A 144,179-nucleotide genomic window follows, 5' to 3' on the forward strand; every position below is an offset into this window, starting at 1 on the left:
AGTTCTAAACAGATTAAAGGTGAACTTCAAGCTCAAGGAACATCAGTGTCAGATCGCACCATCCGTCGTATGAGCCAAAGTGGAGTTCATGGGAGACGACCAGGGAGGACACCATTGCTGAAAAAAAATCATAAAAAAGCCAGACTTGAATTTGCCAAACTACATGCTGACAAGCCACAAAGCTTCTGGGAGAATGTCCTATGGACAGATGAGACAAAAATGGAACTTTTCAGCAATGTACTGTACATCAGCTCTATGTTCACAGAAGGAAAAATGAAGCATATCAAGAAAAGAACACTGTCCCTACTGTGAAACATGGAGGAGGCACTGTTATGTTCTGTGGCTGCTTTACTGCATCTTGCACAGGTTGTCTAGAATCTGTGCAGGGTACAATGAAATCTCAAGACTATCAAGGGATTCTAGAGAGAAATGTGCTGCACAGTGTCAGAAAGCTTGGTCTCAGTCACAGGTCATGGGTCTTGCAACAGGTTAATGACCCAAAATACACAGCTAAAAACAGCCAAGAATGGCTAAGAGGAAAACATTGACTATTCTGAAGTGGCCTTATATGAGCCCTGACCTAAATCCTATTGGGCATCTTTGGAAAGAGCTGAAAGATGCCGTTTGGAAAAGGTATCCTTCAGACACGAGACAACTGGAGCAGTTTGCTCTGGAGGAGTGGGCCAAAATACCTGTCGAGAGGTGCAGAAGTCTCACTGACAGTTACAGGAATCGATTGATTGCAGTGATTGCCTCAAAAGGTTGTGCAACAAAATATTAAGTTAAGGGAACCATCATTTCTGTCCAGGCCTGTTTCATGAGTTTTATTTTTTTTAAATTCTGTGGAGGCATGGCTGAAAAGCAACGTCTGACTTTCATTTGTTCATTTTCAAAGATTTTTGATTTATTATTACTTTTGTCAGATTCAAGTTATTTCTGTCACCATTGTGGGTTTTTCTGTCATTAAACGAGGGGCACCAACAATTTTAACCACGTGTGCGTATATACTGTATATATTATGACAAAGTCATTGGTAAAGTGCTGGAGGGGAGATATGTTGTACTTCGCCTAATGGCGTCAGTGATATAAACTCCAGAGTTTTTTCCACCAGCACATTAAGTGTTGTGAGGATTAAGGTAAGTTGCATAATGGGCTGGTTTTATGTGGACAACCACAGAGTGGGTGGGAGGTTGTCCACCTTATCTCCACCTGCAGAGCAGGCACCACCCTGTGTCGACAGGACCTGGGTGAGGAGTCACATGGTCTTGGCTTAAATAGCTGGACTCCAGGGTTAGTCTGGGCTGTTGAGGGCCTGGAGAGGAAGACTCCAGGAAAGTATTTGTGCATGTGGTGCCCGTTAAAAGACATTGCTAACCATGAGTGGGATGGCCCCCACTAATGCAAGGACTGCACATACTGCTACCATTCTGTTTTGCCAAGAGGGCGGTGTTTATTTTGTGCTTAAAACTTGGTTTATGCCGTCTCTACAAAACCAAGTGCATCCTTAAAGACTCAGTGTTCCCGTGACTTCCTCCGTGTGCACCCGAGTGAGCCAATCTACCACAATATAGAATCTGGATCTTTCATTTATCGCCTTTGTTGTTGTCACCTGTGTTTGCATTGTCTTTTATGGCCGGTGTGCGCTGTGTATCGGTGATTATTGCTCTGGTTAATCATCCTATATCACTGCTGCCTGTTATCATTTTTATGCCTCTCTCTTGATTCACACTCAGTCTTTTTCTCTATGATCCATAATCAGGATAATGTTTTTAATAATTTTTCTCTGTTTTTTTTGTGAAAAATTAAATGAAATATTGACATTTGCTCCTACTTCTAGGTTTTGGTGAGAGCTCTATTCCCGTATCCACTGCCTTTCTTGTTTTATACCAGTTGTTTCTGTGCATCCTGCTTATTTTTGGAGTACCTGCCTTAAATGGTGCTTATTGAGGACCTGACAAGTGGCATAAATACATAATTTCGACCTTCTGTAAATGCCGCTGTTCTCCTGAATCCGGCGATGATTTTCTTTTGATCTTGCTCCTCTCCATTCCTAAGATATGGCTCTTTTATCCTTCTCTAGAGATGTACTTACTTTAGCCAAGTGGGCTTGGTAATCAACAGAAACGCCCACAAAGAAAAAATTGAGGAGCACACCCACTTGTAAACACTTGTAAAAAAAAAAGCCCCTAGACTTATGTATAGGGAAGAGGAGGCCATATCTCAAGAACGGAGAGGCGCAGGAACACGAGAGAAACATCGCCGGATTCAGGAGAACAGCGGCTTTTATAGTATTGATTAATAACATTTTTATGGCAAGTGACTTCAAGAGGTCTCTGCTTTCCATTATGGGAGATTTTTAATCACATTCTTATACAGTGCCTTGTGAAAGTATTCGGTCCCCTGGAAGTTTTCAACCTTTTCCCACATATCATGCTTCAAACATAAAGATACCAAATGTAAATTTTTGGTAAAGAATCAACAACAAGTGGGACACAATTGTGAAGTTGATCGAAATTTATTGGTCATTTTAAATTTTTGTTGAAATTCAAAAACTGAAAAGTGGGGCGTGCAATATTATTCGGCCCCTTTACTTTCAGTGCAGCAAACTCACTCCAGAAGTTCATTGTGGATCTCTGAATGATCCAATGTTGTCCTAAATGACTAATGATGATAAATATAATCCACCTGTGTATAATCAAGTCTCCATATAAATGCACCTGCTCTGTGATAGACTCAGGGTTCTGTTTGATGCACAAAGAGCATCATGAAGACCAAGGAACACAACAGGCAGGTCCGTGATACTGTGGTGGAGAAGTTTAAAGCCAGATTTGGATACAAAATGATTTCCAAAACTTTAAACATCCCAAGGAGCACTGTGCACGCGGTCATATTGAAATGGAAGGAGTATCATACCACTGCAAATCTACCAAGACCCGGCCGTCCCTCTAAACTTTCATCTCAAACAAGGAGAAGACTGATCAGAGATGCAGCCAAGAGGCCCATGATCAGTCTGGATGAACTGTAGAGATCTACAGCTGAGGTGGGACAGTCTGTCCATAGGACAACAATCAGTCGTACACTGCACAAATCCGGCCTTTATGGAAGAGGGGCAAGAAGAAAGCCATTTCTCAAAGATATCCATAAAAGTGTTGTTTAAAGGTTGCAACAAGCCACCTGGGAGACACACCAAACATGTGGAAGAAGGTGCTCTGGTCAGATGAAACCAAAAATGAACTTTTTGGCAACAATGCCAAACGATATGTTTGGCGTAAAGGCAACACAGCTCATCACCCTGAACACACCATCCCCACTGTCAAACATGGTGGTGGCAGCATCATGGTTTGGGGCTGCTTTTCTTCAGCAGAGACAGGGAAGATGGTTAAAATTGATGAGAAGATGGATGGAGCCAAATACAGGACCATTCTTGAAGAAAACCTGTTGGAGTCTGCAAAAGACCTGAGACTGGGACGGAGATTTGTCTTCCAACAAGACAATGATCCCAAACATAAAGCAAAATCTACAATGGAATTTTTCACAAAAATTAACGTATCCAGGTGTTAGAATGGCCAAGTCACAGTCCAAACCTGAATCCAATCGAGAATCTGTGGAAAGAGCTGAAAACTGCTCTTCACAAACGATCTCCATCCAACCTCACTGAGCTCGAGCTGTTTGCCAAGGAAGAATGGGCAAGAATTTCAGTCTCTCGATGTACAAAACCGATAGAGACATACCCCAAGCGGCTGCAGCTGTAATCGCAGCAAAAGGGGGCGCAACAAAGTATTAAGTTAAAGGGGCCGAATAATATTGCACGCCCCACTTTTCAGTTTTTGAATTTCAACAAAAATTAAAACTAACCAATAAATTTCATTCAACTTCACAATTGTGTCCCACTTGTTGTTGATTCTTCACCAAAAATTTACATTTGGTATCTGTCATGATCCAGGCATGGATCTGTCAGATTAAATGGACAAAGTAAACGTTTTTTCCTTTGGCAAGGTGACGTGATTGCCCCCGGTGGCCATTGGAATTATCACATGTGGTGTCATTCATTCTGAGTTGCCCCGGTGGTGGTTAGTGGTATCGCACAATAGTTTGGGTTTAATATGTACGTAATTATGAATCAGGTGTGGGGCTCTATAAATGAGTCTCAGGGTGTGCAATCACTGCTGGTGATATTCATTCATTGATTGTGTTCATTTGACAAGGAAGCCTGGGTGAACATGGAGCTGAACATGAGTCCTGCACAGTCAGCCAGAGGGGATGAGTGGCAGCTAATGGTGTCTGCAGGAATTGCTGGCATGGCGTGGAGGAGTCGCAGTTTAAGGTGTCGGCGGGAAGTGCGTGCATGGCTTGGTGGAGTGGCGACTATGGAGAGAGTTGCACTCTGCATGCTCGACTTGGTTGCCGAGAGCTTGACTCAAGCATGCTTAAATTCTTGGCAGAGGCTGACTCGTCCTTGGGACTCTGTTACTGGACTGCTGCAATTGGTGGTGGACTCTGCTCCAAGGCTGCACTACGGTGAAGGATCCAGGATGGTGATGGATCCGGGTGGAGGAGAAGACGTTCACTTTGTCCATTTAATCTGACAGATCCACGCCTGGATCATGACAGTATCTTTATGTTCGAGACATGATATGTGGGAAAAGGTTGAAAAGTTCCATGGGGCTGAATACTTTCGCAAGGTACTGTATTTTGGTAAGGGTTCTCTTAACTCCTATTCCAATTTATTCCCCGTCTTTCTTTTTAATGATTTTAAAAGTTTAGAAGTTCCAAAAATTTTGGCTGATTTCCCCGGCTTTGCCAAAACTGCCCAAGTCTTCGCAGAATTCGGCACTTGTTAGAGTTTTGTTGATGTCTCCTTTGAATTTGCAACTGCATTCATTCCTTTTGGGGTCATAGTCTATCACATGGGAGATCTAGAACTGGCGATCTTTTCCCACTTATTGCAGTAGCTCCACATTTGTCAGATTGCTGGGGCATCTCTTGTGTACAGCGCCCTCTACAGGTCACCCACCCACTTGGATTCAGATCTGGGCTTCCACTGAGTTGGTCCAAAAATGTCATCATCTTCTGGTGAAGCCAGTCTTCTGCTGATTTGGAGGTCGCTTAGGGTCGTTGTCGCATACAAAGGTGAAGTTCCTCTTCATCTACAGCTTTTTACTGAGGCCTGAAGGTTTTGTTGGAAAAGTGACTGATATTCAGAACTGTTCATAATTCTCTCTGTCTTGATTAATGCCCCAGTTCCAGCTTCCAAAAAACAGTCCCAAAGCACAATGCTGCCTCCACAATGCCTCACTGTGGGGATGGTATTCTTTTGGCAATGCTCAGTGTTAGCATGGCACGTTTTAGAATTATCGCCAAAAAGTTCCATATTGGTGTCATCACACATAACTCATTTTTCACATGCTTTTTGGCAACTTGATGGGGGTTTTGGCAAAACATGGCCAGGCTTGGATATTTTTCTTTGTAAGAAAAGGCTTCCATCTAGCCACCATACCCTACAGGACAGACATACTGTATGGAGAATCTTGGAGATAGATGTCACATGCCGAACACAGACAGTACTGGACAGAAAATCCAGCAGCTCCTTTAATGTTACTGTCGGCCTCTTCACAGCCTCCCATGCCAAGTTTTCTTCTTATATTTCCATCTATTTTTGAGGGGCGTCCAGTTCTAGATAATATCACTTTTGTGCTACATTTCAGCCCCTCTTTGAAGACATTTGATCTGTGGTAGATCTAATGCCTTGGAAAAGTTTTTGTACTTTCCACAGTGAGATCCCTTTGCTGTGTTGTCGGCTGTTTACGGCTTTTACTGCGGAATGCAACTAAGAAATGTCAGGAAAATCCTCATAAAAGAACAAAGCTGCCTATGGGGTTAATAAAAATCACTGGCGACTATGTAACTAATGTGTACGTAAGTGCCTAATTCTAAACACAAACACAACCCAAATTATAAGAGGGTGTTCACACTTATGCAACCTCATTGTTTTAGCTTTCTTATTTTTATTTTTTGACCCTCAAATTGACATTAGTTTGTTGCTCAACGGATTTGTTAAGATTCTGACATGATTCTTCCTGCTGTGATTTTTTTTATTATTTTATTTAGTTTTTATATGACAAAAATCTGGTATTTCAACAAGGGGCGTGTAGACTTTTTTGCTTTTTTTTTTATATCTACTATGTTATTTTTATTTTATTTTAGGCATTTTGAGTATTTGAATATTATAATAATTGGTGTAACAAGTCCATGAGTATGGAGTGCTGGATTCTTCTTATTTGATACATCCACGGTTGCAGTAATGCAGCGTGGCCACTAGATGTCGCCAAAATAAATATTTTCTTTTTTAATTTCTTGACCACATTACTATCAGCTATTTATCCAACCACAAGGAGGAATTTATAATATCGCATAAGATGACATGGAAAACGAAATATGTCATTTATCTCACTGAATGCAAATGTAGATTGAATAAACATAAGTCAATTATGAAAAATAAATGACTTGAATCATCCCAGAACAGTGGATCCCATATCTATTCGACCAATAGATTACATCCCAGAACTCGTATATAATAGATGTGAACCTAAGAGGGTTGTACTGGATGCACAAACTGCATCCCTCCATCACGCCATCCATCCATCCCTTCATCCATCCATCCTGCCTAAGGGAGAAATTATCCTGGAAACCTGTGACATCTAGTGGCCAAACTGCATCATTACAAATGTAGCTATATCAATGAGAATCCAGTGCACAAAAGCCATTTATACTACTATTATTTGTTACAGCAATTAAAATATTTATATTACTGATAATTCAGATATTGGTAAATAGAAGTTATCACCTATCCACAGTTATCACCATATCTATAGTATTACTTGTGGGGTCCACTCCAGCTATCCTACCAGAAAAACCAAATGCAGTCCTCAGCTCCCACATAAGGATTCTATGGAGCAGGGGTTGAACATAATGCTCCATTCTCACTTTTATTCACTGGAGAATCCCTTTAAGTGCATCTCTGCCTTCATGTAATAACATGTCACTGGACAGGAAAAGGGGGAGGGGTAAACTTCCAAGTATTTATAGGTAACCTGACAGCTTCCTCATGTCCCACAGACCAGACCCATGTCGTTATCCCACTCTTCCTACTGCTTCCAACAAGCCCATTTCTATTGTTTTCTGTTTAACACATTTCTATAAAATTGTTTATTTCATTTGCCCAGGGGTAAGCAAATCAGACTATTTAAGGGAGAGTGTTCTTCCCCTGAGCTAATCATCCAACTAATTTTGTTATCATGCCCCCGTCCCCATGTCTGGCTCATATGTAGTATAATGGCCCCCTCTCTTGCCCCCATGAATCATAATGTTCCCTTCTCTGGCCCCCATGTAGAATAATGTCTCCTTCTTGGGCCCCATATAGTTTTTGATGTCCCCCTCTATGGCTCATATGTAGTATAATATCACCCTCTATGGCTCCCATGTAGTATAATGTCCCTCTATCTGAACCTCATGTAGTATAATGTCCTCATCTCTGAACCCCATGTAGTATAATGTCCCCTGTCTGAACCCCATGTAGTATAATGTCCTCATCTCTGAACCCCATGTAGTATAATGTCCCCTGTCTGAACCCCATGCAGTATAATGTCCTCATCTCTGAACCCCATGTAGTATAATGTCCCTCTATCTGAACCCCATGTAGTATAATGTCCTCATCTCTGAACCCCATGTAGTATAATGTCCCCTCTCTGAACCCCATGTAGTATAATGTCCTCATCTCTGAACTCCATGTAGTATAATGTCCTCATCTCTGAACCCCATGTAGTATAATGTCCTCATCTCTGAACCCCATGTAGTATAATGTCCCCCTCTCTGAACCCCATGTAGTGTAATGCCCTCATCTCTGAACCCCACGTAGTATAATGTCCTCATCTCTGAACCCCTTGTAGTATAATGTCCTCATCTCTGAACCCCATGAAGTATGTCCCCTCTCTGAACCCCATGTAGTATAATGTCCTCATCTCTGAACCCCATGTAGTATAATGTCCCCCTCTCTGAACCCCATGTAGTGTAATGCCCTCATCTCTGAACCCCATGTAGTATAATGTCCTCATCTCTGAACCCCATGTAGTATAATGTCCCCCTCTCTGAACCCCATGTAGTGTAATGCCCTCATCTCTGAACCCCATGTAGTATAATGTCCTCATCTCTGAACCCCTTGTAGTATAATGTCCTCATCTCTGAACCCCATGAAGTATGTCCCCTCTCTGAACCCCATGTAGTATAATGTCCCCCTCTCTGAACCCCATGTAGTATAATGTCCTCATCTCTGAACTCCATGTAGTATAATGTCCTCATCTCTGAACCCCATGTAGTATAATGTCCCCTCTCTGAACCCCATGTAGTATAATGTCCCCCTCTCTGAACCCCATGTAGTATAATGCCCTCATCTCTGAACCCCATGTAGTATAATGTCCTCATCTCTGAACCCCTTGTAGTATAATGTCCTCATCTCTGAACCCCATGAAGTATGTCCCCTCTCTGAACCCCATGTAGTATAATGTCCCCCTCTCTGAACCCCATGTAGTATAATGTCCTCATCTCTGAACTCCATGTAATATAATGTCCTCATCTCTGAACCCCATGTAGTATAATGTCCCCTCTCTGAACCCCATGTAGTATAATGTCCTCATCTCTGAACCCCATGTAGTAATAAATAATAATAATAATAATAAATTTTATTTTTATAGCGCCGACATATTCCGCAGCACTTTACATTTCAGAGGGGATTTGTACAGACAATAGACATTACAGCATAACAATAATCACATACAGTAGATTATAACACATACCAAGAGGAAAGAGGGCCCTGCTCGCAAGCTTACAGTCTATGAGGAAAGAGGGAGACACGAAAGGTGGGTGGTAACAGTTGCCCTGATTGTATGGACCAGTCATAATGTTAAGTGTGTAACAGTACAGACACAGAGGGCTAATGGAGGCATAAAGCATGTGGGAACATGATGCGGGGAACCTGGTTATGGTAAAACTTTTGGCTCTGCCACACAGGGATAGATTAGGTTAATGTGTTGGGGTGGTAGGCCAGTCTGAATAAATGCGTTTTCAGGACACGCTTAAAATTGTGGGGATTGGGGACTAATCGTATTGACCTGGGAAGTGCATTCCAAAGAATTGGTGCGGCACGTGTAAAGTCTTGGAGACGGGAGTGGGAGGTTCTGACTATTGAGGATGCTAATCTCAGGTCATCAGCAGAACGGAGGGCGCGGGTAGGGTGGTATACTGAAACAAGGGAGGAGATGTAGGGTGGTGCTGAGCCATGGAGGGCTTTGTGAGTGAGGGTAATAAGTTTATACTGAATTCTGGAGTGGATGGGTAGCCAGTGTAATGACTGGCACAAGGTAGAGGCATCAGTGTAACGATTGGTGAGGAATATGATCCTGGCTGCAGCATTCAAGACAGATTGGAGGAGGGAGAGTTTGGTAAGAGGGAGACCGATTAGAAGAGAGTTACAATAGTCAAGACGAGAATGAATAAGAGAAACAGTAAGAGTTTTTGCAGAGTCAAAGGTAAGAAAAGGTCGAATTCTAGAAATGTTTTTGAGGTGCAGATGACAAGAGCGAGCCAGTGATCGAATGTGGGGGGCAAAGGAAAGCTCGGAATCAAGTATGACCCCAAGACAGCGGGCCTGTTGCTGGGGAGTAATAGTGGAACCACACACAGAAATGGCAATGTCGGGTATAGGTACATTAGTAGCGGGAGGAAACACAAGGAGTTCAGTCTTTGACAGGTTCAGTTTCAGATATAGTGAGGACATGATATTAGACACAGCGTTTAGACAATCGCCGGTGTTTTCTAGAAAGGCTGGCGTGATGTCAGGAGAAGAAGCATATAATTGGGTGTCATCAGCATAGAGATGGTACTGGAAACCAAATCTACTGATTGTTTGACCAATGGGGCAGTGTACAAGGAGAAGAGGAGGGGACCTAGAACCGATCCTTGGGGGACCCCAACAGTAAGGGGAAAATGAGAGGAGGAGGAACCGGCAAAAGATACAGTAAAGGAGCGGTCGGAGAGATAGGAGGAGAACCAGGAGAGAACGGTATCCTTGAGGCCAATGGAACGGAGCATAGTGAGGAGGAGCTGATGATCCACAGTGTCGAATGCTGCAGAGAGATCCAAGAGAATTAGCATGGAGTAATGACCATTTGATTTAGCTGTTAGCAGATCATTAGAGACTTTAGTGAGGGCAGTTTCAGTGGAGTGTAAAGAGCGGAAACCGGATTGGAGAGGGTCGAGAAGAGAGTTTTCTGAGAGATAGCGGATAAGACGGGAGTGGACCAGGCGTTCCAGGAGTTTAGAGATGAAGGGAAGATTAGAGACAGGTCTATAGTTAGCGGCACAGTTTTGGTCGAGGGATGGTTTTTTAAGTAGTGGATGTATGATGGCATGCTTAAATGAGAAGGGAAAAATACCAGAAGAGAGAGAGGTTAAATATTTTAGTTAGGTGAGGGGTGACAGCAGGGGAAAGGGACTGAAGGAGCTGTGACGGAAATGGGTCACTGGTGCAAGTGGTTGGGCGAGAAGATGCAAGGAGCCTGCTTACTTCTTCTTCTGTGACTGGTTCAAAATCAGAGAGTGAGTTAGATGCAGTGGGGGAGGGAGGACGGTGCATGGTATGAGGTGATTGGGAGATAATTTCCTGTCGGATCTGGTCGATTTTTTCTTTGAAGTAATTGGCCAGATCGTCAGCTCGGAGCTCCGTGGTTGGGGCCTGTACTCTTGGATTGAGTAGAGAATGAAAAGTGTCAAAGAGACGTTTCGGGTTATTGGACAGTGAGGTGATGAGGGTGTTGAAATAGGTTTGTTTGGAGAGGTGAAGGGCAGTGTTGTATGTTCTAAGCATAAACTTAAAATGGATGAAATCTTCGTGTAGATTGGATTTTCTCCACAGACGTTCGGCGCACCTGGAGCACCGCTGCAGGAAACGTGTTTGCACCGTGTGCCAGGGTTGTCACCGTCTGCGTTGTGGTGTTCTATTTATAGGGGGTGCAAATTCATCCAGGGCACTTTGAAGTGTTTCATTGTAATGCTTCAATGCAGAATCAGGACAGGAGAGGGAGGAGATAGGGGCCAATGAAGACTGCAAGTTCTTCATAAGTTTCTGGGTGTTAATGGCCTGTATGTTTCTATAAGTCTGGACAGTGGGGGTTACCTGAGCGGCCTGGCAGTTCTTGATAGAGAATGAAAGAAGATTGTGGTCAGAGAGCGGGAGAGGGGAGTTTGCAAAATCATCCACTGCACAAAGCCGAGAGAAGACCAAATCGAGGGAGTTTCCGTCTTCATGCGTTGGAGAATTAGTAAGCTGCGAAAGGCCAAACGAGGAGGTTAGAGATAAAAGGTGAGTAGCAGATGGGGAGAGGGGAAGAGCAATGGGGATGTTGAAATCACCCATGATGAGGGTAGGGATGTCACAGGAGAGAAAATGTGGAAGCCAAGTGGCAAAATGATCCAGGAACTGATGGGAGGGGCCGGGAGGACGATACACCACCGCCACTCGCATGGAGAAGGGGGTGTAGAGTCTGACGGCATGGACCTCAAAAGAAGGGAAGACAAGTGAGGGTACTTGAGGGATAACCTGAAAGGTACATTTTGGTGATAGGAGCAGACCAACGCCTCCACCAGCTCTATTGTCTGATCTTGGGGTATGAGAGAAGTGAAGCCCCCCGTATGAAAGAGCAGCAGCAGCGGTAGTGTCTGACTGCTGGATCCAGGTTTCAGTAAGAGCCAGGAGGTTAAGAGAATTAGAAAGGAAGAAGTCATGAATGAAGGAGAGTTTGTTACACACTGAGCGAGAATTCCAAAGTGCACAATTAAGAGAGACAGATGGCATGCAGGGAATATTAATAAGATTAGAGGGGTTTCTGAGTGTAGCAGTCGGGAGGTTTGACTTTCTATAACATGGGGGACCAGGGTTGGGAGCAATGTCTCCTGCGACTAGGAGAAGGAGGATAGAAAGAGTGACCAGATGGTTAAGTGATTTGTGAGAGCGTCTCTGATGTTGAATGGTGGGACTGACTGGATCTGTGCAGTTTAACAACGTGAAAAGAGCATGAGTGCTATACATAGGAGAGGAAAGAAGCGAGGGGCCAATGTGAATGGAGTGTAGAGAGTTAATGCCAGGGCGGTTGATGTGTGTGAATGCAGCGGCCAGGATTAAAATTACACAAATGCATATGGTATATATTTGTTGTCCTCCAAATGTACAGGGAGTAGATGTATATAAATGTCTTACCTGTCTCCAGCCCTGTCTAACTGCCATGTTATAACTGCCAGTACTTTGATAAATTGTACTTGGATAAAGTGTGCATAAATGCCCCCTGCATAAATGCTATCCCCAAGCTATGTCTGAATATATAGGAGGATAAGACTTAGAACTTTTTTTTTTTTTTTTTGGGCTCTCTCTTCTCGTTAATCAATCACACTAAATTGAGACACCAGGACCCAATAAAATGTTGTGGTCAAATAAACACATGTCCAGCACTACATGGATCATAAAGCACTTTGAAAAGTTTCTTGACCTCACAACATAGTATAATGTCCTCATCTCTGAACTCCATGTAGTATAATGTCCTCATCTCTGAACCCCATGTAGTATAATGTCCCCTCTCTGAACCCCCATGTAGTATAATGCCCTCATCTCTGAACCCCATGTAGTATAATGCCCTCATCTCTGAACCCCATGTAGTATAATGTCCTCATCTCTGAACCCCTTGTAGTATAATGTCCCCCTCTCTGAACCCCATGTAGTATAATGTCCTCATCTCTGAACCCCATGTAGTATAATGTCCCCTCGCTGAACCCCATGTAGTATAATGTCCCCTCTCTGAACCCCATGTAGTATAATGCCCTCATCTCTGAACCCCATGTAGTATAATGTCCTCATCTCTAAACCCCTTGTAGTATAATGTCCTCATCTCTGAATCCCTTGTAGTATAATGTCCCCCTCTCTGAACCCCATATAGTATAATGTCCTCATCTCTGAACCCCATGTAGTATAATGTCCCCTCTCTGAACCCCATGTAGTATAATGTCCCCTCTCTGAACCCCATGTAGTATAATGCCCTCATCTCTGAACCCCATGTAGTATAATGTCCTCATCTCTGAACCCCTTGTAGTATAATGTCCTCATCTCTGAACCCCTTGTAGTATAATGTCCCCCTCTCTGAACCCCATGTAGTATAATGTCCTCATCTCTGAACCCCTTGTAGTATAATGTCCTCATCTCTGAACCCCTTGTAGTATAATGTCCCCTCTCTGAACCCCATGTAGTATAATGTCCTCATCTCTGAACCCCATGTAGTATAATGTCCCCTCGCTGAACCCCATGTAGTATAATGTCCCCTCTCTGAACCCCATGTAGTATAATGCCCTCATCTCTGAACCCCATGTAGTATAATGTCCTCATCTCTGAACCCCTTGTAGTATAATGTCCTCATCTCTGAATCCCTTGTAGTATAATGTCCCCCTCTCTGAACCCCATGTAGTATAATGTCCTCATCTCTGAACCCCATGTAGTATAATGTCCCCTCTCTGAACCCCATGTAGTATAATGTCCCCTCTCTGAACCCCATGTAGTATAATGCCCTCATCTCTGAACCCCATGTAGTATAATGTCCTCATCTCTGAACCCCTTGTAGTATAATGTCCTCATCTCTGAACCCCTTGTAGTATAATGTCCCCCTCTCTGAACCCCATGTAGTATAATGTCCTCATCTCTGAACCCCATGTAGTATAATGTCCCCCTCTGTTTCAGCTCAAGTCTGCAAACAAGTATGAAAAGTGGACAGTAGAAGATTTGAATCGGGGGATTTGGAGAGATGAGATAAAAGTCAATAGACTGGGCTCTGATTGGTGAAAATGGGTCTGGAAGAAACAAGGGAGAAATGGGCTAATGGATCGAGAAATTGAAGGAACTGTCAAGTTCTGTGGAGGAAGCCTGATGATATGGGGATGTTTCACAGCCAAAGGCATTGGATACTTGACCAGGATCAATGGTGGCCTCAATGCTCAGTTATATGCTCAGTTATATGTGAGTATTCTACAAGACGAGTTACTTCATACACTCAAGTACGATGACATACTCTTTCAACAGGACAAGAACACAAAGCATGTGCTGAGATCGGTGACAAAATGGTTCAATGACAATGAAGTTGAGGTGCTGGATTGTCCCCACAGTCCCCAGACTTCAACCCAATCAAACACTGTATATATACCAAAGTTAGGTGACCAGTATGCACCAACTCTGGGAACATGTAGAAGAGACCTGGGATCAGATTTCGGTAGAGACATTTTTGAATCTGATGGAGAGCAGAAGGATTGAGGCAGTGCTGAAAGCCAAAGATGGATTTACAAAATACTGACAAAGTAATAGAAATCAAAATTTAGATCTTTCGGAGCAAAACGGTAACAATGCAGTGACAAGAATCTGCATAACTAGTCAAGTCACATTTATGTATGAGATATCCAAGATGATTGTCTATAAAATGATGGCAGTCTCAAGTTCAATATGGAGCCTGAAAATCAGAATTCAAATATTGTTACCTTTTTGGTCTTCACTGTATATAGCAAAATGTCTCCCTCTATGGCCCCCATGTAGTATAATATTGTCAACTATTAACCCACTGTAAAATACTGTAATGTGCCCCTCTCTGGCTCATATGTAGTACAATGTTCCCCTCTATAGCCTCCATATAGTATAATGTCCACATCTTTGAACCCTATGTAGTGTAATGTCCCCTTCTAAGGCCACCATGTAGTATAATGTCCCACTATATGACCACTATGTAGTATAATGTCCTCCTCTGTGGCTCATATGTAGTATAATGTCCCTCTGTATGACCACTAAGTAGTATAATGTCCCCCTCTGTGGCTCATATGTAGTATAATGTCCTTCTGTATGACCACTAAGTAGTATAATGTCCCCCTCTGTGGCTCATATGTAGTATAATGTCCCTCTGTATGATCACTAAGTAGTATAATGTCCCCCTCTGTGGCTCATATGTATTATAATGTCCCTCTATATGACCACTAAGTAGTATAATGTCCCCCTCTGTGGCTCATATGTAGTATAATGTCCCTCTATATGACCACTAAGTAGTATAATGTCCCCCTCTGTGGCTCATATGTATTATAATGTCCCTCTATATGACCACTAAGTAGTATAATGTCCCCCTCCGTGGCTCATATGTAGTATAATGTCCCTCTATATGACCACTAAGTAGTATAATGTCCCCTTCTGTGGCTCATATGTAGTATAATGTCCCTCTATATGACCACTAAGTAGTATAATGTCCCCCTCTGTGGCTCATATGTAGTATAATGTCCCCTTATATGACCACTATGTAGTATAATGTCCCCCTCTGTGGCTCATATGTAGTATAATGTCCCCCTCTGTGGCTCATATGTATTATAATGTCCCTCTATATGACCACTAAGTAGTATAATGTCCCCCTCCGTGGCTCATATGTAGTATAATGTCCCTCTATATGACCACTAAGTAGTATAATGTCCCCCTCCGTGGCTCATATGTAGTATAATGTCCCTCTATATGACCACTAAGTAGTATAATGTCCCCCTCTGTGGTTCATATGTAGTATAATGTCCCTCTATATGACCACTATGTAGTATAATGTCCCCCTCTCAAATGTTTATGAATGTTACAAACACTATACATGATCAGACTGACCTCTTCCCGCTCCCAAGATAAATATCTTATTAGTGCTCCATTGCATACATGCTGCAGTGACATCATTGCAGTGGCAGGGCCCTCTCCATCCCGCCGGGCCAACTGTTGCATCCCAGCTCAGATTTGGTATTTGTGTACTCATATTGACCTGGGTGGAATAATATTACCAGGCCAGTTTTACTATATATTGAACATGGTAAATAAAAATTCCAAAAACCATTGTGGAATTGCAATTTTTTTGCAATTTCAACGCACTGGGAATTTTTTCCCACTTTCCAGTGCATAACATGATAAAATAACTAATGTCATTCAAAGTATAACTCGTCTCGCAAAATCAAGCCCTTGTATGGTTATGTGGATGGAAAAATAAATACTCTTGACTCTTGGGGAAAAAAAGGAAAAAAGTGAAAAAGGAAAAAACGGGTGAAAGCAGCTTACTGACTGCCGGGTGAGCACTCACTGCACCGCTCCAAGGAGAAGCAGCAGTGAGGGAAGGGGACCTTGTGCAGACCCTATTTCTACATTTTGCAGAATCCCCTCCCTGTTATTCTATGAGTTACCTCTGCTACGTCGGGGTATAAATATTATCCCTCACACATCTGGTCACGTATTTACTGCAACCATTATCTCCACAGCTCAAAAATGGAAATCACCTCTAATCCTTTCCGTCATAATATGAATGTCGTGTGCACAAACCTATGACAGCACAAAACCCCGGGGAACGTGGAAAGCTCTCCTCACATTCTTTAAACATCAATTTTTAGGAGTTTTTGGGGTCAAAACTGAGTGGAAACTCTTCAAATCCTCCTCAAAAGTGCAAAACCCCTCAAAAGCTTTGACTTTGTTTTCAGTGTCCTCTCCTGTCCTGTGCACACAGCCCTGCAGTCGCCTTTCATTGAAACCGAAGACGAGATTTTTGCCACTTTTCAATCCTTCGTGTGTTCCTCCTCCTTATAATTAAAGATGAGAGGATCGAATTTGGCGGATTTCTCGCGTTTAGGAGGGAAATGATTGGCACTGAAGTTCTTCGTTACGGATTGGGTGTAAGAAAAACAAAGAAAAAGTAGGGTGCAAAAACCTCCAAAAATGACACCTCGCTGATCACCTGGCCATCACAGTCTAGCATTTGTTAATCCAGCCTCTGGTTTCCTCCTCCCTCTAGCACCACTTCCTCTTCAGGCATCTTCAGGCTGCCCTGGGACTTCCAGCACTGAGTAGGTGCCTAAGGTCACAGTACACATTGTGACACTACAATGTCACAACATAGGTTGCCTAAAGTCAAGCCAGTGGTGCAGGTGGGGCACTTCGTGATGCCACAAAAATCAGAGGCACAGGGTGATCCCTGTGGGTGGAATATGTTACAATGGCCTGGCCAGAGAATTCACATACAGGGCTAGGACAATAAATGAACTACATTGCCCCAATGAAGAGAAGCTGAGCTGCAGCGGCTCCAAGGTTGGAGACCCCCATTCCATGATCCTATCTTGTAGGACAGTAAACTGATGACCTTCACAGCTGCATCCTCCTAGGTGCTCCTTCAGGATAGAGGTATATTTAGGGTAGAGGTCTAATTAGCAATAGGCACAGTGCCAGTAATCTGAGCCACCTTGTACATGAGATCATGAAGTTGGTATCTGATATTTGGGTGGCGTGACACCTTATGTCCTTGGTCGTGCATAAAGAAAAGCTCTGAAATGCGATGATAAGAAGTCGTCACGTGAATCACATTCCCAATATCAGAGCATCACATGTCTTACAAGTGGTAAAGTCCAATCCTAAGGATAACTTATATCAGTGATGATTTATACTGCTGACATTACAATATTAATACAAGTATAGTGCCTTGAAAAAGAATACTCTCCATTGTAGCTCTGGCAGTATTTTAGGGCTATTGTCCTGCTGGAAGGTGAACCTACTCCCCTGTCTCACATCTTTTGCAGCCTCTAACAGGTTTTTACTCCAGGATTGCCCTGTATTTAGCTCCATCCATCTTCCCATTAACTCTGACCAGCTTTCCTGTCCCCGCTGAAGAAAACACTCCTCACAGCATGATGCTGCCACCGCCATGTGTGATGTTGGGGATGGTGTTTTCAGGGTGATGTGTGTTGTGAGTTCATTTTCCCCTTCACCACTGAGGTCTGATGAACTCCCTCTTCTGGTGAAGGAAGGTAGTGAGGCTGATTACCAAAAACCTGGGTATGATGATGATGACTGGGTGACGGGAATTGCTGACTGGATATAAGGCAGCTGACGCCCTTCTGCCTTGCTGGTGATCTCTCTGAGGAATTCTTGGAGACCAGTCTGATTCCTGCTCCTCAAAAGCTAAGTTTTCTGCTCTACTTTTTGCATTTGTGTTTTGTTTTGTTTTGCCTTGTTTTTCTGAATTTCTGCCATTCCCTGCTGGGGTGAGTTGAATTCCTTTTTGCTCTGTCTTCTGAAAATACCTGAGTGCTGATATAGTCTTTTTGAAGCCTAGCATCTTCAGGGCCTTTTTCCCTATCAGCCTGTTGGCCCTTGTTTTGAGAGGGTTTTTGGCGGATTGCAGACAGCAGCTTTCCTGTCCTGTCCTATTTAGTTAGCTTGGGCCCCATCATTTGCTCAGCCTATCTTTCTATCTGTGTGAGTGTTTTTTCATCTTGCTTCACCGTCATTATATGTTGGGGGCTGCCTATTGCTTTGGGGTCTGCTCTGGGGCAGTTTAGATTTCCCTTTCTGTCTTTAGGCTATGTAGTTCTCCGGCTGTGATCGAGGGGTCTAGGGCACCGTAGGAACCCCCCACAGCTACTGCTAGTTGTTGTTGATAGGTTCAGGGGTCTGCAATCCGATAGCTGCCAACTTGTCTGGTTTTCTGGACTTAGCTAGTATTTCTGTTTTTGCCTCCTACGGTGACTCATTCATAACAGAATCACCAGCCTTACACACATCCTAGGGTACTCAATAGCAGGAAAGAATTTAAAAAAAAAAAAAAGTGTGTATATTTTTTCCTCTATATCTCTGAGGCCGTAGGGGGAATTTTTTTTTTCTCTCAATGGAGATAAAGCAATTGTCTGATCGTGTGGAACAGCTCGCTGCGGAAGTGCGGGGAATTTCCGCCTACCTTGCTCATTCACATGCTGCTGAACCAAAGATGTGTTTTTTGGGGATCGGTCTAAATTTTTGAATTTCAAAAATAATTGTGAATTATTTTTTGCCTTGAAGCCTAACTCGTCAGGGAGCTCCGCGCAGCAGGTTAAAATTGTCATCTCTTTGCTGCGTGGCGATCCCCAGGATTGGGCGTTTTCTTTGAAACCAGATGATCCTATTCTGACTAATGTGAACGCATTTTTTCAGGCCTTGGGGTTGTTGTATGACAAACCTAATGATATTGATCATGCTGAAAAGACCCTGCTGGCATTGAGCCAGGGTCGAGATTCTGCAGAATTGTACTGTCAAAAATTCCGAAAGTGGGCGGTCCTTACTACCTGGAATGATAATGCCTTGGCTGCTCTCTTTCGGAAGGGTTTGTCAGAAGCCGTAAAAGATACTATGGTGGGATTTCCTGTTCCCTCTGGTCTGGACGATTCTATGTCATTAGCCATTCAGGTTGATCGGCGTTTACGTGAACGCAGGACTGCACGAGAGGTGTTGCCACCTGTTGAACAAATGTCTGAACCTATGCAATAGTCAGACAGCTAAAAGAGAAAAAGCACAATAGGGTCTTACCCGAGTAGAGATCGATATAAATCAGATCATTAAACTCACCTTATGCAGGGGAGATTCAGACATATAGGAACAGAAAGTCAGGCTGCTGCACATCCAAAAGGCCACTTTGTGACCACGAATCATCAGATTACAAAGGAGAAGGTTTATGGATTAAACGTGCGCTGCTTGACAGATCACTTGTCATGGTCACGTGTCTCTGGACGCAGCAGCTACCGCAAGGCGAACCCATGTGACACACGTGACCCTGGATACCCCGCCTCCAGTGGGGCGCATTTAAATAATAAAACGTGCAGGTGGATACGCCGCCTCCACCTGGCGAATTTAGGAATTACATGTTATACATACAATCTGGAAACCCCGCCTCCAGTAAGGCGAATTTCCCAACGCGTTTCGAAGTTTACACTTCTTCCTCAGGGGATGACATGTACAGACAGACAAGGCTATCACCGGTTTTATACATACAGAATTTAAAAATTGGCGCCAAAGGTCACATGTTACAGGGAAAAAAAAAAAAAGTTCATCAGTAAGAGAATGTAAAAACTATATAAAAATATATTGCTAAAAGACAATTAATTATTTTTATTCTTTTCAGATTATTTAAGAACAGAAAAATCATGAATTCAAAGAAAAAAGAAAAAAGAAAAAAATGACAAAAGAGCTTGTATCGATCCGAAGAAAAAAAAGGGGGGGAGATGGAGAAAGAACCCAAAGCTCAAACCACCACACCAACAGAGCAGGCGAAGAAAAAATGAAAAAAGAGAAAAAGGCATGAAGACTTCCTTGTATAAGAATTCAACCCAGACTTTTTTAATTATACTCTTTGAGAAAATATATTTATATATATACATATATATATATATATATATATATATATATGAAAGGTTTGAATAAAATATATTGAATGCAATATTTTGAATAAAATATATATAATAAATAATAAATAATAGAATAATAAAATGAGAACATGTCATTAATATTTGGGAGCGATATAAGTATATGAAAAAGTATATAAAAAATTGTGCATATAAAAATGTGTATGTATGTGCATGAGGTAGATGATGAATACACAAAAAATGTATAAAAATACTTAAAAAATATACTTAAAAAATACTGGAAAAAATACATGATAAAGGTTTAGGCGTGAGAACAGAAATAGCACTCCCCATGGATGAAGGAGCCCGACCGGAAAGGATCGTTGGCTCACAAGGAAAGAAGCCATATCCCGAAAAAGAGGAAACGTCCAAGATGAAAAGCGGACGCAGGATCGCATCCAAAAGAGAACGATGGAACTACACGTGCTCACATCGTGGGACAAGCAAAACATATTATTATAGTGTGTGGGGGAATCAGCACAACAAATAGAAATTTTTTCAAAAACACCGGACACTGCAACAGATAAAAAAAAAAAAACGAGAGGCAGAGGCATATCAGACAGAACATGCTATGACCAAGACAATTAAAAAAGCCAGAAAATCGCAATAGTAAAATCACAATGAGAGTTAATGATTAGTGGAAACCAATCTTATTGGAAAGGATAAAGGACAACGATAATTGTTAGAAACGAAAAAAGCGTTATTGACATGGTCTTACAGAAAAACTTCCGTTATTTCGTTAAGACCGTTTGGTCTTAGGGTATTTAGCCTATAAATCCAAAAGACTTCCTTCCTATTCAATGACCCTATTCTATCAGGGGTATTATCTGGTATATGTTCAATAGGACTAATTTTTAAACCATTTGGATTTCTATTATGTTTTACAGTGCAGTGTCTAGAGAGACAATGTTGCAAAAAACCTCTTTTAATATTGTATCTGTGGGAATTAATTCTAAGATGTAACGGTTGAACCGTCCTACCCACGTATTGTTTCCCACAATCGCTCCCAAATATTAATGACATGTTCTTATTCTATTATTTATTATTTATTATATATATTTTATTCAAAATATTGCATTCAATATATTTTATTCAAAACTTTCATATATATATATATTTTCTCAAAGAGTATAATTAAAAAAGTCTGGGTTGAATTCTTATACAAGGAAGTCTTCATGCCTTTTTCTCTTTTTTCAATTTTTCTTCGCCTGCTCTGTTGGTGTGGTGGTTTGAGCTTTGGGTTCTTTCTCCATCTCCCCCCCCCCCCTTTTTTTTCTTCGGTTCGATACGAGCTCTTTTGTCACATGATTTTTCTGTTCTTAAATAATCTGAAAAGAATAAAAATAATTAATTGTCTTTTAGCAATATATTTTTATATAGTTTTTACATTCTCTTACTGATGAACTTTGACTTTTTTTTTTTTTTTTTCCCTGTAACATGTGACCTTTGGCGCCAATTTTTAAATTCTGTATGTATAAAACCGGTGATAGCCTTGTCTGTCTGTACATGTCATCCCCTGAGGAAGAAGTGTAAACTTCGAAACGCGTTGGGAAATTAAAGTACTATCAACACAATCTGGAAGGAGTGATCTGTCAAGCAGCGCACGTTTAATCCATAAACCTTCTCCTTTGTAATCTGATGAACCTATGCAATGTGATAGAGTTTTGTCCAGGGAGCAACGTCAGGAGTTCAGAAGTCGTAATAAGCTGTGTTTTTTTTGTGGAGATGCCTCGCATATTATTTCTGTCTGTCCTAAACGAGAGAAACGTTTTGCACACACGTTTTCTGTGGGTGGTGTTCAACCTAAGTTTCTTCTGGCAATTACTCTGATCTGCTCCCTGTCCACATTTTCCGCCAAGGCTTTTGTGGATTCAGGAGCAGCCCTGAACCTAATGGACTTGGATTTTGCTAAACGTTGTGGATTTCCGATGACACCTCTGCGGACGCCTATCCCTTTGAGAGGGATTGATGCCACTCCTTTGGCGAAAAATAAACCTCAGTTTTGGACCCAGGTGGTAATGCGGGTCGCCCCAGACCATCAAGAAAATTGCAGATTTTTGGTGTTGCATAATTTGCATGATACCATTGTTCTGGGGTTTCCCTGGTTGCAAATTCATAATCCAGTTTTGGATTGGAAATCTGTGTCTGTGGTGAGTTGGGGTTGTCAGTGTGCCCTTAGTGAGGCTCCGGTTTTTTCCACCTCTCCTCAGTCGCATGATGTTCCTGACTATTTGGCGGACTTTTATGATGTATTTAGTGAGAATGAGTCTGCATCTTTGCCTCCTCATAGGAGTTATGACTGTGCAATTGAACTGAGCCTGGGGTTTAAATTTCCCAAGGGTCGGCTCTTCAATTTATCTGTACCCGAGCACGAGGCTATGCGATCCTATATTAAGGAGGCGTTGGAGAAGGGTCAAATTAGACCATCCTCTTCACCCTTAGGTGCTGGGTTTTTTTTCGTGGCCAAAAAAAAAAAGGATGGTTCATTAAGGCCTTGTATTGATTATCGTGCCCTCAACAAAATTACTATTAAATATCAGTGTCCGTTACCCCTGATTTCGGATCTATTCTCCAGAGTTAAAGGTGCTTGCTGGTTTACCAAGCTTGACCTCAGGGGGGCGTATAATCTTATCCGCATTAAGCATGGGGATGAATGGAAGACGGCGTTTAATACTCCGGAGGGAAATTTTGAGTACCTGGTGATGCCTTTTGGGCTCACTAATGCCCCTTCTGTCTTCCAGTGCTTCATGAATGACATTTTCCGAGACTTTGTGGAAAAATTTTTGATTATCTATCTGGATGATATTTTGATCTTCTCCAAGGATTGGGATTCTCATGTGGAACATGTTCGGACTGTGTTCTGGATCTTGAGGGAGAATTCCCTGTATGTCAAGGGATCTAAATGCCTTTTTGGGGTACAGAGGATTTCTTTTTTGGGATTTATTTTGTCTCCGTCAACTATTGAAATGGACCCGGGCCAAGGTACAGGCCATTTATGATTGGGTTCAGCCCACTTCTTTGAAGGCCCTCCAGAAGTTTTTGTGTTTTGCTAATTTTTATCGGAAATTTATAGCAACATTTTCTAGTATTGCCAAGCCATTGACTGTTCTGACTAAGAAGGGTGCTGATGTGTTGAATTGGTCTCCAGAGTCTGTTTCTTCCTTTCAGGAGCTGAAGCGAAGATTCACTTCTGCCCCGGTTTTGCGGCAACCTGATGTCTCACTCCCGTTCCAGGTAGAGGTGGACGCTTCTGAGATTGGTGCAGGAGCTGTTTTGTCCCAAAAGGATCCTGTAACATCTAAAATGAATCCCTGTGCTTTCTTTTCCCGAAAGTTCTCTCCATCTGAACGTAACTATGATGTGGGGAATCGGGAACTGTTAGCCATGAAATGGGCATTTGAGGAGTGGAGACATTGGTTGGAGGGAGCTAAACATCAAGTTGTGGTCCTCACTGACCACAAGAATTTGACTTACCTGGAGTCAGCCAAACGCTTGAACCCTAGACAGCCTAGGTGGGCCTTGTTTTTTACACGTTTTGATTTTGTGGTCTCTTTTCTTCCTGGCACTAAGAATGTCAAGGCTGATGCTCTCTCTAGGAGCTTCTTTGCTGATTCTCCTGTGGTGACCAAGCCTGCTACCATCTTAGGCGAAGGGGTAGTTCTTTCTGCCATCTCGCCCGATTTGAGACGTGCTCTGGAAGAGTTCCAGGAGGACAAACCTGAGCGTTGTCCCAGGGGAAAGTTGTATGTTCCTGACCAGTGGAAGAAGAGGGTGATGTCTGAAATTCATTGCTCTGCATTGGCTGGTCATCCAGGTATTTTTGGTACTAGAGATCTGGTGAGTCAGTCTTTTTGGTGGCCCGCCCTGTCTCGTGATGTCAGGAATTTTGTGCAGTCCTGTGGGACTTGCTCCCGGTCTAAACCTTGTTCTCGCTCTAGTGGGTTGTTGATGTCTTTGCCGGTCCCCAGGAGGCCATGGACCCATATTTCAATGGATTTCATCTCTGATATGCCTGTCTCTCAGAGAATGACTGTTATTTGGGTGATTTGTGATAGGTTCTCTAAGATGGTTCATCTTGTACCACTCCCTAAGTTGCTATCTTCTTCTGAGTTGGTGCCCCTGTTTTTGCAACAGGTGGTTTGCCTGCACGGGATTCCTGAGAACATTGTATCTGACAGAGGAGTTCAGTTTGTGTCTAGATTTTGGAGGACTTTCTGTTCCAAGCTGGGAATTCAGTTGTCCTTCTCCTCTGCTTTTCACCCTCAGACCAATGGGCAGACGGAGATAACAAACCAGACCTTGGAGTCGTATTTGAGATGTTTTATTTCCGCTGATCATGATGATTGGGTTTCATTTTTGCCCTTGGCCGAATTTGCTTTAAATAATAGAGCTAATTCTGCCACTTTGATGTCACCTTTTTTTTGTAACTTTGGGTTTCATCCTCGATTTTCTTCAGGGCAGGTGGAGCCTTCTGCCTGCCCAGGTGTTGACACTGTGGTGGAGAGAATGCACCAGATCTGGGACCAAGTGGTAGATAAGTTATCTCTCTCCCAGGAAAAGGCCCAGCGGTTTTCCAACCGACATAGGACCATTGGTCCCCAGTTTAAGGTTGGTGATATGGTTTGGTTATCATCAAAAAATATCGCTATGAAGGTGGCTTCTCCTAAGTTTAAGCCTAGATTTATTGGACCTTACAAGATTTTGGAGATTATTAATCCGGTCTCTTTTCGTTTGGCTCTTCCTGTCACATTTAAAATCCATAATGTGTTTCATAAGTCCTTGTTGAAGAGGTTTGTTGAACCAGTAGTTCCTGGGGTGGCACCTCCGGACCCTGTATTGGTTGAAGGTAACATGGAATATGAGGTAGAGAAGATACTGGATTCCCGTCTGGCTAGACGGAGACTCCAGTATTTGGTTAAGTAGAAGGGTTATGGTCAGGAGGATAATTCCTGGGTCTCTGCCTCTGATATTCATGCCAAAAGATTGGTGCGTGCCTTTCATCGGGCTCACCCTGATCACCCTGGTGGCGTGGATGAGGGTTCGGTGACCCCTCCTCAAGGGTGAGGTACTGTTGTGAGTTCATTTTCCCCTTCACCATTGAGGTCTGATGAACTCTCTCTTCTGGTGAAGGAAGGTAGTGAGGCTGATTACCAAAAACCTGGGTATGATGATGATGACTGGGTGACGAGAATTGCTGACTGGATATAAGGCAGCCGACGCCCTTCTACCTTGCTGGTGATCTCTCTGAGGGATTCTAGGAGACCAGTCTGATTCCTGCTCCTCAAAAGCTAAGTTTTCTGCACTGCTTTTTGCATTTGTGTTTTGTTTTGTTTTGCCTTGTTTTTCTGAATTTCTGCCATTCCCTGCTGGGGTGAGTTGAATTCCTTTTTGCTCTGTCTTCTGAAAATACCTGAGTGCTGATATAGTCTTTTTGAAGCCTAGCGTCTTCAGGGCCTTATTCCCTATCAGCCTGTTGGCCCTTGTTTTGATAGGGTTTTTGGCGGATTGCAGACAGCAGCTTTCCTATCCTGTCCTATTTAGTTAGCTTGGGCCCCATCATTTGCTCAGCCTATCTTTCTATCTGTGTGAGTGTTTTTTCATCTTGCTTCACCGTCATTATATGTTGGGGGCTGCCAATTGCTTTGTGGTCTGCTCTGGGGCAGTTTAGATTTCCCTTTCTGTCTTTAGGCTATGTAGTTCTCCGGCTGTGATCGAGGGGTCTAGGGCACCGTAGGAACCCCCCACGGCTGCTGCTAGTTGTTGTTGATAGGTTCAGGGGTCTGCAATCCGATAGCTGCCAACTTCTCTGGTTTTCTGGACTTAGCTAGTATTTCTGTTTTTGCCTCCTACGGTGACTCATTCATAACAGATGTGCAGTTTAAGTTTTCAGCCACACATATCGTTTTGCATTTAGTCCAAAAAGTTTTCTTTAGGTCTCATCTGACCCGAGCCACTTTTTCCTCATGCTCGCTGTGTCCCCTACATGGCATTTGCTAGCTGCAAACAGGACTTCTTATGGCTTTCAAAAATACCTTTCTTCTTTCCACTCTTCCAGAAAGACCAGATTTGTGGAGTTAACGACTAATAGTTGTCCTGTGGGCATATTCTCCCACCTGAGCTGTGGATCTCTGTAGCTCCTCCATAGGACCTCTTGGCTGCATCTCTAGTTAGTGCTCTCCTTGATTGGGATGTCAGTTTAGGTGGACAGACATGTCTTGGAAGGTTTGCATTTGTGCCATTCTCATTTAATTTTTGGATGATAGATTGAACAAGTGCTCTGTGAGATGCTCAGAACTTGGACTACTTTTTTATAAGCTAACCCTTCTTTACTCTTCTCCACAACTTTATCCGTGGCCTGTCTGGTGGGCTCCTTGGTTTTCATGATGGTGTTTGATCCTTAATATTCTCACACAAACCTCTGAGGCCTTCACAGAACAGTTGTAGTTATATTGAGAAAGAATCACACATAGGTGGACTCAGTGTACTAATTATGTGACTTCTGGAGGCGATTGAGGACTGGAGAGAACGACCAACCAAAAAAATGGTGTGCACATCCACATAATAAAAAGTTTTTATTTAGACACCTGAGACAGAGCAAACATTAAAACCACTTAAAAAACATGTAAGAGAACGTGGCAAATAAACCACATTCCTGAAGGTAGAGAATTGTATGGGACATGATAAACAATGAACCAAATGGACCAAGCAATGAAAAGCACATATGCTATAAATAAGCTGCAAGGTATCCACAGTATGACATGCAAAGCAGAACATACACATTCACAAATGAGGCATGATGAAGATTAGAAAACATGTGAGCAACATGTATAATAGATAAAGACATCATGCTCCCGAAAATGTTATATCAAAACGGCACATCCTCTAGCCATATGTAAAACATGAAATGGAATCAATGATATTGTACCCAGACCACAAGGCGCGTGTGTATCTCCAGGTCTAAAAAGCCATGGTGGTCATTCCCCTTATTGACAACCCCATTAATACTATTGGTACAGTAAGTCATTTATTAAAGGGTGTAGTCATTTGCAAAATGTGCTTTACTGCTCCGATGACTCTGTATGAAAAATATAGCAAATTTGTGAGATTTAAAATCTACCGTTTTTATATCTGAAGCTCCAATGCAGACGTAGGTGTCTCCCTAGAGGTATAGTTAGGGATTGAGCTCAGGGGGTAAAATCTCTAAGTGGGGCCCTAACCAGGTAACTGAGATTACAGCTACACTGGCACTTAGACTGGGTGCAGGGGAACCTCAGCAGATGGCCGGACTGTGACGGACAAGAAATCACTAAAGAAAGACCAACACCGATATTACCACCATATAGTGGTAGATACCAGTGCTGCAGAACATACTGTACAAGAGATGACAGTATATTATAGATGGTGACTTACAGCTAACGTTTTTTCTGTCCTTCATTTTTATCATCTTTTCCATCTGGCCCAGACCGGCACGACAACTTCTCCAGCCGGGACTCGTCTGCAGAGATTACAAGAGACACATCTGATTTCTCACAATTTCAGCACGGTCCACATATGATACTCCAATGCTGGTGAAACCCCAATACTACTGATACCCCAATGCTGAGCCGCTGCTGCCATATGTGTCCCTATTACTGCACCTTATATCCCAATGCTGAGCCGCTGCTGCCGTATGTGTCCCTATTACTGCCCCTACTGTGTGGTACAATAACGGCTCCTCTTACTGCCCCACGTAATAATGCCACCACTGTGCCCCTTACTATGTAAATTGCCTCCTTTGTGCTCTCTAGATGGTGAAACAAACCCCTAGAATATATTAGCCCTGTGTCCTTGAAAACAGTGTCCACATTTTGCCCCTTAGAAAGCAATAATGCCCATGTGCCCTTTTGACAGTCACAATTATCCTGTGTACACCCTATAACAATGAGTGACCACATAACATTTAATAATGTCCCCTAAGTCCCCTAATGTACAGCTCCCCTATACACAACATGGTAGGCCCACAGCTCCCCTATACGCAATATGATGGGCCCATAGCTCCTCTACATGCTATAATGGGCCTACAGCTCCCCTATACACAGTATGATGGGCCCATAGCTCCTCTACACTTTATAATGGGCCTACAGCTCCCCTATACACAGTGTGATGGGCTTATAGCTCCCCTACATGTTATAATGGGCCTACAGCTCCCCTCTACACAGTATGATGTCCCCACAGCCCCCTTTACACAGTCTGATGGGCCCACATCTCCCATATACACAGTATGATGCCCTCACAGCTTCTCTATACAAAGTATGATGGGCCTACAGCTCCCCTCTACACTACTGTGATGATGCCTCCACAGCTCCCCTATACACAGTATGATGGACCTACAGCTCCCCTCTACACAGTATGATGTTCCTACAGCCCCCTTTACACAGTCTGATGGGCCCACCTCTCCCATATACACAGTATGATGTCCTCATAGCTTCCCTATACAAAAAGGAAAAAGTTTTTTGTCAGCTCACCAAACCGTAGCAAATGCGAAGTCTGGAGGAATGCAATCAATCCTGGGCGGTGCAGGGAACTTGGATTCTGGAAAATCTTGTAGGCACAATCTTGTAGGGAGATGTTCCAGCAACTTCGACCAAAGGATGGTTAAAATCAAAAGACTTTATTCCAAAAAATAGCTATGAGTAAGGACCCTCTAGTCCGAAACGCGTAAGCGTCTGTCACATTGGTGAACCATATGTTTTTTATGCATCTATTCTGTTTTTAATCATTTTTTTGGAATAAAGTCTTTTGATTTTAACCATCCTTTGGTCGAAGTTGCTGGAACATCTCCCAAGTATTCTTCCCTATACAAAGTATGTGGGGCCTACAGCTCCCCTCTACACAGTATGCTGTCCTCACAGCTTCCCTATACACAGCATGATGGGCCCACATCTCCCATATATACACAGTATGATGTCCTCACAGCTCCCCTATACACAGCATGATGGGCCCACATCTCCCATATACACAGTATGATGTCCTCACAGCTCCCCTATACACAGCATGATGGGCCCACATCTCCCATATATACACAGTATGATGTCCTCACAGCTCCCCTATACACAGCATGATGGGCCCACATCTCCCATATACACAGTATGATGTCCTCACAGCTCCCCTATACACAGCATGATGGGCCCACATCTCCCATATACACAGTATGATGTCCCCACAGCTCCTCTATGCACAGTCTGATGGGCCTACATCTCTCATATACACAGTATGATTATGCCACAGCTGCTCTATATACAGTATGATGATCCCACAGCTTCCCTATACAGTATGATGGGCTTACAGCTCCCCTCTACACAGTATGATGCCTCCACAGCGCTACTATACACAGTATGATGTCCCCACAGCTCCCCTATACACAGCATGACGGGCCCACATCTCCCATATACGCAGTATGATGTCCCCACAGCTCCTCTATACACAGTCTGATGGGCCCACATCTACCATATACACAGTATGATGATCCCACAGCTGCTCTATATACAGTATGATGATCCCACAGCTTCCCTATACACAGCATGATGGGCCCACATCTCCCATATACACAGTATGATGTCCCCACAGCTCCTCTATACACAGTCTGATGGGCCCACATCTCCCATATACAAAGTATGATGTCCCCACAGCTCCTCTATACACAGTCTGATGGGCCTACATCTCTCATATACACTGTATGATTATGCCACAGCTGCTCTATATACAGTATGATGATCCCACAGCTTCCCTATACAGTATGATGGGCTTACAGCTCCCCTCTACACAGTATGATGCCTCCACAGCGCTACTATACACAGTATGATGTCCCCACAGCTCCCCTATACACAGCATGATGGGCCCACATCTCCCATATATGCAGTATGATGTCCCCACAGCTCCTCTATACACAGTCTGATGGGCCCACATCTACCATATACACAGTATGATTATCCCACAGCTGCTCTATATACAGTATGATGATCCCACAGCTTCCCTATACAGTATGATGGGCCTACAGCTCCCCTCTACACAGTATGATGCCTCCACAGCTCTACTATACACAGTATGATGTCCCCACAGCTCCCCTATACACAGCATGACGGGCCCACATCTCCCATATACGCAGTATGATGTCCCCACAGCTCCTCTATACACAGTCTGATGGGCCCACATCTACCATATACACAGTATGATGATCCCACAGCTGCTCTATATACAGTATGATGATCCCACAGCTTCCCTATACACAGCATGATGGGCCCACATCTCCCATATACACAGTATGATGTCCTCACAGCTCCCCTATACACAGCATGATGGGCCCACATCTCCCATATACACAGTATGATGTCCCCACAGCTCCTCTATACACAGTCTGATGGGCCCACATCTACCATATACACAGTACGATGATCCCACAGATGCTCTATCTACAGTATGATGATCCCACAGCTTCCCTATACAGTATGATGGGCCTACAGCTCCCCTCTACACAGTATGATGCCTCCACAGCTCTACTATACACAGTATGATGCCCCCCACACTGTATGATAGCATCATATTAGCCTGCACACTGTATGATTGCCCTTTGATGGCCCCCACACTTTACAATGGCTCCACTATAGCCCCCCCAGCGTATGACGGCCCCATATAAAGGAATTAAAGAAAAAGAATGATAACTGTCTACTTCTGCTATGGGGACAGGTCCTCTTTAACAGTTAGATAGTGACAATGGCAACGGGCAGTAAAAGCCAGACCTCAAGGCAGAGCCTTTAATAAGCAGCTACGTAAAGGGGATGTGTCATCAGAAAGTTATTCATTGTTTAGATTATGTTAAATGTGTTTTTTACATATTTTCTGCTGCCCCTTTGGGGTCTCAGGTCTGATTTTCATACAGGAGAGCTCTAATCCTAAGGTGTCTCTTCAGTGTCCGTGCATTATTTTGGCTAGTAGGGCTGTGATAGAAACAATATTAATCAGACGGTATATTATTATGTTTAGAGCATTTTTATTGCATTTCTCTGATTTTCCCTGCTCCGTCCTTGTTACTTCCTGCTTGTTTGCACCTGTTTTATATATTTCTCTGTGACATAACCTCCTCTCGTGACTCGCTATCAGAGCGCGGATCTGTCCGCCTCCCATTCTCTATCAGCTATATGGCGTCCAAACTCCATCCTCTCACCCTGGTGACAGCAATCTCCGAGGCCGGGGCTCAACTCGTGACTGCAATTCCAGACAAGACATAAAACCTTCACGGCCCTACACCTGCCATCACTCGCACTGCCACGGCTGGGATCCCACCATGTGCACTGGCAAGTGCGCCAAAATCATCGGGGGTGCCCTGTACCCCTTCGCTGTCATCTGCATCGTGTCCAATACTCTCCTCTACTTCCCGGGATGGAGCTTGGAGGCCGCGGAGGACGCAGGACTCAAACTGACCTCCGAGGTGTCCACTCTGTTGGGCATCGTGGGAGGTGGAATAATGGTGAGAATTTATAGGACTTTCGGAAATGTTTTGTGCCATTTGGGAACAGAGTGGAAGACGTCCACTGTCCCTAGTGGGAAATTATTAGAATGTTTCATTTTTGGATGTTCTACTGGCATCACCTCCAAGGACATGATGGACAAGGGTGGTGGTGGTGATGGTCTATTGATGATCTTTTAAGCAATAGATGGGCCCCACTGAAATTTTTTTTTTTTTTGGGAAACCACAATTGCCCGATATCTTGTCAAAATGTGTTTACTGCAAACCGGTAACGTCAAAATGTAAATTTTTTTTAATTTATTTTCTCTTCTAAAAGATCCTCATTCCTGCTGTTCAGATCCAGGCGACCGGAAGGAAAGGCTGCTGTGGTAACAGATGTGGGGTAAGAACTTTTACTGTATAGGATTTCCCTGCCGCCATGTGTAGAGAAAAATAATGCAATTTATCCTTCAGTCACCACCAGGGGGAGCTCCTTACAATGGATGTATAACAATAGCTCAGAGTGTGATTCTGTCTGCATTGAGCTCCCTCTAGTGGTGGTTGCCAGAAATTATAATCTGCAAAAAGTGCAACAGGGGATTTGGAACTTAGTATAAGACACCACTATATACGTACAGACAGACAGTGTATATATATATATATATATATATATATTCTTTAACCTTTCACTGCCCCGGCCAGAAAAGAGCACACCACATGAGCATAACCCCTGCTAGAGTGCTGTGAATATGCTTGTTAACCCCTTTACCACCACCATAGACTACCATTAACAACTTTAGATCGCTGTATATACAGTTGTGGCCAAAAGTATTGACACCCCTGCAATTCTGTCTGATAATACTCAGTTTCTTCCTGAAAATGATTGCAAACACAAATTCTTTGGTATTATCTTCATTTAATTTGTCTTAAATGAAAAAAACACAAAAGAGAATGAAGCAAAAAGCAAAACATTGATCATTTCACACAAAACTCCAAAAATGGGCCATACAAAGGTATTGGCACCCTCAGCCTAATACTTGGTTACACAACCTTTAGCCAACATAACTGCGACCAACCGCTTCCGGTAACCATCAATGAGTTTCTTACAATGCTCTGCTGGAATTTTAGACCATTCTTCTTTGGCAAACTGCTCCAGGTCCCTGATATTTGAAGGGTGCCTGCTCCAAACTGCCATTTTTAGATCTCTCCACAGGTGTTCTATGGGATTCAGGTCTGGACTCATTGCTGGTCACCTTAGGAGTCTCCAGTGCTTTCTCTCAAACCATTTTCTAGTGCTTTTTGAAGTGTGTTTTGGGTCATTGTCCTGCTGGAAGACCCATGACCTCTGAGGGAGACCCACCTTTCTCACACTGGGCCCTACATTATGCTGCAAAATTTGTTGGTAGTCTTCAGACTTCATAATGCCATGCACACGGTCAAGCAGTCCAGTGCCAGAGGCAGCAAAGCAACCCCAAAACATCAGGAAACCGCCATGTTTGACTGTATGGACCGTGTTTTTTCTTTGAATGCCTCTTTTTTTCTCCTGTAAACGCTATGTTGATGCCTTTGCCCAAAAAGCTCTACTTTTGTCTCATCTGACCAGAGAACATTCTTCCAAAACGTTTTAGGCTTTTTCAGGTAAGTTTTGGCAAACTCCAGCCTGGCTTTTTCATGTCTCGGGGTAAGAAGTGGGGTCTTCCTGGGTCTCCTACCATACAGTCCCTTTTCATTCAGATGCCGACAGATAGTACGAGTTGACACTGTTGTACCCTCGAACTGCAGGGCAGCTTGAACTTGTTTGGATGTTAGTCGAGGTTCTTTATCCAACATCCGCACAATCTTGCGTTGAAATCTCTTGTCAATTTTTCTTTTCCGTCCACATCTAGGGAGGTTAGCCACAGTGCCATGGGCTTTACACTTCTTGATGACACTGCGCACGGTAGACACAGGAACATTCAGGTCTTTGGAGATGGACTTGTAGCCTTGAGATTGCTCATGCTTCCTCACAATTTGGTTTCTCAAGTCCTCAGACAGTTCTTTGGTCTTCTTTCTTTTCTCCATGCTCAATGTGGTACACACAAGGACACAGGACAGAGGTTGAGTCAACTTTAATCCATGTCAACTGGCTGCAAGTGTGATTTAGTTATTGCCAACACCTGTTAGGTGCCACAGGTAAGTTACAGGTGCTGTTAATTACACAAATTAGAGAAGCTTCACATGATTTTTCAAACAGTGCCATTACTTTTGTCCACCCTCTTTTTTATGTTTGGTGTGGAATTATATCCAATTTGGCTTTAGGACAATTCTTTTTGTGCTTTTTCATTTAAGACAAATTAAATGAAGATAATAATACCAAAGAATTTGTGTCTGCAATCATTTTCAGGAAGAAACTGAGTATTATCTGTCAGAATTGCAGGGGTGTCAATACTTTTGGCCACAACTGTATTGTAAGGACTAATATTAGTGGACCCTAACCCACCGGACGTAAAAACACGCAACACAGTGCACATAGAAATTTGTATAAAATTCTCTAATTTTGTCAATTTTGCAAAGAACTGAATAAGGACATGGGGTCTCCAAGCTGAGAATAAGACCCCCGTTCACCCACCTGAGAGGTTTTCTCATCACCCCTATATCTCTACCCCCAGATGCTCTTCTCCGTCCTGTGCGCTGCTATCGGTCTCACGGGATCACTGTTCTGCCTTGTAATGTCAGTGGTTGGAATAACCCGAGGACCCGTCTGTGCTTATTACGACCAGATTAATGCCACCACCCCTTCTACCATTGAGAATGACTCACTAATCTGGGGGCGTCCCTTCGAAAAGCCATTACAGGAATACAAGTAAGAAGTCATTGTTCTATCCCCCTATACCAAGTTACATCGATTTGCTCTCCAAATTCCGCTTTTTCTGTTAAAGGCCGTGTTCACACTGTTTGTTTTGTTGAGCTTTCTGAGCAGAAATTCTTCAAATCTTAGATGAAAAACTCATGGATTGTGAACTCATCGTGGAGGTTCTGCACCAAAAACTCAGCAAAAATAGCTCAGTTTCAACACACCCAAAATCTGCTTTAAAAAAATGAAAAAGAAAGAATATATGCAAAGTAATGGGAAAACAACTTGCTGCGCACATGCCCTGTATTTTGTCACTTTAGTCTTTGAAAATTGTAACGCCACTTCAGGAAAATGTCAGTGGATTTTTCTTGAAATGTCCACACTGCCATTTTTTCACTTGTCCACCACCAGCGTCTTTACCTTATATCTTTTATTAAGACAATTCCAAACTCTGAAACAGATAAAAGAAGTAGCAAGGGATGGAACATTGCTCTGCATTGTGTCCATTTTTTTTTTTTAGACGGTTTTGCCACGCTTTTTCAGGGAGGATTCCGTGTTGAAGGCTGTGCACACAGTTTTTTGAGAGATTTTTGGAGCAAAAACTGAGCAGAAACTCTCCAAATCCTTACAAAAATAAAAAAGTGGGGAATAAATGAAGAATATTGGGAGCTTAAATACCCTTAGTGAGATATATGGATATATCCTTGAGTAAAATCCCAGGCCTTGCTTACCAAAGAGTACAAATATTTATTATTCAAAAAGTCACATAAACAAGACAGATAAGAGTATGAGCAGATCCATATATCACATTTTATACAAATCACATTTTATACAAACAGGGGGCAACAATACAACCATGGGGCAACAAAATAGGAATATCAGATATCAAAAAGAGAGAGGGAGGAGGCATCAAAAGGGGTCATATTATGTGAATCAACTGTGGATTAGAATACAGTATAATATAAACCCCTTCAAAGTCCTGAGAAGGAGATGCAGGAGAAAATTGTGCTCCCAATTAGTGGACATAGAAATTGGAACGATTGCCTCTTCGAGGTACATGCAACCCTTGTCCAATCAATTCAAAGTTGTCACAGTCTGATGGTACAGACCAGGGCCACCATCAGGGCATTACTGCCCTGACTGGTGTATGAGGCCCCTGCTGCAGGCCCCCACTCTTCTGCTCACTGGGCCCCAGCGGCAAGATCCTGCCGATGCAGTAACTGAACCTGCGTCTGTTACGCAGGTTCAGTTATCTATTGCTGTGTAGGCAGGATGAAGACAGATGTGGCAGGATGGAGACCGATGGGGCAGGATGGAGACACATGGTGCAGGATCATGGAGCAGGATGGAGGCAGATGGGAAGGAATGGAGACAGATGGGGCAGGATCATGATTCAGGATGGATATAGATGGGGCAGGATAGAGACACATGGTGCAGGATCATGGGACAGGATGGAGACAGATGGGACAGGATGTAGACAGATGGGGCAGGATGGAGACCGATGGGGCAGGATGGAGACACATGGTGCAGGATCATGGAGCAGGATGGAGGCAGATGGGAAGGAATGGAGACAGATTTGGCAGGATCATGATTTAGGATGGATATAGATGGGGCAGGATAGAGACACATGGTGCAGGATCATGGGACAGGATGGAGACAGATGGGGCAGGATGGAGACAGATGGGGCAGGATGGAGACAGATGGGGCAGGATGGAGACAGATGGGGCAGGATCATGGAGCAGGATGGAAGCAGATGGGAAGGAATGGAGATAGATGGGGCAGGATCATGATTCAGGATGGATATAGGTGGGGCAGGATAGAGACACATGGTGCAGGATCATGGGACAGGATGGAGACAGATGGGACAGGATGGAGACAGATGGGGCAGGATGGAGAATGATGGGGCAGGATCATGATGCTGGATGGAGTCAGATGGGGCGGGATGGAGACAGATGGGGCAGGATCATGGGGCAGGATGGAGACAGATGGGGCAAGATTGAAACAGATGGGGCAGGATGGAGACAGATGGTGCAGGATCATGGAATTGGGTGGAAACAGGACAGGAAGGAGACAAATGGGGCGGTATCATGATGCTGGATGGAGACAGATGGGGAGGGATGGAGACAGATGGGGAAAGATGGAGACAGATGGGGCAGTATCATGATACTGAATGGAGACAGATGAGGAGGGATGGAGACAGATGGGGCAGGATGGAGACAGATGGGGCAGTATTATGGAGCAGGATGGAGACAGATGGGGAGGGATGGAGACAGATTGGACAGGATCATGGGGCAGGATGGAGATAGATGGGGCAAGAAGGAAACAGATGGGGCAGAATGGAGACAGATGGTGCAGGATCATGGGGCAGGATGGAGACAGATGGGATAGGAACATAGGGCAGGATGGAGACAGATGGGGCAAGATGGAGACAGATAGGCAGGATCATGGGACAGATGGGGCAGGATCATGGGACAGTTGAAGCAGGTTCATGGGACAGATGAGGTAGGATCACGGGACAGATGAGGCAGGATCATGGGATAGTGAAGAATGGTGAGATCATATGGGACATCAGATGGTGCAGAATAGATATTTGTGAGGGCATTATGGGAGAACATAAGGGGCCAGGATGGGAGAACATATGGCTGGAGCCAGGAATGAAACAGAAGGGGCCATGATGGGGAACATTATTACTTTAGGGGCTAATTAAGGGATATTATTACTGCAGTGATGTAATTTATTTTTTCAGGATACTGTTTTCAATGGGGGGTCCTGTTATTGTGCAGAGCGACATTATGTCGCCTTTTTTTCTTCACCTGATGTAGGGTAGAAGTTGGCAAAAAATATGTAATGCGCTCTTCAAGTTGTGCTTTAGATAACTGTGTTATTTCCTGCAGAAAAAAGTCCTGGCTGGAAGAAGTGTTGGCGGTGTGCACTGGATGAAAATGAAAAGCGACGTCACTGATGAGTCAGTGTGTTACCTGTACACTGACACTATACACTACATACTGTGTACAGAGCTGTTTATAATGTCATCGGTGATCACTGTATTACCTGTGCACTAACACTATATACACAGCTCCTGTGTATAATGTCACTGGTGATCTCTGTATTACCTGTACACTGTACACTATATACAGAGCTCCTGTGTATAATGTCACTGGTGATCACTGTATTACCTGTACACTATATACAGAGCTCTGGTGTATAATGTCACTGGTGATCACTGTATTACCTGTACATTATATGCAAAGCTCCTGTGTATAATGTCACTGGTGATCACTGTATTATCTGTACACTATACACTATATACAGAGCTCCTGTGTATAATATCACCTGTGATCACTGTATTACCTGTACACAGACACTATATACAGAGCTCCTGTGTATAATGTCACTGGTGGTCTCTGTATTACCTGTACACTATATACAGAGCTCTGGTGTATAATGTCACTGGTGATCACTGTATTACCTGTACATTATATGCAAAGCTCCTGTGTATAATGTCACTGGTGATCACTGTATTACCTGTACACAGACACTATATACAGAGCTCCTGTGTATAATGTCACTGGTGATCTCTGTACATGGACACTATATACAGAGTGTTACGCTGTGGACGCAGGTGACGAGAGTGGACCCACTGGGCCGTGGCGCCGAGCCCTCCCCGAGCGAGTGCACCAAGTGGACCGACCCCTATACAGGGACCGTTAGGGAACAGACTCGGGAAGTTCTAGCGCCACGGCAGCCAGGACCAGGGGTCGGCTCAGGAGGGTGAACAGATGATGAGGAACAGAGGAAGGTCCGGAGAGGAACCAGGATGACCAGGGTCCAGAGGCTGAGGAAGAAGGAGAAGGACGGAGGATGGCGGGGGTCCAGGAAGAGGCGAACTGAAAAGGGAAGGAGACACAGGGGTTAGCAGGAGGCACGGACCGGAGAGTCAGAGGAACACTGGGGACACAGGCGGAAGACACAGGGACTAGCAGGAGGCACAAGACACAAGGAGTAAACTAGTGCGCAGCTTGCAAGGGACTAGCAGCAGGGAGCGCGGCCTAGACAACCGAGAGGCAACTCAATAGTCAGGCGCCTCCACTAAGGGAGGGCGGCCTGAAATACCTGGTGGTGGCCTCTGATAGGTCGGGAGGCCGCTCCGGGTCAGGTCACGCCAGACAGGTGGCTGCCGGCAGAGGCGTGCGGCTTATCCCTCCGGCGCGTGCGCAGAGGCACAGTGCGCGCGGCCGAGGGAAGTGGAGGAGAGCGTCGGGACGTCGGCCGCCGGAAAGCGAGGGGAGCGGAGGCGCGCATGCAGGACGCGTCAGAGGAGAGAGTCGGGGCAGAAGCAGGAGCGGTGAGTATGGCAGCGGGGGCGGCGAAACGGGGAGCGGTGCTAACAGTACCCCCTCTCTTACACTCCCCTCCACTGCGTCTGGCTAAAAACCTCTTAAGAATGCGTGGGGCATTGATATTCTCCTGCGGTTCCCAAGATCTCTCCTCGGGACCAAAACCTTTCCAGTCGACCAAAAAAAAGGTTTTACCTCTCACTTTTTTCGAGGCCAGAATGTCTTTTACCTCGAAGACGTCATCAGACGTGACAGGAAGAGGAGAAAGGTTCGGGGCCGGGTGAAACCGATTCAGGACAACCGGTTTAAGGAGAGAGACGTGGAAGGAGTTGGGAACCCGAAGCGACGCAGGCAACTCCAGTTTGTAAGATACGTTGTTAAGACGTTTGAGAATCTTGAAAGGCCCAATGTAGCGCGGTCCCAGCTTGTAGGAAGGGAGCTTTAGCCTAATGTACTTGGCCGACAACCAAACTTGTTGACCTGGGAGGTAGGTTGGAGCATCCAAGCGTCTTTTGTCAGCGTGCCTCTTCATGCGCTCCCCAGACCTCCGGAGGGCCTCCTTAGTTTCGGACCAGATCCTAGAGAACTCTTGGGTCAGGGAATCGGCTGCAGGCACACCGGAGGAACCGGACAAAGGTAGAGGGACACCAGGGTGCATGCCAAAGACCACGAAAAATGGAGACTTGGCTGATGACTCGCTGGGATGGTTATTGTAGGAGAATTTGCCCAGGGAAGTAGATGGACCCAGTTATCCTGATGAGCGTTAGAGAACTGCCGTAAGTAGGACGCTAGTACCTGATTAACGCGTTCAACCTGACCATTGGACTGGGGATGGTACGCGGATGAAAAGTCCAGTCTTATCTCTAGAAGTTTACACAAGGCCCTCCAAAACCGAGAGGTGAACTGTACACCTCGATCGGAAACAATATGCTGTGGAAAGCCGTGGAGGCGGAAGATGTGCTGGATAAAAATCTTCGCCAACTCTGGAGCGGAGGGCAGCGCAGGTAGAGGAACAAAATGGGCCATCTTGGAGAAGCGGTCGACCGCTACCAGGATAGTCGTAGATCCGGAAGATTTAGGCAGATCCGTGATGAAATCCAAACCTATATGTTGCCATGGAACCGAAGGAATTGGGAGAGGAAGCAGAAGGCCGGCGGGTGGTCGCCTAGGAATCTTGACCTTGGCGCAAGAGGGACAGGAGGCCGTGAAGTCTGTCACATCCTGGCGGAGTGAGGGCCACCAGTAAAAACGAGCGATGAGCTCAAATGTCTTCTTGACTCCGACATGTCCGGAAATTTTAGAGGAATGTCCCCAATGCAGTACCTTTTTTCTTTCAGAGTCAGGGACGTAGGTCTTGCCGGGGGGAGGAGTAATCAGTCTCACCGGGGCCACAGTGATGATCTTAGCGGGATCGATAATGTGAGTTGGTTCCTCCATCAGATCAGGGGACTGCAGAGACCGGGACAATGCGTCCGCCTTGATGTTCTTTGGCCCGGGACGGAAACGCAATTCAAAATCGAACCGACCAAAGAAGAGGGACCATCTGGCCTGCCGAGGGTTAAGTCTCTGGGCTGACTGGAGATATGCAAGGTTCTTGTGGTCGGTAAAGATGGTAAACGGATGGACCGACCCTTCAAGAAGGTAACGCCACTCCTCCAGCGCCAACTTTATGGCCAACAGCTCGCGATCCCCGATGGCGTAGTTACACTCAGCCGGCGAGAAGGCCTTTGAAAAGAACCCGCAGGTAATCAGTCAGCTGGACGGGGACCTCTGTGAGAGCACTGCACCTGCTCCGGTGGAAGAGGCGTCTACCTCCAGGATGAATGGCTTATTAGCCTCGGGTCGGTGTAGAACAGGTGCAGTCGCAAAGGCTTGCTTCAGGCAGGAAAAGGCCTCTTCAGCCTCCGGAGGCCAGGACGAGGAGTTGACGCTCTTGCGAGTGAGACTGGAGATGGGTTTGATGATGGACGAAAAATGTGGCACAAATTGACGGTAATAGTTGGCGAAGCCGAGGAACCTTTGAATCGCCTTGACCCCCACAGGGCGAGGCCATCGAAGAATAGCCGACAGTTTCTCAGGATCCATCTCCAGCCCAGAATCTGAAACGATGTAGCCCAAGAAAGGCAAGGAAGACTGCTCAAAGAGACACTTCTCAAGCTTCGCGTAGAGGCGATTCTCCCGCAGACGTTGTAAGACCAGACGAACACTCCTCCTATGGGACGCCAGATCCGGGGAAAAAATAAGGATGTCGTCCAGATACACCACCACGCAGGAGTATAACAAGTCTCGGAAGATATCATTGACGAACTCCTGAAAGACCGCGGGAGCGTTGCAGAGACCGAAGGGCATAACCAGGTATTCGTAATGCCCGTCCCGGGTGTTAAAGGCGGTCTTCCATTCGTCACCAGGGCGAATGCGGATGAGGTTGTAAGCCCCGCGTAGATCCAACTTCGAGAAGATGCGGGCTCCCCGCAACCGGTCAAAGAGTTCAGGAATGAGAGGCAATGGATACTTGTTCTTCACAGTAATGTCGTTCAGGCCCCGGAAATCAATACAAGGACGGAGAGAACCGTCTTTCTTCTTTACAAAGAAAAACCCGGCTCCGGCCGGGGAGGAAGATTTCCGTATGAACCCTCGAGCTAAATTCTCACGAATATACTCGGACATGGCCGTAGTCTCTGCAGGGGACAAGGGATAAATTCGCCCTCGGGGCGGAGTGGTCCCGGGTCGCAGATCAATAGGGCAGTCATACGGGCGATGCGGGGGAAGAACCTCTGCCTCCTTCTTATCAAATACGTCAGAGAATGCCCAGTATGCGGCTGGTAGAGCCTCGGGACCCGAGGAGGCTGGTGGGGGATTGGCCAGGCGGACAGACCCCAGACACTTCTCTTGGCAGGGATGCCCCCAGCGGAGGACCTCACCGGAACGCCAATCCAAGACAGGTTCATGTGTCCTAAGCCACGGAAGACCTAGCAGCACAGCATGGGAAAGGTTGGGAAGGACGTAGAAAGCGATCCGCTCCTGGTGCAAGGCCCCAATTTGCAGACACACCTCCTCTGTTACCAGGAACACAGATTCTCGTAGGGGTCTACCATCTACTGAGGCGATGACACGTGGAGTCTTCAGGGAGATAACGGGAATCTGATACTTCTTCACCTCCTTCAACCTAATGAAGTTCCCTGCCGCGCCCGAGTCCACATAGGCCACCTCCGAACCACGTCTCTGACCCAAAACCAACTGAACTGAAAGGGTAAGGGGGTGAGAGGAGTGAGACACACCTAGATCGGCCTCTCTTACCTGCCCTAGGTGGAGGAGTTTCCCGGTCTCTCAGGACAGGAGCGTAGGAAGTGAGACGCGCTGCCGCAATACAGGCACAGACCCTCCATCAGTCTCTCCTTATGGCGCTGTTCTGCCAACTTGACCCGATCCACCTGCATTGGCTCAGGCGCCGGACTGGAGGATGCCCCAGGCGGATGTGGGCTGGACGGCCTGTGAAAAGAAGCAGATGGTCTAAGCAGTCTCCTATCCCTAGCAGTCTCCCTAGCGCGTTCCTGCAACCGAAGGTCGATGCGTGTGGCCAACGAAATTAAATCCTCCAAGGAGGTTGGGGTGTCTCGCCCTACCAGCTCATCTTTAATTTTGCCAGAGAGACCACGCCAGAAGGCCCCAACCAAAGCCTCGTTATTCCACCCCACCTCAGAGGCCAAGGTACGGAACCGGATGGCGTATTGTCCGACCGTAAGAGTGCCCTGGGTGAGGCAAAAAAGAGACTCCGTGGCGGAAGCCAACCATCCAGGCTCGTCAAAGACCCTACGGAAAGTGTCAGTGAAGGTCTGGAGACTGGAGACCACGGGATCGTCCCGCTCCCACAGGGGATTTACCCAGGAGAGTACCTCTCCCTCCAAATGGGAGACAATGAAGGCAACCTTGGCCCGATCGGTGGGGTACTGTTGGGGCAGGAGTTCGAAGTGCAACCTGCACTGATTCAAAAAGCCTCTGCACAACTTGGGGTCGCCGCCATACTGAGGCGGTCTACCAAGCCTGGGAGGCGGAGAGGGTCCGGGATCAGAACTGCGGGACGAATCGCGTCCGGCGGCCGATTGAAGGGAAAGCAGCCGATCGTCGACCGAAGCCATGTACGAAAGAATATGGGATTGGGTGTCCCGTTGTTGAACCAGCTCCTGCTGGAGGCTGGCCAGTTGGGAGGCGTTACCAGGGTCAGCGGCCTGCAAGGCCGACAAGCGGGAATCCATGGTCTTCATAAAAGACATAATACGGGTCTGGTTCTCCCTAAGGAAAACCAACTCCTTTTAGGCAGCGGCCCCGGCGGGGTCCATGGCCTGACTATACTGTTACGCTGTGGACGCAGGTGACGAGAGTGGACCCACTGGGCCGTGGCGCCGAGCCCTCCCCAAGCGAGCGCACCAAGTGGACCGACCCCTATACAGGGACCATTAGGGAACAGACTCGGGAAGTTCTAGCGCCACGGCAGCCAGGACCAGGGGTCGGCTCAGGAGGGTGAACAGATGATGAGGAACAGAGGAAGGTCCGGAGAGGAACCAGGATGACCAGGGTCCAGAGGCTGAGGAAGAAGGAGAAGGACGGAGGATGGCGGGGGTCCAGGAAGAGGCGAACTGAAAAGGGAAGGAGACACAGGGGTTAGCAGGAGGCACGGACCGGAGAGTCAGAGGAACACTGGGGACACAGGCGGAAGACACAGGGACTAGCAGGAGGCACAAGACACAAGGAGTAAACTAGGGCGCAGCTTGCAAGGGACTAGCAGCAGGGAGTGCGGCCTAGACAACCGAGAGGCAACTCAATAGTCAGGCGCCTCCACTAAGGGAGGGCGGCCTGAAATACCTGGTGGTGGCCTCTGATAGGTCGGGAGGCCGCTCCGGGTCAGGTCACGCCAGACAGGTGGCTGCCGGCAGAGGCGTGCGGCTTATCCCTCCGGCGCGTGCGCAGAGGCACAGTGCTCGCGGCCGAGGGAAGTGGAGGAGAGCGTCGGGACGTCGGCCGCCGGAAAGCGAGGGGAGCGGAGGCGCGCGTGCAGGACGCGTCAGAGGAGAGAGTCGGGGCAGAAGCAGGAGCGGTGAGTATGGCAGCAGGGGCGGCGAAACGGGGAGCGGTGCTAACACAGAGCTCCTGTGTGTAATGTCACAGATGATCTCTGTATTACCTGTACACTGACACTATATATAGAGTTCCTGTGTATAATGTCACTGTTGATTTCTGTGTCACCTATACATTGACACTATATACAGAGTTCCTGTGTATAATGGGACTTATGGTGATATTAGTATTTTGTTTTTTTTATTAATGATCAGTATTGTAGGATTCGGTCAATATGTGGTGGTAATATGGAATCTAGTCATAATGTAGCAGTATTTGTTCCTTGTACGTGGTATTATTCGGTTACTATGTAGTGGTAATATGTAATCTGGTCATAATGTGGCATGATTTGCTCCTTGTATATAGTATTATTCAGTCACTAAATGGTGGTAATATGTGATCTGGTCATCGTGTGGCGGTATTTGTCCCTTGTACTGTATGTGGTATTATTGGTCACCATGTAGGGGTAATATGTGATTCAGTCATGGTGCGGTGGTTTTTTTCCCTTGTATGTGATATTATTGGTCATTTTAAAAATTGAACAATAAATAAAACTATACCTAAAGAGTATTGGATATTTTAACAAATGTTTAGTAAGTTACAGTAGAGTAGAAACCAGGCAAAAGAGTGCACGTTGTCATGATGGCGGATTAAATATTTTTTTTGTCCAAAACAAAAGTTGCTGGCTATGTATTTGCTGATGGGAACTGTAAATGTGTGATTGGTGAAGATGTGGTGCAGAAGTGGAGGGCGGTGGGACTGTGGAACATTTGAGGGGTGGAGCCTAAGCGGAGTCTCAAGTTGGCCCTCAAAATTTTGCCAGTATGGGGCCCCAAAATTCCTAGTGGCAGCCCTGGTATCAACACATGTGCATACGGATACATATGCATGTAATAATAATAATAATAATTTTATTTCTATAGCGCCGACATATTCCGCAGATCTTTACATTATAGAGGGGACTTGTACAGACAATCTACATTGCAGCATAAAAATAAACACAAAGATCATAACAGATACCAATAGGAATGAGGGCCCTGCTCGCAAGCTTACAGTCTATGAGGGAAAAAGGGAGACACGAAAGGTGGGTGGTAACAATTGCTTTTATTGTTTGGACCAGCCATAGTGTAAGAATCGGGTGTTCATATAATGCTGCATGAACCGGTTATCAGCTTAAGTATGTAACAGTACAGACACAGAGGGCTATTAAATGCATAAGGCATGTGGGAACATGATACGAGGAACCTGGTTATGGTAAAAGATTTTAAATGAGCCACACAGGGATAGTTAGGTTAATGAGTTGAGGTGATAGGCCAGTCTGAACAAATGTGTTATTAGGGCACTCTTAAAACTGTGGAGATTGGGGATTAATCATATTAACCGGGGTAGTGCATTCCAAAGAATTGGCGCAGCACGTGAAAAGTCTTGGAGACAGGAGTGGTAGGTTTTGATTATTGAGCATGTTAACCTCAGGTCATTGGCAGAATGGAGGGCATGGGTAGGGTGGTAGACTGAGACGAGGGAGGAGATGTAGGGTGGTGCTGAGCCATGGAGTGCTTTGTGGGTGAGGGTAATAAGTTTATACTGAATTCTGAAGTGGAGGGGTAACCAGTGTAAGGACTGGCACAAGGTAGAGACATCGGTGTAACGACTGGTGAGGAATATGATCCTAGCTGCAGCATTCAAGACAGATTGGCGAGGGGAGAGTTTGATAAGAGGGAGACCGATTAGTAGAGAGTTATAATCATCCAGACGAGAATGAATAAGAGAAACAGTAAGCGTATGTGCACATGTTGCAGATTTGCCTGCAGAATTTTCTGCATGGAATCTACATCTCTTGGCAGAAAACGCAGGTAAAAATTCGCGCTTTTTTATACTCATCCATCAGAATATATCAGATGATCTTGACATACAAGACTATGGTAAAGTAAACCTTTCACCCGTATGTTATTGTGCCTATGTGTTGAGCCGGGGCCCCGACGCACGTTTTTCTTTGGCTTCCTCGGGGGGGAAAAGCGAAAGGAAGAGAGGAAGCCAAAGTTAAACGCACGTCTTGTATTTTTTTGGTAAGCAAGACCTGGGTTTTTACTCAAGGATATCCATATATCTCACTAAGGGTATTTAAGCTCCCAATATTCTTCATTTGATCCCAACATTATCTGGATAGTATCCCCTATTTAGGAATATGGTTTCTATATTACTCCTTTATTCCAGCTATGGAGGGTGTGCTCAATTTCTGCTTCAAAAATTCAGCAGACACCGTGTGCACATAGTTACTGACCAGAAACTGAAAGTTTGTGCTCAGTGTCTGCTCAAAAAACTCTTTAAAAAAACTCATTGTGTACCTCGCCTTATGGCAGTGTTCCCCAACTCCCGTCCTCAAGAGCCACCGACAGGTCATATTTTCAAGATTTCTTTAGTATTTCCCAGGTGACAAAGAAAATCCTGAAAATATGATCTGTTGGTGGCTCTTGAGGGCTGGAGTTGGAGGAACGCTGCCATAAGGCGAGCTGTGCACTGAGACTTTTTACTGACTTTTTGGAATGGAAACTCTCCAAATTCTCTTCAAACACTTTGAAGAAGACTTGAACTCTAGCACCACCTACTGGAAGCAGAAAACGCTTGTTCCTTTAGGTGGCGCTAGAGTTCAAGTCCTCTTCTTCTCTGAAGAGACAATTTGAATATTTAATTTCCGAGAGGAGCATTGCATGGCTTTTACCTCTCCTCACACTGACATTCCAGGCTTGGCATGTCACTCTCCGCAAGGAGACATGTTACCCTTTACACCCCAGTCTTCAAATACTTAAAACTCCTAAAAATCCTTGCTTCCTGCAAGTTTAAGCTTCAAAAACGCAGAAAAAAATGCAGTGTGCACATACCCCAAGGAGAGGTTTTTTTTTGCAAGGTTTGTTTGGACGGTGCCTAATTTGGGTGGATTCCATCAGGAAACCTTCAAAGAAGCGATATGCACTTTATTCTCTCCCACCATCAAGACTTAAATATCTAAAAAATATCTAAAATAAACTAACCCTATAAAAAGCAAAGTAATTTAACAAAAAGAGCCTAAGCGGTTTTTTAATTTTTCAGGCATTTTATTTCAGCTGAACAACTGCAAAAACAAAAAAAAAATATTCTTATAAAATTACCAAACAATTATGTTATTTTTCTTTTGATACTTTTTGATAAATATTTTTATTGTGTTTTTGCTTCCCAAGACACAAAAACATTTCACTGTACTGATGGCTTCTGAGACGCCTTGCAGATGCAGCAGTAAAGCCTCCTTCTTATGTCCCTGCACATCTGAATGAGGCTTACATTGACAAGGCAGAGCGGAGTCAGTGCTCAGAGCACAGTAGCGTGATGACTACACCTCGGTGCTCTGAACACTACAGCGGTGGTGACCAGTGATCAGCAGCCTGGTATTATATTACTAATCCCAGTTTACCAAGCTGTTTTCACCACTGTAAGGAGTCACTACTGAAGCCCCTTTCTTCTCACTGCTCAGAGCAGCCCAGTGGTGGTGACTTCTTCCAGCAGTGAGAACAGCTTGGTAGCCTGGGATTAGTAGCACAATAGCCGGTTGCCAGTCTGGGCTCACTGCCTCATCCATTGGGCTCCTGATGCAGCCACAGCTCATCTTCTCTACCCAGTGACCACTCACTGTATGCCACTCCTATCAACGCTCCACGCAGAACACTGTGAGCTGTGACAGGGGGATATTGTTGCTCACAGCACCACTCTGGACTATAAGAAAATGGCGCCTGGCTCCCCCCACATATGTGACCTTGATGCCCAGATCAAATCTGAAGGCAGCCACAGAGTAGGAGATGTAGGAGATGTAGGATAGGTAGGAGATGTAGGATATGTAGGATAGGTAGGATAGGTAGGATAGGTAGGATAGGTAGGATAGGTAGGACATGTTGGAAATTCAAGAGATACAGGAAATGTAGTAGATGTTTGCAATTGAGATGTAGGAGATAGAGGAGATGCAGGATATCTAAGAGATGCAGGAGATGTAGGAAATGTTTTAGATTTGGGATATGTAGGAGATGGAGGCGATGCAGGAGATAAATGGGTCGCCCTCCCAGGGCTGTGGGGTACTCGGTACCGGGCCGGTCTCTCAGAGGGGAATGTCACAGCAGCGGTGACCCGGTCCGTGGCCCTGGGCGCCCATGTAAAAGGGGTTGAGTTGGGAATAAAGTTTATAAGTGATTCGTGACGCCACCTGTGGTGTTCGGCAAGGGAGGTGTTAAGCCGACGCTGCATGCAGATCCTCTGGGACAGATGGTGTTGCAGCAGTGATAGTATAGCCCTCGACAGGCAGGGCTGTAGTTCCAAGGCAGAGTAGCGGAATGTTTGGGAAGAGGGTGCAGTGTTTGGCGCAGAGATGTAGCAGTGCTGAGGATGTTGCAGGAAGGAGGCAAGGATACAACAGGGTGCAGTTTCTTTACCTTTACTTGACAAACACAGTCCAGGGTCCAGATTACAGATGGCACAGGAGCTGATTAGCCTGGAAGCAACTCAGGGATCTCTCTATCAGATGGGTTGTGTAGTCTCCTTCCTAGCGCTGGCTTGAGGTACATGCAGTACTATGTTACACTGAAGTTCCTCCTTCTTATCTTCTCTTAGAACTACCTCGTATGGCAGACAGCTGTAGCCCTCTATCTCTCTTGGCTCACCGGTCGCTGTTGTGCCTCCGAGTCTTAGGTGGGAATAGAGCATTTACAGCTTCCTATTCCTCTGGTTTCTGTTGCAGGACCTTCAGTATCCATACAACCGTGGAGACCAGACTCCAGATCATGCGCTATCACAGGGAGGGAGCTCTCTATCCTCAGCTCAACCTCCAGCTTCTCTCCACACGCCTACACTCGTTGCCCTCCTCACACTAACTATTTCCCCTCCTGTCCCTCAGAGCGCACTCCTCCCCCAATCCTGGTTCAGAGCTCCCTCTGCTGGCCTGGAGTGGTTACATGTTGCATGTAATTAACTGCTAGAGAGACCCTTCCTTGCTTCCAAGCATGACATCATCCTCCCTGGAGGAAGGCAATGTCATTGTGGCGACCATACTCCTGGGGGCGCCACATATACAAGATGCAGGAGATGTTTGAGATGTAGGAGATGGAGGAGATTCAAGAGATGCAGGAGATATAAGAAATGTTGTAGATAGAGGATATGTAGAAGATGCAGGAGATGTTGGAAATGCAGAAGATGTAGGAAATGATGTAGATGGAGGATATGTAGGAGATGTAAGAGATATTGGAAATGCAGGAGATATAAGAGATATTGGAGATGCAGGAGATAGAGGAGATGTACAAGAGGCAGAAGATATAGAAAATGTAGATGTAAGAAATGTAGTAGATATAAGAGATGTAAATGGATCACCCCCAGGGCAGGTGTGGGTGGGTCGCCCTCATCCCAGGGCTGTGGGGTACTCGGTACCAGGCCGGTGTCAGAGGGATGTGTCACAGTAGCAGTGACCTGGTCCATGGCCCTGGGTGCCCAATGTCAATGGTGAATATAGTTTATTGGAATTGAATAGTTCGTGACGCCACCTGTGGTGTTCGGCAAGGGAGATGTTAAGCCGACGCTGCGTGCAGATCCTCTGGGGCTGATGGTGTGTTGCAGCATAGATGGTATAGCTCCCCACAGGTGAAGCTGTAGCCCCAGGGCAGTGTGTAGGCGCATGTGGTGTAAAGGATAATACCAAGATGTAGCGGTGCTGACGGTGTTGGCGCACAATGACTGGAAGACACCAGGGCTTGTAGTTCCAAAGCTTTACTCAAAGTTCTTGGTGACCACTGGTGCCCGCTTCCATGCCGTGTCCTCTGGGGCAGAGACTCAATCAACCTCCTGGGCAAGTCAGGATTCTCCTCTCCAACACTGCGCCAACATGTACCTGTCCTGAACGACTCCGCTATTGCGCCTATTAGTGTGAAGAGCTCCAGTACCGTGGTTACTCTGAAGTTCCTCCTGTCAGATGTTCCTAACAACTCTACTTGTATGACAAACAGCTGTAGCCTGATCAGGGACCTCCTGGATCCCGGCTCTCTATCCGTGTTGCTGTTGTGTCCCAAGTCTTGGATGGGAGTAATGCATTTACAGCCAACTACTCCACCGGTGTCTGCTGCAGAACCATAAGTGTCCATACAACCTCGGGGACCGGGCCCCAGCCTTGTGCTGAGAACCTATAGGCAGGGTTCCTCTTCCAACCCACAACTCATCTCTGTTCTCCTACTCCTTCGTTCCGCGCTGTTCCTTCTCTTATGGAAGCTTAGGCTGCAGTTCTACATCTTTCACCTTCTGTTCCTTTCCCGTGCCAGCTGGCTCAGGTCACCGAGGCAGCTGCAGCACTCCTTCCTCCATCCCTCTTCCAGGGATCCGTCCTCAGACTCTCCTGACTGACTGACCTCCAGACTGAACTGAACTCCAATTCTAAACTTTCCCACTCTTTTATATCTAACTCCACCCACCTCCCAGCACATCTCGTGTTACGAAGCAAGGACCCACGAAAGGTGCTCTGCTATCCTCTAAGCATGGAGTCGCAATCTGGTCCATTGCTGAACTATCCTGTGTGTGGGTGCAGGTGTTGGAGCGTGAAAAGGAGTTCCCAACTTACCTAGGTGGTGGGGCACTACACCTTAGGAGAAGGTTCAGTACCTCTGTGGCGACTGAGCCTCAGGGGCGCCACATGGGGATCACTTGGTATCGGGCCGGTGTCTCAAAAGGGATGTGTCACAGCAGTGGCGATGACCCGGTCCATGGCCCTGGGTGTCCATGTAAAATAGGTGGAATGGAATAGAGTTTATATGTAAGTAGTAAATGACGCCACCTGTGGTACTCGGCAAGGAAGGTGTTAAGCCAACACTGCGGTGCAGATCCTCTGGGACAGATGGTGGGGTGCGGCAAAGATGTGATAGCTCTCCACAGGTAGAGCTGTAGTCCCAGGGCAGTAGTAATGGAATGTTGAGGTAGATGGTGTAGTGTTGGGGACAGAGATGTAGCAGTGCTGAGTAGGTTGCGCGGGAAGAAGGCAATGACACAGCTGAATGCAGTTCCAATGCTTTACTCACGTTTCTGGCATACACAGGTGCCCGCTTCAATGCTGCAGCCTCCAAGTCAGGGACTCAGCCAACTTCCAGGCAGATGGATTAACTCTTCCAGCACTCCCTTCCAAATGTGCCTTTTCTGATCATCTCCTTTCTAGCGCTAATCTGAAGTACTTGTAGTTATGAATTACACTCAAGTTCCTCCTTCTTGATGTTACTTATAACTCCACTCGTATGACAGGCAGCTGTAGCCTGCTTCGGCGACTCCATACCATCATGTCCTGGCTCACACACGTTGCCACTGTGTCTTCGAGTCTTAGGTGAGAATATAGTGGTCACAACTTCTATTCCACCGGTTTCTGCTGTAGGATCATTAGTATCACACACAGCCTCGGATACCGGCGCCCGGCCTTGGCATAATGAACTTAGGAAAGGGCTCTACACTAGCCCCAATCCCCAGTCTCTCTCCTCCTCACATTCCGTGCTTTTCTATCTTCCTTCTGAACAACTGATCTTTCTCTCTTCCTCTTTCCTTGCCAGCAGCTCCAGCTCACAGGATGCTGCTGCATCTAAGTCCTTTCCCTCCATCCCCCGTTAGGAATTCTCTGCAGAGAGGACCTCTGCTTCCCTCTGCAGGGAACTGACTAACTTCCTGTCAGCTTTCCCCTCTAATGTTTCTAAGCTCCACCCACCACCCAGCACCCTTCATGAACCAAAGCAGCTGCCATAAAGGGTGCTCTGCTGTGCTAAGGTGTCTGTGCTGGATGTAGGTGCTGGAGTCTGGTCAGGTGTTACCATCTTACCTGGGGAGTGGGATACTACACCTCAGGAGGAGGTGCAGTACCTCTGTGGCGCCTGAACCCTCAGGGGATGTAGAAAATGTAGATGAGGAGATGTATGAGATTTTGGAGATAGAGGAGATATAGGGGATGCCGGAGATGTAGGAAATGTTGTAGATGGAGGATATGTAGGAGATGGTGGAGATGCAGGCGATGCAGGGGATGTATGAGATGTTGGAGATGCGGGAGATAGAGGACATATAGTAGATGGAGGACATATACGGTATGAGATGTATGAGATGGAGGAAATTTAGGAGAAGCACTCCTTTTTTCCCAGAGGCTGCTGAAAACATTAGAAAAGTTGTCCACTACTAGGAGAACCCCTTCTCATACCCCATGTTTGGCCCGATAAAGTAATAAAGCATACACTCACCTCCAATGCTGTTCCTGCAGTGTTGGCACTTGTTCTCCCGAGGGTTCTCGTGCAGTTGTTGTGACAATCGGAGCTGGTGTCACTGTCCCTGCCTTTATGTGAATCAAATATGAAGATGAAGTCCGGGCTGCAGCTGATCTCTGACTTCTTCATGTTCAGTTCGTTTGAAGGTGGAGACGGTGACGCCAGCACTGATTGGGCACCGGCGTCTCGTGTCACAACAACCGCAGAAAAGCCACGGGACCGTGAATGCTGATACTGCAGGAACAGTCCTGGCATGGGAAGTGAGTACAGGCTTTATTATTTCAGGGTCAAATATTTAGATCAAAAAGGAGCTGTACTAGCAGTGGACACCTACTTTAATAAATAAAAAAAAATAAACCACTGAATTTCATTTTGTATAAAAAAAAATTGATGACATAATCAATGTGAATAGAATGTGAGATCCTCACGGTGATACTTATGGACGTTGCTTTCACTTTTGTATCTTTTTTTATCCTACAGCAATGTCAGCTATCTCTACCATAGAGATGTATGGAGTAAATGTGTGAGACCCCCAAATGTGGTGGAGTTCAACATAATCCTGTTCTCCATCTTGATGGCTGCCAGCTCCTTTGAGGTCATCCTCTGCGCCATTCAGTTTTTCAATGGCTTGTTTGGAGTCATCTGCGGCACTTGTAATAAGGACGACAATGAGTATAAGGACATGAAGAAGGAACCGAGTTACAGCGAGAAGGACGCTGACTCCATTACCATGAAGAAAGAAATCAAATGTGAGTAATTCCTCCACATCTGGGGGCAGAGATACAATATTTGACAGTATATTAACAATATTGAGAATATATTGACCACAACATTTTATTGGGTCCTGGTGTCTCAATTTAGTGTGATTGATTAACGAGAAGAGAGAGAGCCCAAAAAAAAAAAAAAAGTTCTAAGTCTTATCCTCCTATATATTCAGACATAGCTTGGGGATAGCATTTATGCAGGGGGCATTTATGCACACTTTATCCAAGTACAATTTATCAAAGTACTGGCAGTTATAACATGGCAGTTAGACAGGGCTGGAGACAGGTAGGACATTTATATACATCTACTCCCTGTACATTTGGAGGACAACAAATATATACCATATGCATTTGTGTAATTTTAATCCTGGCCGCTGCATTCACAAACATCAACCGCCCTGGCATTAACTCTCTACACTCCATCCACATTGGCCCCTCGCTTCTTTCCTCTCCTATGTATAGCACTCATGCTCTTTTCACGTTGTTAAACTGCACAGATCCAGTCAGTCCCACCATTCAACATCAGAGACGCTCTCACAAATCACTTAACCATCTGCTCACTCTTTCTATCCTCCTTCTCCTAGTTGCAGGAGACATTGCTCCCAACCCTGGTCCCCCATGTTATAGAAAGTCAAACCTCCCGACTGCTACACTCAGAAACCCCTCTAATCTTATTAATATTCCCTGCATGCCATCTGTCTCTCTTAATTGTGCACTTTGGAATTCTCGCTCAGTGTGTAACAAACTCTCCTTCATCCATGACTTTTTCCTTTCTAATTCTCTTAACCTCCTGGCTCTTACTGAAACCTGGATCCAGCAGTCAGACACTACCGCTGCTGCTGCTCTTTCATACGGGGGGCTTCACTTCTCTCATACCCCAAGATCAGACAATAGAGCTGGTGGAGGCGTTGGTCTGCTCCTATCACCAAAATGTACCTTTCAGGTTATCCCTCAAGTACCCTCACTTGTCTTCCCTTCTTTTGAGGTCCATGCCATCAGACTCTACACCCCCTTCTCCATGCGAGTGGCGGTGGTGTATCGTCCTCCCGGCCCCTCCCATCAGTTCCTGGATCATTTTGCCACTTGGCTTCCACATTTTCTCTCCTGTGACATCCCTACCCTCATCATGGGTGATTTCAACATCCCCATTGCTCTTCCCCTCTCCCCATCTGCTACTCACCTTTTATCTCTAACCTCCTCATTTGGCCTTTCGCAGCTTACTAATTCTCCAACGCATGAAGACGGAAACTCCCTCGATTTGGTCTTCTCTCGGCTTTGTGCAGTGGATGATTTTGCAAACTCCCCTCTCCCGCTCTCTGACCACAATCTTCTTTCATTCTCTATCAAGAACTGCCAGGCTGCTCAGGTCACCCCCACTGTCCATACTTATAGAAACATACAGGCCATTAACACCCAGAAACTTATGAAGAACTTGCAGTCTTCATTGGCCCCTATCTCCTCCCTCTCATGTCCTGATTCTGCATTGAAGCATTACAATGAAACACTTCAAAGTGCCCTGGATGAATTTGCACCCCCTATAAATAGAACACCACAACGCAGACGGCGACAACCCTGGCACACGGTGCAAACAAGTTTCCTGCAGCGGTGCTCCAGGTGCGCCGAACGTCTGTGGAGAAAATCCAATCTACCCGAAGATTTCATCCATTTTAAGTTTATGCTTAGAACATACAACACTGCCCTTCACCTCTCCAAACAAACCTATTTCAACACCCTCATCACCTCACTGTCCAATAACCCGAAACGTCTCTTTGACACTTTTCATTCTCTACTCAATCCAAGAGTACAGGCCCCAACCACGGAGCTCCGAGCTGACGATCTGGCCAATTACTTCAAAGAAAAAATTGACCAGATTCGACAGGAAATTATCTCCCAATCACCTCATACCATACACCGTCCTCCCTCCCCCACTGCATCTAACTCACTCTCTGATTTTGAACCAGTCACAGAAGAAGAAGTAAGCAGGCTCCTTGCATCTTCTCACCCAACTACTTGCACCAGTGACCCATTTCCGTCACATCTCCTCCAGTCCCTTTCCCCTTCTGTCACCCCTCACCTAACTAAAATATTTAACCTCTCTCTCTCTTCTGGTATTTTTCCCTTCTCATTTAAGCATGCCATCATACATCCACTACTTAAAAAACCATCCCTCGACCAAAACTGTGCCGCTAACTATAGACCTGTCTCTAATCTTCCCTTCATCTCTAAACTCCTGGAACGCCTGGTCCACTCCCGTCTTATCCGCTATCTCTCAGAAAACTCTCTTCTCGACCCTCTCCAATCCGGTTTCCGCTCTTTACACTCTACTGAAACTGCCCTCACTAAAGTCTCTAATGATCTACTAACAGCTAAATCAAATGGTCATTACTCCATGCTAATTCTCTTGGATCTCTCTGCAGCATTCGACACTGTGGATCATCAGCTCCTCCTCACTATGCTCCGTTCCATTGGCCTCAAGGACACCGTTCTCTCCTGGTTCTCCTCCTATCTCTCCGACCGCTCCTTTACTGTATCTTTTGCCGGTTCCTCCTCCGCTCATTTTCCCCTTACTGTTGGGGTTCCTCAAGGATCGGTTCTAGGTCCCCTCCTCTTCTCCTTGTACACTGCCCCTATTGGTCAAACAATCAGTAGATTTGGTTTCCAGTACCATCTCTATGCTGATGACACCCAATTATATGCTTCTTCTCCTGACATCATGCCAGCCTTTCTAGAAAACACCGGCGATTGTCTAAACGCTGTGTCTAATATCATGTCCTCACTATATATGAAACTGAACCTGTCAAAGACTGAACTCCTGGTGTTTCCTCCCTCTACTAATGTACCTATACCCGACATTGCCATTTCTGTGTGTGGTTCCACTATTACTCCCCAGCAACAGGCCCGCTGTCTTGGGGTCATACTTGATTCCGAGCTTTCCTTTGCCCCCCACATTCGATCACTGGCTCGCTCTTGTCATCTGCACCTCAAAAACATTTCTAGAATTCGACCTTTTCTTACCTTTGACTCTGCAAAAACTCTTACTGTTTCTCTTATTCATTCTCGTCTGGACTATTGTAACTCTCTTCTAATCGGTCTCCCTCTTACCAAACTCTCCCCCCTCCAATCTGTCTTGAATGCTGCAGCCAGGATCATATTCCTCACCAATCGTTACACTGATGCCTCTACCTTGTGCCAGTCATTACACTGGCTACCCATCCACTCCAGAATTCAGTATAAACTTATTACCCTCACTCACAAAGCCCTCCATGGCTCAGCACCACCCTACATCTCCTCCCTTGTTTCAGTATACCACCCTACCCGCGCCCTCTGTTCTGCTGATGACCTGAGGTTAGCATCCTCAATAGTCAGAACCTCCCACTCCCGTCTCCAAGACTTTACACGTGCCGCACCAATTCTTTGGAATGCACTTCCCAGGTCAATACGATTAGTCCCCAATCCCCACAATTTTAAGCGTGTCCTGAAAACGCATTTATTCAGACTGGCCTACCACCCCAACACATTAACCTAATCTATCCCTGTGTGGCAGAGCCAAAAGTTTTACCATAACCAGGTTCCCCGCATCATGTTCCCACATGCTTTATGCCTCCATTAGCCCTCTGTGTCTGTACTGTTACACACTTAACATTATGACTGGTCCATACAATTCAGGGTAACTGTTACCACCTACCTTTCGTGTCTCCCTCTTTCCTCATAGACTGTAAGCTTGCGAGCAGGGCCCTCATTCCTCTTGGTATCTGTTATAATCTATGTGATTATTGTTATGCTGTAATGTCTATTGTTTGTACAAATCCCCTCTGAAATGTAAAGTGCTGCGGAATATGTCGGCGCTATAGAAATAAAATTTATTATTATTATTATTATTATTATTATTTGTAGTTCTGTGACTTGTGAGACAATGCAGTTTCTTTACTGGCCACTAGATGTCAGTACATCAGATAAATCAGGAGCATCTCAATTTACAGCTGCTGTAAACTTCGTTTATCATTTTATTTTCACCATAAAAAAATAAAGAGACGGAAGGGTTAAGTGCATTCAAGGCAGCGATGCACAGCCACATTACCAAGGCCTGTAATAGGACGGACTCAAAATAGAAATCTCATCTAAGACATATATACAGTGGAAATAAAAAGTCTACACACCCCTGTTAAAATTCCAGATTCCTTTTATGAAAAAATAAAAATTAGACCAAGAAGAATGTTTTTTTTTTCAACTTTTTCCTCCTTTAATGTCACCCATAATCTGCACGATTCAATTGAAAAATAAACTGAAATATTTTCAGGTGGAAAAAGAAAGAACTAAAATAATGTAGCTGCATAAATCTGCACACCCTTACACTAATACTTTGTTGAAGTTCCCTGGGAGTTTCTGACAGAATTCAATCTTTTTGGGTTAGACTCTATCATCATGTCACATCTAGAATTACAGATCTTTGTCGACTCTTCCTTGCAGTAGCTCCACATCTGTCAGACTAGGGGGGCATCTCCTGGGTCCAGCACCCTCTGCAGAACACCGACATGTTTTCCAATAGATTTAGGTATGGGCTGTGGCTGGGCCATTCCAAATCTCTGATCTTCTTTTGGTGAAACCATTCTCTTGTTGATTAGGGTCCTTGTCATGCTGAGAGCAAAATTCCTCTTCATCTTCAGCTTTTTTATTCCTACAGTCTTGTTAGAAAAAATGACTGATATTTGGAACTGTTCATAATTCCCTGCACCTTAAAAAAATTCTAGTTCCAGCTGCCAAAAAATAGCCTCAAACCATAACGATGACTCTACCATGTCTCACTGTGGGTATGGTGATTTTTTGGTGATGCGCAGTGTTGGCCTTGCACCTTTTGAAATAATGGTTAAAAAGTTCCACCTTGATCTCTACAACATACCATAACATATTTACCCACATGCTGTTGGCAGACTTGAAGTAGGTTTTAGAAAAACATACCAGGACTTGGGTTCAGGTCTGGGATTGAGTTGGGCTATTCCAGAACATTGATTTTGTGGCAAAGCCATTTTTTTGTTGATTTCAAGGTTGTTTAGGATAGTTATCATGCTAAAAGGTGAAATTCCTCTTCATCTTCAGCTTTTTAGCAAAGACCTGAAGGTTTTGATGTAAAATTGACCAACATCTGGAACTGTTAATAATTCCCTCCACCTCGAATAAAGCCTCAGTTCCAGCTGCTGAAAATCAGCCCCAAAGCACAATGCTGCCTCCACCATGCTTCACTGAGGGTATGATTTTTTTGATGATGCCCAGTGTTGGCTTTCCAGCTTTTGGAATTATGGCCAAAAAGTTCTCCCTTGGTCTCATCAGTCATAACACGTTTTCCAACATGCTATAGTCAGACATGATGAAGGTTTTGACAAAACATAGCCGGCCTTGGATGTTTTTTAATTGTAAATAAAGACTTCCATCTTGCCACCCTAACTCACAGGCCAAACATAGGAAGTATACGACAGATTTCAATTCACATGCAGTGCACAACCAGTACTAGCCAAAAAATCCTGCAGCTCCTTTAATGTTGCTATCAGCCTCTTGAAAGCCTATCTCTCTGTCATTTCAAATTTTTGAGAGGCGTTCAGTTCTAGGTAATGTCACCATTGCACCAAATTCCAGCCACTTCTTGATGACATCTTTACAGTGTTCTGTGGTAGATCTAATGCCATGGAAATGTTTCTTGTACCCTTCTCCTGACTAATAACTTTCCACAGTTAGAACCCTTTGCTGTGTTGTCAGGTGTTTATGACTTTTTCTGTAAAATGCAACTAAGAAATGTCAGGAAAATCCTCTTATAAGAGCGAGACTTTCTATGGGGTTAATGAGAATCACTGTAAATAATGGCGACCGTGCACTGACTGTGTAACATGAATGTAAATGTGATTGGCTAATTCTGAACACAACCACATCCCCAATAATAAGAGGGTGTTCACACTTATGCAACCTCATTATTTTAGTTTTGTTATTTTTATTTCCTCATAAAAATGGCTTTAGTTTGCTTCTCAATGGATATATATACAGAATAAAGGCCATATTAACCCCTTCACAACCTCAAGATTTTTAATTTTTGTCATTTTTGTATTTTGCTCCCCTTCTTTCCAGAGTCATAACTTTTTTATTTTTCTGTCAATATGGCTTTGTGAGGGCTTGTTTTTTTTGTGGGACGAGTTGTACTTTTGAACGATACCATTGATTTTACCACATGGTGCATTGGAAAACGGGAGAAAAAATCCAAGTGTGGTGAAATTGCAAAAAAAGTGCATTTACACAATAGTTTTTTGTGTTTTTTTTTAACCATGCTCATTAAATGCTAAAACTGACCTGCCATTATGATTCTCCAGGTCATTACAAGTTTGCAGATACCAAACATGTATATAGTACATGCGATCAAATGAATGACTGAAAAATGGAAAGTAAAAAGAAAAAGTTTTCAAAAAAATACAAGAATATAAAAGTTTTAAATCATCCCTTGCATATATTCCAAATTAAAAAATAAAAAATAAATAAAAGATAATTAAAGTTGACGTACACATTGAAGTCCAAGCTATCAAAGTATAAAATTATCTAACGTAAGCAATAAAAAAAATCAAAACTTCCGAATTGCTGTTTTTTGGTCAACAAAACTTAATAAAAATGGAATAAAAAGTAATCAAAATGTCAAATACAACAAGCAGATATACGGTACTGTATCAGAAGTGTACAGCTGTATACGTTTTTTGTGTAACTAACAATCTCCGTATATGTATTTACGGAGTGTCACACACACACGCTGATGCTCTATAGATGTGACTGTAATGCGAACAGCAGATATACAATACTGTTTGAGAATCGGACAGCTCAATACGGTGTAGGTCTGGAAAAATGGAAAATCTCCTCTGTTTGTTTTTCCAGAGTCACACACAGATAGCTTGAATTTACCCGTGATACCAGCCGGTACACGTTAGTGTGTGAGGAGCGTACACCGCTATACGGTGTCTGTATGGAAAATTATAAATCTCCGTCTATGTTTATATGGACTGACACACGCTGTCTCTGAATAGTTTGGACCGTCATCAAACAGCAGATATACGAAACTGTTTGAAAAGCGGACAGCTGTATAGGGTGTAGGTCTGGAAAAATGGAAAATCTCCTCTGTTTGTTTTTCCAGAGTCACACACAGATAGCTTGTATTTATCCATGCTACCACCCGGTACACGGTAGTGTGTGAGGAGCGTACACCGCTATATGGTGTGTGAAAAAATGAACGCTCGGTAAATGAGCAGAACAAAATAATAAAAGTTGGAGTGCTTTGAAAAAAGCAGTTTGAACAGCAGTGTGCACACAGCAATGCAGCTATCAGGTAGCCTTAAAAGGCAGCCTAATCACCACCAGCGCTGCTGCACACAACTAAAATCCTCCCCTTTCACTGCACACTAACTGTACAGTGAAAAGCGCTATCAGCAGGAGCTATTTTTTTTGCTTCTTCCCTGCCTAACGCTCTCCCTGTTCAGAATCAGCAGCAGCACCTCTCCCTATTCTAAGATCGGCAGTAGTAAGATGGCCCCTGTGACGCCACACAAAGCCAGCCAATCACTTCAATGCCCTTCTCTACGATGGTGGTGGCCGCTGCCGATGTCATCGCATTGCCCACAGTGTGCATCCTCCATCATTGGCTGAGAAAAGGCGCTGGAAGCATTATTTGAAACGCGACTTTGGCCCTCGGGTCGCCGACCTCGTGGCCGACCTCACGCTATGGTCGGGTTTCCTTTCATGAAACCCGACTTTGGCGAAAGTCGGCGATTTTTGAATTTGCCCGACCCGTTTCGCTCAACTCTACTGAAAAGGTAAAAAAGTTATGGCTTTTGGAAGGGAGGAAAAATTTAAGGCACAAAAATGAAATTTTGTTGCGTCTTTAGGGGATTGAAGAAGCCCTCCGAGTAAATCTTCCCTGCCTACCGTTACTGAGTCTGATGGCACAGTGTATGTCACAGAAGAGAAAAAAGCAGCCATGCACTCCAACTATGGTCTGTATGGTTTGGATTTACTCACAATTGAACTGATAAAGCCCCCCAGAGCCCTCCCATAATGGTGCCAGTCACACAGTGCCACCCAGGGAAATGCAGGCCACTCAATGCTCCCGTAATGTCAGCCACTATATGTCCCTAATTAGTGTAAGACAGACCCCATAACAGTGCCAGCCCCACTATCCTTCCTTCCCAGTGATGCCGGTGGCCTATGGTGGCTCACTGCTCTTCTGCCTGGCAGGTGTCTAGGAGAAACTGCACTAAAATCTGCGATCAGGACAAGAAAGAGATGATGGCAAGGACAGACGAGTCATGAGACAGTCGTGTGTTTATGAAGAAGCATGTCTGTGTCACAACACAATAGAAGAGTTAATTTTCTGACATTTGATTCATGTGGTAAATGCAGTTATATTGTGGAGACTAGATAAGCAGGCATACACAATACATTGGAAGATGCAAATACTGACATATGGTTCATGTGGTAAGGACAGTCATACTGTGTTGTGTCCCCACTTAAGGCGACGGAAGGTGTGTAGTGTGGCGATGGTGTGAGCAGCCCTACCTTTGTGTCTTTGAAGCAGGGCAGACTGGACCAGGTGTCGCTCCTGGGTGGATGGATTCAAATTTGGATGCAGAGAGATGAATCACCAGTGGTTTATTTGAACCATGACCCAAAGACATGAGGCGGTACAATACAGATGGTAGAAGTAGCCATTCCTGTGGTTGTTTTGTCATACCTCCCAACTTTTGAAGGGAAAGAGGGACAAAAGCCCCCAACCACACCCATTTCACAACTAGTCACACCCATGTCCACGACCCAACCGCATCCATTTAGCACTGCTGATCAAGGCACAGTGGCTGGCATTATGGGCACAGTGGCTGGTACTGTTGGCACATTGACTGGTACTGAGGAAAAGAAAGAACAGAGAAGGAAAGAAAGAACAGAGAGAAAGAAAAGAAACAAAGAAAGAAGGGAAAGAAAGAGAGAACAGAGAAACAGAAAGAAAAAAGGAAAAGAAAGAAAGAACAGCGAGAGAAAGAAAGAGGGGACAGAAAAGAAGAACAGAGAGAGAGAAAGAAAGAAAAAAAGAACAGAGAAAGAGAGAGAAAGAAAGAACAGAGAGAAAGAACAAAGACAGAAAGAAAAAGATTACAGAGAGAAAGAAAGAGAAAGAACAGAGCGAAAGACAGAACAAAGAGAAAGAGAAAGAAAGAGGGGAAAGAAAGAAAGAGCAGAGAAATAAAGAAAGAGAAAAAAGAAAGAGGGGAAAGAAAGAAACAGAGAGAAAGAAAGAGGGGACAGAAAAAAAGAACAGAGAGAGAGGAAAAAAAGAAAGAGGGAAAAGAAAGAACAGAGAGGGAGAGAGAAAGAAAGAGGGGAAAGAAAGAACAGAGAGAGAAAGAAAGAACAGAGAGAAGGAAAGAGGGGACAGAAAAAAGAACAGAGAGAGAGAAAAAAAAGAAAGAGGGGAAAGAAAAAGAACAAAGAGAGAGAGAGAAAGAAAGAACAGAGAGAAAGAAAGAAAGAGGGGAAAGAAAGAAGAGAAAGAAAGAAAGAAAGAAAGAAAGAAAGAGAGAAAGAAAGAGAATAAAGAAACAGAAAGAGAGAAAGAAAGAAGAGAGAGAAAGAAAGAAGGTACAGAAAAAAAGAGCAGGGAGAAACAAAGATGGGAAAGAAAGAAAGAAGAAACAAGGAAAAAGAACAGAGTGAGAATGAAAGCGTGGACAGAAAAAAGAACAGAGAGAGGGGAAAGAGCAGAGAGGGAGAGAGAAAGAAAAAAAAAAGAGAAAGAAGAAAGAAAAAGAACAGAGAAAGAAAGAGTGGACAGAAAGAACAGAGAGGGAGAGAGAAAGAAAGAGGGGAAAGAAATAAAGAACAGAGAAAGAAAGAAAGAAAGAAGGGAAAGAAGGAACAGAGAGAGAAAGAAAGAGGAAAGAAAGAAAGAACAGAGAGAGAAAGAAAGAAAGAACAGAGAGAGAGAAAGAGAGGAAAGATAGAACGGAAAGAAAGAGAACAGAGAGAGAAAGAAAGAACAGAGAGAAGGAAAGAGGGGACAGAAAAAAGAACAGAGAGAGAGAAAAAAAAGAAAGAGGGGAAAGAAAAAGAACAAAGAGAGAGAGAGAAAGAAAGAACAGAGAGAAAGAAAGAAAGAATGAGGGGAACGAAAGAACAGAGAGATAGAGAGAAAGATGGGAAAGAAAGAACAGAGAGAGAGAAAGAACAGGGAGAAAGAAAGAGGTGAAAGAAAGAGAACAGAGAAAGAAAGAAAGAACAGAGAGAGAGAAAGATTAGAGAAAGAAAGAGGGGAAAGAAAGAGAAAGAAAGAACAGAGCGAAAGAAAGAACAGAGAGAAAGAGAAAGAAAGAGGGGAAAGCAAGAAAGAAAGATGGGAAAGAAAGAAACAGAGACAAAAAAAGAAAGGGGAGAGAAAAAGAACAGAGAGAGAAAAAAAGAAATGGGGAAAGAAAAAGAACAGAGAGGGAGAGAGAAAGAAAGAGGGGAAAGAAAGAACAGAGAGGGAGAGAGAGAGAACAGAAAGAGAGAAAGAAAGAACAGAGAGAAAGAGAAAGAAAGAGGGGAAAGAAAGAAGAGAAAGAAAGAAAGAAAGAAAGAAAGAGAATAAAGAAACAGAAAGAGAGAAAGAAAGAAGAGAGAGAAAGAAAGAAGGTACAGAAAAAAGAGCAGAGAGAAACAAAGATGGGAAAGAAAGAAAGAAGAAACAAAGAAAAAGAACAGAGTGAGAATGAAAGCGTGGACAGAAAAAAGAACAGAGAGAGGGGAAAGAGCAGAGAGGGAGAGAGAAAGAAAGAAAAGAGAGAAAGAAGAAAGAAAAAGAACAGAGAGAGAAAGAAAGAGTGGACAGAAAAAAAGAACAGAGAGAGAGAAAAAAGAGGGGAAAGAAAGAACAGAGAGGGAGAGAGAAAGAAAGAGGGGAAAGAAATAAAGAACACAGAAAGAAAGAAAGAAGGGAAAGAAGGAACAGAGAGAGAAAGAAAGAGAGGAAAGAAAGAAAGAACAGAGAGAGAAAGAAAGAACAGAGAGAGAGAAAGAGAGGAAAGATAGAATGGAAAGAAAGAGAACAGAGAGAGAAAGAAACAGAGAAAGAAAGATTCTATAAAGATACTATAGCAGCCCAGCTCCCATTGTAGTGCCCACCCGAGCCTCCTGCTGCAGGACATATCATGATCCGCTCACATGGCCGGCATCCCCGATTTCAAGGCAATCCCCCTGTCCATGATGTCGGAGGAGGACACGGTGATGGATGTGAAGCATTCCCTGAAGTGCCTACATGGTTCCGTCACAATCTTCTCCTGAAATTACCTCATTTCCGGTCAGCTTCCAGCATGTCACTTCCGGTGGAACGTCACGTGCGAATTTTAAAGTGCTCCTTGGGGCTCCGCCATGTACTCCTGCGTCTGCAGGAAAAGTAACCTCCCAACCGGGGCAGTGGGGCAGACTCAAAATCGGCACTGTCCTGCTGGATCCGGGACGGTTGGGAGGTATGAATGCTTCCCACCATACACCTTGTACATGCGTGGCTCCGCACACCTCATACACATGGTTCCGCTTTGTATGTCTCGTACACACACAGCTCCGCTCCGTACACCTCGCGCACACACGCCTCCACTCTGTAAACCTCGTACACATGCGTCTTTGCTCCATACACCTTGTACACACGTGGCCACGCTCTATACATCTTGTACACACATGGCTCCACTCCGTAAACCTTGTACACATGCAGCTTTGCTCCATACACCTTGTACACACGCAGTTCTGCTCCGTACACCTTGTACACATGCAGCTCCACTCTGTACACCACGTAGACACACGGCTCAGCTCAGTACACTTTGTACACACAGGGCTCCGTTCCGTACACCTCATACACATACAGCTCCGCTCCATACACCTCGTACACACACGGCTCTGCTCTGTACACCTCGTACACACATGACTCCGCTCCATACACCTCGTACACACACGGCTCCGCTCAGTACACCTCATGCACACACACAGCTCCGCTCCGTACGCCTCGTACACACGCGGCTCCACTCCGTACACCTCGTACACACACGGCTCTGCTCCGTACACCTCGTACACACAGCTCCGCTCCGTACACCTCGTACACACATGACTCCGCTCCATACACCTCGTACACACGCGGCTCCACTCCGTACACCTCGTACACACACGGCTCCACTCCGTACACCTCGCACACACTCGGCTCTGCTCTGAACACCTTGTACACGCACGGCACTGCTACATCCATACTGTAAACCCCTCCTGACCCCACACATAAACTTACCATCATCCAGCACCATGACGACCAGCACAGCAGAGTTCTGCATACACTGAGGTTCCTGATCATGTGACCCCTAACTCCTCCCCTCCTGTGACCTCATCACAGCAGGTCCTTTGAGCACAGAAGAGAACAGCCTAGCGACATCATTGCAGGCTGTAAGGGGCTGTGGTGGGTCTCTGGGAGCATGAGGATGGGGTCTGTGCATGGGGGGGCGTGCGGTTTATCTCCCTGCAGTGCGGCAAAAATAGAGTCCCGGGTGGGACAGCGGGTAGACGGGGCAAAAACAGGACTGTCCCACGGAATCCAGGAAGGTTGGGAGCTATGGTTTTGTGGGTGTCCACCCTTGGAGCCACTACTGAGCGTGACTTTGCTTTCTGCAGCTCAAAAGAGATGTGTACTTCTCACACGGTGACTGGAAGTAAAATGGATGCCAGGAAGTGAGCTCATACACAAGGCTGCAGGACACTGCCACATGCTAGGAAAAATGGAAAAGAAGGAGCAGGGAGTGCGGCAAAGCTTCTGGTCAGTAGGTGGCAGCAGCAGACAAGCATGAAAACAAGCTAATAATACAACAGTAAACTGAAAGATAGACTATGAAGGGAACAGTACATACTGCATTGTGCTGGAGACTAGATAAGCAGGCATACACAAAACATACAGGGGCTTCTCAAAACATTAGAATATCATCAAAAAATTAATTTATTTCGGCTCTTTAAGACAAAAGGTGAAACTCCTACATTATATACAGTCATTATCCTCCGAGTGATCTATTTCACGTGTTTATTTATGTTAATGTTGATGATTGTGGCTTGCAGCCAATGACAACCCAAAAGTCATTATCTCAGTAAATTAGAATACTTTATAACACCAGCTTGAAAAAATGATTATAAACTCCTAAATGTTGTCCTACTGAAATGTATGTTCATGTAAATGCACTCAATACTTGGTCGGGGCTCCTTTTGCATCAATTACTGCATCAATGCGGCGTGGCATGGAGGCGATCAGCCTGTGGCACTGCTGAGGGCTTATGGAAGCCCAGGTCGCTTTGATAGCAGCCTTCAGCTCGTCTGCATTGTTGGGTCTGGTGTCTCTCATCTTCCTCTTGACAATACTCCATAGATTCTCTCTGGGGTTAAGGTCAGGCGAGTTTGCTGCCAATCTGCACAGTGATACTGTTGTGTGTAAACCAGACCTTGGAAATCGCGGTCCCAGAGTCTGGAGGAAGAGTGGAGAGGCCACAGTCCAAGCTGCTGGAGGTCTAGTGTGAAGTTTCCACAATCAGTGATGGTTTGGGGAGCCATGTCATCTGCTGGTGTAGGTCCACTGTGTTTTACCAAGACCAAAGTCAGTGCAGCCGTCTACCAGGACATTTTAGAGCTCTTCATGCTTCCCTCTGCCGACAAGCTTTATGGAGATGGAAATGTCATTCACCAGCAGGACTTGGCCCCTGTCCACACTGCCAAAAGTACCAATACCTGGTTTACACACAACAGTATCACTGTGCTTGATTGGCAGCAAACTCACCTGACCTTAACCCCATATAGAATCTATGGAGTATTGTCAAGAGGAAGATGAGAGACACCAGACCCAACAATGCAGACGAGCTGAAGGCTGCTATCAAAGCAACCTGGGCTTCCATAACCCCTCAGCGCCACAGGCTGATCGCCTCCATGCCACGCCGCATTGATGCAGGACTGCAGAGACCTGTGTGTCGTAAGCAGTGCCTTCCCGCCTCCCACCAATCCCATAATAACAAACACCGACAAGCATGGATGGGTTGAACAGGTCGGTCACAGTTTATTAATAAGCAGAGAGAGGCAAGTACAATTCACAACGGACTCAAAGCTGTAAGCCCGCGACCGCTGGGCACGTCGGCTGATGAGAGGTTACGAACCTTGCCCCCCTCTACACTACCGCTGTGACAGAATAAAAAGATAACATGAATAATGAATTTGCACAAAATCATATACATTTTTTTTTTTTTAAATTTTAAACGACATTAGCGCTGCACATCTGCTACTCAATAAGGGAGGGAGGGTGGGACAAAAGCTCCTAGATATCAGCTGGAGAGGAACTAGAAAGACCCCCACCGCCTGAATTTAACCCCTGAGGGTGTGGCCGGACGCCCCTTCCTCTCTTTCCGTTGGTCAGTGGGGCGTCCTAATTATGGCATCACATGGGGGGAGTAGTGGGAGGGGGAGGCACTGCACGGAGTTCGCTTATCATTAAATACATGGGGGCTCTACAGTCAGAGGCACGATCCTTATTCAGTACAGTGCCTGCCAGACTGCAGAGACCTGTGTGTCGTAAGCAGTGCCTTCCCGCCTCCCACCAATCCCGTAATACCAAAACACCGACAAGCATGGATGGGTTGAACAGGTCGGTCACAGTTTATTAATAAGCAGAGAGAGGCAAGTACAATTCACAACGGACTCAGAGCTGTAGGCCCGCGACCGCTGGGCTCGTCGGCTGATGAGAGGTTACGAACCTTGCCCCCCTCTACACTACCGCCACGGAGGATCATGTGTATGACCTACACAGGACTCCGACCCCCACACAACATCATAAAGGCCTGTTCAACCCCGTCCTGCAAGTTAGTTAAAAACACATCTAGCCCGATATCTGTGAGATGAACGCCGTCCGGTCCCAGGAGGGATGAGATGTCTTCTTCCAGGTTGTGGTGGTGAACCACGTTGCCGTAGTTCTCTTTGACAAATGTTGCCATCTTTGCGTTTATCCTTCTCCTTGACTTGTCGATGGCCTTAAGGTCTTTAGCTCCGTGCCAGACCGTTCGTGATATTATATCGACACACAACCACCATATCTGGTATCAAGCAAACAGCCCACTTGATGTCAGTTTTCATTGCCGTGAAGAGCTCCGCACCTGTTGTCTTGCACAAATCATTACCACCAGCATGTAACACCAATATCAGTGGCCCTTTTGCCATTTTAGAAATTTTAACCAGCTCCGGGAAGATCTGATCCCACTGGAGCCCTCTGATGCCTCTCCAGTTGACCTCTAGTTGTGGGAAGTAAAATTTCTTTCCACCGGGGCGTATCTCTGCTCTTTTGCATGCCCAATAAATAAAAGAATGTCCCAATACCCAAACTGCGGGCGGCTACGCTCACCGGGGTTTTGCCTCGTAGCAGTTCCACTTGCGAGGCGTGTACACCTGGATGCAGGGTGTCTGCCGCCGCAGGCTGAGCAGTCGTGTCTATATCTGCATGCCGCCTGGAAGCGACAGTTTCCTTTATTGTATAACATTCAGGCCCCTGGTCTCCGTACGACCACAGAGTTTGGGCCTGCGGCTGCTGAGAAACTAGTGGCCGATGATGAAAAGGGAGGGTGTTTTTGTGTAAGCATTAGTCGTAGCCAGACATCTGTGGCTTTTACACCCCATCCTAGATCTGATTGCAGGGCAAGCCTCCTGCGGAACTCCTCATCATAGCATTTCCAAGCGACGCCACCATGAGACTTATAGGAGTTATACCGTATTTTTCGCTTTATAAGACGCACTTTTGTTCCCCCAAATTTTGGGGGAAAGTAGGGGGTGCGTCTTATAATCCGAATATACGGGGGAGGGGGTGTATATTTATATATGTACTGCAGGGTCCAGGGGAGGTGGGGGCAGCTTTGGAGCGGTGCTGTGAGCTGGTAAAAGCTGCCGAAGGGAGCCTTTGATCTCCTGCTCCCGCTCATATAATATGCACTGCCGCTGTCCATCACCATGGTGCTGAAACTGCACCACGGTGACTGGCTGGGGGAGCGGTGCATATTATAGCTGCCTGCGCCCTCCTTTGATCGCACATGATCCCCTGTGTTAGATATCGCCCCCATGCTGCTGCCCATAGTAAAATAAAAAACTCTTTCCTTACCTCCTCCAGCGCTGATCTCCCGGTGTCTCTGCTGCTGCTGTCATCAGCACTCTGCTGTGCTGATCACATGACCGGCTCTGAGAACCAGGAAGTGGAGGAGGAGCTCAACCACACTGAGGGAGACACGAGGAGGGACAGCGCTGAGAAGGTAAGGAAAGAGTTTATTTTACTAAAAGCAGCAGCATGGAGGCGATATCTAACACAGGGTGATGTGTGCCAGCCACAGGGGGGCCAGTGTGCCAGCCACAGGGGGGCCAGTGTGCCAGCCACAGGGGGGCCAGTGTGCCAGCCACAGGGTGATGTGTGCCAGCCACAGGGGGCCAGTGTGCCAGCCACAGGGTGATGTGTGCCAGCCACAGGGGCCAGTGTGCCAGCCACAGGGTGATGTGTGCCAGCCACAGGGGGCCAGTGTGCCAGCCACAGGGGGGCCAGTGTGCCAGCCACAGGGTGATGTGTGCCAGCCACAGGGGGGCCAGTGTGCCAGCCACAGGGTGATGTGTGCCAGCCACTGGGGGCCGTGTGCCAGCCACAGGGTGATGTGTGCCAGCCACAGGGGGGCCAGTGTGCCAGCCACAGGGGGGCCAGTGTGCCAGCCACAGGGTGATGTGTGCCAGCCACAGGGGGCCAGTGTGTCAGCCACAGGGTGATGTGTGCCAGCCACAGGGGCCAGTGTGCCAGCCACAGGGTGATGTGTGCCAGCCACAGGGGGCCCGTGTGCCAGCACAAGGGGGCTATATTCAATATAAGGTGGCCATATCCAGATTAAGGGGGCTAATTTTAGGGTGGGGGGCTATGAGGGACATATACCCTATATGATTTGTTAGACGGACACTGGCATTATAAGACGGACCCCATTTATTAAAAAATTCTCTATTCCTTCACCACATTTGGGGGTGCGTCTTATAATCAGGTGCGTCTTATAAAGCGAAAAATACGGTATATTAAATCCTGGTATATGAATAACTCAGAGCAGCGTTCAGGATGTTTTTGGCCCATTATACATCCTAGGACTGCGAAGGCCTGCAGCCAGTTGTTCATTGTATGTGCTATTGTAGGGAAGGTGACCTGACGGACGGACAGACTAATCAGAGTGAAGAAAGATAGGTTTGCACAGTGTAGGTAGGAGTCAGTGATTACAGTGGGGAAACAACTAGGAAAGTGTAGTGGACGTGCAGTACCTTGGGATGACCATTAGATGGCAGGGTGGAGTGTGAGTAAAGGACTTTACAGCAGCTTAGGGCTTTAGAAACCGTTGGTCATGGGGGGCGTGGTGACAGTTAGTGACAGTTTCAAGGAACCGGGAGAGTTATAAATACTGAGGGAGGGTTCCAGAAGGTTCCAGTCCCCAGGGGGAGCTCAGGTGACAGGAGGACTACGCCAGTCTGTGTGCCCTGAGGAGAATCCGACCAAGGGGACTGAGGAGAGGAAACGTCAGGGGGGTGGTCCTGACAGGAAAGGACCGCAGCAGAGACAAGGCTCTGGGTGGAGGACACCGTATGTGTAACGACGAAACTGGCCAGTAAAGTGCTGATGGTGTACGGGCCTAAGGCGGCCACAGTAACTGAGCTGTCAGGATTGTCACAGTGTGAGACGGGACGGTACGTATAAATACGTCCCTAGCGTAACGTACGGTGTTGAAGCGGCCCTGGACACGGAGGGCAGAGAGAGAGATATCGCGGTGTACCGCGAGGACCGTCAGTCGGACGGTGAACAATAAACTTGGACCTGTTGCACCCAGAATCTGCCTCATCGTGTCTCTGTTATCATCTCTGCGCGGTAAGAAGTGGGACCACCCCCTATCACCCCCCCAGCTCGGCACCCCACCACCGACACTACATTTGGCGTAGTTGGCAGGATCGCCGCCGCTAATACCTCATCTTCTGCGGCAGACCTGCCTCAAAGAATGGAAAAGGACTCGGACTACTCAGTTTGGATTACAATTACCGGTGGATTACGATTGGCTTACCAGTGGATTACAAATGAGGAGCGCAGTGATGAATCTGTGTGGCCAGTAGAGGATCCGGGGCGGTACCAGAGACAGTGCAGTATGGTGGCGCTCCTTCAACGCAGAGGCGAGGTCCGGGTGTTCGCAGTAGTTCAGAATGGACTGGGACCCCCTCCAACGTACCCCCGTGGACAGCAGTATGTGCCCGGAGGCCGACGTTTCCATACATTGGACCCTGACAGGTGGGTGGAGAGGCCTGCCAACGCCCCACCCCACAGAGGGAGTGACACCGAAGAAAAGCCTGGGAGCGACTGTTTGGCGCCATTCGATTGCTGCCCACCGGACGGTATGAGACGCTGCGGATGTCGGGGTATTGGCCGCCTAGAATGGCAGTGGCGGCAGGAGAACGAGCTGAGACAGAAGACGTCATCTTCGGGTCCATGGGCAAGAAGAGGAATCTGTGCGGAGCCCGTGCGGAACCAGAAGGAGCGGCCGCCATTGATACCGGCGGAGAGTCTCCCCGCGGAGTCCCTGAGTCTGGAAGCTAGGCCCGCCGAGCAGCGAGTTGGAGAGCGGAGGCTGCGGGATGAGCCGTGCGGTAGTGTGACGGAGGCCGTGGCGCCGGGGAAGGTGAGAGTTCCCCTGGCCCTGCCGGCGGCTTCACAAGCGGCCCCTATCATTTTGCCACAACACGCAGCCTCCAGTGTACCGGAAGGCCCGGCTGCGGAGGGCCCTATGCTATACGTAGAATTGAGCAAGGCCCTAGCTCCCGTTCCCGAATCTTCCCGCCCAGAGTCACCAGGGCGGAGCTTATTTACAGAAGGCGCGGTTGCACTCCCTCGGCCGGTGTCAGCCTCATCACCCGAACCGGCCGTTACTCCGGCTTTGCTGGGAGTTGTGGATGCGGCCTACCCTGTGGCCGCGGTGAAGCCAGTATTGGAACCGGCTGGGGTCTGTTTATCGGGCCCTGTGGACCAGCCCTCCGGAGTCACGGCTGCTCCCATCCGCTACCCGGCCCCAGCGGCTGCTGGGCCACAGATATCATCGGCCGCCTCTACCCCACGCCCTTTCTCGGCAAGGTCCCGCCCACCGGACTTAGGGACTGGCGCGGTACCCTCCGTTTGGGTTGCGGAGGTGGTAAAACAAAAGAAGGTTTGAGAGCAGGAGGTATGGAGCCTGCTTCATTCAAAAGGGGAGGCTGGCATGGCGGTGGAAAGATCCCGGGTGCGGCTGGTGTACACCAATGTGGACCGGGGGTATGGTTTCATACGTGATCAGACTGGCCAGAAGGTATACGTGAACGTAGCCTCCATACGCCACGGCCGTGCCCTGGAAATAGGGGACTTTGTCTCTTATTATAAAGAATACTGCCCCCGCGGGTATTATGCGGTGGCGGTACTGGCGGTACCTGAGGAACGCGAACCCCCGTAAAGAGGACTGTATTGGACACTCCCTTCACCCCAGGAGTTCCACGGCTGTGGGCCCCTTGCTACCGGCCATCAGGAGATGGCCTGGACTGTCAGAGTCTGAAAGAACAGTTCTAGTTTTAAAAAAAAAAAAATGTTTTATGTGATTAAGCTGTTTTTTTTAGAATGTTCCTCTTACAGGATGTTATTTTACTGATTTGGAAACTTGACAGGGGATACGAAGACAAGAGGGAGTGTTCATGTCCAAGGAAGGGGGAGGGAAAAGGAGTACTGGCGATGTTTATTGTTGAACGTTGAGTTTTAAAGCAAAAGAAAATGAAAAAAAAAAATAATATAAAAATGGGTACTTGTGCTATTATAAAGTTGTTTATTGTATGATATGCCAAAGTAAAATGCAACAGGTCCGGGTTAAGGGAAGGTCTGCGGGACCAAAGGAAAGTGTGAGATCCGGTAGGGATCTAAGAGTTGAGGTCTGGGAGACCGGGACGCCGACCATGACATGTAATTGAAAGAAGGAAAATGAGTGGGAAGACGTGAGAAAGACAGCCGTCCTAGGTCAGGTCCCCAACACCACGGACACCCCTGAAGAAGGAAAGGCGGGCACCGGCAATGATCTGGTAGGTGAGTGGCCTCGATCATGGCGTACCGGATAGTGAAAGGTAACAGTAGGGGAGAGTAGGGGAAAGATACACGCCGTAGAGAGAATACGGGTGTACCTTGCCCAATTTGAAAGACGTTGTCATGTGGCGTGCGCGCTGGTGAGTAGCAGTAGGCTGCTCAGAGCATAGTGCTCCCAGTATGGTTCGGCCCCCGCAGATAGTGGGTTTGGCTCAACTTCTGGTCCGACAACAGAATGTAGGTGTAGATTCAGAACGACGAAGGCAGGGATGACGATTGTCGAGGACGACAATGGACAAAGGAAGGGGGAGTGTAGGGAAGGTGACCTGACGGACGGACGGACTAGTCAGAGTGAAGAAAGATAGGTTTGCACAGTGTAGGTAGGAGTCAGTGATTACAGTGGGGAAACAACTAGGAAAGTGTAGTGGACGTGCAGTACCTTGGGATGACCATTAGATGGCAGGGTGGAGTGTGAGCAAAGGACTTTACAGCAGCTTAGGGCTTTAGAAACCGTTGGTCATGGGGGGCGTGGTGACAGTTAGAGTGACAGTTTCAAGGAACCGGGAGAGTTATAAATACTAAGGGAGGGTTCCAGAAGGTTCCAGTCCCCAGGGGGAGCTCAGGTGACAGGAGGACTACGCCAGTCTGTGTGCCCTGAGGAGAATCCGACCAAGGGGACTGAGGAGAGGAAACGTCAAGGGGGTGGTCCTGACAGGAAAGGACCGCAGCAGAGACAAGGCTCTGGGTGGAGGACACCGTATGTGTAACGACGAAACTGGCCAGTAAAGTGCTGATGGTGTACGGGCCTAAGGCGGCCACAGTAACTGAGCTGTCAGGATTGTCACAGTGTGAGACGGGACGGTACGTATAAATACGTCCCTAGCGTAACGTACGGTGTTGAAGCGGCCCTGGACACGGAGGGCAGAGAGAGAGATATCGCGGTGTACCGCGAGGACCGTCAGTCGGACGGTGAACAATAAACTTGGACCTGTTGCACCCAGAATCTGCCTCATCGTGTCTCTGTTATCATCTCTGCGCGGTAAGAAGTGGGACCACCCCCTATCACCCCCACAGCTCGGCACCCCACCACCGACACTACACTATTTTACCTCTATTTCTATCGTAAGACCACTCGCCAGTCCTCCTTTCCTTATCCACTGACTGTTGGTCCGCTGATAAGAGTGACCATATGTCTACATAGTCATTATTCCAGATCTTCTCTTTCTTCTCTAGGTCTATGTGTGTACCTAGCGGACTAATTCCGCAGAAAAAGGCGTCTTTGTGTAGACTAGCTGATTGAGGTATGCTCCCGGTGACGTGTTGACCTCCGGGCTGATTTAAGTGGTCGACTAGCGCCCTGATGGCAGATGCCAGGTCGCTCTCTTCTGTGTTGTGTATTTTGTTATGCGTGTTGTTTATATGTGACTCACCACTGTCTGTCGCCGATCGAGTGTCTCCAGTTGAAGGAGGTACCCTGGCGATATCCTGCTCCCGGCTGGCGGCCCGATATTGCTCGGTGATAGAACTTTGATGACATGGGGCCATGATGGAATACAGATGGATCTTCTCGGATTGATGACGACGATGGAGCACGTTGCAGCCGATGGCTGTCGTGAGCTCGTGGTATCGCTCCCTCCTGAAATACAGATGGATCTCCTTGGATTGATGACGACGATGGAGCACGTCGCAGCCGATGGCTGTCGTGAGCTCGTGGCAGCGCTCCCTCCTGTTGGGCCATGATGGATACAGATGGATCTCCTCGGATTGATGACGACGATGGAGCACGTGGCAGCCGATGGCTGTCGTGAGCTTGTGGTAGCGCTCCCTCCTGAATGACGGTCTGGCGGGAGGTCGCAAGGTGCTCATCGATGCACCTCTGGCTACTGGTGTGGGGTGGAGATTCCGTGCGACGTCTTCTGCTGGTTGTCCAAGAATGCCTGCTGCGGTGCCCCTCGGACGCATCGGACCGTCCAGATGTGGAAGGCGACCTCCATCTGGAGGAGCGTGACCTGTGGTGGCTCCTGTTGGAGCTACGCCTTCGCCTGTAATGGGAACAGCGAGAAACAGAGGGACAGCGAGAATGGTGGTGGAGGGAATCCGCTGAGGAGGGTGTGGAGGATCTGTGACATATGTGACTACGTCCGTGACGGTTGGATGTATGCAGGTTGTTGGGAGGTTCGCGAATAAGTGGTGTGGAGTTATTATTGCTATCACTATAGGCATTCACTGGCTGTGATGTGCGTCTTGAGGGGGATGGCGTTCTGACCGCCAATGGAATAGTGTGCGACGAAGGTGTTTGTGACATTGGGGGAGTTGGTGGTGTGTAGTGTGCTGTGTTTGTGTTTTGTGCTACACATAGGTTTTGCTGCAGAGCGTCCTGAGCGGTTGGGTTGGACCAGACAGCACGCTCAGCAGCACCATGGCTATTTCCACCCGAACTCCCAACGTTCCGCATGGGCGGCAAAGCTGCGCCCGTATGACAGACGTGGGAGACCAGGCTTGGCAGTGGGACGTTGCTGCTACTGGAAAGGGTTAATCTGTGCTCAGTGCTTCGCTGCCTGCCCTCTCGAAGCTGCTGCCCTGGCCTCGGCATTGTAGTAGTGGGGGCTGTGCTGGGCCGGCCACTGGAGCAGTGGTGACGCTGGGTGGGCGGAGCCAGCAGCCGGCTCTGATGACTGGCACCTATTGAAATAGTAGAAGTGGGCGTACTGCTGGTAGGGCCTTTGTGGTGACGCTGGCAGGAAATGGGTGGAGCTTCGGACCGACTCCGCCCACCACTCTGCACTAGACAAGGGGTGGGTGGTGAGAGGTGGTGAGATGGGTGGACCGTTGGTGGAGGAAGTGGGAGTGGCAACGGGCCTGGATACACGCCTGGAGCCTAACAATGGAGTGTGAGCCTGCGGCCTACTTGAGGCAGAGTGAGTGGCCAGAACAGGGCCCAGCGCAGCAGCCGCAGCCCGGGGACGTCGGTGACCAGGGGCAGCGCCACCACCGACATGGAGACACTCTGGTGGGCGAGATGTGCGTTCAGAGCGTCTGCCAGGTCTCGCCGAGACTGTTGTGGAGGAGGCCGGAGCAGCTGTAGTGGAGTCAGGGGCAGCCCCAGATAAGCCGGGTGGCTGCTGAGAAGAGGACGCCGCAGGGGAAGAAGGCCAGCGGAGGAGACAGGAGATGAGGAGGCTGTGTGCTCTCGAGAGCAGAGCTGGATGAGAGGGTGACAGAGAAGCCTGGGGCCCAGGGGAGGATTGGGCCCTGGGAGACAAAGGGGAGGCCTGCGGCAATGGGGGATCAGGAGAGGGCACAGGTGGGTGCGCATCCAGTTTAGATAAAAGGGCTATAATACACGGATCACCCACCTGTGCTGCTCTCTGCCGCAGGGCCTCCATCACTTCCTCAGACATGGCTTCAGGGGATTCCTGGGACAAAAGCTCCTAGATATCAGCCGGAGAGGAAAGAGAAAGACCCCCACCCCAGCACCTGAATTTAACCCCTGAGGGTGTGGCCGGACGTCCCGTCCTCTCTTTCTGTTGGTCAGTGGGGTGTCCTAATTATGGCAACACCTGGGGGGAGTAGTGGGAGGGGGAGGCACTGCACAGTTCACTTATCATCAAATCCATGGGGGCTCTACAGTCAGAGACACGATCCTTATTCAGTACAGTGCCTGCCATAATTGATGCATAAGGAGCCCTGACCAAGTACTGAGTGCAATCACTGATCATACATTTCAGTAGGCCAACATTTAGGATTTTATAATCATTTTTCAAGCTGGTGTTATAAAGTATTCTAATTTCCTGAGATAATGACTTTTGGGTTTTCATTGGCTGTAAGCCATAATCATCAACATTACCAGAAATAAACAAGTGACATAGATCACTCTGTGTGTAATGACTCTATAGAATAGAGGAGAGTCACTTTTTGTGTTGAAGAACTGAAATAAATTCCCTTTTTGATGATATTCTGATTTTGTGAGAGGCCCGTGTAGAATTGGACATATCCTGACACATATGGTTCATGCTGTGAGGACACTAGATAAGCAGGCATACACAATACATAGAACAGGGCATACGCTGACACATAGTTCCCATTTGATAATACTATATTTTTAGAACTTTTTCACTAATAATTTGATCTTTTTCTGCCCTTTGTTCAGGTTGATGCATCAACATTTTCTGTGGTGAAAAAGAAAAGAAAGCGTCTCTCATGGATAATTCCCCATGATAAAGGCTGAGTGTCACAGCCGCCCAGCGTCTATTCTGTGCCAAGCGCACCCCCGCTGTGCCATGAGGACAGATAAGGAGAGGTGGGCATACTACGCGGTGTGACGGACCTCTCCCCTCCACCCTTTCTGACCAATAAATATTTGCTGACTTTAGCAGAAAGCATTCTGGGAGTTTTTAATTATGCGTATATTGCATGTATTATATATATATATTATTTTTTGTATTAATTTATAATAACCAAAAATGTTTTTTGCGACTTTTATATAAATCAGCAGTTTTTTTTTCTTTTTTTTTATATTACATTTCTTTACCTTCTGGATTCTTCATGCTGTGAGTGGTTATTTTTCCAGTATATCTACTTAAGAGAAAGATAGGTATAAACCAATATGGCCTCCATTCATGGTCAGAAGATCAGGACCCCCTTAGAGGAGACTGCTCAGTTAGAGCGAGTGCTGCGAAGTCGTCTCTGTCTTTCGCTCGGAATTGATCGATATGGCAGCACTATGTGGACTCTATACGGCAATATTATTTCAAGGCTCTTTTTCATGGTGGCACTTCAGGAGCACTTTTCTTCTCTGTCTCCCAGCTTTTTGCTTTTCTTGCTTTTCAGTAGGACAAAAAGAAAAAAAAAAGTTTTAAAATAAAAATTTAAGAAAATATTTAGAAAAGCGTGGTGTAGGGGCAGAGAAACTGATTCCATTGATGTAACACTTATTAGATTGTGTTTTTCTGTTTCAATAAAATCAGTGTTTTCTCAGAAGGAGATTATCCCTACAGGACTAGGTGTCTTGTGCCTTCTGGTCCAACCACGTCCTCACCACTGATTGGCTGCTTTTTGTCTACTTTGGCAGAAAGTGTCCAATCAGTGGTGTGGGCGGTATTACACACAGCTCAGCATTCAAGCTCTGCTAGATCTGCAGCAGACAAAACAGGGATTGTATCACAACTGCTGCACCCTATAAACTAAGTGATACGTCTCTGGAATCAGGGTCTCTGCCCCTACATCAGGCTGCTGTCAGATTATATAGCAAAGACCTGCTGACAGATTCTCCATCTGCCTCCAATGTTTTACCATGACAGTTGGGAGAACCTCAGGCTTTATCATCTTTTATTGAGGCCCTTCCACGTCTGCGACAGCTATTCAAGTTCTTACGTAATGATGAGATTGGACTATGAAGGAGATATGGGTTACTCATTACCTCCAGGAACACCATCAACTTCTACCACCGAGGAAAGAAACCCCCATATTGAGAAGTATTATGGGAAATGGGATCATACGGGGAAATAACGATGAAGGAGGTGAGTCTGTAGCTAAGGAGCACACACCACATAATAAGGAAAAGTGAGCCGGTAACAAGACTTTGTAGTACAAAAACTAACAGAGCAAAAATAAAACACTTAGAATATCTGGCTAAATATAATGAACTAATATTTACTGGCATGAAAAGAGTCGTAGGTTAGACAAGACCTAGTAGGATCACTTGTGAAGACTCTCGTAGGAAGCGGCAACTTGGGTCAACCTCACCATTGCCGATAATGTTAGATAAACCACACACAAAGACAAAACATACAAAAGCAATAACCAACAATAGGGACAGGGAGGAATAAACTAAATAGGAGCAGGGACCAGGAGATAAATAGCCATGTACTACAGCAAACCACAGAACACTACTACAGCAACCCTACTCCATCCATTAAGCTTTGGCACATGGCACAGGAAGAAGAATCTCCAGAAGTTACAATGAATTCCTGTTCAGCACAGAGTCTACAGGAGCTAGGAATCAGAGTTTTCACTGGCAAGGCAGAGAAGGTCTGGCCAGGTTTTATAGGGAGAGGTAATGACCAGATCAGAAGCAGCTGAAATGGAGCTGCAAGTTTCTGAATAGCCTAGGTTATTAACCTCTTCAGCACCAAAGGAAACCAAATCCATTTAACATAGGACACAAATACACAGGCTAAATGAAAAATCTGCCATTCACAATATGTCGTGATCTTCTATCCCCAGATCTCCCAGGAGCATATGCACACTCCTGACAGCAGTATAAGTGGAAAGTCCTTGACTGCTTTTCTGCACCCTAAGACGTCACTCCGTGTGTGCATTTATAGGGAAACACCTATCAGTCAAAGGGATCATGGCATGGAGAAGCCAACCCTTTAGAGTCTAGTACCTGAAAAGTGTTCTTTAACTTGTACCGCAATGCAAAATCCTTACCAGGGCCACCACCCACCATATGTGCCAGAGTGCTGGAGGATCCTGTTGTGGGTGACCGTTACCTCTGCTCCTCTGACAGAAGAGCGTGAGGAGACGTTCTGGAATGTGAGATAACACGTGAGACACACCTAGAACCAGTAACGTCAGACACTGATCTGTCATACTGGAGTTATTGATCTGGACAGGGGCCAGGAATAAGGAGGAAGACCAAAGGGCGGCCTGAAACCATAAAAGAAGAAAAAAGATGACAAACACATCAAAAGACAGGAAAAGGTATGCTTCATTACAAAACCAAGGGAACAAAACAACAAAAGGACAGGAACGAGTACACACAGAAAATCCACAAACGACAAATCAAGAACCGCAAGATGTCTGTCCACGATACGGCAGCCAAGACCTGCCTCACACAGTGTCCTATATATGCGATCGGCAACCGATCACACATATACATCAAATCAAGGACAGGTATGAAAGCCACAGAAAACACGCTGGGATAGAAAATAATCAATAACTACGCAAAGTGTAAAAGTGCAGCATCACGTGTGTCAAAGTGCTGATCTACAGGACGCGCGCCCAGAATGTTACCAAGCCCCAGGTTAAAGTGTATGGTGAAAAGGATACGTGAGTGGTCGAGAGTCCATCACAATGACACTGTGCGGAGAGGACGTTTCGCCGAACACAAGGCTTCTTCAGAAGTACAGACAGCTCCCTCAGAACTAAAGTCAGCTTCCCCAGGGGTAATGTGGGCTTCCTCCAGAGTAACCGAACTGTGGGACAATGCATCATATATTCACACATACACTGCTTGGACACCCTGGCTCAGCAGATAGTATGACACATGAGAGGGTTAGATACCCACGACAAGAGATAGATTAAATATATATAATCAACTTGGACTCACCAGCTCAACAGTTAGTATCACACAAAAGATGCTTAGATAGAGCAGCTCAGCAGACAGTATCACACGTAGTAGGATTAGATACAGCGGCTTTCTAGTCAGTAACACTCATAAGGCCGGAGTCACAGAAGCGATAAAATCGGACGAATGCAATGCAATAAAAAATCGCACTGCATTCGTCCCAATGTTATTCTATGGGGCAGCTCCCATCATCCGATTTTTTATCAGATCCGTTCCTCGGCAGCATGCTGCAATTGTCACCGATTTTCGGATCGGATTCGCCAATGCAAGTCTATGGGGGCAAGAAAAAATGGGACTAAAAATGGACCCGATGTGTGAGTCGCGATAAAATCGCACGACTTCTCCTGGTCAACAGGGAAGAGCATCAGGCATTGGATGTCAATTTGATGCTTAGATGCGAATAAAATCGATTCATCGCCGGAAAGTGAGAAGACAGACGGATCCCTGGACAAGAAATCTTTGTGCGATTTCGTACCATTAAAATCGGACCGATTTTTTATTCGTTGTGCTTGACTGCAGGGTTAGAGGCTTTCACACATCAGCTCAGCAGTCAGTATCACAGAGGATAGGATTAGATACACGGCTCAGCAGTCAGTATCACACAGGATAGGATTAGATACACAGCTGAGCAGTCAGAATCACACAGGATAGGATTAGATACACGGCTCAGCAGTCAGTATCACAGAGGATAGGATTAGATACACGGCTCAGCAGTCAGTATCACACAGGATAGGATTAGATACACGGCTCAGCAGTCAGTATCACACAGGATAGGATTAGATACACGGCTCAGCAGTCAGTATCACAGAGGATAGGATTAGATACACGGCTCAGCAGTCAGTATCACACAGGATAGGATTAGATACACAGCTGAGCAGTCAGAATCACACAGGATAGGATTAGATACACGGCTCAGCAGTCAGTATCACAGAGGATAGGATTAGATACACGGCTCAGCAGTCAGTATCACACAGGATAGGATTAGATACACAGCTGAGCAGTCAGAATCACACAGGATAGGATTAGATACACGGCTCAGCAGTCAGTATCACAGAGGATAGGATTAGATACACGGCTCAGCAGTCAGTATCACACAGGATAGGATTAGATACACGGCTCAGCAGTCAGTATCACACAGGATAGGATTAGATACACGGCTCAGCAGTCAGTATCACAGAGGATAGGATTAGATACACGGCTCAGCAGTCAGTATCACACAGGATAGGATTAGATACACAGCTGAGCAGTCAGAATCACACAGGATAGGATTAGATACACGGCTCAGCAGTCAGTATCACAGAGGATAGGATTAGATACACGGCTCAGCAGTCAGTATCACACAGGATAGGATTAGATACACGGCTCAGCAGTCAGTATCACACAGGATAGGATTAGATACACGGCTCAGCAGTCAGTATCACACAGGATAGGATTAGATACACAGCTCAGCAGTAAGTATCACACAGGATAGGATTAGATACACGGCTCAGCAGTCAGTATCACACAGGATAGGATTAGATACACGGCTCAGCAGTCAGTATCACACAGGATAGGATTAGATACACGGCTCAGCAGTCAGTATCACACAGGATAGGATTAGATACACGGCTCAGCAGTCAGTATCACACAGGATAGGATTAGATACACGGCTCAGCAGTCAGTATCACACAGGATAGGATTAGATACACAGCTCAGCAGTAAGTATCACACAGGATAGGATTAGATACACGGCTCAGCAGTCAGTATCACACAGGATAGGATTAGATACACGGCTCAGCAGTCAGTATCACACAGGATAGGATTAGATACACGGCTCAGCAGTCAGTATCACACAGGATAGGATTAGATACACAGCTCAGCAGTCAGTATCACACAGGATAGGATTAGATACACGGCTCAGCAGACAGTATCACACAGGATAGGATTAGATACACGGCTCAGCAGTCAGTATCACAGAGGATAGGATTAGATACACGGCTCAGCAGTCAGAATCACACAGGATAGGATTAGATACACGGCTCAGCAGTCAGTATCACACAGGATAGGAATAGATACACAGCTGAGCAGTCAGTATCACAGAGGATAGGATTAGATACACGGCTCAGCAGTCAGTATCACAGAGGATAGGATTAGATACACGGCTCAGCAGTCAGAATCACACAGGATAGGATTAGATACACGGCTCAGCAGACAGTATCACACAGGATAGGATTAGATACACAGCTGAGCAGTCAGAATCACACAGGATAGGATTAGATACACGGCTCAGCAGTCAGTATCACACAGGATAGGATTAGATACACGGCTCAGCAGACATTATCACACAGGATAGGATTAGATACACGGCTCAGCAGTCAGTATCACACAGGATAGGAATAGATACACAGCTGAGCAGTCAGAATCACACAGGATAGGATTAGATACACGGCTCAGTGGTCAGTATCACACAGGATAGGATTAGATACACGGCTCAGCAGTCAGTATCACACAGGATAGGATTAGATACACGGCTCAGCAGACAGTATCACACAAGAGAGGATTAGATACACGGCTCAGCAGTCAGTATCACAGAGGATGGGATTAGATACACGGCTCAGCAGTCAGTATCACACAGGATAGGATTAGATACACGGCTCAGCAGTCAGTATCACAGAGGATGGGATTAGATACACGGCTCAACAGTCAGTATCACAGAGGATGGGATTAGATACAAGGCTCAGCAGTCAGTATCACAGAGGATGGGATTAGATACACGGCTCAGCAGTCAGTATCACACAGGATAGGATTAGATACACTGCCCAGCAGTCAGTATCACATAGGAGAGAATTAGATACACAGCTTAGCAGACAGTATCACACAGGATAGGATTAGATATTCGGCTCAGCAGTCAGAATCACACAGGATAGGATTAGATACACGGCTCAGCAGTCAGAATCACACAGGATAGGATTAGATACACGGCTCAGCAGTCAGTATCACACAGGATAGGATTAGATACACAGCTCAGCAGTCAGTATCACACAGGATAGGATTAGATACACGGCTCAGCAGTCAGTATCACACAGGATAGGATTAGATACACAGCTGAGTAGTCAGAATCACACAGGATAGGATTAGATACATGGCTCAGCAGTCAGTATCACACAGGATAGGATTATATACACAGCTCAGCAGTCAGTATCACACAGGATAGGATTAGATACACGGCTCAGCTGTCAGTATCGCACAGGATAGTATTAGATGCACAGCTCAGCAGTCAGTATCACACAGGATAGGATTAGATACACGGCTCAGCAGTCAGTATCACACAGGATAGGATTAGATACACGGCTCAGCAGTCAGTATCACACAGGATAGGATTAGATACACGGCTCAGCAGACAGTATCACACAATAGAGGATTAGATACACGGCTTAGCAGTCAGTATCACAGAAGATGGGATTAGATACACGGCTCAGCAGTCAGTATCACACAGGATAGGATTAGATACACGGCTCAGCAGTCAGTATCACAGAGGATGGGATTAGATACACGGCTCAGCAGTCAGTATCACAGAGGATGGGATTAGATACAAGGCTCAGCAGTCAGTATCACAGAGGATGGGATTAGATACACGGCTCAGCAGTCAGTATCACACAGGATAGGATTAGATACACTGCCCAGCAGTCAGTATCACATAGGAGATAATTAGATACACAGCTTAGCAGACAGTATCACACAGGATAGGATTAGATATTCGGCTCAGCAGTCAGAATCACACAGGATAGGATTAGATACACGGCTCAGCAGTCAGAATCACACAGGATAGGATTAGATACACGGCTCAGCAGTCAGTATCACACAGGATAGGATTATATACACAGCTCAGCAGTCAGTATCACACAGGATAGGATTAGATACACGGCTCAGCAGTCAGTATCACACAGGATAGGATTAGATACACAGCTGAGTAGTCAGAATCACACAGGATAGGATTAGATACATGGCTCAGCAGTCAGTATCACACAGGATAGGATTATATACACAGCTCAGCAGTCAGTATCACACAGGATAGGATTAGATACACGGCTCAGCAGTCAGTATCACACAGGATAGGATTAGATACACAGCTGAGCAGTCAGAATCACACAGGATAGGATTAGATACACGGCTCAGCAGTCAGTATCACACAGGATAAGATTATATACACAGCTCAGCAGTCAGTATCACACAGGATAGGATTAGATACACGGCTCAGCAGTCAGTATCACACAGGATAGGATTAGATACACGGCTCAGCAGACAGTATCACACAAGAGAGGATTAGATACACGGCTCAGCAGTCAGTATCACAGAGGATGGGATTAGATACACGGCTCAGCAGTCAGTATCACACAGGATAGGATTAGATACACGGCTCAGCAGTCAGTATCACAGATGATGGGATTAGATACACGGCTCAGCAGTCAGTATCACAGAGGATGGGATTAGATACAAGGCTCAGCAGTCAGTATCACAGAGGATGGGATTAGATACACGGCTCAGCAGTCAGTATCACACAGGATAGGATTAGATACCCTGCCCAGCAGTCAGTATCACATAGGAGAGAATTAGATACACAGCTTAGCAGACAATATCACACAGGATAGGATTAGATATTCGGCTCAGCAGTCAGAGTCACACAGGATAGGATTAGATACACGGCTCAGCAGTCAGAATCACACAGGATAGGATTAGATACACGGCTCAGCAGTCAGTATCACACAGGATAGGATTATATACACAGCTCAGCAGTCAGTATCACACAGGATAGGATTAGATACACGGCTCAGCAGTCAGTATCACACAGGATAGGATTAGATACACGGCTGAGCAGTCAGAATCACACAGGATAGGATTAGATACACGGCTCAGCAGTCAGTATCACACAGGATAGGATTATATACACAGCTCAGCAGTCAGTATCACACAGGATAGGATTAGATACACGGCTCAGCAGTCAGAATCACACAGGATAGGATTAGATACACGGCTCAGCAGTCAGTATCACACAGGATAGGATTAGATACACGGCTCAGCAGTCAGTATCACACAGGATAGGATTAGATACACGGCTCAGCAGACAGTATCACACAAGAGAGGATTAGATACACGGCTCAGCAGTCAGTATCACAGAGGATGGGATTAGATACACGGCTCAGCAGTCAGTATCACACAGGATAGGATTAGATACACGGCTCAGCAGTCAGTATCACAGAGGATGGGATTAGATACACGGCTCAGCAGTCAGTATCACAGAGGATGGGATTAGATACAAGGCTCAGCAGTCAGTATCACAGAGGATGGGATTAGATACATGGCTCAGCAGTCAGTATCACACAGGATAGGATTAGATACACTGCCCAGCAGTCAGTATCACATAGGAGATAATTAGATACACAGCTTAGCAGACAGTATCACACAGGATAGGATTAGATATTCGGCTCAGCAGTCAGAATCACACAGGATAGGATTAGATACACGGCTCAGCAGTCAGAATCACACAGGATAGGATTAGATACACGGCTCAGCAGTCAGTATCACACAGGATAGGATTATATACACAGCTCAGCAGTCAGTATCACACAGGATAGGATTAGATACACGGCTCAGCAGTCAGTATCACACAGGATAGGATTAGATACACAGCTGAGTAGTCAGAATCACACAGGATAGGATTAGATACATGGCTCAGCAGTCAGTATCACACAGGATAGGATTATATACACAGCTCAGCAGTCAGTATCACACAGGATAGGATTAGATACACAGCTGAGCAGTCAGAATCACACAGGATAGGATTAGATACACGGCTCAGCAGTCAGTATCACACAGGATAAGATTATATACACAGCTCAGCAGTCAGTATCACACAGGATAGGATTAGATACACGGCTCAGCAGTCAGTATCACACAGGATAGGATTAGATACACGGCTCAGCAGACAGTATCACACAAGAGAGGATTAGATACACGGCTCAGCAGTCAGTATCACAGAGGATGGGATTAGATACACGGCTCAGCAGTCAGTATCACACAGGATAGGATTAGATACACGGCTCAGCAGTCAGTATCACAGAGGATGGGATTAGATACATGGCTCAGCAGTCAGTATCACAGAGGATGGGATTAGATACAAGGCTCAGCAGTCAGTATCACACAGGATAGGATTAGATACACGGCTCAGCAGTCAGTATCACAGAGGATGGGATTAGATACACGGCTCAGCAGTCAGTATCACAGAGGATGGGATTAGATACACGGCTCAGCAGTCAGTATCACACAGGATAGGATTAGATACCCTGCCCAGCAGTCAGTATCACATAGGAGAGAATTAGATACACAGCTTAGCAGACAGTATCACACAGGATAGGATTAGATATTCGGCTCAGCAGTCAGAATCACACAGGATAGGATTAGATACACGGCTCAGCAGTCAGAATCACACAGGATAGGATTAGATACACGGCTCAGCAGTCAGTATCACACAGGATAGGATTATATACACAGCTCAGCAGTCAGTATCACACAGGATAGGATTAGATACACGGCTCAGCAGTCAGTATCGCAAAGGTAGGATTAGATACACAGCTGAGCAGTCAGAATCACACAGGATAGGATTAGATACACGGCTCAGCAGTCAGTATCACACAGAATAGGATTATATACCCAGCTCAGCAGTCAGCATCACACAGGATAGGATTAGATACACGGCTCAGCAGTCAGTATCACACAGGATAGGATTAGATACACAGCTGAGCAGTCAGAATCACACAGGATAGGATTAGATACACAGCTCAGCAGTCAGTATCACACAGGATAGGATTAGATACACGGCTCAGCAGACAGTATCACACAAGAGAGGATTAGATACACGGCTCAGCAGTCAGTATCACAGAGGATGGGATTAGATACACGGCTCAGCAGTCAGTATCACACAGGATAGGATTAGATACACGGCTCAGCAGTCAGTATCACAGAGGATGGGATTAGATACAAGGCTCAGCAGTCAGTATCACAGAGGATGGGATTAGATACACGGCTCAGCAGTCAGTATCACACAGGATAGGATTAGATACACTGCCCAGCAGTCAGTATCACATAGTGGAGAATTAGATACACAGCTTAGCAGACAGTATCACACAGGATAGGATTAGATATTCGGCTCAGCAGTCAGAATCACACAGGATAGGATTAGATACACGGCTCAGCAGTCAGAATCACACAGGATAGGATTAGATACACGGCTCAGCAGTCAGTATCACACAGGATAGGATTAGATACACAGCTGAGCAGTCAGAATCACACAGGATAGGATTAGATACACGGCTCAGCAGTCAGTATCACACAGGATAGGATTAGATACACGGTTCAGCAGACAGTATCACACAAGAGAGGATTAGATACACGGCTCAGCAGACAGTATCACAGAGGATGGGATTAGATACACGGCTCAGCAGTCAGTATCATAGAATCATAGAATCATAGAGTTGGAAGGGACCTCCTGGGCCATCTGGTCCAACCCCCTGCTCAAAGCAGGATTCGCTAAATCATCCCAGTCAGATGTCTGTCCAGCCTCTGTTTGAAGACTTCCATTGAAAGAGAACTCACCACTTCTCGTGGCAGCCTGTTCCACTCATTGATCACTCTAACTGTCAAAAAGTTTTTTCTAATATCTAATCTGTGTCTCCTCCCATTCAGTTTCATCCCATTGCTTCTAGTCTTTCCTTGTGCAAATGAGAATAAAGTTGATCCTTCTACAATGTGACAGCCCTTTAGATATTTGTAGACAGCTATTAAGTCTCCTCTCAGTCTTCTCTTTTGCAAACTAAACATTCCCAAATCCTGCAACCTTTCCTCATAAGACAGGGTTTGCAGACCGGTCACCATTCTGGTCGCTCTTTTCTGAACTTGCTCCAGTTTGTTGATGTCTTTTTTAAAATGTGGTGCCCAAAACTGGACACAATATTCCAGATGAGGTCTGACCAAAGAGGAGTAGAGGGAAATAATGACTTCACGTGATATAGACTGTATGCTTCCGTTAATACATCCTAGAATTGCATTTGCCTTTTTTGCTGCTGCATCACACTGTTGACTAATATTCAGTCTGTGATCTATTAGTATACCCAAGTCTTTTTCACATGTGCTGTCACTTAGCCCTATTCCTCACATTCTATATATGCTTTTTTCATTTTTATTGCCCAGATGTAGTACTTTGCATTTGTCCCTGTTAAAAACCATTCTGTTAGTTGCTGCCCACTTCTCCAGTTTATTTATATCTTTTTGAATCCTCTCTCTCTCTCTTCTCTAGTATTAGCTATCCCTCCTAGCTTTGTGTCATCAGCAAATTTAATCAGTTTACCCTCAATTCCTTCATCTAAATCGTTGATAAAGATGTTGAACAATACAGGGCCCAGGACAGAGCCCTGTGGTACCCCACTTGAGATATTCTTCCAACTGGATGTGTAGCCATTTACGACCACTCTTTGGGTCCGATCACTAAGCCAGTTATGAATCCGGCCTATAGTTGCCTGGGTCCACCTTCTTCCCCTTTTTGAAGATAGGAACAACATTTGCTCTTCTCCAGTCTTCTGGCACTTCTCCTGTTCTCCAAGAATTTTCAAAGATTATGGAGAGGGGTTCAAAAATTTCTTCTGCTATCTCCTTCAGTACTCTGGGGTGTAATTCATCTGGACCTGGAGACTTAAATTCATTTAGGTTAGCTAAGTGTTTCCTCACTATCTTTCTGTTTATAGATATCCTGGATTCTTCTATTCCCTTAATAGGACAGTGAAGAACAGTTGATGTTACATTTCCTTTCTGAGAGAAAACAGATGCAAAATAGGAATTTAAAAGTTCAGCCTTCTCAACATCCTGTCTTACCATTTCATCATTTTCATCCTGTAAAAATCCTATAGCATCTTTGACTTTTCTTTTACTTTTGACATATCCCCAAAATCCTTTATTATTGCTTTTGACATCTCTTGCAAGCCTCAGTTCATTTTCAGCTTTAGATAATCTGATTTGTGCCCTGCAGGTTCTGCAGACAGCATTATATTCTTCTTTAGATATGCCTCCCTCTTTCCATTTTATAAACATTTTTTTCTTCCTTTTTAGCATGTGCTTAAGTTCTGTGTTCATCCATCCTGGTTTCCTTAAATGCTTCCTATTCTTCCCTCTTTTCGGAATTGTTAACAACTGTGCTTTGAGAATTTCATTTTTCAAGATTTCCCATCCTTCCTGGACATTTTTGTCTCTAAGGATATCCAGCCATTGGATCCCTCCAATTCTCTTTCTGAATCCCTTAAAATCTGTCTTTCTGAAATCTAACCTTGACGTCTGAGTCTTCACAGGTCTTCCGCATCTAGTTATCCAAAATTCTAAAATAGCATGGTCGCTACCTCCTAGGGTCCCAGCCACTTTTACCTCCTCAACCATTTCCTCCCTGTTTATAAGGATTAGATCCAAGGTAGCAGTTCCCCTTGTTTTCTCCCTTACCTTTTGGAAGATAAAGTCAGCAAGAGAGGATAAGAATTTCCTTGACCTGTTAGTTTTGCCTGAGAGAGATTCCCAACAAATGTCTGGATAGTTGAAATCTCCCATGACAACTATGTCATATTTTTTGGAGAACTTGGCCATCTGATGCATAAAGAGTTCATCCATATCTTCGGCTTGCACAGGCGGCCTGTAGTAAATGCCTACAATGGTGTCCTTTCCATTGTTCTGTCCTTGTATTCTTACCCAAACAGTTTCCACAGAACTCCCAGTCTCTGAAGCTTCAATCTCTGTGCAGATATACGCGTTTCTAACATACAATGCGACACCTCCTCCTCGTTTATCAAGTCTGTTTCTTGCAAATAAGTTGTATCCTTCTAGTCTTGTATTCCAATCATGTGTATTGTTCCACCAAGTTTCAGTGATTCCAATGACATCATATTTCTTTTCCTGTGTTAGTAGTTCCAATTCTCCTTGTTTGTTGCCCATGCTTTGTGCATTAGTATAGAAACATTTTAGTTTGTGATTGGTTTCTCTTTCTCCAATATTTTTATTAATTAGATTCTTTCGTCTTTGTTCTTCCTTTCCACTTCTAATAGCAGAGTTCTCAATAGCATTTGTCAGGTGTATGGCTTTTTCTGGTCTTTTGCTTCCCTTCCCATGTTGTTCTAGTTTAAAGCTCTCCTTACAAGTGTAGCAAGGCGACTTCCAAATACATGCTTTCCAGTCTTCGTAAGGTGCACCCCATCTCTAGCAAGTAGTCCATCGTATAAGTAATTCACTCCGTGATCCAGAAATCCAAATCGTTGCTGACGGCACCATCGACGTAGCCAGTTGTTCACCTGCAGAATCTTATTCCACCTCCTTGTTCCATGGCCATCCACTGGGAGGATGGAAGAGAAGACCACCTGCGCTCCCAGTTCTTTCACTTCCTTGCCTAAGTCTTCAAAGTCTCTGCAGATGGTTTCCAGGTCGTTTCTTGCGGTGTCATTTGTCCCCACATGTAGTAGCAGGAATGGGTAGTCATCTGTAGGTCTGAAGAGTCCTGATATCCTGTCAGACACATCTTTAATTTTTGCACCTGGAAGACAGCACATTTCTCTTGAAGTTATATCCGGTCTGCAGATAGCGGCCTCTGTTCCTCTCAGCAGGGAATCCCCCATGACCACCACTCTCCGTTTCTTCTTCACAACATTTTTCTTTCTCCATCCAGGAGGACTCTGAAGGCGTACAAGGTTGCTGTTTGTTGGCAAAGTCTTATCCTGATGTATTTCTTCATCGTTTTCCTGCGTGAGAGCCTGGTACTGGTTTCTGAGCAGTATGGGTGCTGACTGCCTCCTGATCCTCCTGCTTCTCTGGGTCACATGTCTCCATTCCTCTGTTTCTTCAGGTGCACTTCGAATTTCTTCTCTTTCTGTAACATGAAGAGATAATTCTGCTCTGTCCAAGAACTCTTCACCTTCCTTAATGATCTTCAAAGTAGCCAACCTCTCTTCGAGATTTTGCAACTTTTCCTCCAGCAGGGACACAAGCTTGCATTTGTGGCATGTGAAGTTTGGCTTTTCCACTGGTAAATCTGTGAACATGTAGCAAGAAATGCAGCTCACCAAATGGCTCCTGGCTAGAGTTGAGCGATACCGTCCGATACTTCAAAGTATCGGATCGGAATGGATCGGCCGATCTTAAGAAAAAGTATCGGTATCGCCGATTCCGATACCGGAAGTCCCATTCAATTCTATGGGACTTCCGGTATCAGAATAAGAAAAACCCTGTTTTTGCCTTGTACAGCCTCTCTGGGGTCTGTACGGGCCTTTCGGGGGGCTGTGCCGGCCTGCCAGGGGGTCTGTGCAGGCTCCGGTGGTCTGTGCCGGCCTGCCGGGGGGCTGTGCCGGCCTGCCTGTGGTCTGTGCAGGCTCCGGTGGGCTGTGCCGGCCTGCCGGGGGGCTGTGCCGGCCGGTGGTCTGTGCAGGCTCCGGTGGGCTGTGCCGGCCTGCCGGGGGGCTGTGCCAGCCTGCCGGTGGTCTGTGCAGGCTTCGGGGGTCTGTGCAGGCATCGTCCGATGGGACTACAAGTCCCATCGGGCGATGCCTGCTACCATGACAGTGATTGACACATTAGCCAATGATGGGACAGTAGTAGTCCCATCATCCGGCTAATGTGTTGAATATAAAAAAAAAAATAAAAAAAAAATAAAAAAAATTTACATGCTACATACATACAACATGCATACTACATACATGCTACATTGATACTACATACTACATACATGCTACATTCATACTACATATATACTACATGCAACATACATACTACATATATACTACATGCATGCTACATACATACTGCATGCTACATACATACTACATGCTACATACATACCACATATATACTACATACATACTACATGCATGCTACATGCTACATACATACTACATACATACTACATACATACTACATGCATGCTACATGCATGCTACATACATAACACATATATACTACATGCATGCTACATACATACTACATGCTACATACATACCACATACATACTACATACATACTACATGCATTCTACATACATGCTACATACATACTACATACATACTACATACATACTACATGCATGCTACATACATACTACATACATACTACATATATACTACATGCATGCTACATACATACTACATGCTACATACATACTACATATATACTACATGCATGCTACATACATACTACATACATACTACATGCATGCTACATACATACTACATGCTACATACATACCACATACATACTACATATATACTACATGCATGCTACATACATACTGCATGCTACATGCATGCTACATACATACTACATACATACTACATGCTACATACATACCACATATATACTACATACATACTACATACAATACATTCATACAATACATACATAGACATACAGTACATATAACATAGAGTAACATACTTACCAATACTTGTCACATTGTTCCCCGAAGCCATTGTCTTTTACGGAATAAATATTAACATAACAAACCACAAAAATACTCACCCACGATCCGAAGCAGTCCACGAGTGTGTCCCACGACGATCTTGGGTAGAGAACTGCAGCATCAGCTGATGCTGCCGTTCTCTACGGGCTGCAGGAATCCAATGACGGAAGGTAGGTATCCTTCCACACTGTATTCCTCCGCCACTTAAAAAAAAAAAAGTCCCTAGTCTCACTTTATGCCATTGCTGTGTGGGAATTTCCCACGCAGCAATGGCATAAAGTGAGACTAGGGACTTTTTTTTTTTTAAGTGGCGGAGGAATACAGTGTGGAAGGATACCTACCTTCCGTCATTGGATTCCTGCAGCCCGTAGAGAACGGCAGCATCAGCTGATGCTGCAGTTCTCTACCCAAGATCGTCATGGGACACACTCGTGGACTGCTTCGGATCGTGGGTGAGTATTTTTGTGGTTTGTTATGTTAATATTTATTCCGTAAAAGACAATGGATTCGGGGAACAATGTGACAAGTATTGGTAAGTATGTTACTCTATGTTATATGTACTGTATGTCTATGTATGTATTGTATGAATGTATTGTATGTAGTATGTATGTAGTATATATGTGGTATGTATGTAGCATGTAGTATGTATGTAGTATGTAAGTAGCATGCATGTAGCATGCAGTATGTATGTAGCATGCATGTAGTATATATTTAGTATGTATGTAGCATGTAGTATGTATGTAGTATGTATGTGGTATGTATGTAGCATGTAGTATGTATGTAGCATGCATGTAGTATGTATGTAGTATATATGTAGTATGTATGTAGCATGTAGTATGTATGTAGAATGCATGTAGTATATATGTAGTATGTATGTAGCATGTAGTATGTATGTAGAATGCATGTAGTATGTATGTAGTATGTATGTGGTATGTATGTAGCATGTAGTATGTATGTAGCATGCATGTAGTATATATGTGTTATGTATGTAGCATGCATGTAGTATGTATGTAGTATGTATGTAGTATGTATGTGGTATGTATGTAGCATGCATGTAGTATGTATGTAGTATATATGTGGTATGTATGTAGTATGTATGTAGTATGTATGTAGTATGTATGTAGCATGCAGTATGTATGTAGCATGTATGCAGTATGTATGTAGTATGTATGTAGTATATATGTAGTATGTATGTAGCATGTAGTATGTATGTAGCATGCATGTAGTATATATGTAGTATGTATGTAGCATGTAGTATGTATGTAGCATGCATGTAGTATGTATGTAGTATGTATGTAGTATTTTTTTTTTTTTTTTAACATTTAACACATTAGCCGGATGATGGGACTACTACTGTCCCATCATTGGCTAATGTGTCAATCACTGTCATGGTAGCAGGCATCGCCAGATGGGACTTATAGTCCCATCGGACGATGCTTGCACAGACCCCCGGACATCAGCACAGCCCCCCGGCAGGCCGGCAGAGACCCCCGGAAGGCCCGAAATGACGGCGCATCATGATGCGCACACACCGCGAATCATGATGATGTCAGGCTGTCAATCAACTTTGAACTTCCGATTCCGATGCCAACTTCCGATATTGAAAAAATATCGGAAGTCGGTATCGGAATTCCGATACAGCAAGTATCGGCCGATACCCGATACTTGCGGTATCGGAATGCTCAACACTACTCCTGGCCTCTTCCATCTTGAGATTTCTTAAAAACGATGAAAGATGAGCCAAATTTCCAATTTCCTATTTTCAGCTGCAACGGCCAAAACCCAGTGATCGTTGAGCTCGCGGAGACTCTTCACTTATCCCAGAAGGCACTGGGAATATGCAAATGATCTCCTCAAGACTCTTCCTCTTCCACAGGATAGGATTAGATACACGGCTCAGCAGTCAGTATCACAGAGGATGGGATTAGATACACGGCTCAGCAGTCAGTATCACAGAGGATGGGATTAGATACAAGGCTCAGCAGTCAGTATCACAGAGGATGGGATTAGATACACGGCTCAGCAGTCAGTATCACACAGGATAGGATTAGATACACTGCCCAGCAGTCAGTATCACATAGGAGAGAATTAGATACACAGCTTAGCAGTCACTATCACACAGGATAGGATTAGATATTCGGCTCAGCAGACAGTATCACACAGGATAGGATTAGATACACAGCTCAGCAGACAGTATCACACAGGAGAGGATTAGATACACAGCTCAGCAGACAGTATCACACAGGATAGGATTAGACACATGGCTCAGCAGACAGTATCACACAGGATAGGATTAGATACACGGCTCAGCAGACAGTATCACACAGGATAGGATTAGATACACGGCTCAGCAGTCAGTATCACAGAGGATGGGGTTAGATACACGGCTCAGCAGTCAGTATCACACAGGATAGGATTAGATACACGGCTCAGCAGTCAGTATCACAGAGGATGGGATTAGATACACGGCTCAGCAGTCAGTGTCACAGAGGATGGGATTAGATACAAGGCTCAGCAGTCAGTATCACAGAGGATGGGATTAGATACACGGCTCATCAGTCAGTATCACACAGGATAGGATTAGATACAGAGCTCAGCAGTCAGTATCACAGAGGATAGGACTAGATACACAGCTCAGCAGTCAGTATCACAGAGGATGGGATTAGATACACGGCTCAGCAGTCAGTATCACAGAGGATGGGATTAGATACAAGGCTCAGCAGTCAGTATCACAGAGGATGGGATTAGATACACGGCTCAGCAGTCAGTATCACACAGGATAGGATTAGATACACAGCTCAGCAGTCAGTATCACACAGGCTAGGATGAGATACACTGCTCAGCAGTCAGTATCACACAGGATAGGATTAGATACACAGCTCAGCAGTCAGTATCACACAGGATGGGATTAGATACAGAGCTCAGCAGTCAGTATCACAGAGGATGGGATTAGATACACAGCTCAGCAGTCAGTATCACACAGGATAGGATTAGATACACTGCTCAGCAGTCAGTATCACACAGGATAGGATTAGATACACAGCTCAGCAGTCAGTATCACACAGGATGGGATTAGATACACTGCTCAGCAGTCAGTATCATACAGGATAGGATTAGATACACAGCTCAGCAGTCAGTATCACAGAGGATGGGATTAGATACAGAGCTCAGCAGTCAGTATCACATAGGAGAGGATTAGATACACAGCTCAGCAGTCAGTATCACACAGGATAGGATTAGATACACAGCTCAGCGGTCAGTATCACAGAGGATGGGATTAGATACACAGCTCAGCAGTCAGTATCACACAGGATAGGATTAGATACACGGCTCAGCAGTCAGTATCACACAGGAGAGGATTAGATACACAGCTCAGCAGTCAGCATCACACAGGATAGGATTAGATACACGGCTCAGCAGTCAGTATCACACAGGAGAGGATTAGATACACGGCTCAGCAGACAGTATCACACAGGATAGGATTAGATACACGGCTCAGCAGACAGTATCACACAGGATAGGATTAGATACACGGCTCGGCAGACAGTATCACACAGGATAGGATTAGATACACGGCTCAGCAGTCAGTATCACACAGGATAGGATTAGATACACGGCTCAGCAGTCAGTATCACACAGGATAGGATTAGATACACAGCTCAGCAGTCAGTATCACACAGGATAGGATTAGATACATGGCTCAGCAGGCAGTATCACACAGGATAGGATTAGATATACGTCTCAGAAGTCAGTATCACATAGGAGAGGATTAGATACAAGGCTCAGCAGACAGTATCACACAGGATAGGATTAGATACACGGCTCAGCAGTCAGTATCACACAGGATAGGATTAGATACACGGCTCAGCAGACAGTATCACACAGGATAGGATTAGATACACGGCTCAGCAGGCAGTATCACACAGGATAGGATTAGATACACAGCCCAGCAGTCAGTATCACACAGGATAGGATTAGATACACGGCTCAGCAGACAGTATCACACAGGATAGGATTAGATACACGGCACAGCAGTCAGTATCACACAGGATAGGATTAGATACACAGCTCAGCAGACAGTATCACACAGGATAGGATTAGATACACAGCCCAGCAGACAGTATCACACAGGATAGGATTAGATACACAGCCCAGCAGTCAGTATCACATAGGAGAGGATTAGATACACGGCTCAGCAGACAGTATCAAACAGGATAGGGTTAGATATACGGCTCAGCAGTCAGTATCACACAGAATAGGATTAGATACACAGATCAGCAGTCAATATCACACAGGATAGGATTAGATACAAGGCTCAGCAGACAGTATCTCACAGGATAGGATTAGATACACGGCTCAGCATACAGTGTCACACAGGACAGGATTAGGACACGGCTCAGCAGTCAGTATCACACAGGAGAGGATTAGCCACATGGCTCGCATTCAGTCTCACACAGGATAGGATTAGATACACGGCTCAGCAGGCAGTATCACACAGGATAGGATTAGATACACGGCTCTGCAGTCAGTATCACACAGGATAGGATTAGATACACGGCTCAGCAGACAGTATCACACAGGATAGGATTAGATACACGGCTCAGCAGACAGTGTCACACAGGATAGGATTAGATACACAGATCAGCAGACAGTATCACACAGGATAGGATTAGATACACAGCTCAGCAGTCAGTATCACACAGGATAGGATTAGATACAAAGCTCAGCAGTCAGTATCACACAGGATAGGATTAGATACATGAATCAGCAGTCAGTATCACACAGGATAGGATTAGATACACGGCTCAGCAGCCAGTATCACACAGGATAGGATTAGATACACAGATCAGCAGTCAGTATCACACAGGATAGGATTAGATACACGGCTCAGCAGTCAGTATCACACAGGATAGGATTAGATACACAGCTCAGCAGTCAGTATCACACAGGAGAGGATTAGATACACAGCTCAGCAGTCAGTATCACACAGGATAGGATTAGATACACGGCTCAGCAGTCAGTATCACACAGGATAGGATTAGATGCACAGCTCAGCAGTCAGTATCACACAGGATAGGATTAGATACACGGCTCATCAGACAGTATCACACAGGATAGGATTAGATACACGGCTCAGCAGTCAGTATCACACAGGATAGGATTAGATACACAGATCAGCAGTCAGTATCACACAGGATAGGATTAGATACACGGCTCATCAGACAGTATCACACAGGATAGGATTAGATACACAGATCAGCAGACAGTATCACACAGGATAGGTTTAGATACACGGCTCAGTAGTCAGTCTCACACAGGATAGGATTAGATACACAGCTCAGCAGTCAGTATCACACAGGATAGGATTAGATACACAGATCAGCCGTCAGTATCACACAGGATAGGATTAGATTCACAGCTCAGCAGTCAGTATCACACAGGAGAGGATTAGATACACGGCTCTGCAGTCAGTATCACACAGGATAGGATTAGATACACAGATCAGCAGTCAGTATCACACAGGACAGGATTAGATACACAGCTCAGCAGTCAGTATCACACAGGATAGGATTAGATTCACAGCTCAGCAGTCAGTATCACACAGGATAGGATTAGATGCACAGATCAGCAGTCAGTTTCACACAGGATAGGATTAGATACATGGCTCAGCAGTCAGTATCACACAGGAGAGGATTAGATACACGGCTCAGCAGTCAGTATCACACAGGATAGGATTAGATACACGGCTCAGCAGGCAGTATCACACAGGATATGATTAGATGCACAGATCAGCAGTCAGTATCACACAGGATAGGATTAGATACACGGCTCAGCAGTCAGTATCACACAGGAGAGGATTAGATACACGGCTCAGCAGTCAGTATCACACAGGATAGGATTAGATACACGGCTCAGCAGTCAGTATCACACAGGAGAGGATTAGATACACGGCTCAGCAGTCAGTATCACACAGGAGAGGATTAGATACACGACTCAGCAGTCAGTATCACACAGGATAGGATTAGATACACGGCTCAGCAGTCAGTCTCACACAGGACAGGATTAGATACACAGCTCAGCAGTCAGTATCACACAGGATAGGATTAGATACACAGATCAGCAGTCAGTTTCACACAGGATAGGATTAGATACATGGCTCAGCAGTCAGTGTCACACAGGATAGGATTAGATACACGGCTCAGCAGACAGTATCACACAGGATAGGATTAGATACACAGATCAGCAGTCAGTATCACACAGGATAGGATTAGATACACAGCTCAGCAGTCAGTATCACACAGGATAGGATTAGATTCACAGCTCAGCAGTCAGTATCACACAGGATAGGATTAGATACATGAATAAGCAGTCAGTATCACACAGGATAGGATTAGATACACGGCTCAGCAGTCAGTATCACACAGGATAGGATTAGATACATGAATCAGCAGTCAGTATCACACAGGATAGGATTAGATATAGGGCTCAGCAGTCAGTATCACACAGGATAGGATTAGATACATGAATCAGCAGTCAGTATCACACAGGATAGGATTAGATACACGGCTCAGCAGACAGTATCACATAGGATAGGATTAGATACACGGCTCAGCATACAGTGTCACACAGGACAGGATTAGATACACGGCTCAGCAGTCAGTATCACAGAGGATAGGATTAGATACACGGCTCAGCAGTCAGTATCACACAGGATAGGATTAGATACACAGATCAGCAGTCAGTATCACACAGGATAGGATTAGATACACAGCTCAGCAGTCAGTATCACACAGGATAGGATTAGATTCACAGCTCAGCAGTCAGTATCACACAGGATAGGATTAGATACATGAATAAGCAGTCAGTATCACACAGGATAGGATTAGATACACGGCTCAGCAGTCAGTATCACACAGGATAGGATTAGATACATGAATCAGCAGTCAGTATCACACAGGATAGGATTAGATATAGGGCTCAGCAGTCAGTATCACACAGGATAGGATTAGATACATGAATCAGCAGTCAGTATCACACAGGATAGGATTAGATACACGGCTCAGCAGACAGTATCACATAGGATAGGATTAGATACACGGCTCAGCATACAGTGTCACACAGGACAGGATTAGATACACGGCTCAGCAGTCAGTATCACAGAGGATAGGATTAGATACACGGCTCAGCAGTCAGTATCACACAGGATAGGATTAGATACACGGCTCAGCAGACAGTATCACGCAGGATAGGATTAGATACACGGCTCAGCAGACAGTATCACACAGGATAGGATTAGATACACGGCTCAGCAGTCAGTATCACATAGGATAGGATTAGATACACGGCTTAGCAGTCAGTATCACACAGGATAGGATTAGATACACATCTCAGCAGTCAGTATCACACAGGATAGGATTAGATACACGGCTCAGCAGTCAGTATCACACAGGATAGGATTAGATGCACGGCTCAGCAGTCAGTATCACACAGGATAGGATTAGATACACAGATCAGCAGTCAGTTTCACACAGGATAGGATTAGATACATGGCTCAGCAGTCAGTATCACACAGGATAGGATTAGATGCACGGCTCAGCAGTCAGTATCACACAGGATAGGATTAGATACACAGATCAGCAGTCAGTATCACACAGGATAGGATTAGATGCACGGCTCAGCAGTCAGTATCACACAGGATAGGGTTAGATGCACAGATCAGCAGTCAGTATCACACAGGATAGGATTAGATGCACGGCTCAGCAGTCAGTATCACACAGGATAGGGTTAGATGCACAGATCAGCAGTCAGTATCACACAGGAGAGGATTAGATACACGGCTCAGCAGTCAGTATCACACAGGATAGGATTATATACACAGATCAGCAGTCAGTATCACACAGGATAGGATTAGATACATGGCTCAGCAGACAGTATCACACAGGATAGGATTAGATACACAGCTCAGCAGTCAGTATCACACAGGATAGGGTTAGATGCACAGATCAGCAGTCAGTATCACACAGGATAGGATTAGATACACGGCTCAGCAGACAGTATCACACAGGATAGGATTAGATACACAGCTCAGCAGTCAGTATCACACAGGATAGGATTAGATACACGGTTCAGCAGTCAGTATCACACAGGATAGGGTTAGATGCACAGATCAGCAGTCAGCATCACACAGGATATGATTAGATACACGGCTCAGCAGACAGTATCACACAGGATAGGATTAGATACATAGCTCAGCAGTCAGTATCACATAGGGTAGGATTAGATACATGGCTCAGCAGACAGTATTGTGGCGCCCCTGAGGGTTCAGTCGCCACAGAGGTACTGCACCTCCTCCTGAGGTGTGGTACCCCACCATTCAGGTAAGGTGGAGACCCCTGACCACGCTCCAACACCGGCATCCCACACAACATAGTAGTGTAGCAGAGCACCTTTGGTGGCTCCCTGCTAGGAACACGAAGCGTGCTGGGAGGCGGGTGGAGTTTAGTCTGCACCAAAAGAGCGGGGAGAGGATAGGATAGAGGGAGTTAGTCGCAGGAGTCTGATGAGGTCGGACCTGTGTAAGGAGATCCCCTGAGAGGGATGAAGGAGAGAAAGTGCTGCAGCCGACCTCAGTGATCTGGGTCCGCTGGCATAGGAAATGAACACTGAAAGAAAGCCTGACTCTCCATAAGAAGGAAAGGATTAGTATGGAACGTGAGGAGAGGAAGAGAACAGAGGATTGAGGGTTAGAGGAGAACCCTTCCCAAGTTCTAGGCGCAAGGCCGGGGTCCGGTCCCCGAGGTTGTTTGGATACTAATGGTCCCGCAACAAACACCAGAGGAATAGAAGTTTGTCATCACTTTATTCCCACACAAGACTTGGGGGCACAACAGCAACGAGATAGAGAGCTGGGACTTAGAAGCAGAGAGTCCCCGAAGCAGGCTACAGCTGTCTGCCGTACAAGTAGAGTTCATAGGAACATCGGACAGGAGGAACTCCAGTGTAACTCAGTACTAGGAGTACTTCATTCAAAGGCGCTAAGAGGGAGACGTTCAGCAAAGGCACATATGTTGGTGGGGTGTTGTAAAGGTGTGCTTCATCTTGCCTGGAGGATGACAGAGCTCCTGACCCGGAGGACACGGCACCGATGCGGGCTCTTGAGCCACCACAGACTGTGACTAAAGCTTCGGAACTACATGCCCTGGTGTCCTCCACTTATTCCTGAGTCAACTTGCCCCGCACTGCTACATCCCTTGCGCCCGACACAACACCATCTAAGTGTCGCTTCATTCACTCTGCCCTGGGACTACAGCCCTGCCTGTGGAGGGCTATACCATCACTGCTGCACCACACCATCTGTCCCAGAGGAACTGTCTGCAGCGTCAGCTTAACATCTACCTTGCCGAACACCACAGGTGGCGTCACGACTTACACATTGACACTGAACATTTATAATGGGCGCCCAGGGCCACGGGCCGGGTTCCAGCTACCGTGACATCTCCCATTGAGGACCATCGGGCCCGGTACCGAGTACCCCACTGCCCTGGGTGTGAGGGCGACCCAGTATCACACAGGATAGGATAAGATACACGGCTCAGCAGTCAGTATCTCACAGGATAGGATTACATGATTACATACATGGGTGCCCTCCCAGGGCCATGGGGTACTCGGTACCAGGCCGGTGTCAGGGGGATGTGTCGCAGCAGCGGTGACCCGGTCCGTGGCCCTGGGCGCCCAAGTAATAGGGTGGTTTGAGGTAGTTAATGGGATAATAGTTCGTGACGCCATCTGTGGTGTTCGGAAAGGGAGGTGTTAAGCCGACGCTGCATGCAGATCCGCTGGGACTGATGGTGTAGTGTAGCAATGATGGTGTAGCTCCCCACAGGTGGAGCTGTAGTCCCAGGGTAGTGTAGGTGCAATGGATCTGGAGAAGTGCAGGATGGTGTGGATGCTGGTACCCAGATATATCCTCCGGGGTAAAGACTCAATCAACCTCCAGGGCAAGTCAGGGCTCTCCTCTCCAACACTTCGCCAACATGTACCTTTCCTGAACGACTCCTCCAATTCGCCTTGTGGTGTGAAGCACTCCAGTACTTAGTAACCCTGGAATGCCTCCTAACTAGATGTTCCTAGAACTTTACTTGCACGGCGGACAGCTGTAGCCTGCTTCGGGGACGCCTTGATCCCGCCTCTCTATCTGTGTTGCTGTTGTGCCTCAAGTCTTGGATGGGAGTAATGAATTTACAGCCAACTACTCCACTGGTGTCTGCTGCAGAACCATAAGGGTCCATACAACCTCGGGGACCGGGCCCCGGCCTTGCGCTGGGAATCTATTGGCAGGGTTCCTCTTCCAACCCACTCCTCCTCTCTGTTCTCTACTCCTTCATTCCGTACTTGTCTCTCCTTCTGATGGATGCTTAGGTTACAGTTCTACGTCTCTCTCCTCCTCGGACCCGTCTTCAGACTCTCCTGACTGACTGTCCTTCTCCCGACTCCCCTAAGGGACTGAACTGACTTGTCATTCTAAACCTCCCAACCTTTTATATGGATCTAAATCCCACCCACCTCCCAACACATCCAGTGTTCCATGCAGGGAACCACCAGAGGTGCTCCTAACGTATAGGAGAAGAATGGACCTCAATGTGATGTGCAGAACTACCCTGTTGTGTGGGGTGCGAGTGTTGGAGCATGGAAAGGAGTTCCCAACCTACCAGGACGGCGGGGCACCGCACCTTAGGAGAAGCTGCAGTACCTCTGTGGTGACTGAGCCTCAGGGGCGCCACATACCCCCCCGTTAAACACAGCACATCCGCGGGCTGCAAGGTAAACAAAGTTGACAGCAAAGAAACATACAAAAAATTTTGCAATGCAGAACAAACTTTTCTTATACTAGGCTTCCTAGTATACGAGGTACTCATCTTGAACGTTACCAACAATTCTATCTAAAATTCTAAGTTAAACAGTGCAAATTTTTCATTAATTCAAAAGTGCTATATTCTGTAACACATTTCCCCTATTATTTCTTTTTTTTTTCCTTTCTTTCTTTCTTCCTTTCTTTCTTTCTTTCTTTCTCCTGACGCAAGACGTTGACTGCAAGTATCTGGTCCGTCACCTGTCACTTTCAATTCTTTATTCAAATTGCTCATCTCTATATCAGACATTCCTAATTCTTCTATAAAAGCTATTTCTCAGTTACTAATACTCTTATAAAACACATTATCAAATACTTTTCAATAAAACAGTGCAAAGATTCTTGTAAGTGCTGGACACTGCTCCCAGCCGGGATTTCTTGCAGTGTCCTCAGAGGTAGACATCATCTTCGAAAAGTGTCCATGCAAAATATCATCTTCGCAAAGTGTCTTTATGTAAAACCAAGAGAGAGCACCTAAAGAGGTGCAAACTCTTTACAAGAGAGTTTGTGATACACTCCAAGTTCATGATCACAGAAGTTCAAAGTTGAAAAACGCTGCCACTCAAAAACTAGGCAACAAAGGTGCTACCGGAAAAACAAAAACATGATGAACAAAAAGGCACAACTGGTTCAACAAACCCTCCTGGGTAACGAGATTTTTATCTTTAGTGCTGATCCCCTCCTGGGGTTCTGGAAGCTGAACTGGACCTGCTAACAGATTCAAAGTAATCGTTGACAATCTTTAGGTATCCTTCTTCCCATGGTGTCAAATTGGAGAACTTTGGCTTAGGCTTCCGGGCTGGTGCTGATGTAGGGGCAGCTGGTTTCCCAAAAGCCGGTACCTGAACAGTCTGGATGGCAACGGTGGGTAGAGGGGCAGCAACAGGTCACTTCGCCTTATATCTCTCAATAAGCTCCTCTGGAATACGGCGTACATTCAGGGCATACCACCCCCTGAGCCCCTCATGCCGGGTGAAGGTTACGTACTCCCCAGGCCGCAGGTCTCTATCAGGATGTCCTTTCCTCAGATGCGACTCCACATCTCGCCGACTGAAGAACAGGTCACTGATTCTTTTGGGGTCTGCAATGAACCCGAAACCTCTCTCCTGGTTCACATTCAAAACTTGCCCCCATCCAGCTGCGTCCCGGGGACCAAAGTGACCAGCACGGGCTCTCTCTTTGCCGTCTAAATCAGGACCCAGCACCGACATCCTTCTCTGCTCCCTCTCCCGGTATTCAGCTGCTAGTTGCCGGAAGGTAGCCTGACAACAGGCCTCAGTCTTTTCTTCCTCCCGGGACCTGCTCTCACCCACTTGGGCCCGCGGTACCACCGTTAGGGGTTCAGATGTTTCCCCCTTGGGACTAGCATCTCGGTCCCAGACGAGGTCCAACACGACCTGTCCCGCGGCCACTACGGGCGCGCACCCCAGGGCCTTCCCAGGTGCAGGGGCTGTAGTCATACCTGGGACCTCCTGGCGGTGCTCTGGCTCCAGTACAGGCCCAAGGCGGTGGGGCATTGCGGGGACATCCATCGGAATGGCGGGTCCGGGTGCTGGTGTTAGGGGAGCGGATGGCAGCTCCGGGTCCGCAGAGGCTTCAGTAGGGACCTGCGCGGCCGCGACAGGTCCGGGCGGGAGCACAGTCTCAGCTCCCGGGGTCTCTGATGACTTTTCTGGGCGAGCGACAGTCAGCTGCACGGACAGCGTGGAGGTGTAAACCAGCGCAGCCTGAGGACAGTACGGTGCAGCGGTAGCAGGTACCGGTGGAACGGGTACTGCAGGTGTAGGCCCCTCTTGGGCTTGCTGCCAGCTCAGCCTTTCCAAGGCCTCCTGCCTCAGCCGCAACCAGGTGGTCAGCTCGGCTATCTCTTCTGCCAGCTGCCGGCGGATCATCTCAGAAGTCGGGTTGGAGCCTTCAGCCATGGCGCCAGGGAGATCCATTTCCCCGCGCTCTGCAGGCCTCCTTCCCTCTCTCTCCAAAATGGCGTTCTGGCATTCTTCTTCCTGCCTCAGCCCCTTTCCCGCCACTGCCTTCTTCTGCCCCTCCCTCTGGGGGCGGCGTCTTCTTCCAGCGCCTCCATACCAAGCCAGTATACGAACCCCTCGGGGGGTGGGCCATGTTGCTGTCACATAGTAATTCAGGCAGGGGAGGCCCAAGACTCTTCGCGGTCTTTTCCTAGGACCTCCCATCTCTTCACGCCCTTTTTCTCCGAGCCAGCGGCCATTTCTAATGTCCATTTTACAGTCTATCAAATTAGGTCTTCTGCACATTTTCAAAAGTGTAAAGTCCAACGAATCCCAGGCGCACAGAACCCGATGGCATCGGGTCTCGTCATCCTGTTTGTGACGCCAAGTTGGGGCGCCCTCCCAGGGCCATGGGGTACTCGGTACCGGGCCGGTGTCAGGGGGATGTGTCGCGGCAGCGGTGACCCGATCCGTGGCCTTGGGCGCCCAAGTAATAGGGTGGTTTGAGGTAGTTAATGGGATAATAGTTTGTGACGCCACCTGTGGTGTTCGGAAAGGGAGTTGTTAAGCCGACGCTGCATGCAGATCTGCTGGGACTGATGGTGTAGTACAGCAAGGATGGCGTAGCTCCCCACAGGTGGAGCTGTAGTCCCAGGGCAGTGTAGGGGCAATGGATCTGGAGAAGTGCAGGATGGTGTAGATGCTGGTACCCAGATGTAGCTGTGCTGAAGGTGTTAGCGATGAAGGAATGGAGGACACCAGAGCTTGCAGTTTCAAAGCTTTACTCACAGTTCGTGGTACACACTGGTGCTTGCCTCCGTGCCGTGTCCTCCAGGGTAAAGACTCAATCAACCTCCCGGGCAAGTCAGGGCTCTCCTCTCCAACACTCCGCCAACATGTACCTTTCCTGAATGACTCCTCCAATGCGCCTTGTGGTGTGAAGCACTCCAGTACTTAGTAACCCTGGAATGCCTCCTAACTAGATGTTCCTAGAACTTTACTTGCACAGCAGACAGCTGTAGCCTGCTTCGGGGACGCCTCGCTCCCGGCTCTCTATCTGTGTTGCTGTTGTGCCTCAAGTCTTGGATGGGAGTAATGCATTTACAGCCAACTACTCCACCGGTGTCTGCTGCAGAACCATAAGTGTCCATACAACCTCGGGGACTGGGCCCCGGCCTTGCGCTGAGAACCTATAGGCAGGGGTCCTCTTCCAACCCACTCCTCCTCTCTGTTCTCTACTCCTTCGTTCCGTACTTGTCTCTCCTTCTGATGGATGCTTAGTTTACAGTTCTACGTCTCTCTCCTTCTCCTCGGACCTGTCCTCAGACTCTCCTGACTGATTGTCCTTCTCCCGACTCCCCTAACGGACTGAACTGATTTGTCATTCTAAACCTTCCCAACCTTTTATATGGATCTAAACTCCACCCACCTCCCAACACATCCAGTGTTCCATGCAGGGAGCCACCAGAGGTGCTCCTAATATATAGGAGAAGAAAGGACCTCAATGTGATGCGCAGAACTACCCTGTTGTGTGGGGTGCGAGTGTTGGAGCGTGGAAAGGAGTTCCCAACCTACCAGGACGGTGGGGCACCGCACATTAGGAGAAGGTGCAGTACCTCTGTGGCGACTGAGCCTCAGGGGCGCCACATACACGGCTCAGCAGATAGTATCACACAGGATAGGATTAGATACATAGCTCAGCAGTCAATATCACACAAGATAGGATTAGATACACGGCTCAGCAGTCAGTATAACGTTCATCCCCTGGCTCCAGGTGTATATAACCCCAGGGCCCCCCATGTCGTCTGCCTTTACTAACATATGACAGATCGGCCGGTGGTGCAGGGCCCACTGATGCCAGTGCCGTCCTGTAGTAGGAGCCACCAGGGTAACATATCCATCCATGAGATTTCTTCTCCTGGATCTTCGCCCATTACCTGTGAGGGACATTACTGAGAAGTAGGAGGAACGGCAACAACTCAGCCACAAAGTGGAGACCCTGTAACGGTACAGAGCGGGGGCCTAGTGCTGAGGAGCAGAGGGCAGGTAAGTCCCCACAGCTCTGCTGAGTCCAGACCTCCCTTGGTATAACATCAGCACAAACACGGCTTCATGGCCGAGCAGCTGCATGCAGCCGTACGTCACCAAGCAACACAATGCCAAGCGTCGGATGGAGTGGTGTAAAGCTGCCAGCGCTGGACTCTGGAGGAGCCGTGTTCTGTGCAGTGACGGATCGCACTTTTCTATCTGCGTCTGATGGAGGAGTCTGGGTTTGGTGAATCCAGGAGGACATTACCCCCTGATTGCATTGTTCCCCTGTACAGATGGTGGAGGAGGATAATGCTATGTGTTATCAGGGGTCAGTATTGGGCCCTTGTGAGTCCGACTTCTCCCAGCATCAGGGCCTGACCTCACAAACGCTCTTGTGGATAAAGGGGCAAAAATTCCCCACAGACCCCTCCAAGATCTTGTAGAAATCCCCCCAGAAGAGGTGGAGCTGTTATATCTGCAGAGGGGCAACTCCATATTAATGTCTATGGAGGTAGGATGAGGTCAGGAATGCTCCTGGAGGTGGATATGGAGGGGGCACATACTTCTGTCCTTATTGTGTATGTGTCATAACAATAGGGTATACTGTGATTTGTAGTTCCACCACCTCCAGTTTCCGGATTCTCTGTATTATCTCTTTCTGGGGAACGTCGGGTCCAAACTTCACAGTTTTATGTAGTTGTGACACAAGAGTCAATAAGGAAGCTGCCATCGGTGGAGGAGCTCACAACCCTCCTGAGGTCTCTGGGGTCTCCCATCACATTGAGCCCCTTCCTCTTGCCTCCCCATCTCCCTCTATAGCCATGTGCACAGGCGACTGTTCGAAATTTATCGGGGTCTCCTTGTACCCATTCTGCGCCCTATGCATCCTCTGTAACATATTGCTGCTCTTTCCAGGATGGACCACTGAGGCTGTGAGAGACCCCCAGAAGAAGCTCACGCCAGAAGTTCTGTATCTCGGAGGATTTTTTGGAAGTGGATTTCTGGTAAGTGATGGAGGATAAAGTATGGGGGACAGGTTGGTTTGCTGCAGGGATGTCAATGCATGTAGGTATCCTCAACATCATTACTACACCCCAGAGACACCAGGAGCGAAATAAACCTGGCCAGGATTATGTAACAGCATATGGCAGCATTAGTTTTGAATTAAATTCCAGTATATTGTGGGCACTATATGGCGGTATTATGTGATTATGTGAGTGCTTTAAATGAAGGGTACAGTCAGTGTATTATTTAGGCACAGTATTATGTTGGTTCTTTAAGAGAGTATTATCTAGGTGCTGTATATCATTTGGGTACTATATGGCGGTATTATGTGGCTCCTTTAAGAAATTGTTATTTGGTTACAGTATAATTTGTGCACCATACTGTAGGTTTAATAAAAGTATTTCATGGATTCTGTGTATCATGTGGATATTGTAGGGCTGAATTATGTGGGGTATATATGTCAGTTTTATATGGTGTCATTAGGAGAGTATTATTTAAATGTTGTATTTCAGTTGGGCCCTATATGGCAGTGTAATGGGGTTCCAATAAATGTAATTTTTCGATGTTGCATAATATTTTGGTATAATATGGCAGTATTATGTAGTTTGATTTGGATCCTTGATATCATTTGGGCACTATATGGCGGTATTATGTGGGCTCTTTAAGAGTGTATCAATTGGATGCTGTATATCCTTTGTGCATTATATGACAGTATTTTGTAGGTATATTGAGTGTTGCTCCGATGCTGTATATAATGTGGGCACTATATGGCGGTATTATGTAGGTTCATTAAGAGAGTATTATTTTGATTCTATCCAGTATATAATGTGCACACAATATAGCAGTATTATCTAGGTTCATAAAAAGTATTATTTGGATGCTGAATATTATTTTGGCAATGTATGGCAGTATATTTATTTGGATGTTATACTGTATATCATCTGCGCACAATATGGCAATATATATATATATATATATATATATATACAGTATATATTATTGAGATGCTGCATATCATCTGTGCTCTATATGGTGGGTTTTTATATATACAGTATATATTATTGAGATGCTGCATATCATCTGGGCACAATATGGCAGTATATATATATACAGTATATATTATTGAGATGCTGCATATCATCTGTTCTCTATATGGTGGGTTTTTATATATACAGTATATATTATTGAGATGCTGCATATCATCTGGGCACAATATGGCTTTATATATATATATATATATATATATATATTTGAGATGCTGTATATCATCTGGGCTCTATGTGGCAGGTTTTTATATATACAGTGTATATTATTGAGATGCTTATGTGGGTTCTTTAAAATAATATTTTAATTCTGTATATTATTTGTATTCGGAAGCTATATGGCAGTATTACGGGGGTACTTTAAGAGAGTATTATTTGGATGGGATATTGTCTATCATTTGGGCACTATATGGAGTTTTATGTGGATTCTTTACTGTAAGAGCAGAGAAGCTGATGGTCAGGAGGCACAGATCACTCCTACACCTCCATTGACCCTAAGAACTTTCCATTCCTCACCCTGTGTACACCTTCGCTGTATCTTATGTTATCAGCCCCTCACTGTTATCAGTATTCTGTTGTCAGCCATTACAAGGTGGATTGCACCCGGCTACAGTGCATCTCTGTGATTGCTAATCAGGGCGTCTGCTGGATCTAGGAATGTTTAGATTGGCCCTGAACATAAACATAGTTACCAACAATCCCCGACCCAGCTGAGTCCTGGAACGCTCACATTTGGGCGATGGTTAAGTAATCCCTGGCCATTTCAGCCCAGGCACCATGGGAAATCCCAAACAGTTGATAAACAACCATAAATAAGGATGTATTTTAACCCTGGATGGATGATCAGGCATACAGCAATGAAATGTGTACATAGGGGTGGAGTCAGGGGTGTGGCTACAAGGATGGCAGGGTTAGCAGCTGGGTCCTAGTGCCTGAGGGGGCACATGATTCATAATGGTTCTATTCTCTACCTAAGGGGGACAAATGCCCATACAGGCCAAATCAATAATAAACTCACAGTACCACAATCTCACTATTTTTTCTTCTCCTAGGTCCTAATTCCTGCCATTTGCATACAGTTCACTGGTCGACGAGGGAAATGTAACAATCGATGTGGGGTAAGATCCCGATGGTAGCGAGGAACCCAAAAAATACTGAAGTCCCCATTGTGGATCCTTAGCCATTGGTGAATTCACTACTACTGGCCATAATCGGGCACTGTTGTCAAGTGATATATCTGAGCAAGTCCACGTATCAGCTTACGGAACCCCAAGTAACATGCCACGGAACCCTCGGGTTCTATGGAACTCACTGATATTAATCCTCCAAGAAAGAAGTCATTGATATTAACCCACCACGGAACCCTAGGGCTCTGCGGAACTCACTGATATTAACCCGCCACAAAAGAACTCGTTAATATTAACCCGCCACGGAACCCTAGGGCTCTGCGGAACTCACTGATATTAACTCGCCACAAAAGAACTCGTTAATATTAACCCGCCACGGAACCCTGGGGTTCTACAGAACTCGCTGATATTAACTCGCCACAAAAGAACTCGTTAATATTAACCCGCCACGGAACCCTGGGGTTCTACAGAACTCGCTGATATTAACCCCAGACGGAACCCTGGGGTTCTACAGAACTCGCTGATATTAACCCCAGACGGAACCCTGGGGTTCTACAGAACTCGCTGATATTAACCCCAGACGGAACCCTGGGGTTCTACAGAACTCGCTGATATTAACCCCAGACGGAACCCTGGGGTTCTACAGAACTCGCTGATATTAACCCCAGACGGAACCCTGGGGTTCTACAGAACTCGCTGATATTAACCCCAGACGGAACCCTGGGGTTCTACAGAACTTGCTGATATTAGCTAAGAGTGGATCAAAGCTGGGCTTGATGGGGCCAGAAGAGGACCAGGTTCTGACTAGATTCAGGGCCTTGCCACAACAATGAGGTCCAGCAGAGGACCACCCTATATGAAGTAGTCTGTGTGCTGCTGACACTCACATGATCAATATAAATGAATGCTGCTGTATAGATGGTTAGAAATATTCCCTCTGATGGGTCCAAAGTGTCCAAAAATCAAGTCAGATAATGGACAAGAGGATCCAGCCATGGACAGGGTCCAGTCGAGGAGAAACTCATCAGATATTTTTGGATTACGGGTTTTTCCAGGGGTACTAGATTGACGTATTGTTACGCTAGGCCATTGGGGCACAATAGCTGATTAAAGGGACCTCCGGAGCTCTTTCTTCACTGTTTACCAGGTACAGCGCCTATTAGTTGCAGTGACTCGTATTACAATTCAGAGAAGCTTAGGTCCTCACCGATAAATGGGATTGATCTGCAGTACCAGGCGCCGCCACTACCAAAGCTGTGGTGCTATTAAACAATGAAGAAGGTGATGCGCTGCCAGTCGATCAATGGGATTGCTGAGAATTTTACCCGTCTGGTACCCTTTATTTGATACAGTTTACTACAACATTATATAACCTGCTTGAAAAATGGTAACACCAGGGTCCATCATATTAAGTTATATGCTAGAGCAGACCTTAACGAACTTCCCTCAGGTGGACCCCAGGACCATTATACATTCTCATAGACTAGTGCCAGTCTGTGCCCCTATATGCCTCTCATAGACTCAGGCAGAAGCCAGTACCTGACCACCTGCCACCCTCCTCACCACAATTATAGCCGATCTGTCACTTTCCATAGATAGGTCATTCATGTCCCTGGTGTCAATGCCGCTGGTGTCCTGAATCTGGACATGTTTTTTGTTCCTCCCTGCTCCTCTGCATTCCTTAGATATGGCCTCTTCTTTATTAGATATAAATCTAGTATTTTTAGTAAACTGGGTGGAGTCCTAAAGAAGATGCCCACAAACAAGAATTATGGACCACGCCCACTTGGATAATAAGGCCGGATTTATATACAGGGAAGAAGAGGCCATATCTCAGGAACGGAGGAGCGCAGGAAGAAACGAAAAACATTGCCGGGTTCAGAAGAACAGCGGCATTTACACCAGGTAAAAATAATACCTATTTATGGTAAGTGACAGGCCCCCTTTATGCAAGTCGGTGACCGATATCTGCGCCCTGACTGCTTAGTTTCACCAACATCTGTCCAGAGCCTAAGCCTTTTGGTGGAAATTGAGCGTCAGAGTCATAAGACCCTGAAGATTGCCATGGAAACTGGCCTGTCGATGCCAGAGGTCTTCCACCGCTGTACGCCCTGTCTGCATTACACCTCTCGATATGAATGAACCTCATTGACTCCTCTTCCCCTAGATGCTGGTCTCCATCGCCTTGGCAGCCATTGCTGTTTGTGGATCCCTCTATGGATTTGTCACCTCGTTGCTTGGTCTCATCCACGGCCCTCAGTGTTATTACACGTTCATCGATGGACAGCAGCGCTGGACATCCCCCTTCAAACTAGACAGGGAATATATAGAGTAAGTGTCCAATGGCGGAAGGAAAGAAATGACTCATTTTTCTAAGATGTCCTCTAAAATCTGTGAAATATGTGGACTATTACTAACGCACTTTAGGCCTCGCGGATCAAAACAATTTAATAGTAAGAATCCCTTTGATTCTCAATGCAACCAATCAGAGCTCAGCTTTCATCACTTCCACACCTCTTGTAAAATGAAAGCTTCGCTGTGACTGGACTGGTTGCTCTGGTAAAATGAAAGCTTGACTGTGATTGGTTGCCTTGGGCAATATATACAGATGTTCTTTCAGTCACTTTTCATAACTCTCCGTTGTCTCCTCACAGCCTGGAGACCAGCTACCTCTTCCACAGGCAGTCCTGGTCCCGGTGTACCATACCGATCGGAGTGGTTGAGTTCAACGTCATCTTCTTCTCCACCATCATGGTGGCCAGCGCCATTCAAGTCGTCCTCTGCACCATCCAGATGATTAACGGCTTGTTTGGCGTCCTCTGCGGGACCTGTCAACGGAGACTATACTAGAAGGTGATATCAGCAGATTCGTTATAATCGCCACCGAACATTATTACGTTATCATTAACCATTTCATGACCAAGTCGATTTTTTTTTATACGTTTTTTCGCATGTCATATTTTCCCCACTTATTCCAAGTGCCATAGCTTTTTTATTCCTCCATCGAGGGCTTGTTTTTTGCGGGACAAGTCGTAGTTCTGAATGACAACATTCATTTTACCATACAATGTCCTGGAAAATGTAAAAAGAAAAAAATGCGGTGAAAGAAAAATGAATTATGACTTTTGTTTTTTGGGGGTTTGTTTATACGGCATTACTGTAAAAATTGCCTGGTAACACAATTTTCCCGGTCGGTACGATTAGATCAATACCATATTTGAATATTTTTGTGGTTAAAAAAAAAATCTGAATTATGTAAAAAAGTCAGTGCACCTACTGTAAGACAGGGCTAATTTTTGCTTGTTGAGCTGATGTTTGGGATACATATGACGTTTTGATCTTTTTTTATGTATTTTTTTTAGAGTAGTGTCGTAACCAAAAATGTCAATACTGCGGCTGTTTTGTCCTCACTAAATGAAGCAGAATGCATGTAGCTATACAGGCAGCTAAACCGCTATACCGGGGTCCAATAAGGAGACTCTAGGTTGAATCTGTGCTTTATTGAACGTGATGGTATATTGGCGCGGTGAAACTACAAGCAAACATATAAATACACTCAGTCAATACAGGGTACATAGGAATACATAATATACATAACATACATTATCTGCACTAATAGCTAGCCAGGGGAGCTAACTAAGCAGGCTAATATCAGACAGCAATTGGATACAGGAAACATAAGTACATACCAGCGATGCTGTCACAAGGGGAGAAGAGAAATGAGATGCTTCCTGGATGCAGGAAGCAAGAAAATGGTGGACTGGAGGGAAAATGGGGGCTGAACTGACCATAATCCTTTGCAAAAGGCTACCAGGGTGCATTGCAACCTTACCAGAACGCACTGCAAACCGAGGGAATGGCAAAATGAAAGTAAAACACATAATAATACTGTAGTTATGACTCTGGTCACTAGATGGAGCCAGAAAACACTGTACACATTAACAAGCAGATAATAAATCAAATGTTGAATTAAATGTCGGAGACAGAACAGCGGCATTTCAATTTTTTGTTCTTTTAGGGTTTCAATGTATGGTTTAAACCTTTACCATTGAAGCCTGTTTTCACCTTCTTGACATAGCCCCATTTTTCACATCTGACATGTGTCAATTTATATGCCAATAACTCTGTAATACATTTTCCAATTCCAGTGATTGTGAAAAGGTTTTTATTTAACTCATTGTCAGTCTTCTTAATGGTGGATTTGAGTTGATAAAATGTGATTTTATATATGAAAATAGCAGACATTTTGCAAAAATTGTGTAAAATTGGCAATTTTCAAACTGTGAATTTGTATGCTCTTACAACAGACAGTCATACCACAAAAAAATATGGAAAAAATTATATTTCCTACATATCTAGTTTACCTCAGCGTCATTGTTGAAACGCCATTTAATTTGAAGATATTAGAAGGGTTAAATGTTTGACAGCAATTTTTCATTTTTTTCGACAAAATTTACTAAATCTGTATTTTGAAAGCCCTATTCAGTCTATGTGTAAAAAAAAAACAAACAAAAGTGATACCATTTAAAAAACTGCACCCCTCAAAAGTAATCAAGCCCCTACTCCCCATTCACAATGCTGGATAACCCTTCAGGCGCTTCACAGTAATTAATGTGAAGTGGAAAGTTCAACAAAAATGATGGTTTAGCTTCAATTTTTTTTCATTTTCACAAACTATAATGAGAGAAAATCCAGTGACAAAGGGGGTTTCTACTGAATTTCTACCGAATGCAACGATACCCCATATGTGGTCAGAATCTATTGTTTGGGCACATGGCAGGGTGAAAAGGAAAGGAGCGCCATTTGGAGAGCAATTCAGGCTTGGATAGATAGTTGACACGGTCACCATGTCATATTTGTGGAGTCCTTGCGGTACCAAAACAGAATCCCTCCAACCCCGTGAAAGACCCTATTTACACCCTCAAGGAATTTGTTTAGATGTGCAGTGACTTTTTGGACTCACAGGCGCTGCATGACCATTTAAGGGGTAATGTTTCTCCTTGTTGACATGCCAGTGTAAGGAGACTTATCGGCCATGCCATTAAATTATACAAATTTCCTCTTCAGAGAGGAAGATGACTCGCACTCTAGTTCCACCTATTTGAAGTAGCAATCCTAAAAGTCAATATCGACCCTTTTACGAGCCTTGCCGCATGGACAGGGTAAAAGCTTAATCTCAATTTGCAGACACATGTTTTGGGGGTGTTCCCCTTATTAGCATGAGATCTGAATTGGCTGCATGAAATAGGTTTGGACGCCATGTCAAATTACAAAGCCTCTGAGGTGCCAAAACAGCAGAAACCTTCCACACATGACCCCATTTTGGAATCTATAGCCCTCAAGAAGTTCACATAGGGGTATATATAGTTACTTTTTTCCAACTCACACGTGCGTTTCAAAAGTTTTTAACATTGGGATGTAAAAATTTAAAATTACTTTTTTTTCCATTAAAATGATGCTTTAGCTCCAACACATTCTCTTTCACGCGGCATAGTAGGAAAAAATGAACGAAACAATATGTAAGACAAATTCTCCCTAATACGGTAATACCCAATAGGTGGTTGGATACAACTATTTGCACGCACAACGGGACTCGGAAGGGAAGAATCACGATTTTACTTTTGGAGTGCAGATTTGTCAGGAACAGTTTGACAGCATGAGTCCCAATAGTTGTCCTATGGACTGATTCTTCCACCTGAGCTGTGGATCCCTGCAGCTCCTCCACAGTGTTCATGGGCCTCTTGGCTTCTTCTCTAGTTAGTGCTCTCCTTGCTTGGGATGTCAGGTTAGGTGGACGGCCATGTAGGTTTGCAGTTGTGCCATACTCCTTCCGTTTTTGGATAATGAATTAATAAGTGATCCGTTGGATTTTTAGAACTTGGCTATTTTTTTAACCTAACCCTGCAGCACTCTTCTCTACAACTTTATCCCTGACCTGTCTGGTGGGCTCCTTGGTTTTCATGTTGTTGTTTGATCCCTAATTTTCTCAAACCTCTGAGGCCTTCACAGAACAGCTGTAGTTATAATGAAAAGAAATCACACACAGATGGATTCAGTGTATTAATTATGCAACTTCTGGGGCAATTGGTCACTCAGGATTTTATTTAGGGTTACCAAATTATAGGGGACTGAATACAAATGCACCTCACAATTTTTAAATTAAGTCAATCTCATACTTCATCCATGATTAGATCCAGAGAACCCCTTTAAGTGTGTTGTCCCGTCTGCAGCGGGGCCATATTTGTTGACCTCAGCTGTGGTTTGGGCACGCTGTGGGGCTGAGAAGTAGGGGGCCTTTTGGCTTTTCGAGAGTGGATGTTACTGGATTTATTATTAAATAATTAACAATTCAGGAATGGACTTTACATTTGTTTTTACGCCATTTTACGCTGTACACCATGCGGTAAATGAGACAAGGCGGCTTAATTCTTCGGGTCAGTGTGGTCTCAGTGACGCCGGGGTTATGTGATTGATTTTTACAAAATTTTCTATTTGCGATAAAAACATTGATTGACAAAAAAGTTTTTGTTTTCCCATCGCCATATTCTGAGCGTTTGGACTGAGACATTTTTCTACCAGATGAGAGCTGTGGAGGACTTCTTTTCTGCGTTGGAGGTTTAATTCACAATGAAAAAAATCTATATTGTTGGCCTTTTTTTTACTGTGTTCACTGATTGGGTCATATGATGTGATATTTATATAGATCTGGTCATTCCAGACTCGTCGATACAAGTTATATGTACTTTCTTTATCTTTACGTTCATTTCTACAATATTTACGTGCAAAAAATTTTTTTTCAGATTTTTAAGATTTTAATTGAGTTTTTTACTTTTTTTTTTTTTTTTCTACTTAATCCCGATACGGAATAGCAACATTTACTGGTCTGTTTATGTCTGATTACTATGCTGTAATTGTAAAGCATAAAAGAAAAGATAGTAGCTTATATCCCTCAAATTAGTTATACACATGTATGAGAAAAAATTGATCATCTAAAAATGAAAAGCACCTTCTTTATGCAAAAATATCACAAATTTTATTCAAGAAGATACTGACAAATACACGACAATAGTGCATCACGCATATAATAGAGAATAAATAGTAAAAAGACCAGTGAACAATAATGAAACCATGGTGCAACTATGCAGGTACAAAGGGGTTAATGCTGAGGGCAGTGATGTCCTAAGTATTGCTAAATGTCCCAAAAGCTCATTAGAGAGTAAAAAGGGCAGGGTAATAGGGAGAAAAAGTCTCCCATAAATATAGATTACTTCCCAGATCGGCCAGTTTAATATTACATATGTGGTCAAAAAATACCACCATTTACTGCCGATCAGAAAACCAACCCAGAACACCACAACTATGAGGTTAGCAGCTGACCCCGTTATAAGGCAGTCAGTTGAGACATAATCAGTATAATATGACAGAACGTCTTACCCATGTGTGCAAATAGTGCCTGCAAGTTGCGCCGAGGCCCCGACGCACGTTTCGCTAACCAGCTTCATCTGGGGGCAGTGTGTTCTGATGTAAAGGTAGGGCTTTAAATATCCCTCCATATGTGACCGCTACCAAATCATAGACCAGAGGAGGAGACTCGTTGCGTACCGAGAGGCGAGAGCGCATGTGGGCGGAACATCCAGCAGCTCTCCGTCACTTCCGTCACTATGCTGTAATGTCTATCGTCTGTACAAGTCCCCTCTGAAATGTAAAGTGCTGTGGAATATGTCGGCGCTATAGAAATAAAATTATTATTATTATTACTAGTCTGATTACATAGTGACCACTAGAGGGCGAAACGAGAAAGCAAAAAATCCATCGCTATCATCAGAGTAACGGCTTCGGCTGTAAGGAAACGTCCGGAGACATCAGATTAATCCAGAGCATAAAGGGTTCACCCTATAATCAGAATTACCTGTAACACTGTCCTTCTTTTCTACCGCAGCACACGGATGCGCAGGAGCCGTTATATATCACCACCCCCATCATGCTCACTGCACCATGTGGTGTAATATGTACAGAAAGTGTAAGAGAAGAGCCGGAGAACAAAGCCTCTGCTGAGTCCTCACCTGTGTGTACAGAGACCTGACGGGGAATAAAGCATTGTGTTGATCATTGAGCAAATCTTGTATAGCCTTTCTTTCCTTATTAGAGAGGTTGTGTCTAATATTAGAGCTTTTTTTTCACAGACTTTTTTAGTGACCTCTATAGATGGGCTGAAGGATCTAATCACTAAGGGTCTTAATGAAGGTCTACTGAGTAAACAGGAATTTCAATATATTAATACCCTATACCAAAAATTTTTTTACCATGCTCCAAAAATTCATAAATATCTTACGAGCCCACCAGGCTGTCCAATAATTTCGGGTATTAAATGCCTCACCTCAAATCTGTCCCGTTATGTAGATTGCTACTTAAAAAAATTAATACCTAATCTCCCTTCCTACCTCAAAGACAGCAGGCATGTGTTACAACTATTGAGTAAGATACATTACATTTTATGGACATTAGATATCACATCACTATATACGGTAATACAACATGAGAAAGGATGTGAAGCAGCGAGCTATTTTTTAAATGAAACACACCAGTTTTTGACCGAACAAGTGGATTTCATTAAAGATTGCATACTTTTTATTTTAACATATAATTCTTATAAATATAAGACAAACCACTACACCCAACAGTGGGGCACAGCTATGGGCCCCATATTCACCCCTGGTTATACCAACCTTTATGTGGGGCGCTGGAAAGGTCTCCACAAACACCCTGGTGGCTTGCTGCGTGTGAATCTGGTCCTCTGGCAACATTTTATTGACGATATTATTTTTATATGGGCAGGGGGTCAGGAATCACTGTCTGAATTTTTATTGGAGATTAAAAAAAAAATGAATTTTACTTGCACTTTACTGCTACTACTAGCTTTGAACATATACACTTCCGGGACCTTAATAAATATATTGAAGGGGGCCAAATAAAAACATGCAATGATCACACTCAACAGACTCGAACAGTTATATCTCTATGGACAGCTGTCATTTTCCCAGCTGGCTGATCAACGTCCCCCGCAGTCAATATATGATGGTACACAGAAACTGCTCTAGTTTTGCAAAATTTGAGAAAGGAGCTAAAACACTTACAAATAAATTTCTCAATGAAGGCTATAATCATAAATTCCTCTTAGAAACAAGAAGCAATGTGAGGCAGATCCCTAGGAATTAACTTCTCTGTAATAAAACGATGAATGATATAACTAAAGAGGATACAATAGTTGTCCCTATTATTACTCAGTACAACTCAAATGTTCATATTCTAAAAAAACTCGTTAAAAAACTTTACGACATCCTAAAAGACGATAAGATCATGGGTGAGAAACTACCCAATCATCCTAGATTTATCTTTAAAAAGGCTAGGAATGTGGGCAACATCATTGCTCCGACAGTGCGAAACTCCTGCACACATAGAAGCCAAGCAAATTATTCTAAACAAGGTCTAAACCGCTTCTTCCCATGTAAAAAGTGCAAGATTTGCAAAACATTGGGACAATATAGAATTCCAAATCACAGACTTCATCTCTTGCACGTCACAAGAGGTAATTTATGCTATAAAATGCCCGTGTAACAAAATATATGTGGGACGCATCAAACGCCCCATTAATAAAAGAATAAATGAACATCTTCGGAACATAAGGAAAAAGTCTGATGACCATCCTCTGTCAAAACACATGGAGGATCCATACAGGGGGTTGATGTAACGGGCATCCAAATAATACACGAACACTGGCTCAATGGCGACTTTATCAAGCAGATGTCAAGAGCAGAAAGCCGATGGATTTTCCAGCTAGACACTTTGAAACCCAAATGCTTAAACAACGAGATTGAGTTGTTCACCTTTGAATAATTTGCATAAAACCAACCCACCTCGGGTATATAACCCATACAGATGCATTGAGGACAATCCCCGATGGAGGAATCCATAGGAATTCCGAAACGCGTTGGATTTTTGGTACTCTTCTCACACCGTACTTGATTGTATCGTGACCGCGGGAGTCACATGACGAAAAACATCACACAGGTCCTGGAAGTGCCTCAATGAGCGCACAGGTACTGCCGGATTTGATCTACTAAGCGTCTGTCACCGGCTGGGGCAGCGCTGCAACAGTCAATACTAGAGTTGAGCAAAACGGGTCGAAAAAATTCAAAAGTCGCCGACTTTTGGCAAAGTCGGGTTTCATGAAACGAAACCCGACCCTAGGATGAGGTCGGCCACGAGGTCGGCGACTTACGCGCCAAAGTCGCGTTTCAAAAGTTTGTTTTGCGCTCTTTTTCAGCCAATCAGGATCCACGGACACTGTGGGCAACGTGATGACATAGGCACGGGTCACCACCATCTTTCAGAAGGGCATGCAAGTGATTGGCTTGCTTTGGTGGGCGTCACAGGGGGCATAAAAGGGCGTGCGCGCCGACCGCCATCTTACTTCTGCCGATCTCAGTATAGGGAGAGGTTGCTGCTGATTCTGTAGGGAGAGCGTTAGGCAGGGAAGAAGACCAAAAAAACGCTTCTGCTGCTAGCGATTTGGCCTGCACAACACACCAGTCACTGTGTGTGCAGTGCAAGGGGAGGCTATATAGTGGTGTATCAGTGGTGTTGGTTGTTGGGCTGCCTTCTAAGGCTTCCTGACAGGCTGGCATTGCTGTTTACCCACTGCTCCGCAAACTGCTTTTTTAAAAGCAATCCAATCTCCCTTATCCTCTAGTCACTTTTGTCACAGCAGTGCCATCGAGCCTGTCACATAGCGCTCAGATATCAGTGGGCCTCACACAATCCAAAAGTGTCCAGTGTCCAAAAGTGTGTGCAGAGATTCAAAATCTCACTTATCCTCTAGTCACTTAGGTCACAGCTGTGCCATCGAGCGTGTCACATAGCGCTCAGATATCAGTGGGCCTCACACAATCCAAAAGTGTCCAGTGTCCAAAAGTGTACGCAGAGATTCAAAATCTCACTTATCGGGGGCGTGGTTTGCAGGGGAAGGGAGCAGACCTGTTCATCAGGAGCTCCTGCAATTCCCCTATTTGAAGCGGCTTAAATCTACTAAAGGTGGAAAACTTTGTGACTTAAAACCTTTAGAACATGCCTGGATCCACCTACAAGAAGAAAGAAGTTGATATTGCTGAGAAAAATCATATGCTGGGACGAGAAAGCAGTGGAAGACCAGGCAGAGGCCTGACTTCAGCCGGAGGTAAACAAGCTGTACCTGCACCTCAAGCCAGACAAACCTTGGTGAAGTCAGAGCCTTCCAAAGCACCTTGGATTCGTGGGACACCTGTGGGGAAGAAATCCTCCCCAAAAGCAACTCCAGTACTTGAAGACAGACCTAGGAAAGAAAGTCGGGAGATCGCAGTGAGCCCAGGTGCTGGGAGGCAGAAGAGAGGAGCCAGAGATGACTCGGCAGTTCTCACAAAGCCAAGACCTGTTGGTGGATCTACAATCAAGCAGGCAGGAGGATTAAGAGTGGAAGCGCCAGCTTTTGTTCCTTGGACACAAACAAAAAATGGATTTACAACAGAGGATGCGACTAAGGAGGAGCAGGAGACAGTGACAAGCACATGGAACCGGCCTGGGGAATCCCTAGGTCTCCGGACAGAGAGGGAGCCACCTGGAGTGCATTTTGGAGAACGGGAGCAGGAGGGGAGAGCCATGACAACAGGGAAGGAGAAAGCAGGCCAAAGGAGTACACAAAAGTCTGAAAAAGTTCAGCAGACAACTGAAGGGGTAAGCAGACTCATACATTTCATTTCTACATCCCCTACTATGAAGCGGAGTACCTCTATTAAATCTTCCCATAAGAGCCCTAAAGTTACAGATCGCGTGGAAAATAGTTATGTATGTAATGAGAAGCCATGCAATAACAAATTTAATAGAGGGGAAGATAGAGGGAATGTTCATAACAAGGAAAAATCACAGCAGTCTCTGATTACATGCTTTAATTCTTGTGAGTCTGGTCTGCAGTTAAATGGGACTAAACCTGCTCCTTCTGCTGATAAGAGTGGAGTACATATGGGACTGTTGGTTGAGGGGGGCTCTACTTCCGATCCCCAAGAATATATGGTACAAGCTAATCTAAAACTTAAAGGGGCACCCCTAAGTAAATCCTCAAAGCACCCGGAATCTTTGGTTGGGAGATCAGATCAATTGGAGGACTCTCTTTATTTATCAGAAGAACTGGAGAGTGTATATTCAGAGAAGATTTTTAAAGGGACAGATTTTTTTGAACTCAGTAAAAGTGATTATTTTAATGATGATTCTGATAAATCTTCATCCACAAATTCCTACTTGGGAGTTGATGATATACGGGGAAACTTAGAGCCTATTGAAAATTCTTTACAACAACTGGACATAGCTAAATTGGATCAGGGGAAACATGGAAAATCCTCTTCCAATTTGATAGACGAGATACCTGCATCTGACGACTATCCAACAGAGGCCTTTATGGTTAGCATGTTTAAAGCTCTTCTTACATCAGTGGAACTTTTGGGGAAAGAAGATAATGCTGATATCATCTGTAATGTATCCTGTGATCCCACTCTTAAAAACATTGACCTTAAGCAATTAAATAAATCCAAAGCCTCTGAGGCTTTCATAAAAAGACTTTTTAGTGATACATTAATGATTTTGACAGACGACACCCATTCAACCTCGTCTAGAGTCTCTGATGGTCCTCTTTTTGGTCGGAAAATGAAGTTCCCCTCTAATAATAAAAAATGCGAAATAACGCAACATAGAGATGTTCATATTTCCCCTACATTAACAGATTCATTAGATAAGATTCGAAAAGATATTGCTTCTCTAGAAATTCATATGGCTAACTTCGAGGACTTTAGAAGAAAAAATAATGTCAAGATCAGAGGGATTTCTGAGTCAATACACTCTTCTCAATTAAAAGATTATATATCCTCGATGATCTCTCACTTGATCCCTGACATTAATGAGAGATGTTTGGTTGAGAGAGCGTTTAGGATACGAAGGCCGCCCTCTGCCGCAGGGCTTAACAAGTGATATAATTGTATCCTTTTACCCCAACTGGATAAGAAGTGCGCTCCTGAGTATTTCAAAAGAGCCAAGATTTCTATCTTCCAAATACAGTCATCTGATCTTCCTCAAGGACCTTTCAAGAGAGACTTTACAAAAAAGGAAAGCGTTTGCACACACCACACGTGAACTCCGGCGAGCTGAGATACCATACACCTGGACTCTTTCTTCAACTCTTCAAGTAAAATATGCATCAAGAGTGATTCCTATTTCTTCTCCGGATGAGGGAAAGGACTTCCTCGAGTGCGCTGGAATAAGTACTCAAAAGGTTATCCCGAGACTTTCAACGTCGAAATCGGATCTTCCTCTTGGCTGATGGTCTTGTAATTTATTTGTTGCTGTTCAATCTAGCGTTACATATAGAATTGTATAAAGAAATATTTTCCACTTTTATATAGTTTTTTTTTGAAAGAACCAATTTTTTGCCTCCACTCAGTCCTAGGGACATCACTGGATGTCCCGGACAGGACAGGCTTTCATATTCTTTATATTCAATTTGATATGATTTTTTTTTAGGTATAGCGGTATCTATGATATATATAACGTACCTAGCTATTTAAAATTTTTTCTGAAGTATCAGGAATATAATACGTGTATTGATCTTTTTTTTTTTTGAGCTACCACAATTGTGTAAAATTTAACACAATATGTGTACTGTTTTTTTTTTCTGACGGCTATTATAAGTATATTGATCTTTGCATTTGTATTGTAATCCTTTCTTCCTACAGGTTTTTTGCAAAAAAAGCAAAAATTGATTAGTACATTCTTACAGACATAGGTACTTAGAGTTGAATAGCATACAATTTGCTTTGCGATTTGTTACACTACTTGTACAACACGTATGTTTGCCTGTCTAATTCCCCACTTTGTGGGGTATCCCTGTCTTTACAGGGATTATGTTTTCCCTACCCTAATCCCTTCGTTTTGTTCTGTACCCTTTTCCCCTTCCCTCAAAAAATTCTAAAATTAATAAAAAATATTGAAACACAAAATCTCACTTATCCTCTAGTCACTTAGGTCACAGCTGTGCCATCGAGCCTGTCACATAGCGCTCAGATATTCATTGGGCCTCACACAATCCAAAAGTGTCCAGTGTCCAAAAGTGTGTGCAGAGATTCAAAATCTCACTTATCCTCTAGTCACTTAGGTCACAGCTGTGCCATCAAGCCTGTCACATAGCGCTCAGATATTCATTGGGCCTCACACAATCCAAAAGTGTCCAGTGTCCAAAAGTGTGTGCAGAGATTCAAAATCTCACTTATCCTCTAGTCACTTAGGTCACAGCTGTGCCATCGAGCCTGTCACATAGCGCTCAGATATTCATTGGGCCTCACACAATCCAAAAGTGTCCAGTTTCCAAAAGTGTGTGCAGAGATTCAAAATCTCACTTAACCTCTAGTCACTTAGGTCACAGCTGTGCCATCGAGCCTGTCACATAGCGCTCAGATATTCATTGGGCCTCACACAATCCAAAAGTGTCCAGTGTCCAAAAGTGTGTGCAGAGATTCAAAATCTCACTTATCCTCTAGTCACTTAGGTCACAGATGTGCCATCGAGCCTGTCACATAGCGCTCAGATATTCATTGGGCCTCACACAATCCAAAAGTGTCCAGTGTCCAAAAGTGTGTGCAGAGATTCAAAATCTCACTTATCCTCTAGTCACTTAGGTCACAGCTGTGCCATCAAGCCTGTCACATAGCGCTCAGATATTCATTGGGCCTCACACAATCCAAAAGTGTCCAGTGTCCAAAAGTGTATGCAGAGATTCAAAATCTCACTTATCCTCTAGTCACTTAGGTCACAGCTGTGCCATCGAGCCTGTCACATAGCGCTCAGATATTCATTGGGCCTCACACAATCCAAAAGTGTCCAGTGTCCAAAAGTGTGTGCAGAGATTCAAAATCTCACTTATTCTCTAGTCACTTAGGTCACAGCTGTGCCATCGAGCCTGTCACATAGCGCTCAGATATTCATTGGGCCTCACACAATCCAAAAGTGTCCAGTGTCCAAAAGTGTGTGCAGAGATTCAAAATCTCACTTATTCTCTAGTCACTTAGGTCACAGCTGTGCCATCGAGCCTGTCACATAGCGCTCAGATATTCATTGGGCCTCACACAATCCAAAAGTGTCCAGTGTCCAAAAGTGTGTGCAGAGATTCAAAATCTCACTTATCCTCTAGTTACTTAGGTCACAGCTGTGCCTCGAGCCTGTCACATAGCGCTCAGATATTCATTGGGCCTCACACAATCCAAAAGTGTCCAGTGTCCAAAAGTGTGTGCAGAGATTCAAAATCTCACTTATTCTCTAGTCACTTAGGTCACAGCTGTGCCATCGAGCCTGTCACATAGCGCTCAGATATTCATTGGGCCTCACACAATCCAAAAGTGTCCAGTGTCCAAAAGTGTGTGCAGAGATTCAAAATCTCACTTATTCTCTAGTCACTTAGGTCACAGCTGTGCCATCGAGCCTGTCACATAGCGCTCAGATATTCATTGGGCCTCACACAATCCAAAAGTGTCCAGTGTCCAAAAGTGTGTGCAGAGATTCAAAATCTCACTTATTCTCTAGTCACTTAGGTCACAGCTGTGCCATCGAGCCTGTCACATAGCACTCAGATATTCATTGGGCCTCACACAATCCAAAAGTGTCCAGTGTCCAAAAGTGTGTGCAGAGATTCAAAATCTCACTTATTCTCTAGTCACTTAGGTCACAGCTGTGCCATCGAGCCTGTCACATAGCGCTCAGATATTCATTGGGCCTCACACAATCCAAAAGTGTCCAGTGTCCAAAAGTGTGTGCAGAGATTCAAAATCTCACTTATTCTCTAGTCACTTAGGTCACAGCTGTGCCATCGAGCCTGTCACATAGCGCTCAGATATTCATTGGGCCTCACACAATCCAAAAGTGTCCAGTGTCCAAAAGTGTGTGCAGAGATTCAAAATCTCACTTATTCTCTAGTCACTTAGGTCACAGCTGTGCCATCGAGCCTGTCACATAGTGCTCAGATATTCATTGGGCCTCACACAATCCAAAAGTGTCCAGTGTCCAAAAGTGTGTGCAGAGATTCAAAATCTCACTTATTCTCTAGTCACTTAGGTCACAGCTGTGCCATCGAGCCTGTCACATAGTGCTCAGATATTCATTGGGCCTCACACAATCCAAAAGTGTCCAGTGTCCAAAAGTGTGTGCAGAGATTCAAAATCTCACTTATCCTCTAGTCACTTAGGTCACAGCTGTGCCATCGAGCCTGTCACATAGCGCTCAGATATTCATTGGGCCTCACACAATCCAAAAGTGTCCAGTGTCCAAAAGTGTGTGCAGAGATTCAAAATCTCACTTATTCTCTAGTCACTGAGGTCACAGCTGTGCCATCGAGCCTGTCACATAGCGCTCAGATATTCATTGGGCCTCACACAATCCAAAAGTGTCCAGTGTCCAAAAGTGTGTGCAGAGATTCAAAATCTCACTTATTCTCTAGTCACTTAGGTCACAGCTGTGCCATCGAGCCTGTCACATAGCGCTCAGTTATTCATTGGGCCTCACACAATCCAAAAGTGTCCAGTGTCCAAAAGTGTGTGCAGAGATTCAAAATCTCACTTATTCTCTAGTCGCTTAGGTCACAGCTGTGCCATCGAGCCTGTCACATAGCGCTCAGATATTCATTGGGCCTCACACAATCCAAAAGTGTCCAGTGTCCAAAAGTGTGTGCAGAGATTCAAAATCTCACTTATTCTCTAGTCACTTAGGTCACAGCTGTGCCATCGAGCCTGTCACATAGCGCTCAGATATTCATTGGGCCTCACACAATCCAAAAGTGTCCAGTGTCCAAAAGTGTGTGCAGAGATTCAAAATCTCACTTATTCTCTAGTCGCTTAGGTCACAGCTGTGCCATCGAGCCTGTCACATAGCGCTCAGATATTCATTGGGCCTCACACAATCCAAAAGTGTCCAGTGTCCAAAAGTGTGTGCAGAGATTCAAAATCTCACTTATCCTCTAGTCACTTAGGTCACAGCTGTGCCATCGAGCCTGTCACATAGCGCTCAGATATTCATTGGGCCTCACACAATCCAAAAGTGTCCAGTATCCAAAAGTGTGTGCAGAGATTCAAAATCTCACTTATTCTCTAGTCACTTAGGTCACAGCTGTGCCATCAAGCCTGTCACATAGCGCTCAGATATTCATTGGGCCTCACACAATCCAAAAGTGTCCAGTGTCCAAAAGTGTGTGCAGAGATTCAAAATCTCACTTATTCTCTAGTCACTTAGGTCACAGCTGTGCCATCGAGCCTGTCACATAGCGCTCAGATATTCATTGGGCCTCACACAATCCAAAAGTGTCCAGTGTCCAAAAGTGTGTGCAGAGATTCAAAATCTCACTTATTCTCTAGTCACTTAGGTCACAGCTGTGCCATCGAGCCTGTCACATAGTGCTCCGATATTCATTGGGCCTCACACAATCCAAAAGTGTCCAGTGTCCAAAAGTGTGTGCAGAGATTCAAAATCTCACTTATTCTCTAGTCACTTAGGTCACAGCTGTGCCATCGAGCCTGTCACATAGTGCTCAGATATTCATTGGGCCTCACACAATCCAAAAGTGTCCAGTGTCCAAAAGTGTGTGCAGAGATTCAAAATCTCACTTATCCTCTAGTCACTTAGGTCACAGCTGTGCCATCGAGCCTGTCACATAGCGCTCAGATATTCATTGGGCCTCACACAATCCAAAAGTGTCCAGTGTCCAAAAGTGTGTGCAGAGATTCAAAATCTCACTTATTCTCTAGTCACTTAGGTCACAGCTGTGCCATCGTGCCTGTCACATAGCACTCAGATATTCATTGGGCCTCACACAATCCAAAAGTGTCCAGTGTCCAAAAGTGTGTGCAGAGATTCAAAATCTCACTTATTCTCTAGTCACTTAGGTCACAGCTGTGCCATCGAGCCTGTCACATAGCGCTCAGATATTCATTGGGCCTCACACAATCCAAAAGTGTCCAGTGTCCAAAAGTGTGTGCAGAGATTCAAAATCTCACTTATTCTCTAGTCGCTTAGGTCACAGCTGTGCCATCGAGCCTGTCACATAGCGCTCAGATATTCATTGGGCCTCACACAATCCAAAAGTGTCCAGTGTCCAAAAGTGTGTGCAGAGATTCAAAATCTCACTTATCCTCTAGTCACTTAGGTCACAGCTGTGCCATCGAGCCTGTCACATAGCGCTCAGATATTCATTGGGCCTCACACAATCCAAAAGTGTCCAGTATCCAAAAGTGTGTGCAGAGATTCAAAATCTCACTTATTCTCTAGTCACTTAGGTCACAGCTGTGCCATCAAGCCTGTCACATAGCGCTCAGATATTCATTGGGCCTCACACAATCCAAAAGTGTCCAGTGTCCAAAAGTGTGTGCAGAGATTCAAAATCTCACTTATTTTCTAGTCACTTAGGTCACAGCTGTGCCATCGAGCCTGTCACATAGCGCTCAGATATTCATTGGGCCTCACACAATCCAAAAGTGTCCAGTGTCCAAAAGTGTGTGCAGAAATTCAAAATCTCCCCTGTCCTATAGACACCTTGTACCTTGTTTTACATACTATATAGTTTGTTGGATTTTGTCTACATTTCTACCAAAAATGAGGAAGGCTGGTGGAAGAGGCCGTGGAATTGGGCGGGGGTTGGCAGCTGGTAATGATGGTGTTGGTGGTGGATCTGATGGTAGTGGCAAGAGCAAAATAGGACCGAATGCAGGAGGTGTTGAGCCTGCATCATCGTCTGGCTACATAAGGCCTCAAACGCTTAGTTTTCTAGGAGTTGGCAAACCGCTTTTAAAGCCAGAGCATCAGGAAAAAGTTTTGTCTTACATTGCTGACTCAGCCTCCAGCTCTATCGCCTCCTCTTCTTCAGTTGTAAAAAGTAAAAGCACTGAGTCGTCATTGGAGGCTCATGTTCATGAACCACACCTTTCCTTGTGTCCTTCACCCCAACCAAGATTGAAGGATGACGCAGGCCATACTACTGATTACTCCATGGAGCTGTTTTCACATACCATGCCTGGATTATCAAGTGAAATGGTGAATTACCCAGGCCAAGATGAATCTGACATGGAGTGCACTGATGCACAGCCGCTGATGGATGATTCTGCTGGTACATTCACTCGAGCACTACATTGTCCTCGCAGTGTACAGAGACAGATTCTGACCCTGATGAGACTCAGGTGCCCCTTCCCGCACACTATACCACCATACACGGTGACACAGAGGAAGGTGCACATGACATAGAAAAGGAGGTGATGGATGACCCAGTTGTTGACCCAGATTGGCATCCATTGGGGGAAGAGGGTGCTGCTTCCAATAGCTCAGATGAGGAGCATCCACAGCAGACATCGACATCGCAACAGCTGTTATCTGGCAGGCACGGAGCACTCCAAAGACAGGTTCCAAACATCAAAAGAGTTGCTGGACAGCTTGTCCAGAGGGTCAAAAGATCACAGCGTGCTAGGCCGCAAAATGTCTGCCAAAGTAGGAAGAGTGCAGTGTGGCACTTTTGAACAAAATCCTCATGATCAGGCCAAGGTTATCTGTAAGAAGTGCGCAAAGACCTTTAGCCGAGGGAAAAATCTGAAAAATTTGAATACCAGTTGCATGCTTAGACATTTAACCAGCATGCACTTGCAAGCGTGGACACAACACCAAACCTCAAGTGCCACATGTGCAACTGATCACAACGAAGGTAGTCATCAACGCTACATTGTTTCCCCCACTGTAAGCCCACCGGTTAGCACAGCAGCAAATGTTGAGGTGTCGTTGCAAGGCCACAGCAGTCAGGGAATCCCACTGTTATATCAACGAAAGACTGATTCTAGGCCATCAGAAAGAACACCAACTCCATCACCATCATCAACCCTCTCTCAGTCCGCCCTGTCCACCGCTACTTCCATCATATGCAGCTCTCAAGTCCAGCTCACCCTCCCAGACACTATGAGTAGGTCAAGAAAGTACTCAGTCTCTCATCCGCGTACACTGGGTTTGAACGCCCACATTGCCAAACTAATCTCGTTTGAGATGATGCCCTTTCGGTTGGTGGAAAGCACAGCTTTCCGCGAACTCATGGCCTATGCAGTACCACGCTATGACCTACCCAGTCGCCACTTCTTCTCTCGCAAAGCCATCCCAGCCCTCCACCATCATGTGAAAGACCGCATTGTCCATGCACTCAAGCAGTCAGTGAGCGGAAAGGTGCACCTCACAACTGATGCATGGTCCAGTCGGCATGGCCGGGGCCGTTACGTGTCCATCACTGCGCACTGGGTTAATGTGGTGGATGCAGGGTCCACAGGGGACAGCGGTGGTGGGACAGTGCTGCCTAGCCCACGGTATAGGAAACAGTTGGCTGTAGGCGTTCCACCCTCCTCCTCCTCCTCCTCCAGAAGCGAAAGCTCGTCCACAGAGCGCAGTCGTACGAGCACTCCATCTGCAGCTGCCACTGTTGCACACGATGTGTCCCCCTATCGAGCAGCTAGTGGAAAGCGTCAGCAGGCTGTGTTGCTTATGATGTGTTTGGGCGACAGACACACCGCCGAGGTGCTGGCCGAGTACTTGAAGTGACAAACTGATTCATGGCTGGGCAGTGTACATCTTGAGGCAGGCAAGGTAGTTAGTGATAACGGCCGTAATTTTGTGGCAGCCATAGCCCTTTCAAAACTCAGCCACATACCTTGCTTGGCTCACACTTTGAACCTGGTGGTGCAGTGCTTCCTCAAAAATTATCCGGAGTTAACAGCCCTGCTCCAGAAGGTGCGAAGACTGTGCGCGCACATCCGCCGGTCGCCTGTACACTCCGTTCGTATGCAGAAGCTGCAGCGATTGCTCCACCTTCCCAACCACCGCCTCATTATCGACATTGCAACAAGGTGGAACTCCACCCTGCACATGGTGGAGCGGCTGTGCGAGCAGAGGCAGGCCATAATGCATTTGTGGGAGGATACAGGGCCAGGCACTTTGAGAGCAGACATGGAGTTGACAGGTGTGCAGTGGTCGAAGCTGAAAGACCTCTGTAAAGTCCTTCAGTGTTTTGAGGAATGCACACGGCTGGTAAGCGCAGACGACGCCATCCTAAGCATGAGCATCCCACTTATGCGTCTGCTCATGCAAACTTTGACGCACCTTAAGGAGCAGGCGTCTGCAGCCAATGTTGATGAGGAGGAAGAGGAGGAGGGAATCCTTGATGACATTCAGCCATTGTCTGCTCAGGGACCTCTCCTGGACGAGGTGGAGGAAGAAGAGGAGGAGGAGGATGGGGATGATTACTTAGGGGACGAGGATGCATCTCGTGGGTAGAGTTGAGCGATACCAGCCGATACTTGAAAATATCGGATCGGAATGGATCGGCCGATCTTAAAAAAAAATATCGGTATCGCCGATTCCGATACCGGGAACCAATGCAAGTCAATGGGGCCAAAATATCGGAATAAAAAAAAACCCTTTCTTTCCTTGTAGGTTAATTCTACATGAAGAAAAACAACTAAGAATAATGTAGAATGTATTGTGGGAGGTGGAGGAGACATTAAAGCCATAGAGTTTTAGCCCAATCAAAAGGAATAGCAGGAATTAAACTTTTTTTTTAAAGACGTTAGGAGTTACAAAGATATTGACTATGTTAGCCTCATTTATATTTTGCCAGACATGTATGTCTTCTTCTTCTTTCTTCTTCTTTCTTCTTCTTCTTCTTATTCCTTTTTTTACATTCTTCTTCTTCTTCTTCCTTTTTTTTACATTCTTCTACTTCCTTTTTTTACATTCTTCTTCTTCCTTTTTTTACATTCTTCTTCCTTTTTTTACATTCTTCTTCTTCTTCCTTTTTTAAATTCTTCTACTTCCTTTTTTTACATTCTTCTTCTTCTTCTTCCTTTTCTTACATTCTTCATATTCTTCTTATTCAACAATTATTATTCTACATATTCAACTTCTTCATCTTCTTCCTATTCTTTTTCATCATATTCTTGTTTGTGTCAGGCATTCCTGTAGTTGTTATCTAGAAAAGTTAGAAGTTTACACCTTCCGTTCTGCCTGTCACAAAAGATTTACAACAGGATTTGTCCGCGTTCAGTTTGGCCTGCAGCAGCAGGCCTTTTCCAGGGGCACCACGAGGAGGAACGGACTCACCCCCATACACTGCTTAGTCTTCTTCTGCTTATAAATAAGATAATATCATTTGCTCAGAGTATTAGTCTTATGCTTAATGTTCTTCTGCTTTGTTTTTTTTATGCTTCTTTGTCTTCTCTCTCTTGTTGTTCTGCATCTTGGTGGTTGTCTTACTGTTCTTTGTCCTCTTGAACCAGCTGACGGTACTGGCACCCGGAGGGGCAGCAGAAGGAACAAGAGCCAATGGCACTACCGAGGACCAGCTGACGGTGCTGGAACCCGGTTACTAAGCAGGAGGTACCTGTGCTACAAAGCACTACCAAGGACCAGCAGACGTTGCCGGAACTCGGATACCGAGATGGAGGCACCTAGGCCAAAGGCTCTGACGAGAACCAGCTGACGGTGCTGGAACCCGGAGGGGTAGCATAAGCTGCAAGAGCAAATGGAAATAGCGAGGACCAGCTGACAGTGCTGGCACCCGGAGGGGCAGCAGACGGAATAAGAGCCAATGGCACAACCGAGGACCAGCTGACGGTGCTGGAACCCGGTTACTAAGCAGGAGGTACCTGTGCTACAAAGCACTACCAAGGACCAGCAGACGTTGCCGGAACTCGGATACCGAGATGGAGGCACCTAGGCCAAAGGCTCTGACGAGAACCAGCTGACGGTGCTGGAACCCGGAGGGGTAGCATAAGCTGCAAGAGCAAATGGAAATAGCGAGGACCAGCTGACAGTGCTGGCACCCGGAGGGGCAGCAGAAGGAATAAGAGCCAATGGCACAACCGAGGACCAGCTGACGGTGCTGGAACCCGGTTACCAAGCAGGAGGTACCTGTGCTACAAAGCACTACGAAGGACCAGCAGACGTTGCCAGAACTCGGATACCGAGATGGAGGCACCTAGGCCAAAGGCTCTGACGAGAACCAGCTGACGGTGCTGGAACCCGGAGGGGTATCAGAAGTTACCCCTGAAAAGCAAAGTTGGCATGCCGCAAGCTGGCCGCAGTTACCGAATCACACAGTCCTACAGGGGGTGCTTGTCCTACTGGCACTATGGAACAAGCCTTTCTTACCAGAACCCGCAGTCCACATAGGAAGCACCTAAACTGCTGGCACCCTAGCCTCGGCTAACCGAACCGCAACACGACATGGCAACTTGGGGTGGCAAACTGACATTGACACTTCCCAGAAACAGCAGGCAGGGCTGGAACCAAGCTGGGCAGGAGGGAGTACCCGTGCCAAAGTCAGTTATGAGCAGCAACTGGCGATGTTGGAGCCCAGGACAAGCACTTAGCAGGCTGAGGCCTGATGTGCTGTCAATTGGGAGGCAGCAGGACAGATTGCCATCAAAACAGCAGGGGAACAGCTGACGTTACTGAACCCCACAAACACAGGAGCTAGTGTTTTACTCTGTGAAGACGGCACTTCCGAGCAACAACTGGCTGTGTTGAAGCCCAGGGACAAGCACGGAGCAGGCTGAGGCTGCATTGAAGAAATTTTAAGATCGGTTGTAGACTACTAATTTTAACCAAGCTCCACTTAGGCCTGTGGCTTCACTGATTTTCGTATTTCCCCTGTCCTCCAACCCCGCCAGTTACAGCTCCGAACTGGCGTCTGCACAATCCACACTTGTTCCTGTGTTACAGGTGTTCAGTCCGGTCAGTTAATCCCCTGATGTGTGTCCGGCAATGTCGCCTGCTCTGTCCACATTCCCATAATGGGAATGTGGACAGAGCAGGCGACATTGCCGGACACACATCAGGGGATTAACTGACCGGACTGAACACCTGTAACACAGGAACAAGTGTGGATTGTGCAGACGCCACTTCGGAGCTGTAACTGGCAGGGTTGGAGGACAGGGGAAATACGAGAGACAGTGGAGCCACAGGCCTAATTGGAGCACGGTTAAAAATCAGTAGTGGTACGACTGTGTAGGCAGCAGGAGACTTTGCCATCTACACAGCAGGGGATCAGCTGACGTTACTGAACCCCACTGAGACACGGGAGCAAGTGTCTCTTTCCGTGTGGACGGCACTTCCGAACTACAACTGGCTGTGTTGAAGCCCAGGAAATAGGAGGGTGTAGGCAGAGGCCTACTGTATTTTGAATGAGGTGACAGCAGGAGAGACTGCCATCCACACAGCAGGGGATCAGCTGACGTTACTGAACCCCACTGAGACACGGGAGCAAGTATCTCTTTCCGTGTGGACGGCACTTCCGAACTACAACTGGCTGTGTTGAAGCCCAGGAAATAGGAGGGTGTAGGCAGAGGCCTACTGTATTTTGAATGAGGTGACAGCAGGAGAGACTGCCATCCACAAAGCAGGGGATCAGCTGACGTTACTGAACCCCACTGAGACACGGGAGCAAGTATCTCTTTCCGTGTGGACGGCACTTCCGAACTACAACTGGCTGTGTTGAAGCCCAGGAAATAGGAGGGTGTAGGCAGAGGCCTACTGTATTTTGAATGAGGTGACAGCAGGAGAGACTGCCATCCACAAAGCAGGGGATCAGCTGACGTTACTGAACCCCACTGAGACACGGGAGCAAGTATCTCTTTCCGTGTGGACGGCACTTCCGAACTACAACTGGCTGTGTTGAAGCCCAGGAAATAGGAGGGTGTAGGCAGAGGCCTACTGTATTTTGAATGAGGTGACAGCAGGAGAGACTGCCATCCACACAGCAGGGGATCAGCTGACGTTACTGAACCCCACTGAGACACGGGAGCAAGTATCTCTTTCCGTGTGGACGGCACTTTCGAACTACAACTGGCTGTGTTGAAGCCCAGGAAATAGGAGGGTGTAGGCAGAGGCCTACTGTATTTTGAATGAGGTGACAGCAGGAGAGACTGCCATCCACAAAGCAGGGGATCAGCTGACGTTACTGAACCCCACTGAGACACGGGAGCAAGTATCTCTTTCCGTGTGGACGGCACTTCCGAACTACAACTGGCTGTGTTGAAGCCCAGGAAATAGGAGGGTGTAGGCAGAGGCCTACTGTATTTTGAATGAGGTGACAGCAGGAGAGACTGCCATCCACACAGCAGGGGATCAGCTGACGTTACTGAACCCCACTGAGACACGGGAGCAAGTGCCTCTTTCCGTGTGGACGGCACTTCCGAACTACAACTGGCTGTGTTGAAGCCCAGGAAATAGGAGGGTGTAGGCAGAGGCCTACTGTATTTTGAATGAGGTGACAGCAGGAGAGACTGCCATCCACACAGCAGGGGATCAGCTGACGTTACTGAACCCCACTGAGACACGGGAGCAAGTATCTCTTTCCGTGTGGACGGCACTTCCGAACTACAACTGGCTGTGTTGAAGCCCAGGAAATAGGAGGGTGTAGGCAGAGGCCTACTGTATTTTGAATGAGGTGACAGCAGGAGAGACTGCCATCCACAAAGCAGGGGATCAGCTGACGTTACTGAACCCCACTGAGACACGGGAGCAAGTATCTCTTTCCGTGTGGACGGCACTTCCGAACTACAACTGGCTGAGTTGAAGCCCAGGAAATAGGAGGGTGTAGGCAGAGGCCTACTGTCTTTGGAATGCGGAGACAGCAGGAGAGACTGCCATCTCCACAGCAGGGGATCAGCTGGCAATGATAAACCCCACTAACACTTGAACGAATGTGTTTGGCTCTGTGGAGACGACACTTCTGAACACCAACTGACGCTGTTGGAGCCCAGGATTAGGCGAGGAGCAGGCTGGGGCCTACTGGATTTTGGCAGGTGAAGGCAGCAGGAGACTTGCCATCTCCACAGCAGGGGAACAGCTGGCAGTGCTGAAACCCACTAACACTCTAACGAATGTGTTTGGCTCTGTGGAGACGACACTTCTGAACACCAACTGACGCTGTTGGAGCCCAGGATTAGGCGTGGAGCAGGCTGGGGCCTACTGGATTTTGGCAGGTGAAGGCAGCAGGAGACTTGCCATCTCCACAGCAGGGGAACAGCTGGCAGTGCTGAACCCCACTAACACTTGAACGAATGTGTTTGGCTCTGTGGAGACGACACTTCTGAACACCAACTGACGCTGTTGGAGCCCAGGATTAGGCGAGGAGCAGGCTGGGGCCTACTGGATTTTGGCAGGTGAAGGCAGCAGGAGACTTGCCATCTCCACAGTAGGGGAACAGCTGGCAGTGCTGAACCCCACTAACACTTGAACAAATGTGTTTGGCTCTGTGGAGACGACACTTCTGAACACCAACTGACACTGTTGGAGCCCAGGATTACGCATGCCGCATGCAGAGGCCAATGGGCAGCGGTTTTTATGGAGGTTGTGGACTACTACTGATTCTAACCATGCTCCACTTAGGCCTCTGGCTCCACTGTCTCTACTATTTACCCTGGCCTCCAACCCCGCCAGCTACATCTCTGAAGTGGCGTCAGCACAATCTACACTTGTTCCTGTGTTACTGGTGCTCAGTCCCATCAGTTGATCCCCTGATGTTTGTCCGGCAAGTTCGCCAGCTCTGTCCTCATTCCCACTACTGGTTATGGGAATGTGGACAGAGCAGGAGACCTTGCCGGACACACATCAGGGGATAAACTGATGGGACTGAGCCACAGGAACACAGGAACAAGTGTAGATTGTGCTGACGCCACTTCAGAGATGTAGATGGCGGGGTTGGAGGTCAGGGGAAATAGTAGAGACAGTGGAGCCAGAGACCTAAGTTGGGCACGGTTAAAAATCAGTAGTGGTTTGAATGTTGATGGAGCTGGTGACTTTGCCGTCCACACAGCAGGGGATCAGCTGGCATTACTGAACCCCACTAACACAGGAGCTAGTGTGTTTCTCTGTGCAGACGACACATCTGAGCGACAACTGGCTGTGTTGAAGCACAGGGATTATAGTTCAGGTGGTAGAAAAATGAACACACCAGCAGACCTGGATACAGTTGCCAACCACTAATTTAGTCTGTAAGAGGAATGGCAAAGTCTTTGGAGATCCAGGCCTTGTTCATTTTCAGAAAAGTCAGCCGGTCAACATTATCGGAAGATAGTCGCGTGCGACGGTCTGTTAGTACACCACCTGCGGCACTAAAGACACGTTCCGATAATACACTGGCAGCAGGGCAAGCCAGCACCTCCAATGCATACTGGCTAAGCTCTGGCCATGTATCCAGCTTAGAGACCCAAAACTTGAAGGGGGAAGAGCCATCTGGGAGTACAGCGACAGGGCAAGACATGTAGTCTGACACCATCTGATGGAAGCGTTGCCTCCTGCTGACTCGAGGCGTCGCTGATGGTGTAGACAATTGTGGTGGACACACAAAACTTTGCCACATTTGGGCCATAGTGGTCTTGCCTTGTGCTGCGGCGCTGCCTCTGCTCCCTCTTTGTGCAGAGTTTCCTCCACTGCCTCGACGCACAGAGCTGCTTTTTAAAGCACTAGCAACAATGCTGTCGGGTGGAATGGAAAACATTATGGACTGCACCAGTGACTCTTCGTACTCCCGCATTTTACGCTCCCGGTTCAACGTTGGTATGAGCCTTTGTACGCTGTCCCGGTAGTGAGGATCTAGGAGAGTGTACACCCAATAATCAGCCGAGATGAGAATGTGGGCGATGCGGCGGTCGTTTCTCAGGCACTGCAGCATGAAATCAACCATGTGCTGCAGACTCCCAACTGCCAAAGAACCGCTGTCCCCTGTTTGAGGCGTGACCTCGGCCTGCTCTGCATCACCCCACCCTCGCTGTACATACTGAGTAGAGGTTTGTGTACCTCCCTCCTCTGGAGAGATGTCTTCCTCCTCCATCGACTCCTCCTCATCCTCCTCACAAAGTGTCCCCTGCCTAGGTCTTTGTGAGGAAACACGTAGCGCAGACTGTCCAGAAGCAGATGGCATTTGGGACTCCTCATCCTCCACCTCTTCCGAAACCTCATCCCTTAGTGCTTGCAGTGTTTGTTGAAGCAGGCAGATAAGGGGGACAGTCATGCTGACTAGTGCATCATCTGCACTCGCCATCCGCGTGGATTCATCGAAGGCACGCAAAACGAGGCAGATGTCCTTCATAGAGGCCCACTCAATGGTGCTGAAGTGTGAACGGCGCACAGTGCGACTTGTTTGCGCCTGATGCAGCTGGTACTCCATGACTGCTGCCTGCTGCTCACACAACCGCTCCAACATATGTAACGTTGAATTCCACCGGGTGGGTAGGTCACATATGATGCGATGTTCCGGAAGGCCAAATCGTCGCTGCAGAGTAGCGAGGCGCGATCTTGCCGTGCTGGAACGTCGCAAGTGAGCGCACTCTATGCGGACCTTGTGCAACAGTGCATCAAGATCCGGATAGTCCCTCAGAAAGCTCTGCACGACCAAGTTAAGAACATGTGCCAGACATGGGATGTGTGTGAGGTTGCCTAGGCCAAGAGCTGCCACCAGATTTCGGCCATTGTCACACACTACCAAGCCCGGCTGGAGATTCGCTGGCCCAAACCACACATCGCTCTCCAGCTTGATAGCATTCCAGAGCTCCTGCGCTGTGTGGCTTCGATTCCCCAAAGAAATTAATTTGAGTACAGCCTGTTGACGTTTGGCCACGGCTGTGCTCATATCGGTCGTAACAGGCTCCTGCTCTGCTGTTTCTGAGGAACTTGAGTAGGAGGAGGAGTCTATGTGTACAGACTGGAGTCCTGCAATCCGTGGCGTTGGAAGAACACTTACAGCGCCACTCTCCAGATCCGTACCCGGCTCCACAACATTGACCCAGTGGGCAGTGAGGGAAAGGTATCGTCCCTGTCCATGGTTACTGGTCCACGCATCGGTGGTCAGGTGGACCTTGCTACTAACGGCGTTTAGTAGCGCATGTTTTATTTTGCCCTCAACATGTTTCTGCAGGGCAGGGACGGCTCGCCTGCTGAAATAAAAGCGGCTGGGCACGTTGTATTGGGGGACTGCCAATGCCATTAAGTCCCGGAAGGTGTCAGTGTCCACCAGCCTGAATGACAGCATTTCAACTGCCAGAAGTTTGACAATGCCAGCATTCAGAGACTGTGCTCGGGGATGGTTTGCCGAGTAAGGGCGCCTTTTATCCCATGCCTGTGCTACCGATGGCTGTGATGGATGGGAACGTGCTGCTATGGGTGTAATCTGACAGGGTCTCCGGACAACAGTGGCAGAGGTTCTTCCTTGGCGATCCTGTGAGGAAGCCGAACCAGCAGTGTGTGAGCTGGAGGAAGAGGGCCCAACACGAACTGAAGAGGTGGTAGGTGGTGCTGTACGTTGGCCTACGTCTTCAGGGTGTCTCTGCAACTCCAACTCGTGCTTGGTGCGCACATGTTTCCACATATTTGTGGTATTGAGGTTGCTGACATTTCTCCCTCTTTTGACTCTCTGATGACACAGCTTGCATTTGACAAAGCAAATGTCATCTGCAACTGTGTCAAAAAAGGACCACGCACTGCAACTCTTGTGAGCGCCCGGTTTGCCTTTGGAATGAGGAATGCTCCTAACGGGTGCCGAAGTGGAGGGTACAGGCAACCAAGTCTTCCCCCTCCCTCTGCCTCCTGTTTTGGCCGGTAGAGGAATCTCTTCCTCCGAGCTGCTCCCACCACCTTCCTGTTCCTCACGCCATGATGGGTCAAGGACCTCATCATCTTCCCTCCCCTCTTCAAACAGCTGCTTCTCCGGGGTTGTCTCGCCAGCACCGTACGCACCAGAAAGTGGCAACTGAGTCTCGTCATCATCTGATGCGTACTGAGGTGTGCTGACCATAGGCACTGGCCCACTCGCCTCTTCAGATTCAGAGGGACAAAGAAGTTGCGCATCACTGCATACTCCCTCTTCTTCACATTCAGGAATGCTGCTTGGCTGGCCCCCTCTTTCCAAGCCAACAGATTCCGAGAACAGAAGTAGAGACTGTGATGGCTCCTGTCCATGTCTCTCTGACTGCCTGGGCACTTTGGCAGGTGGTGAAGAGACAGATGGTTGCTCTTCGGTGCTCTGACCCTGAGAGGATGCGGAAGTAATTGAAGTCGATGCGTTAGCTGCCATCCATCCGACAACGGCTTCAATTTGTTCCTCCCGCAGCAGTGGGGTACGTTGAGGTCCTACAAAGCTGCGCATAAAGGACTGTTGCCTGCTAAAACTGGGGGATGCTGATCCACTGGTGCCCGCAGCAGGCCCAGAATCCCCACGTCCTCTACCTGTAGAATCCCCACGTCCTCTCCCTGCAGAATCCCCACGTCCTCTCCCTGCTGAAACTCCACGCCCACGCCCACGCCCACGCGCCTTACTCCCTGCCTTCTTCATCTTGCAAGACTGCTTAAGATAGGCAAAAAAGTACAAAGGGGGGCCTTAGTGTGCTTATTCCTGAACAGCTGGTTACAGGTACAAGAAACACTAATTTTATGAAGTGTGTGTGTGTGGACTACACTTTAATAGGAGCTGATGTGGCCTACACAAGTTCCAAATGTAGTGTTTGGTGAACTTTTTTTGTGGTTTCTTTGTTGGAAACAAACTCAAAGTATGTGAACAAAGAATTGAAACTGATAGTATCACCAACTTTTTGGAGCTATTACAATGCAGGCAGGTAACCTACAATGCAAAAGATGAGGCTCCAAAAAACTTGGGTAATACTAATCTGGCTGCGCCGGCAGGGCACAAGCCAGAAAAAAAGGCTCCTCTATCTACTCCTATATAGTGTTTGCAACCAACCAATGTTGATGGATACGGATGGATGCACACTAATAGGAGAAGAAAAAATGAGCTGCACTCAAAGACAAATATGTGTGAGGCAGTGACGCACGTTGAGCGTCCTACAACCAGACGTAGCTGCAGGACACTCTACTCAGCGTGAGCTGCACTCACACACAGTCAGAGACCTCTCAGACAGCCGTCAACAGTGCAGCTAAGTGGGCACTGGCACTGAAAGGCTGCAGAAAGGCTCCGCTGTGTACTCCTATATAGTGTTTGCAACCACCGTAGATGGAGACGGATGGATGCACACTAATAGAAGAAAAGATGAGCTGCACTCAAATAAAAATATGTGTGAGGCACTGACGCACGCTGAGCGTCCTACAGCCAGACGTAGCTGCAGGACACACTACTCAGCGTGAGCTGCACTCACACACAGTCAGAGACCTCTCAGACAGCCGTGAACAGTGCAGCAAAGTGGACACTAGCACTGAAAGGCTGCAGAAAGGCTCCGCTGTCTACTACTAGTGTTTGCAACCAACGTATATGGATACGGATGGAAGCACACTAGATTGAAATTATGTAAAAAATGCAGCTCAAAAAATAAAAGATGTATGAGGCAGCAGTGATCACACTGGGTGGCCTACAGCCTGACGTGGCTGCAGGACCCACTCCACAGCGTGAGCTGCACTCACACAGCCCTTGCAGACAGCTGTGAACACTGCTGCTAGGGCAAAGAAGGCTACAGTGGTGGTTTATGTAGCCTGGGTAAAGCACTAGATGTTTGGTGGAATCGCTATTTCTAACTGTCCCTCACAGTCTTCTACAGCAGCCTGTCCCTAACTGAATTCACAGCAGAGTGACCAGAAATGGCGGCTGCGGTGGCTTTTATAGTGCATCATGACATCATTTCGGCAGCCAATCACAGCCATGCCAATAGTTAACATGCCTACATGCCTAACAGGATGTGCCCACACTTCGGAGGATTCCCATTGGCTTAATCAAAGCAAGCAGGCTCATAGCATGATGGGAACTTCCGATTCCGATTCCGGAATCCGATATGACAAAAGTATCGGAAGTCCGTATCGGAATTCCGATACCGCTAATATCGGCCGATACCCGATACTTGCGGTATCGGAATGCTCAACACTACTCGTGGGGCAAGTGAAAATGTTGGCGTGGCAAGGTCTGATACAGGGTTTGTGCGTGACTGGAGGGATGTGGATTTGCCAGAAAGTGCTCCTCCACCCAGCACTCGCAGTGCATCATTGACACCGGGAACATTGGCCCACATGTCAGATTATGCCTTGCGGATCCTAAAAAGGGACCCCCGCATTGCCAAAATGATGAACGATGACGACTACTGGTTGGCCAGCATCCTGGATCCACGCTATAAAGGCAAATTACAAAACATCATGCCACAGGAGAACCTTGACCTAATATTGGCTAATAAACAAGCAACTCTGGTAAATCGGTTGCTTGAGGCATTCCCAGCACACAGCAGCGGTGATGGTTCTCACACGAGCCGTACAGGCCGGGGGCAGCTTGGCAGAGGTGTTCGTGGTGCACACAGCAGAAGTGGCGTTGGAGACAGGGGTTTCATGACAATGTTGTGGACTGATTTTTCAAATACCGCTCACACAACTGGTAATACTGCATCGATGGAAAGTGACAGGAGACAGCAGTTGTCAACCATGGTTACAAACTACTTTTCCTCCCATATCGATGTTCTCCCACACAGGTCATTCCCCTTTGACTATTGGGCCGCTAAACTGGACACCTGGCCTGAATTGGCCCAATATGCCTTACAGGAGCTCGCTTGCCCAGCTGCAAGTGTGCTATCGGAAGAGTCTTCAGTGCAGCTGGATCAATCCTGACAGAAAAAAGGACCCGTCTGTCAACCCAAAATGTGGATGATCTAACCTTCATTAAAATGAACCATGCATGGGTTTCCAAGGATTTTGTCCCACCTTCCCCTGATGACACATAGGGTGACAGAAAAATGGCTTGCTTTGGTCCACCTCTTCCTGGAACTTGACCTATTTCGCCTTTTGCATCAGCTGAATGT

General features: G+C 46.0%; 2 protein-coding genes across 3 annotated transcripts; both read left to right on the plus strand.

Moving 5' to 3' along the window:
- Nucleotides 1-13,832: 13,832 nt before the first annotated feature.
- LOC141054347 (transmembrane 4 L6 family member 5-like) lies at nt 13,833-77,702 on the plus strand. Of its 2 annotated transcripts, none has more exons than XM_073551665.1 (5): nt 13,833-14,104; nt 32,154-32,219; nt 34,465-34,658; nt 52,861-53,129; nt 77,474-77,702. In XM_073551665.1, the coding sequence occupies exons 1-5, from the start codon at nt 13,967-13,969 to the stop codon at nt 77,476-77,478; spliced, it is 672 nt and encodes a 223-aa protein (XP_073407766.1). In that variant the 5' UTR covers nt 13,833-13,966; the 3' UTR covers nt 77,479-77,702. The 2 variants fall into 2 exon arrangements, with proteins under 2 accessions (XP_073407766.1, XP_073407765.1); XM_073551664.1 differs by lacking the exon at nt 13,833-14,104 and adding an exon at nt 31,505-31,837.
- A 31,095-nt stretch (nt 77,703-108,797) lies between these two features.
- LOC141054348 (transmembrane 4 L6 family member 5-like) lies at nt 108,798-119,379 on the plus strand. Its single transcript, XM_073551666.1, has 5 exons — nt 108,798-109,090; nt 111,187-111,252; nt 113,429-113,592; nt 113,916-114,114; nt 119,201-119,379. Exons 1-4 carry the CDS (start codon nt 108,908-108,910, stop codon nt 114,109-114,111), a joined length of 609 nt encoding a protein of 202 aa, XP_073407767.1. The 5' UTR covers nt 108,798-108,907; the 3' UTR covers nt 114,112-114,114; nt 119,201-119,379.
- Nucleotides 119,380-144,179: the final 24,800 nt, after the last annotated feature.

The sequence above is a fragment of the Dendrobates tinctorius genome, unplaced genomic scaffold (genome assembly GCF_039654945.1).
Source record: "Dendrobates tinctorius isolate UK_male_01 unplaced genomic scaffold, ASM3965494v1 ptg000178l, whole genome shotgun sequence".
Lineage (NCBI taxonomy): Eukaryota > Metazoa > Chordata > Amphibia > Anura > Dendrobatidae > Dendrobates > Dendrobates tinctorius.

What these genes read in the sequence shown, in the direction of transcription:
- LOC141054347 (XM_073551664.1), top strand. Translation starts at nt 31,655, where the DNA reads ATGTGCACTGGCAAGTGCGCCAAAATCATCGGGGGTGCCCTGTACCCC. An exon ending in GCTGTGGTAACAGATGTGGG is followed by an intron (nt 32,220 to 34,464) that starts GTAAGAACTTTT and finishes CTCTACCCCCAG; the next exon opens with ATGCTCTTCTCCGTCCTGTG. An exon ending in AAGCCATTACAGGAATACAA is followed by an intron (nt 34,659 to 52,860) that starts GTAAGAAGTCAT and finishes TTTATCCTACAG; the next exon opens with CAATGTCAGCTATCTCTACC.
- LOC141054348 (XM_073551666.1), top strand. Translation starts at nt 108,908, where the DNA reads ATGTGCACAGGCGACTGTTCGAAATTTATCGGGGTCTCCTTGTACCCA. An exon ending in AATGTAACAATCGATGTGGG is followed by an intron (nt 111,253 to 113,428) that starts GTAAGATCCCGA and finishes CTCTTCCCCTAG; the next exon opens with ATGCTGGTCTCCATCGCCTT. An exon ending in CTAGACAGGGAATATATAGA is followed by an intron (nt 113,593 to 113,915) that starts GTAAGTGTCCAA and finishes GTCTCCTCACAG; the next exon opens with CCTGGAGACCAGCTACCTCT.